At 38.3% G+C, this 127,726-nt stretch overlaps 10 protein-coding genes and 4 pseudogenes across 20 annotated transcripts; 7 read left to right on the forward strand and 7 right to left on the reverse strand.

Moving 5' to 3' along the window:
* Positions 1-9,943: 9,943 nt before the first annotated feature.
* On the reverse strand, positions 9,944-29,764 carry LOC121762225 (annotated as a pseudogene).
* LOC121762474 lies at positions 12,303-20,769 on the forward strand. 4 transcript variants are annotated; one of them, XR_006042223.1, is made up of 2 exons: positions 12,303-12,571; positions 17,586-17,710. XR_006042223.1 is itself a non-coding variant. In XM_042158358.1 (2 exons), exons 1-2 carry the CDS (start codon positions 12,495-12,497, stop codon positions 20,698-20,700), a joined length of 384 nt encoding a protein of 127 aa, XP_042014292.1. In that variant the 5' UTR covers positions 12,303-12,494; the 3' UTR covers positions 20,701-20,769. The 4 variants fall into 4 exon arrangements, 1 of the variants encoding a protein (XP_042014292.1); XR_006042222.1 differs by lacking the exon at positions 17,586-17,710 and adding an exon at positions 14,118-14,249; XR_006042221.1 differs by lacking the exon at positions 17,586-17,710 and adding an exon at positions 13,685-14,116.
* On the reverse strand, positions 14,189-20,400 carry LOC121762464 (putative late blight resistance protein homolog R1A-10). The gene is made up of 2 exons (XM_042158348.1): positions 15,349-20,400; positions 14,189-14,531 (listed from the first exon to the last, which is right to left on the reverse strand). Exon 1 carries the CDS (start codon positions 17,986-17,988, stop codon positions 15,388-15,390), a length of 2,601 nt encoding a protein of 866 aa, XP_042014282.1. The 5' UTR covers positions 17,989-20,400; the 3' UTR covers positions 14,189-14,531; positions 15,349-15,387.
* Positions 29,765-29,853: 89 nt separating the features above from the next.
* LOC121762468 lies at positions 29,854-30,618 on the reverse strand. Its single transcript, XM_042158352.1, has one exon. The coding sequence runs from the start codon at positions 30,616-30,618 to the stop codon at positions 29,854-29,856; it is 765 nt and encodes a 254-aa protein (XP_042014286.1).
* A 6,666-nt stretch (positions 30,619-37,284) lies between these two features.
* LOC121762466 (putative late blight resistance protein homolog R1A-10) lies at positions 37,285-40,458 on the reverse strand. 2 transcript variants are annotated; one of them, XM_042158349.1, is made up of 2 exons: positions 37,698-40,457; positions 37,285-37,520 (listed from the first exon to the last, which is right to left on the reverse strand). In XM_042158349.1, exon 1 carries the CDS (start codon positions 40,332-40,334, stop codon positions 37,737-37,739), a length of 2,598 nt encoding a protein of 865 aa, XP_042014283.1. In that variant the 5' UTR covers positions 40,335-40,457; the 3' UTR covers positions 37,285-37,520; positions 37,698-37,736. The 2 variants fall into 2 exon arrangements, with proteins under 2 accessions (XP_042014283.1, XP_042014284.1); XM_042158350.1 differs by lacking the exon at positions 37,285-37,520 and having other exon boundaries at positions 37,946-38,104; positions 38,173-40,458.
* A 110-nt stretch (positions 40,459-40,568) lies between these two features.
* Positions 40,569-43,255, forward strand: LOC121762472 (protein DCL, chloroplastic-like). Its single transcript, XM_042158356.1, has 3 exons — positions 40,569-41,047; positions 41,670-41,784; positions 42,808-43,255. The coding sequence occupies exons 1-3, from the start codon at positions 40,737-40,739 to the stop codon at positions 42,961-42,963; spliced, it is 582 nt and encodes a 193-aa protein (XP_042014290.1). The 5' UTR covers positions 40,569-40,736; the 3' UTR covers positions 42,964-43,255.
* A 14,288-nt stretch (positions 43,256-57,543) lies between these two features.
* Positions 57,544-61,681, forward strand: LOC121761864 (bZIP transcription factor 23-like). Of its 5 annotated transcripts, none has more exons than XR_006042116.1 (4): positions 57,544-59,952; positions 60,524-60,595; positions 60,690-60,791; positions 61,300-61,339. XR_006042116.1 is itself a non-coding variant. In XM_042157552.1 (4 exons), the coding sequence occupies exons 2-4, from the start codon at positions 58,810-58,812 to the stop codon at positions 61,372-61,374; spliced, it is 1,320 nt and encodes a 439-aa protein (XP_042013486.1). In that variant the 5' UTR covers positions 57,554-58,276; positions 58,632-58,809; the 3' UTR covers positions 61,375-61,681. The 5 variants fall into 5 exon arrangements, 3 of the variants coding, with proteins under 3 accessions (XP_042013486.1, XP_042013487.1, XP_042013485.1); XR_006042115.1 differs by having other exon boundaries at positions 60,529-60,595; XM_042157552.1 differs by lacking the exon at positions 60,524-60,595 and having other exon boundaries at positions 57,554-58,276; positions 58,632-59,952; positions 61,300-61,681.
* A 5,097-nt stretch (positions 61,682-66,778) lies between these two features.
* On the forward strand, positions 66,779-71,095 carry LOC121762656 (disease resistance protein RGA2-like). Of its 2 annotated transcripts, XR_006042269.1 has the most exons (3): positions 66,779-70,161; positions 70,250-70,351; positions 70,835-71,095. XR_006042269.1 is itself a non-coding variant. In XM_042158610.1 (2 exons), exon 1 carries the CDS (start codon positions 66,953-66,955, stop codon positions 70,148-70,150), a length of 3,198 nt encoding a protein of 1,065 aa, XP_042014544.1. In that variant the 5' UTR covers positions 66,779-66,952; the 3' UTR covers positions 70,151-70,161; positions 70,250-71,095. The 2 variants fall into 2 exon arrangements, 1 of the variants encoding a protein (XP_042014544.1); XM_042158610.1 differs by having other exon boundaries at positions 70,250-71,095.
* A 3,111-nt stretch (positions 71,096-74,206) lies between these two features.
* On the forward strand, positions 74,207-74,300 carry LOC121763133 (annotated as a pseudogene).
* Positions 74,301-82,482: 8,182 nt separating this feature from the next.
* Positions 82,483-85,957, forward strand: LOC121762096 (annotated as a pseudogene).
* An 891-nt stretch (positions 85,958-86,848) lies between these two features.
* LOC121762095 lies at positions 86,849-87,734 on the forward strand (annotated as a pseudogene).
* Positions 87,735-102,577: 14,843 nt separating this feature from the next.
* LOC121761523 (subtilisin-like protease SBT3) lies at positions 102,578-105,141 on the reverse strand. The gene has a single exon (XM_042157165.1). The coding sequence runs from the start codon at positions 105,012-105,014 to the stop codon at positions 102,696-102,698; it is 2,319 nt and encodes a 772-aa protein (XP_042013099.1). The 5' UTR covers positions 105,015-105,141; the 3' UTR covers positions 102,578-102,695.
* Positions 105,142-109,025: 3,884 nt separating this feature from the next.
* On the reverse strand, positions 109,026-118,072 carry LOC121762227 (probable serine/threonine-protein kinase At1g01540). The gene is made up of 13 exons (XM_042158041.1): positions 117,467-118,072; positions 117,138-117,230; positions 116,992-117,057; positions 116,815-116,880; positions 115,574-115,947; positions 115,388-115,397; positions 111,315-111,841; positions 111,130-111,234; positions 110,341-110,463; positions 110,079-110,249; positions 109,856-109,985; positions 109,559-109,768; positions 109,026-109,468 (listed from the first exon to the last, which is right to left on the reverse strand). The coding sequence occupies exons 1-13, from the start codon at positions 117,695-117,697 to the stop codon at positions 109,304-109,306; spliced, it is 2,271 nt and encodes a 756-aa protein (XP_042013975.1). The 5' UTR covers positions 117,698-118,072; the 3' UTR covers positions 109,026-109,303.
* A 2,765-nt stretch (positions 118,073-120,837) lies between these two features.
* Positions 120,838-125,441, reverse strand: LOC121762103 (probable E3 ubiquitin-protein ligase RHG1A). Of its 2 annotated transcripts, none has more exons than XM_042157873.1 (7): positions 125,029-125,441; positions 124,892-124,936; positions 122,591-124,418; positions 121,814-121,864; positions 121,573-121,671; positions 121,344-121,487; positions 120,838-121,266 (listed from the first exon to the last, which is right to left on the reverse strand). In XM_042157873.1, exons 3-7 carry the CDS (start codon positions 124,337-124,339, stop codon positions 121,135-121,137), a joined length of 2,175 nt encoding a protein of 724 aa, XP_042013807.1. In that variant the 5' UTR covers positions 124,340-124,418; positions 124,892-124,936; positions 125,029-125,441; the 3' UTR covers positions 120,838-121,134. The 2 variants fall into 2 exon arrangements, with proteins under 2 accessions (XP_042013807.1, XP_042013806.1); XM_042157872.1 differs by having other exon boundaries at positions 121,814-121,867; positions 125,029-125,440.
* Between the last annotated feature and the right edge of the window lie 2,285 nt (positions 125,442-127,726).

The raw sequence follows: 127,726 nt of genomic DNA on the forward strand, positions 1-127,726 counted from the left end.
AGCCTGTGCGGAGGTTTGATGCGATCTCTTGGCCTCAACGATCTTGCCTCCCTGTTAGTCACGTCTCTGTTCTGCTGCCTCTGTTTCCCGGGCCTCTGGGCTGTCGTCGGTACGTTCACACCCGCGGCCACATCCGCGGAGGGTGGTTCTTCTTCCTGTGTTGTCGGGATATCCCTATCAACTCCCCCCCGGTTAGCAGAATCCTTGACCTCAAGGGGAATATTCGGGAAACGCCGTTTGACCACGTCGACGGGCTCCCACGACGGTGAGTCCGTCCCGTCGGACCATCGCACCAACACGTGCTCCGTGGGTTTCCCTTCGTGCCACATAACCTGGGAATCCACTATGGCTATAGGTGTCGCCACTGGCCTGCTGCCCACGAACGCCTCTGGCAACTCCCTGCGGGGGATCGACTCCTCATCACCCGCGACGAATTCACGTAGCAAACTGACATGGAAAACGTCGTGAATTCTACTCCCTTCCGGCAGCTTGAGACGGTAAGCAACTGGCCCCACACGCTGTAACACTTCAAAGGGGCCGTAGAAGCGCTTGGATAACTTGGCCGAGAGCGGTTTGGCCACGGAGTGTTGGCGATAAGGCTGGAGCTTCAGCCACACCAAGTCCCCAACCTCAAACTTCACATGTCTCCTGTGCTTGTTTGCTTCCTCGCACATCCTTTGTTGAGCCTTAACCAAATTCGCCCTCAACTCGGTAAGCAACTGCCTGCGTTGCTGAATTAAATCCGCCACTTTAGGAGGCGTGGCAGCTGATGGCAGGGAGGCTACCAGCAGCGGCGGCTCCCGACCATATAGTGCTCGGAATGGAGAAGTACCTAGAGCTGCATGGTGGAAGCAATTTAGTGCGAGTTCAGCCCACGGAAGGAAATTGCCCCACTTAGACGGCCGATCTGCAGCAAATGCCCGAAGGTACTGCTCGAGGCCGCGATTCCGAACCTCTGTCTGTCCATCCGATTGGGGATGATATGCCGTTGAGAAGTGCAATTTCGTTCCACTCAAGCGAAGCATTTCCTCCCATGTAGCATTCAAGAAGACGGAGTCTCTATCCGAGACCAAGGTCCTTGGAAACCCATGATGTCGGACCACTGTAGTGATGAAGAGATGTGTGACCCGCAAGGCGTCAAACTTAGCCGGCAATGGGGCGAAGTGTGCATACTTGGATAGGCGGTCCACCACGACCATAATCGTTGTGTATCCTTTTGATGGCGGCAGACCGGTAATAAAGTCCATCGATACGTCTTCCCATACCTGCGACGGGATTGGCAGCGGTTGCAACAAACCTGCTGGCTTTTGGGTCGAATACTTGGTGGATTGACAGACGGCACAAGCATCGACGAATCTTTTGACATCCTTGCGCATCCTCGGCCAATAAAAGCCTGCTGATAGGAGACGGAAGGTGCGGTCATTGCCCGGATGTCCCGCCATTGGGGTACAGTGATGTTCTGTTAGCAAAGTTCGTTTCAGCTTTGAATCCGGACTAAGGAGGATCCGACGATTGAAATAGACCAGCCCGTCGACGAGGGACAGGTGCGCGGGGGCCGTGTGCGCCGCGATCTGTGCTACCAGGGCCTGCAGATCCGGCAGCTTCGCGGTCTCCTCCCGCAGTTGCTGCATCACCTCCGGGATAGGATGGGTCATTGCCGCGAATAAAGCAGCCACGGACTGCTGCCCCTGTTCTGTCTCGGGAACGGATTCGGATGGGTCCCGGTCAGAAGCGAGTTCCCGATCGTCGTCACGTCTCGAGAGGGCGTCCGCTGCTTTGTTGGTGCTCCCTTTCTTGTATTCGATACTGAATTTAAACCCCATCAATTTCCTGATATAAAGATGCTGATCCGGGGTTTGCACTACTTGTTGCAGTAGATCCTTTAAGCTCTTCTGGTCGCTTCGGATAATAAACTCTCGGCCGAGGAGATATTGGCGCCATTTCTGCACTGCTTCCACTATGGCGTAAAGCTCCTTATGATATGTCGAGGCGACCCGACGACGTGGCCCAAGCTTTTTACTGAAATAGGCGATGGGATGTTTATCTTGGATCAACACCGCCCCTATGCCGACATCCGAAGCGTCCGTCTCGACGCAAAACTGTTTATCAAAGTCCGGTAAGCTCAAGACCGGAGCCGTTGTCATGGCCTCTTTGAGAGCCACGAACGCGGCCTCTCCTGCCTCCGACCACACAAATGCTTCTTTCTTTAACAGGTCGGTTAGGGGTGCTGCGATCATGGCATACTTAGCAATAAAACGTCTGTAGTACCCTGTTAAACCTAAAAACCCTCGCAGTTGTTTGACTGTTTTTGGTGTTGGCCACGAGATCATGGCCTCTATCTTCGCGGGGTCGGCCTTAAGGCTGCCGTCTGAGACCAGATGACCTAAGTATTCCACCGTCGTGCTGCAGAATGAACACTTGGAAAGTTTGACGAAGAACTGATGACTCTATAACAATTTCAATGCCTGATCCAAATGAGCGCAGTGTTCATCCAACGTGGGGCTGTATACGAGAATGTCGTCGAAGAAGACGATGACACATTTTCGCAGTAAGGGTTGAAAGATCCTGTTCATGGCCGCTTGAAACGTCGACGGGGCATTTGTGAGGCCGAACGGCATCACTAGGAACTCAAAGTGACCGTCGTGTGTCCTGAAAGCCGTCTTAAACACGTCTGCCTCGTGCATTCTAATCTGATGGTAACCCGATCTCAAATCCAATTTCGTGAAAAAGTGTGCACGGCCCAACTCATCAAAAAGTTCATCCGCTGTCGGGATTGGAAAATGATCCGGTACTGTTGCCATGTTCAATGCTCTGTAGTCGATGCAGAATCTGAACGAACCATCCTTCTTTCTAATCAACAGGACTGGCGAAGAGAAAGGACTCTGACTCCTTTGAATAATCCCTTGTGTGGGCATGTCTCTTACTTGTCGTTCGATCTCATTTTTCTGAAAATAAGGATATCTGTAGGGTCGCACATTAACTGGTTTCGCATTGGGAGCAAATGGATCCGATGGTCATACTCGCGCCTCGGTGGCACCCCTGTCGGTACCTCAAACACCTGGCGGAACTTTTGCAGAACCGCCTGGATCACCGGTGGCGCGTCCTGTGGAAACTCATCCGTCGTGGCTGGACCCGTGTCATTCATATCAGGGTCTAGGCGGACTATCTCGTAGAACTCGTTAGCCGTGGAATGGGCCGCCAGTACCGCCAACGACTGCAAAGTTATGAGCCGCGGAGAGGGTTGCACCCCACGAAGTGCCACCTGCACTCCATTCCGGGAAAATTCCAAGGTCTTCCCAACAAAATCAGCCGAGATTTTACCTAATAATTCCAACCAATCCATCCCTAGCACAATATCCGGGCCATGAATCTCCATGATGTGCAAGTCTAGCAGAAAGTCGATGCCCTGGATAGAGAGTTTGGTCCTGCGTGCTATGTGAGAACAAAGCAACGATGCACCGTTGCCCACATAGACCCTAAACGGTCGAATCGGGGTCAAGCACAATTGGAGCTGGCTCGCCACGCGTGGATGGAGAAAGTCATGATTGCTCCCTGTATCAATAAGGATGCTGACTGTAGTCACGCCGATTGTACCGATGACATTGAAAGGTCGAGATTTGCCAGACCCCGTCAAAGAATGGAGATGCGAGAGGTCTGCTGTGATCACGGTTTCCGGGTCGTCACCAAGGTCAGATTCCTCCAACTCAGCGGTCCCCTCGTCCTCGCCTACATAACACAGCATTTTCAGTTTGCACACGTGCCCCGGCACCCATTTTTCCGGACAATGGTAGCATAAGCCCTTCCGTGAACGCTCCGCTTTTTCAGCATTCGAGACCCGTATGGGTCGGAATCCTGGCTTTGTTGTCTCCTTATACTGTGCGGCTGGTGGCGGACTGGTACGGTCAGCCATGGTAGGGTTGGCGGCGGCGCCCGAAAAACAGGCTTCCTTACTGACCCACTTGCCTCGGAACTGCTGTGAATGGCGCCCTTCGTGTGACGCAGCCAGCCTTAACGCCAAAGCCATTGCATCTGCCAATGACGATGGTTGTTGTAACTCAACCTTCTCCTGTATTGGCTCCTTGAGACCCGTGATAAATATCGGAATGAGGGCCTCCTCGGAAATTCCCTGCACCCTATTAAGGTAACGATCAAAAGCGTCATGATACTCTGCGACGCTGCCCGTCTGCACTAGCTTTGATAAGGGTCCCGCACAATTACGGAAACTCTGTGGGTCGAACCTGTGGCGTACATCCTCCAGAAACTCCAGCCACGTGACGACCGGGTTGTTAGCCCTGTAATTAAAAACCCATTCTGCCGCCGGGGGCTGGAACAACATCACCACGTAGTGGAGGCGATCTTCATCTGCCATGTGCAAGTGGTCGAAATAATATTCGACTCTAGAGATCCAATTCGAAGCGTCTGACCCATCGAAGCGCGGTGCCTTCATGTCCAGGTCTCGCGGTGTGTCTATTCTACCCGTGTTATGAGTACGGCGGTGTGGGGGAGGGTCCCAGGACGTCGACTGGCGGTATCCATTAAAACCGCGATCCAACTCCGGAGGAAAGCGGGACGTCGGTCCCTCCCAAGCCGATCCATATCTCGAGCCTGGACGGCCGCGACGATCAGGAATGGCCTGATGCCGAGACGCCATCAATCCTTCCTGCCGCGGTTGATCACGAAAATCCACCCGTCGTCGGCGGACGTCCCCACCACGAGCACGCCGGCTGTGGTTGAAAAACCGAGGGACATCCCCGTCGGAAGCCATGACCTCGCGATGAGGGCGATGCGGAATCACATCCGTATCATCCGAGAAATATGGAGGATCCGGATCCGGGAGGATTGGAACCTCCAAATCGGCAACCCGCCGGTCCGTTGCCTCCAAGCGACCTTCTAGTTTGTCAAAGCGTGCCATGATCCGCTCGAATCCTATGGACATCGGATCGGAGGAGCCCGAGCCGCCAATGGGGAGGGAGCTTGATTGCGGATCTGGCGGAGGCCGAGGGCCGCCGTTGCCGCGGCGAGGAATTGATGCCTCGCGATGGGGTTGACCTGCCACAATTTCTTGAGCGTTGCCGCCGGTCAGCAGGCCGGCCGGTGGAAGAACAGAGTCGGAAAAATCCATGGTGAGTACGCAATGAAGCACCAGTTGTTAAGAGTGGAAATCTCCTAACGTAGAATTCAGCGAGCAAGAAACACGTCGGAACGATCCGGCGCCCAGGAGTTCTGGGTCGGCGGTGGTTTCCGGCGGCGGCTGTACGCGAGCGAGAGTCTCGTCGTCAGCGATAGGTTTTGCGTTTCTTGTTGCACACGGTTGGGCCAGAAAAAATATGATTTTTATTGATGTCTCATAATGAACTGCGTGGCCTTATTTATACTAAACCCTAGGGTTGATTCGACCTATCCTAAACGTTCGGGAAAGAATCAACGAAGAAAACCCGAACGGGGCTTATAAATCGCCCGACGCAATTACAATAAAATAATCGATAATTACTACTTAATAATAACGAAAAAGGAAAGGACAAGGAATAAACAAAACAACTAATACTCTACTATCTAATTACGTCTCCTACTTCGCGACGTAATTGATCAGCCTGTGCGGAGGTTTGATGCGATCTCTTGGCCTCAACGATCTTGCCTCCCTGTTAGTCACGTCTCTGTTCTGCTGCCTCTGTTTCCCGGGCCTCTGGGCTGTCGTCGGTACGTTCACACCCGCGGCCACATCCGCGGAGGGTGGTTCTTCTTCCTGTGTTGTCGGGATATCCCTATCACATCTCACCAAATAATTTCTTACTTTCTTCTTCGTTCAACAAGTGTACTCGTATATATGGACATTCTTCAATTTTTTGCCGGCTTGTAAGCAAGACTCTGACATTTTCTTGTGACAAGTTATCCATGAATCGTGCATCCCATTTCCATACATCATCCAACACAATGAGACATTTCTTATCCTTCAATCTCTCTTTCAAGAGTTCAACTAATTTCCGGTCGTCATGACTGCCGTCTGCTTGGGTAAGCATTTGGTGGCGAGTGCTGGGATCCACTTGAGCAAGAACACATCGTAAGGCTTCATTGGATTCACATTTTCTACCCACTCTGACCCATGCTCGAAGCTCGAAATGTCTCTGAATCAACGGATCGTCAAATACTTTCTTAGCAACGGTGGTCTTTCCAACCCCTGCCATCCCAATAACTGATAAGCAATTCCCTTCATCTTCTCCAAGAAGATATTTCCTAGTATCTTCAAAAAACTCAGATAATCCAACCATGTGTGAGTTGATTCCACCAAAATCAATCCTTGATGCAATAGGTTCGCCTTCTTCTTCAGGCATATTCGCCACTTCAATATCATACTCCAACTCCATCACCGCGACCCTCTGGATGAAGCAATCAACACTCTGCCGCAGACACTGCAGATCTACCGAGAAAGACAAGTGACCTCTCTCACTTTCGAGTTGTGGAAGAATCTGATCATAGAAATGAGATTCTAGTAAATCTTCGAATTCCCATACGGCCTCTTTGATTCGTTCATCCAAAGCATTCACCTTCGTCCTGATCTTACTGTAGCCGGTGTGGTCCAACTTTGACAGAGCAGTCAGCAAGTGATCCATGGCCTCGTTGGCAGGTCGTAAGACTTGTGTAGAAGAGGCAGGAACCAGTGATATGCGAGATGATTTTAGAATATGGTTAATGGTATTCTTGAGAGAAATCGTAGCACTATAAGCCGCCATCACCTAAATAGTGGAGAGCTAGTGGCGGCGGCAGAGGTATAGGTGGTGAAGAGGGAGGAGCTAGTGGTGGTGAAGATTTCTCCACATTTTGAAATTGTGGGATGAAATGAAATTGCTAATCACGTGTATCGATTAAAGGTAGTATAACAAATAACAATGGCATGCCTGAAATATTAATTTTCAATGACATCGATCGGGTGGAATCCCATATTTTGAGGGTGGTTATGGGAATTCTTAACTTTTTTAATCTTTGATTCTTTGTGGTTGTTGTTACTAAGCTGGACAAATTGTATTGATTTGTGTAAACATATGAAAAGAAAACCAGAGTTATGATCATTGACCATTTATGAGACAGAGGGAGTACGTCGTTTATGTAGAAAAATATTATTCGCAGCCGGCCTTAAATTAGTTTGTTAATAGCAATGTTGATTGTTGGATTCAATAATTGACTTCGATAATTGAGTAGGTATGGTGATATTTAAATGGAAAAATGCTGGAAATATTATGAAATTTTATCAGAGGCCTTTTCCCCAGTTTTGTAAATCAGTAAAAAATATCATGTAATTAATAGTATGTATTTATTCTCTGATTATTAGTACATGATGAATTTTTTTTTCTTGCAAAATTGAATTTATTACGGAAGTAGAAAAATCATGTTGGTATGTATGTAGTAGAAGATGGAGTAGAAAATGACATAGGTGATCTAAAGTGCATTATGGCTGGTCATAATAGGACATTATGGTCATTATGTGTAAGAAATACTCCATTCGTCCCCCATTAATTGTCCACTTTTCCGTCTCTTATTAATTGTCCACTTTCATTTTTTACCAGCAGACCACACGTTCCACTAACTCATTATATTCATATTTTATTATAAAACTAATTTATTTCGACTAACTTTTGTAATCCACTTTCTTTTACATTTCTTAAAACTCGTGTTGAATCAAAGTGGACAATTATAAGGGGACGCAGGGAATAGATTAAGAAATTAAGAGCATCCACAACCGTGCTCTTGCCAGCAGCACGATTGTGGGCCCGGGCGGTACTATTCATGCCTGCTCTCTGGCAAGAGCACAACACCCACAACTGTGCTCTTCCGCAAGGACGAGCACAATTAATATAAAATTCAATTAAACAAAAACATTTCCATAATATTAAAATCCATTTAAAAACCACAATAAATATTACAAATTACAAATAAAATTAAAAATTACATAAATCCTAAAAATTAAAAATTACATAATTAAACTCCTTAAAATTAAAAATTACATAATTAAAATCCTAAAAATTAAAAATTACATAATTAAACTCCTAATAAGACTACGCATCCGGCGGGATCAACCCCAATTGTTTTTGGAGACCTTTTATCATGGTCTCGTGTGTTTCAAGTTGCGTGGGGGTCATAGATGACCTATCGACCATATTGAGTTGGCTTAAGAGCATCCACAGCGAGTTGTTCGGGGGTGGAGGTGGCACATAGGGAGCGGGAGCGGCTTCGGGAGTGGCTTCGGGAGTCGAGCCGCGACGACGGTTGGCCGCCGCCTTCTTCCTTCCTTGGGGGCGGCGTTGGGAACCGCTCGGTCCGGCGTCGGGGCTACCCAAGTTAGCTCCGGCGAGTTAGCTAGCCACTTCTTCCGAGCCGGAGTCGGATAGGGCTACCGACCTTGATCGTTTGGAGGAGCCGCTAGAGGAGGATGTTATGCCTCCCATATACTTCGGGTGCGTCCGAAGGGTTATCGTCTTGGCCGGACATAGTGATGTTGTAGGGTATGAGAGAATGAAGATGAAAATGGATATGAGAGAATGGAGATGAGAATGGATATTGGAGAATGATGATGAGAGTTGTGTAGTTTGATGTGAATTTTTGGGGTGAAATTGAGGGTATTTATTGATGAAAGTGTGTATTTTTGGGTTAAAAAAATGAAAAAAAAATTTAAAAGGTGTAAAAAACGGTTATAAACGGATATAATTTTTTGGGGAAGTGATTTTTTTTTTATCGGTTTTTTTAATAAAAAACCGATTTTTAAAAAAAAAATGTTTAAACACAACGGCTATGCCGTTGACGAATGGGAGCGCGCCACGTGTGCGTCCGCTGGCACGGACGTGCTCGATACATCGAGCAGCGCCGTGCCAGCGGCGCGAGCGCAGCGGTGGCGGCCCTTCTCCTTGCCGCTGGCACGGACGGCGGTGGCGACGACCGCCACCGCTGCGGATGCTCTAACACTATTTAATGTTTATGTACTTTTACCAAACAACCCTTTACCAATATTAAAATTCGTCGATGTACTTTTGGGAAATGGCGTGAAAGATTGAAACGGCAAAATTGAGATAGTGGGTGGATTAGGAGGATCAGATTTTGGAGGACACTGTGCCTCTTGTTGGATTTGTTAGAATGATTCTTCACTCTGGAAAGTAAGCTCTTCTTCATTTTGTAGTAATACTAAACTCCCTCTGTCCCATCCCATGCTATTCTGCAACATTTTTTTTAGGTTGTAAATTAAAACTATTAGAGCATCCACAACCGTGCTCTTGCCAGCGGCACGGTTGTGGGCCCGGGCGGTACTATTCGTGCCAGCGGCGCGAGCGCAGCGGCGGCGGGTGGCGTCCGTGCCAGCGGCACGGACGGCGGTGGCGAGCAGCGCCACTGTTGCGGATGCTCTTACTTAAATTAGTATTTTAAGTGTAATAAGAAATTATTTAATAAAGAATACTTAATTAACTCTAATATTTAATTTAAATACCATAATTCTAACTTAAAAATTAAAAATAATGCAAGTAGTTTGAGACGGACAACAAACAAAATGTTGCGAGCAGCATGGGCTAGAGAAAGTAAGAGTGAGCATATTATGTGTTAGCCAAAGCAAGAAAACGTTCATTTTCATACATTTTGAAATGAAAATTACATACAAGCACACTTAGGCATAGATGTAAAGATACAAATCACAAACCAGTTGATACTCGTATCACTTGCGTATTTCACCGGATGTAACATCTATGGCACGGCCCGAATTCAGCTCATGACGAACATCAAACATGTAGTACCAAATCTTGCGCAACACTCTCTAATCACTACCATTGAAACCGACACCGCATCACGAACACTGGTCCACCTCGTCCTTGCCAAACGAATGACTGCAACGATGAATGCAAACCCTAGGATGCAACCTAGGATGAAGAATAAGCCGGAGAAAGGCCCGGGGCCTAATCTTATGTCGTCAGCAGCCTCCTGCGAGGATGCCGACGGACGACAAAGTGCAATTGGAGTGATGGAGCATGTTCTGCTCCAATGTGTCAACATGCCCACTCTGTGATACTTTTAGTATTGCTTCTGATATATCAATTGCTAATGGAGACCCCTTTTGGAATACCTGATCATGTACAAACATATACAAAATCAAGAAGAAATTTCTAAAATGTGACTTGTGGTTGTCCCACAAAAAATGATTTAGTCGCAAAGTACACTTTTTTCTTAATATATATATCCAAAAGTAAAATACGTCGTTTATAATGAGACAGAATGAGTAACTCTTTCTAACCCAAAAATATGTACAATTTTCAATTGTCTTTCGTGAATGACATATTAGTACTCGATAAATTGACTTTGTTTTAAAATTTTAAGACGAGGCCACACCTTCACTTGAGCATAAATTCCGCACAAATTTTCAGTTACCAACACACTTTTCAAAACCTAAGAAACGGGCTTATCTTGAATTCAATGAACGAAGCCAATTTATGAGTGTCGATAGAGGCAGTCTTAGGACATGCTTAGTACGATGAAATGAAGGTAAGAATGATATTCATATCTCTACTCCAAAGTTTGGTACGATATTTTTACATGAACCATTATTCTATTCGGAATAATCGTTCCCCTAGAGTAGGAATAGTCATTGACTCACTCCATGTTACTAGTCTTTCCTTATCTTCTAAAATTTGTTCTTTGACAAAATTATCTTTTATGGTTTGTCTTTAGTTACCTATGTTCATTCATTCCTACTTTCAAGTCTATCTCACCCTCGCATGTCCTTAGAGTCAGAAAACTGAAATAAAAAAAAGGATGAGGAGCTGTTATCTTACAAATCCAAAGCCACCTAGTTTGAAACTAGGCCCCGACACAGTGTAGCCGTTGCAATACTTGGCGAGGAACACTTTGGCATGAGGCGCAACGAAGAAAGCGGCTCTGATCTCGCCATTATCGAAAAGTCGTGGATACTCATCAATGGAGTTGACCGGCTTGACATTGTTGGGGTTGAAATTTAGGACACTGATAAGATAACGACAGATGAAGGAATTTCCATTGCATTGGAGTTCCTCAAAAAGTCTATCTCCTTCACAGATGGCTCCAATCTCGGAACGGTCATCATCGTGGTCAGGACAGCCGTGAAACTCGTCCCAACCACGAAAATCACACATATCCACACCGCCAGCACTAGCTTGGTTGTTGAGTTCTTGATGTTCTCTCCTGTGACGAAACACGGAGTTCACTTTATTAGCTAGCCTTAAATTGTTTTCATCACTCCGCGTTGGGCACGTCCCCTTATCGCGCCTTGTATGGGAGAGAGCCACCCTCATTAGTTGCGTCCCCACCGTCGGCGAGGACTCCTCCGAACGTGGCTGACATCATCAGGCAGCGGGGAGAGCTATTGGTGACCCTACGTCAGAATCTTTTGCGAGCACAGCAGCTTATGGTGGATGTAGCTAACCCGCCACCGCCGCCACGTGGAGTTTGAGGTCGGGGATGTGGTTTGGCTGAAGCTGCAGCCTTACCGACAGTACTCGGTTGCGAAGCCGTTGTCAACAAAGCTAGCCCTGCGGTACTACGGGCCTTTCGAAATTTTGGAGAAGGTGGGACCAGTGGCTTACAAATTGCGTCTTCCGGAAGGTAGCAGAGCTCACAATGTGTTTCATGTGAGTCTCTTGAGGGAATTCGTGGCGGGAGATGGTGATGTGGATGGAGTTAAACTCCCACCGGCATTTGTCGGAAGTAGACCGGTGGTACGACCGTTGGCAATATTGGAGGAACGGGTTAGTTGGCGTGACGGACGACCAGAAAAACAGGGCATGGTGCAGTGGGAGGACGATGGTTCCACACCTACTTGGGAGCCGATGGAGGCGATTGGTCAGCCAGACATTCACCTTGTGGACAAGGCGATTCCTATCGGCGGGGGGTTGATACGGGTCCCCCGATATCACATCGACGTCGGAGGACACCGCAACTCGTGAACAGGAGACAGAGCCCGAGGCAACTCCCGCAGTGAGCATTCGTGAGAAAGGGGAGTCAGTGCCAAAGAGAACGTTGAGGCCACGAGAGAAGCTGAAGCCGCCGAGCAAATTCCAGAAGTAGAGAGGCGGAAGATTTGCTTTGTTTAGTTAATTCAGTTTTTATCCTTTTGCGTATTTTAGTTGTCGTTTGGACTTTAATTAAATTATTGTTGAGTCGGGCCTTGATTATAAGCTCCGTTCAGGTTTTTTTTGCGGTTCTTTCCCGAATGCTTAGGTTAGGTCGAACCGCCCTAGGGTCCTTAGTATAAAATAGGGTATTTCATTAAACAATCGATTATGAATGAAATCTTTTACCCTAATCCTACCTTGAGCAACAAACTTTATATTTTCGTCATATTCTTGCTGCTACGCGGAAAACGTCCGCCGCCCAGCAATCCGGGATCACTACTTCGAACTGGTCGAGAGATTGATCGCTGCTACCTCGCGAGAAGGTTGTTAATCGGTTCGTTGCGGAACGTCCGTAACAGAGTGATAGGAAGGGCGGAGATGGATTGGGAGGATCAGATTTTGGAGGACACTGTGCCTCTTGTTGGATTTGTTCGAATGATTCTTCACTCTGGAAAGTAAGCTCTTCTTTTAGCTTCACTAATTTCATTTGCTTCTGTGATTTATGCATTTTCAAAGTTTACATCATGTGTGTGTATTTATGTTGCATAGTATAATAATACAAAGACACACTTGTGATTGAATCGTGGGAAATAGCTTAGAATTTGAATTAGGATTATGGACCAGAGGGAAATTCGTGTTTGGGAAACGTTTACCGGTCTTTTAAGGGCTTGAGAATGATCCCCTGTTTCTGGTTTTAGTATCACAACGATTGAATCGTATAGCTTCTGTGAGAATGACATCAAGAAACTTGTTTGCTTGTGAATGACTGATGGATGATATGAGTTGATAAGAATTTGAGGGGATTCTAGACTTATAATTCGGACTTCAAGTTTCGTTAGGGTTATCGAGAAGGCGAGAATTAATCTATCGGTTTTCAAATGTAGCATATGAGCAAAGAAATTGATGAAGGTGCTGGTTGAATGGATACCACATTGTGATGCTTGATAATTTTGTGGTTGAATCTTGTCTTGTATTTACTTGGGAACTACCTTAGAGTTGGAACTAGGAGTATGGACCTTGTCTGAGGACTTCAGGGGAAATCGTGTTTGGGAGATGTTTACTGGTCTTTCAAGGGCTTAAGAATGATCCCCTGTTTCTGGTTTTAGGATCACAATGACTGGCTTGTGTAGCTTCCCAGAGAATGCCAGCAAAAACTTGTTTCGTCGTGAATTACCAATGAATGATATGAATGGATAAGGATTTGAGGCCATTCTAAACTGATATAGTGATATTGGGATTTCAAGTTTCTTTAGGGTTATGGAGGATTAATCTATTGATTTTCAAATGTAGTATATGAGCAAAGAAATCGATTAGGGTGCTAGTTTAATGGACGCCGTGTTGTGATGTTTGGTCATTTTGTGATTAACTCTTGTATTCCGTTGGGAGCTAACTTAGAGTAGGAACTAGAACGATGGACCGTGTCTGAGGACCAGAGGGATGTCAGCAAGAAACGTGTTTGTTCGTGGATTACTGGTGAATGATATGAGGTGGTGTAAGTCACATTTTTGTCAAAAGCTCACAACCAAATGCTCTAACAATATCCATTTCCCCTGTTGTCCTTTTATTAGATTCATGGTACCTTTTCGGGTTCAGCCATTCAGGAGAAGAAATGAAGTAGGAAAATGGGTCCAATTAGGTCATCAAATATCAATGCAAGAGACTAAGCTTTTATAGTACTGTCGAACACTTTCAGCAAGTGTATGGTATTAAAAATTGGATATCGGTGTGTGTGATGTTGACGGACGATAGGCTTCGCGACAACGTTCATCGGGGAGTCTGTTGGAGGTGTTCGTCGGCGGTAATTAGCAATATTTAAATATTAGTTCTGTTCTGCCTATATCACAACCCTATCTCATTAAATTCATCGGTGAATTACTATTTGTAGCAATAAGTCTTTATACACAAGGACGGATGCAGAAAATAGTTTTGGTAGAAGCTATATGTACATTTTAAATTTCGAATTTGATATTCAAAATACTAATCTTAATTACATTTTCTCAGATCAAATGGGCTTTTGCACAATAATTCACAAAAATTGCGGACTTTCGTGCGAAACCTCAGACCTAACAGAATGACCAACAACAATATCATCACAAGTTACTGAAACAAGAATTACAAGAAGAGTCGAAACACATGTTATATATCCATTCACAGAAACTACAATTTCAACAAATTCTTCAATTCAACCATTACATAAATATTCAAACATTATCCAGCAATGAGGTTTCATAACCCTCAACAAAATCAAGAATTCACAATCGTTGACCCAGCGTTTGACATCCTTTTTCTCTCTCTCATTTGCCTAAGAGCATCCACAATGGTTTTCAGCCAGTCATAGCTCAGCCACAAACTCCTTCTGCCACATCATCAGCACTAAAAATCCTCTTGCGACGTCATAAATAGCCCAGTCATAGCCTAGCCACATCATAAATAGCTCAGCCACATCATTAATAACAATTATATAAAAAATTAAATAATTAACAATCACATAATATACGGAATTTAATTTACGAGACATATACGGGAAACATTAATAATACTATTAAAATTTTAAAAAGTACTATAATTTTAAAAAAGTACAATAATAAAGAAAAGTACATTTTTAGTGTAAGTGGGTTAACTTGATTGATCAACGTGATCATAATGAGACATCAAATAAGTTGGAAGTGCGGAGTGTACACTTATTTGAATTCGTTATGACTAGACGGGGGGTTCGGGGGCAGCCCTCGAGTAGCGGGGTCCAAGGGGCAGAGCCCCTGGCTGGGGTCGAGCTGTACAGAAAATTCATCCGGAAAAATATTTTCGAAAATTTTAAAAAAAATCGGCTAGGCGATGCGCTAGGCGATCTGGACGCTGCAATGGCGCCGAGCGGATCGCCCAGCGCCCGTAGACCGCCTAGCGCTAGGCGATTTTTAATTCCGGAAAACCGCTCGGCGGTTTTCGGACGCTGCAATGGTTCGCCTAGCGAACGCCTAGCGCCGGCGCTCGGCTAGGCGGTGCGCTAGGCGCCACTGCGGATGCTCTAAAAAACAAAATAATGAATAAAGGATGTGAGCATATAAAGATTTTTAGACATGTTATTTAAATTAAACAACACACACATGTTAAATTCTCATTCATAAACTAACTAGTAACTAAAAGACCAACCAGCATACACTGTAACAGAACATAGCAAAACACAATGAATTTCATATTCAGTCAATTGTAAGCAGGAAGTATCAGGGGGTCGAACCTGTTAGCCAAGTTGAGAGTTCACAACAGATATCTCGTCTCAAAATGAAGAGTGGCAACGAATATTAAAGAGAGATTCTGAGAATTGCTTGGTAGAAGCGACAACTAAGGGATTGCACTCAACTAATTCGATTGTAGCCGTTGCGACCATTGAGGGATCACGCGTCCAATCGAGTTGTCTTAATTTGTAGCAGTGTCGTATGCTTAGGAGGCTAAGCATTGGGAGGCTTCCATGTTGAGCTATCCATCGCACCAGATCGCTATCTTCAATAACAAGTGCATTGAGTTTTAAAAAACAATCTGATTGTATATCCCACTCTGGGCCTTGAAAGGCATAGTCTTGTAAACTGAGTTCCTCAAGATTTGGTAGCAGCTTACCAATGTTATTCATGTGCATCCATGAACACCCTAAGCCAATCAACTGTAGCCTCTTCAAACTTGATGGGAACATTGAAAGAGGAACCATACACTCATACTTCATCTCAGGGTTAGGTACATAATAAATAAGCTTTTCCAAATTATGGAGTTCTACTGAGATATAATCCAAGCCCGTCAGTGGGTTGATATCATCGTCATCTTCGCAAGGCTTCAACTCCATCAAAATTTGTAATGACCTTAAATTAGGGATTCTTTTCAGAATTTCTCTAGTGCAACTCTTTGCACTCACACCATAAAGACAAGAGAGTTTTTCCAAAGTAGCATCAGAATTAGGGGTTGGTAGGTCTCTTCCTGTGACCTCAATATGTTCTAGTTCTTGCATGCCCCACACTTCGACCGGCATGTATGACAAAGCTCCACGCTTTTTAATGATCATATGTTGCTCAATAATCAGGGATTGAAGTTGAATAAGGTTGGATATGGAAGCAGGGAGCTCTTTGTTGCATGTTAGGGAAAGAAACTTTAGACAAACTAGTTTCATAATTTCAAGTGGGATATGGAAAAATCGGACCTGAACAGCCTTTAGTACCCTAAGCAACTTAAAATCCATGGCATGTATTGGAATTGGATATTTGTGGTAAGGACCATAACAAAGGAGAGAACGGGCAGTGGGCGCACAATCACTTTTTATTGCATCATACACTTGTTCGAAGGCAAATAAAGTGTTGCAATGCGCACACAACCGACGCTGGTCTTTCATAACATCATCCCAACTTTGTATAACAAGCAAAAACTTGATCTTACTAGCTTCTTTCTTACACAAGTGCTGCCAGCAAGAATGCACGCACAACTTGTTCTTTGAAAACCAGGAACTAAGATTGCGTTCATGTAGAACAAGATGATACCATTTAGTAAGCACATTCAAGCATCCATTTATATATTCATAGAGAATGTGCATGCTATATGATTCAAAAAATCCTTCTGCATTTATCTGATGAATGAATTCCTTACAGTAGATATCACTGTATGAAGGGTAAGCTCCCAAATAGAGAAAGAACATTTTCAAACCTTGATCTAAGTATTCATAGCTTGGGTAAAATACCTCTGATATTTGATCATATGCATCCACAAAGACTGAATTATGTTGTTTTTGGGCTACCTCAGTCCAAAATTCTGGTGTCTTGTCTTCTTTGGATAGGAGATCAGCAACTGTGACAATCATAAGCGGAAGACCTTCACATTTTTTGGCAATCTTCTCTCCCAATTTTTGAAGGTGAGGAGGGAAACCCACTTCACCAAATACCTTCTCACCAAATAATTTCTTACTTTCTTCTTCATTCAACAAGCGTAATCGTTTAAATGGAGATTCTTCAATTCTTTGTCGGCTTGTAAGCAAGATTCTAACATTTTCTTGTGGCAAGTTATCCATGAATCGTGTATCCCATTTCCATACATCATCCAACACAATGAGACATTTCTTATCCTTCAATCTCTCTTTCAAGAGTCCAACTAATTTTCGGTCGTCATGACTGCCGTATGCTTGGGTAAGCATTTGGTGGTGAGTGCTGGGATCCACTTGAGCAAGAACACATCGTAAGGCTTCATTGGATTCACATTTTCTACCCACTTTGACCCATGCTTGAAGCTCAAAATGTCTCTGAATCAATGGATCGTCAAATACTTTCTTAGCAATGGTCGTCTTTCCAACCCCTGCCATCCCAATAACTGATAAGCAATAGTAATTATCTTCTCCAATAATATATTGCCTAGTAACTTCAAAAAACTCAGATAATCCAACCATGTGTGAGTTGATTCCACCAAAATCAATCCTTGATGCAATAGGTTCGCCTTCTTCTTCAGGCATATTCGCCACTTCAATATCATACTCCAACTCCATCACCGCGACCCTCTGGATGAAGCAATCAACACTCTGCTGCAGACTCTGCAGATCTACCGAGAAAGACAAGTGACCTCTCTCACTTTCGAGTTGTGGAAGAATCTGATCATACAAATGAGATTCTAGTAAATCTTCGAATTCCCATACGGCCTCTTTGATTCGTTCATCCAAAGCATTCACCTTCGTCCTGATCTTACTGTAGCCGGTGTCGTCCAACTTTGACAGAGCAGTCAGCAAGCGATCCATGGCCTCGTAGGCAGGTCGTAAGACTTGTATAGAAGAGGCAGGAACCAGTGAAATGCGAGATGATTTTAGAATACGGTTAATGGTATTCTTGAGAGAAATCGCAGCACCATAAGCCGCCATCACCTAAATAGTGGAGAGCTAGTGGCGGCGGCAGAGGTATAGGTGGTGAAGAGGGAGGAGATAGCGGTGGTGAAGAGGGAGGGTTTTGACTTATGAAATTGTGGGATGAAATGAAATTGCTAATCACGTGGTGTATCGATTAACGGTAGTATAACAAATAACAATGGCATGCCTGAAATATTAATTTTCAATGACATCGATCGGGTGGAATCCCATATTTTGAGGGTGGTTATGGGAATTCTCAACTTTTTTAATCTTTGATTCTTTGTTGTTGTTACTAAGCTGGACAAATTGTATTGATTTGTGTAAACATATGAAAAGAAAACCACAGTTAAGAGAATTGACCATTTATGAGACTGAGGGAGTATGTCGTTTATGTAGAAAAATATTATTCGCAGCCGGCCTTAAATTAGTTTGTTAATAGCAATGTTGATTGTTGGATTCAATAATTGACTTCGATAATTGAGTAGGTATGGTGATATTTAAATGGAAAAATGCTGGAAATATTATGAAATTTTATCAGACGTCTTTTCTCTAGTTTTGTAAATCAGTAAAAAAATCATGATGGAGTACAGGCTAATAACCCTTAATAGCATGTATTTATTCATTGATTATTAGTACATGATGATTTTTTTTCTTGCAAAATTGAATTTATTACGGAAGTAGAAAAATCATGTTTGTATGTATGTAGTAGAAGATGGAGTAGAAAATGACATAGGTGATCTAAAGTGCATTATGGTTGGTCATAATAGGACATTATGGTCATTATGTGTAAGAAATACTCCCTCCGTCTCCCATTAATTGTCCACTTTCACTTTTTACCAGCAGGCTCCACGTTCCACTAACTCATTCTACTCATATTTTATTATAAAATTAATTTATACAAGTGATACTCATATTCTATTAACTTTTCCAATCAACTTTCTTTACATTTCTTCAAACTCGTGCCGAATCAAAGTAGACAATTATTAATGGACGAATGGAATAGATGTGAGAAATTAATAACACTATTTAATGTTTATGTACTTTTACTAAACAACCCTTTACAAATATTAAAATTCGTCAATGTACTTTTTGGAAATGGCGTGAAAGATTGAAACGGCAAAATGGAGATATAAAGTTAGTTTTAATTTAAGAAAATTTATTTATTTTAGATACTTTCATACTAACATTTAAAATCAAAGATAACTTAAAAATAACTTATTTATATATTACTGATATAGTTGTGTGTATACTGGTTAGTATGGAAATTGTAGTAATATCTTTTCTCTTATTTTTTTCCTCTTACTTTATTAATTACACGTTAAAATTGGTTTCATACACAACTATGTCTATAGTAAAATTTGGGTGTATTTCTGGTTATTAAAATCTGGTCACTAGGGTTGATTAAATTTTGGGCTGCCCTATTGATGACCACTGGCCGGCTAATTTCAATTCTTGAGAGAAGCCGACTAATTACACTCTACGTCCGTAAAAAAGAAAAAAAATAGATAAAATTATAAATGTAGTACTAGTAGAAATAACATTTGTAGAATGTGGGATCACATTTAAAATGATGTGTATGGTAATATTAATTTAAATTTTTCTATTTGTACAATTAGTTTAATTTTGGTGAAAGGCCAAAAATAGCAAAACTTAGAGTTGTCAACTGGGCTGGGCTGGCCAGCTCGGCCCAGGCCCGGTATGGGCCGGCCCAGGCCCGGCTCGTTAGAGAAATGGAACGGGCTCGGGCTGGGCTTGTTGTTTGTAACGGGCTCTATTTGGGCCTATTTGTAAACCCAGAACCGGCCCGGGACCAGGCCCGTTAGCAGCCCGAGCCCAGCCTAAGCCCGGCTCAGGCCCAGCTCAGCCCAGCCCAGCTTCAATCCACTCAATTAATTAAATATGGTTAGGTTTAGGATTTAATTAAAACTAATATATTTAATGGCAAATTGATTATGTTCCTTTTTGTGCTATTTTTTCTTATATTTTTTATCCAAGATGCAAAAAGGATGATTTTGAAGTTTATCTTGAAGAATATTACTCGTGTCTTGGTATTGAAAATCCTATAACAAATGATCAATTGGAGGATTATTTGAATTTGTTAGTTGGTTTATATACCTCTTGTTTTAAAAATACATTGACAACTGTTATTCCATCTTCTTCCAACAAAAACAGTAGTGGTTGTTCATCTAGTTATGCACTTCTAGATAAAATAAAAAAGAGGAAAAGTGATTCTGGTACTAGATCAACAAATGAGCTTAAACATTATTTAAGCTTAGATTTAGTGGAAAATTCTGAGGATTTTGATATTCTACATTGGTGGAAAATGGAACAAAAAAATTATCCTATTTTATCTATGATTGCACGTGATCTACTAACATGTCAAATGTCTAGTGTAGCATCCGAAAGTGCTTTTAGTGCAGGTGCAAGAACGTGACAGATAGAAGAACTCGATTGACACCAAAATCTATCAAATTTTGCATGATTTTGAAGAATTGGATGGATGAAGAATTTCGACTGAACAAGTTGAAGAGACTCGAAAGATATAGAATGTCAGAAATGAAAGAAGAAGATCAAGAAGATGAAGACGGCGAACCGGATTTGGTAATTAATGCACAAGAAGATCAAGAGCCGGATATCGAGAGATTTTATTTTCCAATAACGGATTATTACTATTCAAGTACTAATGATCCACACTTTACTTTTGATTGGCAAAATTACCCGGATTAACTCTTCGAACATGTAATATTTTTTGTAATTTTACAATAGAAGTCTTTACATTTAAGAAATTTTTGTTTATGTTGATTATTATTAAATTGTCAAAGCTCGGCCCAGTTCAGCCCGGCCCGGCCCAGCTCGGCCCACTGACCAAGTGGGTCTGGGCTGGGCTGGGCTGGGTTGAGACATATGAAAATAAGCCCGGCCCGGCACGACTCATTTCAGACTGGTACTGGACCGAGCTGGGCCTCAACATCCTCGGGCCTCACCGGGCCTGGGCCAGGCTGGGCTAGCCCGGCCCAGTTGACAACTCTAGGCCAAAACTAGTCTATTTTTTATCCACCGGAGAATATTTTTTATTTGAAATAATTGTTGGAAATATTGTAGCCTTTATACGGGAAAACTCTTGCTATTACAAAAGGACAAAACTGGAAGGTAAATATAATAATATAAATTACAACGAAAGTAAAGAGATGCAAACTATAGTATTCTTCAAGTCGAGTCGAGGTATCCCTCTCTCCGCAAGACGAAATACGCCCCGGCTAGTGCTCACGGATTGGCGTAATGTCCCCAAAGATGAAACGACTTTCCTCCTATCGAGTTGAAGCACCTCAAACTCGTAGGCTCCGGCGAACTTGAATTGGAGGCGAGAACCGAGCAATGCGATGCTCCTAAGATGCGAACTAGAGTGCTTGAGCTATGAGAGAAGAGAGAATGATTGTAGGTTGTGTTGTGTCTTCCATCTCTCAAAACAAGCCTATTTATAGGCTAGGAGTGGCCACACGAGAGGTCTCGGGTTTAAGGCACCTCATAAACACATGGACGTTGAAAAGCCAAAAGACTTAGGAAAAGAAAGGTTTTGAGACCTTTCTAATTTCCCACATGTTACATGTTTTTCCTACAATCCCCCACATTGGTTAGAGCGCAGCAAGCTCAAACCAACATCAGGCACAAATGCATGTATGCAGACTCTTTTGCTCAGTTCTCAGGAAACGATACTGTATTTGGAGAGGTAACTCTTGGTTTTGAACCTTCCATAGTCAACACTATCGGACATACCGGCGGACTAGTGGACGCGATGCCTTGAACTATTCCTCCTTGGTGTATGCCTAGTCAATAGCATCAACACAATATTGTCTGAACTCCATCAGTTCTCACGTTTGTGTCCGTTTCGGCCGTGGAACACCTCTTTGGAATTCATAAGTGACTCACACACACGAAGCGGCCTCACTCCTCACTTACATAGGTGATTCTTTCATGAGTATCCTGCCATACTGCATCTCCTTGAGATTTCAAGAATCATTAAAAGTCAAAAGACTTAGCCTCTTACCACGTGCAGGTTACAACACTCAATGCTTTCTAAAGAATGGGCGAAGATTAAAATCTTCTGAGTGTTACAGCTAGATTTGTATAGCTTCGTTTTCCCATTGAACCAATCCCATGGGATCTCCAATCGTATGGTTGGGTTACCACTATACTCATCTTTTAAGATGTGGTTTTCAGTCCCATTCCTTTTAGCAATTTTTGCATTTGATCACGGTTTAAACCTTTTATTAACGGATCCGCTAAGTTATCCACTGACTTTACATAGTCAACTGAGATAATGCCACTTGTGATCAACTGCCTTACGGTATTATGTCGTCGACGAATATGTCGAGACTTACCATTATAAAAGCCACTTTGTGCTCTACCTATAGCTGCTTTGCTATCACAGTGTATCAATACTGCGGGCACTGGCTTCTTCCAACATGGAATATCTTCTAGGAAGTTTCTAAGCCACTCGGCTTCTTCCCCTGCTTTATCCAAAGCGATAAACTCAGATTCCATGGTGGAACGAGCAATACACGTCTGTTTCGTTGATTTCCACGAAACAACACCACCCCCCACAGTGAACACATACCCACTTGTAGAAAATGAGTCTTTTGAATCAGAGATCCAATTTGCATCACAGTACCCTTCAAGTACTTGGGGATATCTTGTGTAATGCAGTCCAAAGTTAAGAGTATACTTCAAGTATCTCAAAACTCTACACAGAGCTTTCCAATGTTCCTTACTTGGGTTGCTCGTAAATCGGCTCAACTTCCTATGACCTTTGCATACTCTTCTTGAGCAACAGAATCACCCATATTCTTGCTCAGATGGACATTGTGCTCCAAAGGAGTCTTTGCTGGCTTACAATCAAACGAGTTGAATTTCTTAAGCATTTTCTCAACATAATGAGATTGCGTTAAGGCAATTCCCTCATTAGTCCTCAATATTTTGATTCCAAGAATCACATCAGCTAGACCCGTATCTTTCATATCGAAATTTCTTTTCAACATGTTTTTTGTCTCGTTAATAATGGCACTATTGCTGCCCATTATCAACATATCATCAACATACAGACACACAATAACAAAACCGTTATATGTGTTCTTAATGTAAACACACTTATCGCACTCATTGATAGTGAATCCATTTGCCAACATCACGTTGTCAAATTTCAAATGCCATTGCAATGGTGTTTGCTTCAACCCATATAATGACTTTACCAGTTTGCATACTTTACGCTCTTGCCCAGGCACAACAAACCCTTCGGGTTGTTCCATATATATTTCTTCTTCCAGATCACCATTCAGAAACGCAGTTTTCACATCCATTTGGTGAATCTCAAGATTGTGCAAAGCAGCAATCTCTAGAAGCACCCGAATGGAAGTGATTCTCGTAACATGTGAATAGGTATCAAAAAAGTCATGCCCTTCTTTCTGCTTAAAGCCTTGGACAACTAGGCGAGCTTTGTACTTATCTATAGTACCATCGGGCTTATATTTCCTTTTCAGAATCCACTTGCACCCTAAAGCCTTACAGCCTTCAGGCAAGTCTACTAACACCCAAGTGTTATTTCTCATGATGGATTCAATTTCACTATTGATAGCTTCTTGCCACCACGCTGCGTCTGGGCCAGACATAGCTTCCGCCAATGACTTTGGTTCGTCATCCAACATAAAAGTTATGAAGTCAGGACCAAATGTTTTAGCAACTTTAACTCTTTTACCACGTCTTGGTTCAACATCCTCAGGACTTGACCTCGTCCTTTTTGGAGGATTAGAACTAGTGGATTCATCCATCATTCTTTCACTAGAACGATCCTCTTGCCTCTTGCAAGGGTATACATTCTCAAAGAATATAGCATTCCTTGACTCAATCGTTGTTCCTTCAGCCACGCCAGGCACAGCTGACTTATGGACTAGGAAACGATAGGCACTACTATTAAGTGCATGGCCAATAAAGATGCAATCGACTATTTTAGGGCCTATTGCAACTTGTTTCGGAGGTGGCACTTCTACCTTCGCTAAACACCCCCACACTTTGAGGTATGAATATGGAGGTTTCTTCCCTTTCCACAACTCATAAGGAGTCACATCCCTATTTTTTAGTGGAATTTTATTCAGGATATGATTCGCTGTTAACACAGCCTCCCCCCACATGTTCTGGGGTAATCCTGAATTAATCAACAAAGCATTCATCATCTCTTTTAGTGTTCGATTTTTGCGTTCAGCAACACCATTTGATTGAGGAGAATATGGAGCTGTGGTTTGGTGAATTATACCACTTGCATGACATAATTCTGCAAACGGAGCTACATACTCACCACCTCTATCACTTCGAACACACTTAATTCGACAATTAAGTTGATTTTCGGTTTCATTTTTGAAGTCTTTAAACGCTTCAATTGCCTCATCTTTACTTCTTAATAAGTAAAGGTAACAATACCTTGTGCAATCATCTATAAATGTGATGAAGTACTTTTTATCACCTCTAGTTTGCACAAATTTTAAATCACATACGTCTGTATAGATTAACTCTAGAGGTTTTGTGCTCCGTTCTACCGAGCGAAACGGTAGCTTGGTCATTTTTGCTTCAACACAGACTTCACATTTTTCTTGTGAGTTAAACTTATCTACTTTTAGTAAATTAAGATTTACTAATCTTTTTATAGCATTTAGATTTACATGTCCCAATCTTTTATGCTATAAATCAGAGCACTCAAGCAAATAGGAGGATGCATCATCTTCCTTATTTCTTAATCCCTTTCCACGGTGAATGACCATAACATTCAGCTCAAAAAGCCCATTCACTAGGTGACCTTCACCTATGAACTTTTCATACTTGGTCAATATAACCTTTTCACACTCAAATTCTAGTGAAAATCCATGATTTACTAGAAGTGAGCGTGACACCAAATTATTTCGGATGTCTGGGACATGCAGCACATCCTTGAGGGTAAGAACCTTTCTGGATCCTAATTTTAGGAACACATTACCCACACCAACCACCTCGGAAGAGGCTTGGTTTCCCATACGTACTTTTCTACCTCCAACAGATTTGTAAGTAGAAAAAACGCTTCTCTCTGAGCACACATGACATGTGGCACCCGTATCAACAAACCATTCATTTGGATTATTACCATGGTCCACGTCGGAGACCATTGCGATCACCTCGTGATCTTTGTTGTTTATAACAACACGTTCAAATAATTTGTACAGTATTGTTTCCAACAATAAGTACACAATTATATTGAACCAAATGTGCATTGGCATATTCATCAACCCATGCATCCCAATTACTACTACCAAATCTAAATTGGTCTTGCTTGTCAAATGACAAACGATAAACATCATTCTCAAGAGAATAGATCTCAAGGAATTAACCACTCCATAGCGCATCGACATTGCGACCGTTCGTTGCTTTATTCCAGCTTTGAATTTCATGTTTCCTCCGGCATCGGTCGACATGAATTCAACAAGAGTACAATATTTCGTCTTGCGATTGTTGGAAATATTGTAGCCTTTATACGGGAAAACTCTTGCTATTACAAAAGGACAAAACTGGAAGGTAAATATAATAATATAAATTACAACGAAAGTAAAGAGATGCAAACTATAGTATTCTTCAAGTCGAGTCGAGGTATCCCTCTCTCCGCAAGACGAAATACGCCCCGGCTAGTGCTCACGGATTGGCGTAATGTCCCCAAAGATGAAACGACTTTCCTCCTATCGAGTTGAAGCACCTCAAACTCGTAGGCTCCGGCGAACTTGAATTGGAGGCGAGAACCGAGCAATGCGATGCTCCTAAGATGCGAACTAGAGTGCTTGAGCTATGAGAGAAGAGAGAATGATTGTAGGTTGTGTTGTGTCTTCCATCTCTCAAAACAAGCCTATTTATAGGCTAGGAGTGGCCACACGAGAGGTCTCGGGTTTAAGGCACCTCATAAACACATGGACGTTGAAAAGCCAAAAGACTTAGGAAAAGAAAGGTTTTGAGACCTTTCTAATTTCCCACATGTTACATGTTTTTCCTACAATAATAATTGTTGCCGGCGGAGTATTCGGATGATGATGGGAGTGATAGGAAGCGCGGAGATGGTGAGACGTGGGTGGATTGGGAGGATCAGATTTTGGAGGACACTGTGCCTCTTGTTGAATTTGTTAGAATGATTCTTCACTCTAGAAAGTAAGCTCTTCTTCACTCTTGTAGTAATATTAAACTCCCTCTGTCCCATCCCATGCTACTCTGCAACATTTTTTAATTGTAAATTAAGACTATTACTTAAATTAGTATTTTAAGTGTAATAAGAGAGCATTTAATAAAGGATGCTTAATTAATTTTAATATTTTAATTAAACACCTTAATTCTCACTTAAAAATTAAAAATAGTGCAAGTAATTTGAGACGGACAGAAAACAAAATGTTGTGAGCAGCATGGGCTAGAGAAAGTAAGAGTGGGCATATTATGTGTCAGCCAAAGCAAGAAAACGTTCATTTTCTTACATTTTGAAATGAAAATTACGTACAAGCACACTTAGGCATAGATGTAAAGATACAAATCACAAACCAGTTGATACAAATCTTTCCTTATCTTCTAAAATTTGTTCTTTGACAAAATTATCTTTTATGGTTTGTCTTTAATTACCTATGTTCATTCATTCCTACTTTCAAGTCTATTTCATCTCCGTTTTTGTTTCATCATACCAAGCATGCCCTTAGAGTTAGAAAACTGAAATAAAAAAGGATGAGGAGTTGTTATCTTACAAATCCAAAGCCACCTAGTTTGAAACTATGCCCCGACACAATGTAGCCGTTGCAATACTTGGCGAGGAACACTTTGGCATGAGGCGCAATGAAGAAAGCGGCTCTGATCTAGCCATTATCGAAAAGTCGTGGATACTCATCAATGGAGTTGACCGGCTTGACATTGTTGGGGTTGAAATTTAGGACACTGATAAGATAACGACAGATGAAGGAATTGCCATTGCATCCTAGAGCTGCATTGGAGTTCCTCAAAAAGCCTATCTCCTTCACAGATGGCTCCAATCTCGGAACGGTCATCATCGTGGTCAGGACAGCCGTGAAACTCGTCCCAACCACAAAAATCACACATATCCGCACCGCCAGCACTAGCTTGGTTGTTGAGTTCTTGATGTTCTCTCCTGCGACGAAACACGAAGTTCACTTTATTTATTAGCATTGAGCTCATCATCGCCACAATATGACCAATGTACCCATATATGGTTAGTGGCCAAACATGAGAACTCATCTAAAAAACTAGCACATTAGAAAACAACTTATTTGGTCTTAAAATTTCACATCTATTTTCTTAGATGACTAATGTTTGACAAATTTCCATACATTGAAGTTCGTGATATGAAAATTATCTACCTACATGTGACGGATCCTTCTCACCCCCGCGTTGAGGGGAAGACGAGACCAATTCTAGTACAAGACTTAGAATTTGTCTCGCCTTTCCCTTAAAAGGGTTAGGGGGACAAATACGTCTCAATATGCTTCTCACGAATCGCAAATACGAATAGATTCAAGGGGACTTAAGCCCATACCAAACTACTCCCTCCGTCCCTTAAATCTTGGCGTTCGTCCATAAAATTTGCCACATTTCACTTTTTACCATTTTTGTAATGGATCCACTCTCTACTATCTTTTTCAACTCACTTTCCATTACATTTCTTAAAATTTATGCTCGGTCAAAGTTTGATAAAATTTAAGGGACGGAGGTCGACATACTCCCTTCATCCTAACAAAGTTTATAACAAAAAATAAAACGTCTAATCACTCTTAATTTATTTCATTACCTACTTTACTCTCTATTATCCCTCATACATTTTCCTCTCTTCTATTTTATTTTATTTTTCATTGAATCCATTCAACACACTGCGCCCAAAGTTTTATCCCAACTTAATTGGAACAGAGGGAATCCCATATTTGAAGTGGAGAAAAGAGTATATTTTATTTTTTCTTCTACTTAACTCTCTCTCTTTACTTTATCTAGGGAGTATCAATTGAAAAGAGAAAGTAACTTTATTGTTTCCATAAATCGAAATGTGTCATCATATTTAGGATAAACTAAATAGAGTAATATGTCATCTTAGTCGGGACAGAATGAGTAATTGAGTAGATTGAAGGTTGAATATACTCACTCTGTGACAAGGGTATTATGGTGACTGGGAGCCAGAGAATGGAGCAGATGGTTTGGAGAATAGAGTCGCAAGTGAATTGGTCGTTGCCGGTCGCGAATTCGCTGAACCAGATGACAAATCCGGTGGCCGTGCTGACGGCAGCGAGCTTCAGCCACATCAGCTTAGTGAAGGGATTCAAAGCTATGAATTTGGAGTCTTTAAGGCCGGGTTTCGCCGTCACCACCATTACCAGCCCCGACTCTATGTAAGGCTGCGAAAACTCGGTGTAAACGTACCGATCTGCCATTATTTCTGTGTCACCTACTGCTGCATCCAAGCTCTATTGCAACAGATTAAAACAAGACCATCTTGATTAGAAGAAAAGAAAAGACTGAAGATTGAATGGAACAAGAGTATTTTCTTTTATTATAACAGGGTTGGTTGGTTGTCTTAATATACCCAAATTTTTCAGATGTCTGATTTTACACAAACTTAGTACTCCCCCAACCCTGAAAGTTTGGGATTTGAATCCTCTGCTATAGAGAGAAACACAATAGATGTTTGTCACATATTGTCAGTTTCATATGTCTTGCAAGGTAAGTTTGTCAGCATTTCACATTTACGTTTTTTGGTATTGAATCTATAACTTATTTATATTCAAATTTTAGTATTAAATTAAAATATAAAAATACATACTAATAATTTTTACTATGACTCATTAAACAATAATAATAATATGACTCTCACTATTTATTAACACTACTTAACTATCATTTTACTCATTTCTCTTATTCTATAAAATGTGTATTAATTCTCGTATCATTTTAAATTTTTATATTTATATGAGACGGGAGGAGTAAAAGAGAATAAAGTACAAAAAAAATTTAAAATTATAATAAAATATGAGAGAGAATAAAGTAGTACCTTGTTGTAAACTTGGGCAACCATTTCATCGTAGGACCCATAATAGGGAACTAAAACATAGTGGAGATCATACGGCAGTTTCTTCACCGCCGCTTCGAAAACCTTGATCGAAAATCCGGTAATCTGAGTCAAATTCCGGCCAGTACCGTACATAACCTTCACGAACTGATTAAACGCGCCTCTAGCCGGAACCCCAATCCTCAACGGCCTCTCTCTGCTCCCAAGCTCCACCCTCTCTGAACCGCTCGCTCACCTCCCCGGCCAGAAGATCTAGCTCAGTCCTCTGTCGCCGGAGATACCAAACTCCGGCAACCACACCGCCACTTCTCTGTAGCTCTTACCGATCACATTCACAATGTGGAAAACCGGCTTTTGCGAGAGGAAGCCGTTTTTGAAGATTAATTTTCCACTCAGGCCTTTGAAATCTTCACCGGCGCCGGAGAAGACGTTGCGTTGGCGCGGAGTGCATAAATGCTCGGAGTGGGATTCACTATAACAATTTCTTTAAATTTTGCCGAAAAGAGAAGTGATTCAATTACGAAGTAAAACAGAGGAAAAACAGGGGAAAACAGAGGAAACAGAGGAAGGAAGTACTACCTTGTTGTGAACTTGGGCAACCATTTCATCATAGGAGCCATTAAAGGGAACTAATTCATATTGAAGGTCGTACGGAAGTTTCTTCACCACCGCTTTGAAAACCTCGATCGAAAATCCGGTGATCCGATTCGAACCGGAATCGTACGTAACCTTCACGAACTGATTGAACGTGCCTCTAGCCGGAACGCCAATCCTCAACGGCCTCTCTCTGCTCCCAAGCTCCACCCTCTCGGAAACAACCGCTCTCTGCCAGGCCAAAAGATCGAACGCAGCTGATCGCCGGAGAAACCCAACTCCGGCGACCACACCGCCACTATTCTGTAGCTCTTACCGGTCACATTCACAATGTGGAAAACCGGCTTTTGCGAGACGGGCGTCGTAGGCGCGGAGGGCGTAAATGCTCGCGTCGGATTTTCTTCTGATGGAAAACTGGATTCATATTTTCTTTTGAATTTGGATTTAAACGCTTTGATATTGTTGTGATTAGTTGAATAATCTGATTTTATGGCAAGAACTCCTTCCATGTTGAGTAGAAGTGATGAATCGGCGGAATCTAGAAGATTCGAGATCTCCTCCGCCACGATCCAGACGAAGCCCTTCTCCATCAATCCCAAAACCCGAGCTTTCTCAAACAAGATCGCAGCGAATTCGAGAGAGCAATGCATGACAACGAAGACCCTCGAGCTGGTGGCGCCGATCATCTTTGTTAGCTCGCTCTCGATGGATGTGGCGGTGGCGGTCATGTGGGGCTCGATGGCGATGCCGAGGGCGTGGAGTTGCATTAACCTTCCTTGCATAACATGATCAGCTGCGAAGAAGTGATCTTTGACTACTAGTTGAAGGCCTCTAAGGTATGCTTTAGTTTCAGTGTGCTTAACCACTTTTGGTAGACTATAAATATGAGTTTCATTTACATACTGAGCAGGTGAATTTGGATGATAGTATAAACTAGAGTTCATTATATTTCCTTCCCTTATCTACCCAGTGGTATCCCAAAAGTATTTGACGATCAGTTGGTTCAGAGACATTTTGAGCTTCGAGCATGGGTCAAAGTGGGCAGAAAGTGTGATGATGCCAACCCATTGAGTGACTTAGGTTATATATCAGAAGAACTCCAAAATTTGTTGGGACTTGTATTTGTTGTAATCAATCCTGACATGAAGTATGAGTGTACGACTCCTCTTTCAATGTTCCCATCAAGTCTAACAAATTTGACTTTGGGTGGCTTAGGGTGTCCATGGAAACACATGAATGACATTGGTTTGTTGTTACCAAATATAAAGAAGCTTACTTTACAAGGATATGCCTTTCGAGGCCCAGAGTGGGATATAGAATCAAGGTGTTTTCTGAATCTGGAGACACTTGTGATTGAAGACACCGATTTGGTTCAATGGAGGCCTCAACATGGAAGCTTGCCTAGGCTTGAACTCCTAAGCATACGACATTGCTACAAATTACGACAATTCGATTGGACTCGTGATCCATCCATGGTCCAAACTACAATTGAATTAGTTGAGTGCAGTCCCTTAGTTATCCCTTCTGCCAAGCTATTAAGACCGAGATCTCTCTTTAGAGTTCGCTGCTACTCTTCATTTTGAGATGAGGTCTCGTAGCTAGACTCTCAATTTGGTTAACAGGTTAGCCTTCCTATATCATTTAATTTGCTTAAACATCATAAAATTTTGTAACCTTCTTAGCTAAAATATGTGTGTTTATTATGAAGGTTGAGTTGCATTAACTTCCCCTGCATCAGTTTATATCATGAGACCGGCCAACGCTCCACACCATGCTTCCTCGCTCTCAACCCAACGAAGATCTTTCCAGTTGTCTAAGGTTTCGTGGAGTTTTACGACTCAATCAAAATTGTGTTTCTGGTTGTCTGATGAGGTATTGTTGAGGTTTCCCAAGATTACTTTTCAGTTTGTTATTGCAATAAATAATCAGAGACAAGGAATATTTAGATATGCCTACAAACATGATTGAATGTTTAGACCTTATGAATTTTTTTTTCATGTACAATTTTGGTGTAGTACTTATTTCATTTTCATTGCATGGTATTGTGCTTGAACAAATTAGGTGTGGCTTTCATAATTATCAGTTTTTCTTTCTTAATGTGGATATGCACTCTTTTAGATACAATTATTCGGCTATTAAATGGTTATATCGTATAAGGGTTCCTAGCAAATAAAATCATTACATATGATCAAATTTGCAGTTACAATGATGGTGTTGAATTTCGGAACGTTTGAGTTTGGATCCATGAGTTTGGTGTTGAATTTGCAGTTACAACACCATTTTGTTTTAAAAAACAAAATGGCAATTTGATACAAATTTTTACCACAGGATTTTTAAATTTTTTATTATTATAATCCGAATTTTTGGATCCAAAAAATAAATATAAATAGTCAGAAATTGCCAGGCATCATGCAATGATTGGGCAACGTCCTGCACCAGTACGCGTGCTCATGCACGCGGATACGTATAAAGTGGCGTGCTCAGTGTCGTACTTCAGCATTGAGCACCTGTACGTCGACAAATAAAATTCTCGTCGACAAATAAAATTTGTGGAGACGCAAGATATTTAATAAATTCCAGTGACTCAATTTATGATGTGGTAGTGTATTGGCCATAAGTTATTGGTCCTATTTTGCCCCACAGTTTCATTATTGTTGCTATTGTGCTACCTCTGTATACTGCCGTCTTTACCACCATCTTCATATTTCAATTGGAAGATGGCTGCTTATGGTGCTGCGATTTCGTTAAAGAATACGATTCTGCTTATTCTACGATCGTCTCGCATTTCGCTGCTTCCTCCCACTCCAGAAATCTTACAACCTGCCTACGAGGCGATGGTCCGCTTGCAGATAGAACTGCGAAGATTGGACAAGACCAGCTACAGCAAGATCAGGACGAAGGTGAGCGATATGGTATTTGCTGAAAGTTTCTTATGTTTGAATCTGCTCGACAGATTGGGTACCATCCTACTTTTGAAAGCTCGAGATGTCTATTCATCGTTCGCAAGGATGGAGATTTGGTCGATTTCTCATACTGGAAATGCATAAAGGGCTTGATAAATAAAAACTACCCTTTATACGCAGTTGGGTCTTTCATATCCCATAAATTGTTACTAACGTAAATATGCATGAACAAAGAAAAAGAATATTTAATTTATTTTTTAATATGCGTCATTAGAGAATATTATATGAGGCTAAAATTGATTTTATATTGGTAAATTCTGTTTGTCGACCAAACTTAGGCATCCATAAATATTTTTTAGATCGTCGATGGTTTTTTTGGAGTAGTGGTAAGGATGAGGTTTTGGAAACGTAAGGTTTTTAAGATAAAGTTTTATTTATTATTTTAATTATAATAAATCTAATTTAGTTTGTGAATTGTGATGATAATTTTTTTAGGACTCAATTAATTCCATTCTTTTATTTTACTATTAACACAAGTATTCAAATATTCTGTTTAGTTATAAGGAACGCTATATCCAAAACTATTACGAGTAGCGACAAATAAACACACTAAATGAACAATACGCAATTCCAGCGTTCGACAATTTCACCATTAAGGGCCTCCATAATAAAAATAGCCCTGCCACAAACTCCTCCTGCCACATCATCAGTACTAAAAATCTTCATGCTACATTATCAGGACAAGCAAATAGCCCAGCAACAGCCTAGCAATAGTCTAGCCACATCACTCAAAATTATATAAAACAAATAATTGACAATCACACAGAATACGGAATTAAATTTACGACACAGATACGGGAAAATTCAATAATATTATTTAAATTAAAAAAAAGTACATTAAAAAAATTACATTATTTAAAAAAAATCCTGACCTCCGCCTCACTCCTTGTCTCCGTCGCCCCGTCGACGCCGCCGCCGTCGCCACCGTCGCCCCCGTGCCACGGTAGCCTTCAAATCGTCACGCATGCTCATGAGCAATGCGTGACGAAAACTCTTCTCCTCGGGATCCTCTGCCGCCTTCCAATCGGCTAAGATCTTGACCATCTAAGCACGCGTTTGTTGACACGCGAAGAATTTGAGATCATCTGTCGACTGGCCAACGGGGGATGCCGACTGGACCTCCTGGGACCCCCCGGTGCCCCCCCCCTCGCCTCCCGTTGCACCCGCCTTTGACCAACCGGGCGAGTTCGGTGAGCGAACGATGGAGGGGTTGGGAGCTCCTGAGCACCCTCGGGGAGGTCGTGGGAACCGCCGCTGTAATCACCGGTATAGTTTAGTCGTTGCTTATTCAGCCAGCCAGTGTCGACACCTGCCAGGAACTTCTCGGAGTCGTTCAGCACCTCATAGCAGTTCCAGTAGGTGAACTCCTTATACAACCCGAGCTGGGGGAAGGCTTTCTCCGCTATCCTCTTGCAGTCATCCTCCGTTTGGCCACTGCTCTGCATGCGGAAGGCGTTGGCGTACAAGCCCGAAAATCGGGAGACCCCAGCCCTGATTCAGTCCCACGCCTTCCGGCACTCCTCCCCTTTGCGCGGCCTCCCTCCGGGCAAAATGCCTTGTTGGCTGCTGCTATTTTGGCCCACATGTTGACGATCCTCTGATTGTTCGAAGTGAGGGGATCATCGCAAACACTCACCCATGCCTTGGACAGCGCGACGTTCTCCGCATCCGTCCACTTCCTCCGTACAGAGCAGTCGTCCTCACCCGGCTGCGACGACTCGCCGACCCTCTTGCCCTTCTTCTTTGGGGGCCCCCGACCCCGCCCTATTCCCCCCGTTTGAACGGGGGTTTCCGGAACACCGAGAAGATCAAACCCTAACTCCTCTAAGGGGAAAGTCTCATATTGCGTGAACTGCGCTTCCGTTGGGGTCGATGTGTGCGAAGAAGCAGTCGAAAAATCAAAACTGGGGCGATAGACGTTTCTCCCCAGGCATCCCCTGGACCGCCGGTACCCCCCCCCCCGGCGTCTCCTGCATCGCCGGTACCCCCCGGGAATCATCTGCATCCAGGGTGCCCACCCCGGCATCGCCGGTAACCCCCCGGCATACTCCCCCGGGTGCCATCCCGGACATCATCGGCTGCCACGGGTACATGTTGTAGTACCCGGGCATCGGACCCCATCCACCTCCCACGGGTACCGGGGGAGTTTGAGACCCGCTCGTCATTGGAGTACCTTCGTTGTTGTTCTCCATTTCACGTTGTTGATCTTGTACAGAAATTAAGATAGAGAGGGTATTCGTTAAAACAAGTGGTGCGAATGAAAATGAAGTGCAAAGCGCGTATATATAGTGTTTCGAAAAAAAAATTAAAAAAAGAAAATTTCGCTGGCCGATCGCTCACCGGTCCGGAGCCTGCAATGGCGGCGAGCGGCCCGGCGAGCGCATCGGCCAGCGCTCGCGGATCGGCATGCGCTCGCCGATTTTTTCGCCGAAATGGCGCTCGCAGGTTTCAATGGTTCGGCGAGCGAATCGGCGACCGCCGGAGATCGGCTAACCGGTCCGCTCGTCGCCATTGTGGATGCTCTAAAAGGAATCTGATAACCATTAAAAGGATCTGACAATTTCAAACAATGGCTCAAATCTTTGGCAGCCATTTTCATGGCTATCTTCTGCTCTTTTCTGATTCTTGAGCTCCCATTGATGATTACTCCCACGCTCACATTAGCCCCGCGAGGTCGCAGCTCCGGACATATTGTGGATTTCAATGAGATCGTCGACTCTACCAACCAGCATGACACAAATAGTAAGAGGTGGAGAGTATGCATTCCCAAAGAAGGATTAGAATAATTTCCTCCAATTTTGAGGGAAATCTTGCAAATTAATGAGAAATTGGAACATCCAACCACTTTATTTTGATTCTTCTACCTTAGATTGACTTTTTATTAGAGCATTAGCAGTGGCGCCCATCTCGGCGGACGCCCGACCGGCGTGCCGGTGTCCGCGCGGGACGTCCGCCATTGTGCAAGGGTGACGCGGATATGGACGTCCGCTATGGACACCGGAGTTCCACGGCCTTCCCAGGACGTCCGCACGGACGTCCGTCATTGCGTTGACACGACGGACGTCCCGATTTTTTTATTTTTTATTTTATATTATTTTTTAAAAAACTCTATATATGTTAGGGAGATTTTTAAGGAGTTTCGAACGTCGTAAATCAGTCCTTCGACTATCAGAAATTATATTTCCGGATGAATTTTCTACACAACTCGAACCCAGCCAGGGTCTGCCCCCCTTGGACCCCGCTACTCGGGGGCGTTGCCCCCGAACCATCGTCTAATCATAATGAATTCAAACAAGCGTGCACTTCGCACTTCCAAACTTAACTTGATTGATCATTATGACAATATTGATCAATCAAGTTAATCCAATTACACTAAAATAACCAACAATATATACGGCTCGTTGAACTATGTATTTTTGTTTTAACTATGTATTTTTTTAGAAATTATGTATGTTTTTTTAATAATTATGTAAATTTTTTTAAATAAAGTGGTTGCATTTTCTCCGTATTCGTGACGAAATTTTAATTCTGTAAATTGTTTAATTCCGGAAATTGTTTAATTTGTGAATTTGTGATTTTTTTTTATTGTAGGAAGTCCGTCGGGATGTCCTTGGAGATGTCCGCCACTGTGCAGTGGGATGTCCGTATGACGTGGCATCCGCAGTGGGAAGTCTGTATGACGTGGCAGGAGGTGTTTTTGGGATGTCCGCGGGGATATCCGCTGGGACATCCGCACCAGTGTGGGGTATGCCCTTATATAATGAATTTTTTTTTATTATGTATATATAGTTGAACGAGAGGATCTAAGTGGCTTTGATAAATTGAATAAGATTTACGTTAAAAATTATGGCAACCTTTTCAAACTGATTTTATTAATGGTTGTTGGCTGTTGAGATTAAAAGAAATGGAGGTTTGAACAAAGTCTTTTTCATAACGGCTGTCACGCCATAGGAAATTTACCAGAATAGATGACTTACGAGTAACGAATAATAGTACTATTATTTCCAATACATGACTGCGTGAATATCACTTTATATATTTTAAGTTTAATTAAATTGTGTGGTACTACTGTTAAAAATTGGATATCGTTGTGTGTGTTGAGTGTTGACCTAGATGACTAATGAAAATAGTACTTCTCCGTCCATGATTAAATGTTCCATATATGATCAGCACGGATTTTAAGAATTTGTTTTACTTTATAAAATAAAGTGGAAGAAACCACTAGTGGAATGTGATACATACTTTTATATATTGATTTTATAATAAAATGCGAGTATAATGAGTTAGTGAATGTATGATACACTTACCAAATATAGTAAGAGCATCCACGGTGGTTGTGGACTAGCAATAACATCAAAACTCCTCCTGCCACATCATCATGGACTAGCAACAGCCTAACCAATGTCCTAGCCAAGCAACAGCCTAACCAATGCACCATCCCATAAAATAAAATGACAAATACGAAATTAGATTTAACAAAAAAGATATTTATTGGCGGACAGACAAAAAAATGAAATATGGACATTTAATGGCGGATAGATGAAGTACTATCATTACCGATGAAAACGTGTGTATGTAATGTCGACGGGCAACGAACAATAGCAACAATAACTCACAAAAAATGCAGAAATCCTCAAACCTCAGACCTAACAGAACGAACAACAACACAATATATATCTTCACAAGTTATTGAAACAAAAATTACAAGAGTCGAAACCATGCTGTCAAGTCACATAAATTACAATTTCAACAATCCCTTTAACTCAACCATTACATAAATATTCAAACATTATCCAGCAATGAGGTTTCATAATCCTCAACAAAATCAAGAATTCCCAATCATTGACACAGCGTTTGATATCCTTTTTCTCTCTTTCATTTGCCTAAAAAACAGAAAATGAATAAAGGATGTGAGCACATAAAAATTTTTAGACATGTTATTTAAATTAAACAACACTCGCATGTTAAATTCTCATTCATAAACTAACAGGACATAGCAAAACACAATAAAATTCCATATTTCAGTCAATTGTAAGTAGGGAAGTATTAGGGGGTCGAACCTGTCAGCCAAGTTGAGAGTCTAGCAATGACTTCTCATCTCAAAAAGAAGAGTAGCAATAAACTGTGAAGAGAGATTCTGGGAAATGCTTGGTAGAAGCGACAACTAAGGGATTGCACTCAACTAATTCAATTGTAGGCGTTGTGCCCACTGAGGGATCACGCGTCCAATCGAGTTGTCTTAATTTGTAGCAATGCCGTATGCTTAGGAGCCCGAGCCTGGGGAGGCTTCCTTGTTGAGCTATACATCGCACCAGATCATTATCATCAATAACAAGTGTCTTGAGTTTCAAAAAACAATCTGATTGTATATCCCACTCTGGGCCTTGAAAGGCGTAGTGATTTAAAATAAGTTCCTCAAGATTTGGTAGTTGCGAACCAATGTCATTCATGTGCTTCCATGAACACCCTAAGCCACACAACACCAACATCTTCAAACTTGATGAGAACATTGAAAGAGGAACCATACACTCATACCTCATCTCAGGGTTAGGCACATGATAGTGAAGCGACTCCAAATTATGGAGTTCGGTTGAGATATATTCCAAGCCACTCAGTGGGTTGATATCATCGTCATCATCGCAAGGCTTCAACTCCAGCTCAATGCGTAATATCTTTAAATTAGGGATTCTTTTCAGAATTTCTTTGGTGCAACTCTTTGCACTCACACCAAAAAGACAACAGAGCGTTTCTAAAGTAGCATCAGAACTAGGGGTTGGTAGGTCTCTTCCAATTACCTCAAGATGCACTAGTTCCTGCATGCCCCATACTTCAACCGGCATGTATGACAAAGCTCCACGCTTTTTAATGTTCGTATGCTGCTTAATAATTAGGGATTGAAGCTGAATAAGGTTGGATATGGAAGCAGGGAGCTCTTTGTTGCATGTTAGGGAAAGAAACTTTAGACAAACTAGTTTCATAATTTCAGGTGGGATATGGTAAAGTCGGACCTGATCAGCGATAAGTACCCTAAGCAACTTAAAATCCATGGCATGTATTGGAATTGGATATTCGTGGAAAGGACCATAACAAAGGAGAGAACGGGCAGTGGAAGCACAATCACTTTTTATTGCATCATACACTTGTTCGAAGGCAAATAAAGTGTTGCAATGCGCACACAACCGACGCTGGCCTTTCGTAACATCATCGCAACTTTGTATAACAAGCAAAAACTTGATCTTACTTGCTTCTCTCTTACACAGGTGCTGCCAGCAAGAATGCACGCTTAACTTGTTCATTGAAAACCAGGAACCAATATTGCGTTCATGTAGAACAAGATGATACCAATCAGAAAGCACATTCAAGCATACCTTTAGACATTCATAGAGAGAGTGTCCAAAAAATCCTTCCGCATTTATCTGATGAAGGAATTCCGTTTTGTAGCTATCACTGTGTGAAGGGTAAGCCCCCAAATAGAGAAAGAGCATTTTCAAATATTGATCTAAGTATTCATAGCTTGGGAAAAATACCTCCGATATTTGATTGTATGCATCCACAAAGACTGAATTATGTTGTTTCTTTGCTACCTCAGTCCAAAATTTTGGTGTCTTGTCTTCTTTGGATAGGAGATCTGCAACTGTGACTATCATAAGTGGAAGAGATTCACATTTTTCGGCAATCTTCTTTCCCAACTCCTCAAGGTCAGGAGGGAAGCCCTTTTCACCGAATACCTTCTCACCAAGTAATTTCTTGCTTTCTTCTTCATTCAACAAGGGTACTCGTTTATATGGACCTTTAATTTTTTTCCGGCTTGTAAGCAAGATTCTGACATTTTCTTGTGGCAAGTTATCCATGAATCGTGTATCCCATTTCCATACATCATCCAACACAATGAGACATTTCTTATCCTTCAATCTCTCTTTCAAGAGTCCAACTAATTTCTGGTCGTCCTCATAGAATCCTTGAGTAAGCATTTGGTGGCGAGTGTTGGGATCCACTTGAGCAAGAACACATCGTAAGATTTCATTGAATTCACATTTTCGACCCACTTTGACCCATGCTCGATGCTCGAAATGTTTCCGAATCAGTGGATCGTCAAATACTTTCTTAGCAATGGTCGTTTTTCCAACCCCTGCCATCCCAATTACTGATAAGCAATTCCATTCATATTCTATAAGAAGATCTTCTCCAAGAAGATAATCCCTAGTATCTTCAAAAAACCCAGATAATCCAACCATGTCTGAGCTGATTCCACCAAAATCAATCCTTGAGGCAATAGGTTCGCCTTCTTCTTCAGGCATATTCACCACTTCAAAATCGTACTCCAATTCCATCTCTGCCATCCTCTCGACGAAGAAATCAACACTCTGTTGCAGACTCTGCAGATCTACCGAGAAAGACAAGTGACCTCTCTCACTTTCGAGTTGTGGAAGAATCTGATCATAGAAATGAGATTCTAGTAAATCTTCGAATTCCCATACGGCCTCTTTGATTCGTTCATCCAAAGCGTTCACCTTCGTCCTGATCTTACTGTAGCCGGTGTGGTCCAACTTTGACAGAGCAGTCAGCAAGCGATCCATGGCCTCGTTGGCAGGTCGTAAGACTTGTGTAGAAGAGGCAGGAACCAGTGATATGCGAGATGATTTTAGAATATGGTTAATGGTATTCTTGAGAGAAATCGCAGCACCAAAAGCCGCCATCACCTAAACACAGCAAAATAGCGGAGAGATAGTGGCGGCGGCAGAGGTAGGTGGTGGAGAGGGAGGAGCTAGTGGTGGATATATTCGATATCAATTCTTTAGGATAAAAGATGCTAATTGTTCGATAGGAAATATTGGAGTATTTATTTTTTTTAATAATAATTGTTGAGTTTTTTGTACGTATTTGAAAATGGTTGCTCAACCCGATTAAATTCGACCCGATCCGATTCGATTCGATTCCTCTCCCTTCTGAACACTTGTTATCTTCTACTCTTCGACTGCAAAATAAAAATTTTGTACTGAAGAAAAGCAATCGAAAAAATGATTGCTTTTCGCGAATTGGAAGTGTAATTCAGTCCATAAACCGCATAAAAACTGCATCGCACTCTTAATTGGATTGCTATGGCGTCTTCAATTGCATCTTCAAGTTCAGCTACTATTTACTCATTCCACAGAAAACCAATTTCGCAAAACCTAATTTTATCCCCATTTTCCATATCCTTCCCGCTCCACAAAGCTCAATTGCGCGCCGTGAAGACCAGGTCGGACGGCGGCGGCGGCAGCCACTTGTTGAGGAAGCCGGTGGCGGCGGAGTATTCGGATGATGATGGGAAGCGCGGAGATGGTGAGACGTGGGTGGATTGGGAGGATCAGATTTTGGAGGACACTGTGCCTCTTGTTGGATTTGTTAGAATGATTCTTCATTCTGGAAAGTAAGCTCTTCTTTTAGCTTCCTTCACTAATTTGATTTGCTTCTGTGATTTATGCCATTTCAGCATTCATTATGTGTGTTTATGCTGCATACAATGATAAAAATACTCACTTGTGATTGAATCTTGGGAACTACCTTGGATTTTGAATTAGGATTATGGAACAGAGGGAAATTCGTGTTTCGGAGATGTTTACCGGTCTTTTAAGGGCTTGAGAATGATCCCCTGTTTCTGGTTTTAGGATCACAATGACTGGCTTGTGTAGCTTCTCAGAGAATGCCAGCAAGATTTGAGGCCATTCTAAACTGATAATTGGGTATTCAAGTTTCTTTATGGTTACAGAGGATTTATCTATCAATTTTCAAATGTAATATACGAGCACAGAAATTGATGAGGGTGCTGGTAATGGACACTATGTTGAGAAGCTTGATCAATTTGTAATTGCATCATTGAATCTTGTATTCGGTTGGGAGATACCTTAGAGTTGGAACTAGAATGATGAACCGTGTCTGAGGACCAGAGGGATGTCAGCAAGAAACGTGTTTGTTCGTGGATTACCGGTGAATGATATGAGGTGGTGTAACATTTTTGTCAAACTTATCCCCATATGATTTTTATATTGCAGGTATGAATGTGGCAATAAGTTGAGTCCTGAACATGAGAGAACTATTCTAGAGAGGGTGCTTCCTTATCATCCAGCATATGAAGACAAGATAGGATCTGGAGTTGATTACATCACGGTATCTCTCTTACACTGTCTGTGATTGAAGTTTTCATACAATTTTGTCAAGTCTACGAAGCTCCCCTGTTTTCAAACTAATAAACTTGAACATTACTTGCATGAGTTTAGAAAAGAGCTACACTGCTGAAACATTTTCCAAGCAGTGTGTACAAAAAAAATGTCGCCTGCGTTCGTTACATGCCAATCAGTATTTCGTGACTTTATGTATGACCAAATTGTGTGGATGCTTTGCCTTTTTTGTCTCTCTTTTTTAAGAAATGCATAGTAACTAATTTTCAAATAGAGATATTCAACCACACTGACCCTTAGGCAGGAAAAGTGCCTAATGTCGCAATATCCATATGTTCAAGACCCATATTAATAACTTACATACTGAGCAAAGGCAGCAGTCCGTCTAAAACTAAAGACATCCTTTTATTCTTTCTTTTTCAAATGGTATTATAATTAGACTGTTGATGCTGATGGCTTCCGAGATGTAGTTAGGCTGTAGAGAAACAAAATAATGGGAAAAACTGAACCTTGTAATCTCCCTTCCTGCCTTTGACATTTTGGCATGTCGAGGACACCTAGGTTTTAATAGTTCACAACCAAACGCTCTAACAATATCCATTTCCCCTGTTGTCCTTTCATTAGATTCATGGTACCTTTTTCGGGTTCAGCCATTCAGGAGAAGAAATGAAGTAGGAAAATCGGTCCAATTAGGTCATCAAATATCAATGCAAGAGGCTATAAGCTTATATTATTGTCGAACACTTTCAGCAAGTGTAAATTTAAAACAACCTTTTTACTTTTTTGTATTATCATAATGTAATGTTATGCCCTGCATCTGTCATGTTTTCGGTAAAAGTTACTAGAGGCAAATTTTTGTTGGCTCAAACAGAAAGTGATACCAAAAATAGCTAGCTTTACTTATTTCGTGAAACGAGATTTTCAAATGTGCCAAGGCTCAGTTATGCACCTCAAAAGGTTCATTAGGTTAGGTAATTGCTGAAAGTTTCTTATGTTTGAATCTGCTCGACAGATTGGGTACCATCCTACTTTTGAAAGCTCGAGATGTCTATTCATCGTTCGCAAGGATGGAGATTTGGTCGATTTCTCATACTGGAAATGCATAAAGAAAAACTACCCTTTATACGCTGACAGCTTTATTCTCAGACATTTTAGGAAGCGTAGGTAGGCGCAACGACTGAAGGTAAATTTTTTCCTTAATCATGTCATAGTACTGAGCTGAATAGTTGGATACTGTCAATCTGAATATAGCTCGGTTGGATTATGAATGTTTAAATGGAAATAGTAGCTCTGTATTATCATTAGCAGTTTATTAATTGGCAATAAAAGCCAGGCATTTTTCTGTTGTAATTTTAGGATGATGTTTCTTCTATAATTTTGTATTATTTGATTTTGTTGTAAAATGACTGGCTACATTTTTTGTGTTCCATGATATCCATTAGTATTTTCTTTTTGATTCATATTGTTGATATCATATATAGTACTAGCAGTTTTTATTTTTCTCTATAGATTATATTCTGTTATGCAGTTGGGTTCTTTCATATCCCATAAATTGTTACTAACGTAAATATGCATGAACAAAGAAAAAGAATATTTAATTTATTTTTTTAATATGCATCATTAGAGAATATTATATGAGGCTAAAATTGATTTTATATTAGTCAATTCTGTTTGTCGACCAAACTTAGGCATCCATAAATATTTTTTATATCGTCGATGATTTTTTTGGAGTAGTGGTAAGGATGAGGTTTTGGAAACGTAAGGTTTTTAAGATAAAGTTTTATTTATTATTTTAATTATAATAAATTTAATTTAGTTTGTGAATTGTGATGATAATTTTTTTAGGAAAAGAGGTACTCAATTAATTCCATTCTTTTATTTTACTATTAACACAAGTATTCAAATATTCTGTTTTTAGTTATAAGGAACGCTCTATCCAAAACTATTATGAGTAGCGACAAATAAACACACTAAATGAACAATACGCAATTCTAGCGTTTGACAATTTCACCATTAGAAGGATACGATAATCACAAATAACAAGAAGTAAAAAACTATAAAAACAAACAATAATTAAACCAAAGTTCATATATATGGTGGAGAAGTTTGTCAAATAATGTTAAGAGATGGGTGTTTTATGATTCTTCATTCTTCATTTGCTTCTGTTTTCTTATTTTCATCGATTAATATTTTTTTTTCTGTACTATTTTTTCATAAAATGATACAACAATCAAACCATAGTTCAAAATTCAAATCATATGGTGGATGAGGTTGTCAAATAATGTTAAAAAATGAGTGTTGTCGGGTTATACATTTGCTTCCATTTTCTTGTTTTATTCTATTGTTTTTTATGGTTTTTGCATAAAATGACTGTTTTTATTTACGTAATTTCATTGTCTTTTATTATTATTTGTTTTCTGCAAACTACAAAGACGGAACATCTTTTTAGGTCCGTGAACTTTGAGAATACAACTCTCATTATGTGTTATTTTCACCATAAATGGAGATTGCAACTTTCAACACTATTGATCCTTTTTCAGCATATATATGAATCACAAAAAAAATTATGTGCAATAATCTTATAATAAGATAAAACTTTAATTCTAGTACAAGTTGCACAATTATCTATCTTAATTATACATTAATAATTTCAAAATTATGTTATTAGTCTATAAAGTGAAATTAGAATCTTCAGGATGAGACAGTCTTCCATCATTATTCAATCTTTTAAAAATTAAATTGGACGGTGAACATGATATTTCCTATTTTCATTAATTGGGCCCTTTAGAAGATAACATGGATAAGATATTATATTTCTTCTAGTCTAAGCATTAGTTTTCAATTTCTTTTTATATCACGACTTGATGAAATCGTTTATGTAGTGGTGGAAGGTGATTTAATGGATATACTTTTTTTATATGGCATGTGACTTTGTTAGTAGATTTATTGTGGATATTGACATTGAATTTCATGTGAAGTCTTTTCTCATGAAGTTATGTGACTTTCTATTTTCTAAAACATGAGTATAAAGTATTCGATAATTTGAATAATCGAACTTAATCAAATCAAAATATTAAATTCAGTTTGAATTTCTTTGAAATTTGGATTTTCTATTAGGCTCAGATTGATAATACATAAAATTTATTTGAATACTACAACTAATTAAATAAATATTTTATGCAAATAATATATTGTAATGTCCAAAAATTCCAAAATGAGAAAGAATAAGAATCAATAATATCTACATCTTTTTTAGAATTTTTTTAATATTCAAACTTTTTTATTAATTGAATTTTCAATTCGATTCGGAATGAGATATAAAATTTTAGGGTTTTCATATTCGATTTTCAAATAGTTAGGACTGTTTCATATTTATGAGATGATTATTAGATCGGAAAGTAGGGGTGAACTTCAGGATTGTTTCGTATTTATGCAATCACAAACAATTATGTGAAATCAACTCATCAAAAAATCCAACCTGAAATTTGAATTAATGTTCATCCCTACTCTCCAACATCATATTATTGGTTAGTGGTGAACATATATTTTTGAATATTTTATTTTTATTAAAATATATAAATTCATACAACTTTATGACAAGACTGACACTTGGATCACAAACTATGCTCAATTCTATTTTATAATCATTAAATGTATTAGTTAGAATCAACATTACTTTGTGGAATTGTGGTATTGTGTAGTAGAGCCACAATAATATACACTTAACACTCTCCTAGCCAAAAAATTGTCCCTTGAAATGTTGTATACAGTCTAAATTTTATATACATTTTCAAAGTTGTATTCTTTGAGAGAGAGATACTAAAATTTGGGAGGCCTGCATTGTATTATCATAAAATCGGAATGATAAATAAATTGCCAACCGACATTCAATCAATATACAATTATGCAGTACAATAATTCACTACTATATGCACACTAGGGTTAGTAAGATTGGTTGAGATTGATATTGCTAAATTAAATTAAATTGCCAACTTTTTCGAAGAATATTATAATATGGGCATATGCTTTACCAAATAATTGTATGGGTTGATTGCACTTTTTGTCATATGTGTAGAATAGATTTATTTGGTCCTTTACTATTTGTAGAAATTATTCTTAGAATTCATCTAATTAAAATAATCTCAATGACGTTCAAGATCTTAAATTGCATTTGCTAAGTAGGTATTAAATGAAATATATACACATAAAATGTATCTTAACAATATATTCATTTATTTTATTCAGATTATAAAGTCATGCATAAATGCTATCTTATCAATACAATTCTTCTAGCTAAAGCACTTCCATTTTCAGGCTACGATCACTTTTTTATTAAGAGAGGAAAAGTTTGATTTCATATTTTTACGGTCACATTTTAGAAAAAGTATTTTTTTTTCTTTTGAAAGTTCTCACTTGACTAAATGTGTTACTAATATTTTCACTTATAAAATATACTGTTATCCAAAACTTTGAAGCTTTAAGTGATGTTAGTCAAATATTAAGATTTTTTTTATTTTGAGGATTACATGGGGTACTATATATCTTATACAAGCATAATTCGTGACCACTCTCGTTTAAGTAAGGTTTAGCAATATCTATTTTATTTCATTCATTTAGTTTGATTTTAATATTTAAAAATTATTATTGGCATAGTTAACTTATAATTTTTTTAAAATCAAAGATTGATTTGTTATACTAAAATGAATACAGTATATCTTCAACATGCATAAGTTAGATTCTATGCATTGATTATTCAAGTAAAATAATAAAAATTAATTGTTACTAATTATAATTTAGATTAATGACAAAATACACTCATTTTCATAGGCAAACATATCCATGTACAATATTTAACATGGATAGAAATAGCTTTTAATATTATGCAGTGCTGTTCGCTAGTGATAGGCAGGATTGGATTTTCTTTTTCTCCACATAAATATTAGAATAAAAGAAAATGGAAAGTGTAGATATTAAGCACTTTAATTTGTAGGTATGATTTTTTGTAGAAGATATAGTATGAAATAATTGTGTTGATGCTGATTTCTGAGTTCATCTATTTTTGTCCTCATATATATGTCACCATCAATATCATTTTTTTCTATTTAAACTATGTCAACTTTTAATGGATAGTTTTATATTATGTAGTGTGTATATGTTTGGGTCGTCACTAAGCATGCCAAATGGCACGTTGCTATGAACAACCTCCAAAATCAACTGTCGCCAAAATATATGTTGGAATTTAGATTTGTCTCTCTCTTTTTTTATTTTTTGCTTTTATTCGAGACTTATTGACAGAATATTGATAAACCAAGTTGGGTTTGACGTTTTCCAGTCGTCACATTTATCTATTATTTATTTGAATATTTTCTAATATGTATCCCAAGAAAAATAAATTTCAAAGTCTTTTGCTGTTTTTCTTCTGTATTAATTTTAAATTAATATAGTTTTTAATTTATTTTTGTTTATGCTCTGATTATGTGTACTGTTATTTGGTTTGAATGTTTCATAACACATAGTAAAAAATATCAATGATAGGCAGAACACATTTTTTTTGCATTAAATTTGAACCTATGGCACAAGTGACCTACAAATTATCGGTTTGATTTCTCAGCCCCACAATTTTACACTACTAAATTTTAATTTCACTTTCACTGGATACGAATTTTGTAAATTTTGAAATAAAATAGATGAAAAAAAATAATGCAATGACTATAATGATTTAATAGAATGTGCGATCTACTTATCTAAAATAAAAGAGGTAAATGATGTCTTAATTAATATGAATATCTCGAAATGACAAAATAAAACTTTTATGTCGCACTTGTGTCCCGTTAATTGCAACATTTAAGATTTTAATGCTAACGGTTTTTGTGATATTTTTGCTTTCCCCACTTTGGATTACATTAGTGTGAGTGAGATATAAAAGGTGTTAGATTCCCATCTCAGAGTGAGAAACTTGTGTGGGTTAATATTGATGGTGATGGTTGTAACATCATGGCTAGGAAAAAGATTGTGAATTTTTTTTAGTGAAGAAGGTATATGCAATGTGTTTCATGGTTATTGGATGTGACTTTAGAGTTATCCATTATACCAATGAAAAATTAAAATATGCTCAAGTTTATGCGAGTTAGCTTTATAAAATGTTCATTTTATTATTTGAACATTATAAATAGATTAGCCGATTTTCAATAATGTATAATTTTCCCACTAATTCAAATGAATTAGCTTTAGTTCACAAATAAAATGATTTGTAGTTTTGAATTGGAGTCATATACTTCGTTATAGACTTATAGTCATTATTTGTATTTATTCTGTATATTCTTTTATCATTAATTACTTATGGTATTTTGTTATTTTTGAACTAATTACAAAAATTTCCGACACTAAACAATATGTTGTCCAATAAATGGAACTTGTGAAGTCCTGACATAATGAAACTTCTGAAGTCCGACATAATGAAGAAGGTGGTCGCTAAGTGAGAATACAATAGAGATGCAGTGGTCGTCGCTGATGTCTGATGGTAGAAACGGTGCAACAATCTTCAGGCAGAAGAAAAACGAAAATGAACCCAATCATGAAGGGGACTAGGGGAGAGCTATCACATGAATGTCCACGACAGCTCCAAAAATTAAATTTATCGGACTTTTAAGATCCCTGTGGCCAGTGACAGGGTAAGTAGACTTGGACCTCACCTTAATTAGCGGTAGCTAGTATTCACTAAATACTCGCAATAAAATCTATCATACGTCACTAGAAGAACACTTAAGCTAAAATTTGAAGTTAACCGAATTAACTATATTCCGTTAGTTGAAGATATTTTAACTAAAACTAGAAATTGTAACAATTATTGTTTGATTTTGAATTTTCTAGTACAACTATTGTATTTGTTGATTATTGGGCTGATTAAGTGGTGGACTATTATTTGTGTTGAGCCTTGGTTGGTTTGCGCCCAGGTAAGTTGGGGCCGTGTGTTGCCCTAGCCCACTCTGCTTGAGATACACTCTTTTTTGACTCCTTCCGCCGTTTCATTTTCACTCTCGGACTCTCACTGTGTATTCTCTATCTTCTCTCTTGAGCTTTCTGATCTCCCTTTGAGTTCTTCTTCTCTGATGATTCTCTGAGTGTTACACGATGACTGATCTCATGTGTTTGAGTGTATAATCGTGTAAGTGAGTTGAGATTAGCAACTGGTTCGGTTGCTAGGGTTCCAGAGAAGGCTAGGGTTTTCTGGTGAGGGGTTTCTTGTGGTTGTGAGGTCTGAGAGAGGTCAGATCCGGCATTGTGGAGTGGATTGGAGTTGTATTCGTGGTGTGTGAAGTGTTTCACTGATTGGATTCAACGTTGCTCCCTTGGATTGTTGTTTTGGTGAATAGATCTGTACTATTGGCGGGTTTCTGAGCCATAGTTATTTGATCTATGCGATTCCTTTGTTATTCCTTTGATTACTGCATGTTTTGTCATGGTCCGAGAGGATCTTTCATATTATACTAACTAGGGTTCTAGTTGCGCAGGTTCTCGGTGGATCTAGAGGATCCTGGTCCATGAAGGCAGTGTTTAAGTTCATTAGCTCATTGATTGTAATAGCTATTGTTCTTGTATTAAATCAGTCGCTTGGTCGGTGGTTTGACTGAGCCATCTTGTAAACAAGACCAAAGAGGTCTCGGTAAAATAGTGAATCCGGATAGTCTGATCCCTACAGTGGTATCAGAGCCACGGGGGGACTATTCCGGCACGCCAAGTCGCTAAAAGGAGGTGGGTAAGTGGAACCCTCCCTCGTGTGGGGGTTTGCTCTGGTAAATTGGCTGAATCTCTCTGGTTTTTTCTGTTTCTATCTAGTGCCAACTATAGGATTGGGATCTTGTTGCTGTTAGACAGTCTTGGCAAGACTTAGGTTTCCTGGTGTGTTTTCTCTGTGTTTCTTGCTTCCGTGGTGTGTTTTTTCTTTGTTTCTTGCGCTCTCTGCTTGAAAATCTCTTATTGCTTGACCACCAAGCATACTGTGCTGCATAAGTGACCCCCTGCGCCCTCCAGAAGCGAGTGATTGCGAACTGCGATAGCCTTAGCCGGCCTTGCTCGTGACAGTCAAGGATTTGAGGTTCTTGTGTGAAAACCTGGTGAAATCTGAGTAAATTTCTTGTTCCCTGTGAATCTGTTTTTTTTTTCTTGCTGCCTGAAAGTCTGTCTGTGTGCTTGATTGGTTGCCTGCTGTGAGTTTTATTTGCCTTTCCTGCTCTTTTGTGCTGCTTGAAATGGCTCAACCTGTCAGTTTGGTCCCTTTCAATGGCAAAAATGACTTTGTGATTTGGAAACAGAAGCTTAAATGTGTTCTTATTCAGCAAAAAGTGTTTAAATGTGTTGATGGTACTATGCCTACTGATACCCCACAAGATAAGCTTGAAGAAATGAATGAATTGGCAAAAGCTACTATTATTCTCAATTTGTCTGACTCTGTGATTAGGAAGATAAATCACATTGAATCTGCCTCTGAAATGTGGAAATATCTTGACACTCTGTACACTGAAACTTCTATGTCTTCATTGATGTATTTACTTGAAAAACTTTTTAAAGTCAAGCTTGATTTGTCAAAAGATATTGATGACAATGTGGATAGATTTCAAAAATTGGTTCAAGATATTAAAAGGTCAGGGGATAAAACTATTGATGAATATACAAGTATTGCTTTGATGAATGTCATTCCTGATACTTACAGTGATGTTAAAGCTGCTATTAAATATGGCAGAGATACTGCTCCTCTTGATTTGATAATTAGCTCTTTAAAATCAAAAGAATTGGAATTAAGGGAAAGAGCTTCTGATAAGGCTGCTCCTAATAAGGCTTTAAATGTTAGGGGAAGGTCTAATTCAAGAGGGGGGAATGAATCTCATGGAGGGTTTAACTCCAGAAGGAAGTTCAGATCTAGGTCCAATAGTAAGGACCCTAGATTTATCAGGAAATGTTATAATTGTGGGGAACCTGGGCATTTTAAGAAGAACTGTAATAAGCCAAAGAAGAATAAACCTCCTAACAATAATATTGGGAACTCACAGATTGAAAATGTGGCAAATATTGTAAAATTTGAAAATGAAAATGACTCTGTGTTCATGCTGCATGGTCTGTTAAATGCTTCCTCCAAATGTGCTTTCTCTTCAAATGAATGGCTATGTGATTCTGGATGTACATATCATGTAAGTCCTTTTAAGGAAGTGTTCACTGATATAAAGCCTGTAACTAATACCTATGTCTCTATGGCTGATGACAAGAAGTGTGTAGTTCAAGGTATTGGCACTGTGTGTTTGAAGTTTGAGAATGGCTATGTGTTGAACATGAATGATGTGAGATATGTGCCTGAATTATGCTACAATTTGATGTCATGTACTGCACTTGAGCACTCTGGTCTGAGTGGAAAGTGGGGAGATGGAAGTATGAAGATCTGTAAGGGTTCTATGTGTCTTTTTAAGGCAAGGAGAAAATGTGGCTTGTATGTGTGTAATGTTGTGCCTCTGACTAGTGATAGAGCCTGTGCTAATGTGGGAAATTCTGATAAATTGTTACTGTGGCATAATAGGCTAGGTCATATGAGTGAAAAGGGGTTAAACATTTTGAAAAAGCATGCAATATTGTCTGATTCTGATGTAACAGGCAACATGTCTTTCTGTGACACATGTGTTTTGGGTAAACAACATAGGGTTTCTTTTCCTACCCCTGTCCCTGCAAACATTAGTAAAAATGTCTTGGAATACTTGCATATGGATGTGTGGGGCCCTGCCTCTGTGTCTTCCCACTCTGGGTCTGTGTATTTTCTGTCAATCATTGATGATTTTTCAAGGAAAGTATGGTGTTTTCTTATGAAGCACAAGTATGATGTTTTTGGAAAATTTACTACTTGGAAAACCTTTATTGAGACTCAAACTGGGAATAAGATTAAAGTTATTAGAACTGACAATGGTTTAGAGTTTTGTAATAAACAATTTGATGATTTGTGTGCTTGTCATGGTATTAAAAGACATAAGACAGTCCCTTATACCCCTCAACAGAATGGAGTGGCTGAGAGGATGAATAGAACTTTACTTGATAAAGTGAGATGTATGTTGGCTAAGTCTGGATTGTCCAAGAAATTTTGGGGTGAAGCTTTAATGACTGCAACTTATCTTGTGAATAGATCTCCCTCTGTGCCTTTGCAAGGACTCTGTCCTGAGTATGTGTTTTGTGGGAAATCCCTTGATCTTTCTAATTTGAGAGTGTTTGGTTGCTCTGCTTTTGTGCATACTAAAACTGATAAATTAGAACCAAGGTCTAGGAAATGTGTTTTTTTGGGATACACTACTAGAAAAATTGATTCTCACTACACTTTTTTTATCACACTTTATAAAAAGTGTCAGCATAGATGTACTATCTACACACTAGCTTTTCACTGCACTTAATAATATATTGTTACTGCACTTCAACATAAAAAGTGTCATCATAGATGTACTATCTACACACTACCTCTTACTACAGGTACCCGGTGCTGCACTTGCACAAGTGTCATTATAGATGAAGTGTCAGCACAGTAATTTTCTAGTGACAATTTTAAGTGTCATTACAAGCCAATTTTCTCGTAGTGATATCCTGAAGGTGTGAAAGGGTATAGGATATGGCTAAGAGATGAGCCAGGGTTTAAAGTCATTATCAGTAGGGATGTTGTGTTCAATGAATCTGAATTTCCTTGCTTGCAAATGGTTGAAAACCCTGCTCCACAGAATGTGGACAGTGACCCTCTTATTGAGGTGGAGTCCACAGATACACCCACTGTTGTGGAACATCCTGAGGATGTTCCAAGTGAGGTGGAACAGCCTTATTGGAACTGCACTCCAATCTATACTCCTAATGAAACACCTAATGAAGGGGGTCCACAAGATAATGATATGAATGTGCCCTTAAATGATAATATGGACAATGTTGCCGACTTACCTGGTAGTCCTGTCTGTAATCCTCCTATAATGCCTGTCCAGAATGTGCTTAATTCCCCCTTTGGTATTCAAAATGCTATTGATGCTCCAAATCTAAATGATTACATCTTATCTAGAGATAGACCTAGGAGGCAAATTCATAAACCTGCTAGATATGATGGTTATGTAGGCTTGGTTGTTTTAATCAATTTGGCTTTCAATGTTCATGAAGCTGATGGGAAAGAGCCTCAATCTTATAAACAAGCTACTAGGTCTAAATTCTGGAATGAATGGCATAAAGCCATGTTAGAGGAAATGAACTCTCTGAAAATTAATCATACTTGGATACTTGTTCCTCTACCTCTGGGTGCCTCTGTTGTGGACTGCAGGTGGTTGTATAAACTTAAAAGTGAGGTGGATGGTTTAAGATATAAGGCCAGATTAGTGGCCAAGGGTTTTACTCAACAAGAGGGGGTAAATTACATTGAGATCTTTGCCCATGTGGTTAAATTTACAACTGTAAGATTAATGCTTACTTTGTGTGCTCATTTTGATTGGGAACTGAAACAAATGGATGTTAAAACTGCTTTCTTACATGGTGACTTGGATAAACCAATCTATATGAGACAGCCTGAAGGCTTTGTTGATCCTAAGTTTCCTAATCATGTGTGTTTGCTCAAAAAAGCTTTGTATGGTCTGAAACAGTCACCTAGACAGTGGAATATTAAATTTAATACCTGCATGCATGATCTAGGCTTTGTTAGAAGCACTTTTGATGCTTGCTTGTATATTAAGAACTTGAATACTGCTGCTCCTGTCTTCCTTTTGTTGTATGTGGATGACATGTTGATTATGGGTCCTTGTTTGAAGACTATAACTGCTGTGCAAACTGCCTTGAGTAAGAATTTTGACATGAAAGATCTAGGGGATGCTAAGAAGATATTAGGAATTAATATTTTCAGAAATAGAAAAGAGTGTGTACTTGTTTTGCATCAAGAACCCTATGTGCTCAAAATTCTAAAGAAATTTAACATGTTTAATGCTAAGCCCACATCTGTTCCCTTAGCTGCTCATTTTATGTTGAGTAAAGACTTGTGTCCCAAATCTGATTATGATGTCAATACCATGAAAAAGGTTCCCTATGCAAATGCTATTGGATCTGTGAAGTATTTGATGGTTAGTACTAGGCCTGATATTGCCTATGCTGTGTCTTGTTTGAGTAGATACATGTCAAATCCTGGTCCTGTTCATTGGGAAGCCTTGAAGTGGTTGTTAAGATATCTGAAACATACTTCTAAGTATGGACTGTGCTATTCCAGATGTGAAGATGGTGTAAAACTGACTGGTTATGTTGATTCTAACTATGCTAATGATAGAGACAAGAGGAAGTCCACCACCTCCTATGTCTTTACTGTTTGCAGGTCCTGCATAAGTTGGAAATCACAGCTGCAACATATTGTAGCCCTCTCTACCACTGAATCTGAATACATTGCCATTACAGAGGCAATGAATGAGGCTGTATGGTTAAAGGGAGTGCTCTCTGAACTCAATTTTGTGAAAACTCCTCCTGTTTTATTTTCAGATTCTCAGTCTGCCATTCAATTGTGTAAAAATCCAGTCTTCCATGATAGAACTAAGCATATTGATGTAAGGTTTCATTACATCAGAGATGTTGTAGAAAAGAATGAGGTTTCTCTTTTAAAAGTACATACTGATCAGAACCTAGCTGACATGGGGACCAAATGCTTACCTCTTGAAAAACTTCTTTCTGCATAAAGTACCTGCATTTTGACCTAGGATAGTTGCATGTCCCGGGGGTTAAAGACCTCAGCCTCTTAGCCTACTGTGGTAAGGGTGGCTAGTGGCTTGAGGCACTAAGTCCTCAAGACTAATGGGTGTCAGCCCCTCTGGAGTCTTGTAGGCAAACCTGGCTACTTCCCTATGCAAATGAACTTTGTTCTTTGGTGCTAGGGGAACTGCCTTGTAGGCTATGATGATTAAAACCTTAGCTAATAGTGCAATTGGTTTCCCAAATAATGTCCAAGGTGGAGTATGTTGATTATTGGGCTGATTAAGTGGTGGACTATTATTTGTGTTGGGCCTTGGTTGGTTTGCGCCCAGGTAAGTTGGGGCCGTGTGTTGCCTAGCCCACTCTGCTTGAGATACACTCTTTTTTGACTCCTTCCGCCGTTTCATTTTCACTCTCGGACTCTCACTGTGTATTCTCTCTCTTCTCTCTTGAGCTTTCTGATCTCCCTTTGAGTTCTTCTTCTCTGATGATTCTCTGAGTGTTACACGATGACTGATCTCATGTGTTTGAGTGTATAATCGTGTAAGTGAGTTGAGATTAGCAACTAGTTCGGTTGCTAGGGTTCCAGAGAAGGCTAGGGTTTTCTGGTGAGGGGTTTCTTGTGGTTGTGAGGTCTGAGAGAGGTCAGATCCAGCATTGTGGAGTGGATTGGAGTTGTATTCGTGGTGTGTGAAGTGTTTCACTGATTGGATTCAACGTTGCTCCCTTGGATTGTTGTTTTGGTGAATAGATCTGTACTATTGGCGGGTTTCTGAGCCATAGTTATTTGATCTATGCGATTCCTTTGTTATTCCTTTGATTACTGCATGTTTTGTCATGGTCCGAGAGGATCTTTCATATTATACTAACTAGGGTTCTAGTTGCGCAGGTTCTCGGTGGATCTAGAGGATCCTGGTCCATGAAGGCAGTGTTTAAGTTCATTAGCTCATTGATTGTAATAGCTATTGTTCTTGTATTAAATCAGTCGCTTGGTCGGTGGTTTGACTGAGCCATCTTGTAAACAAGACCAAAGAGGTCTCGGTAAAATAGTGAATCCGGATAGTCTGATCTCTACAGTATTGCCTCAACCAAATTGACACTATCATTTTTCTATATTTGGCTCTTTCAGAGTGGATCAAATTAAAGTGTGATCGTATCCCCTCAATTATTGTTGAGTGTTGGCAAAGCCAAGATTATTAGATATTTCAGTACTGTTTGTCGAGTATATATCCATATTGATAGCAATGTTCAATTATTTCTCATATCGCGAAACATAATTAATCACATTTTTTTGGTAAGCAAAAAGTTTTAAATTAAGTACATATCTATAATTATTTACATGGCAATTTTAAATCAATTAAATAATTATTTGTTGGCCGAAACCGTGCTAAATTTGCTTAGTAAGAGTTATGTTTTATTTTTTTAATTTAATTTCCAAACTATTTAAAAAAATATACTTAATTTAATTTTAAATAATCTGTCTTTTTGCTAAGATTTAGAAACTCAAACTACAGTTTATAGATATATAGTTTCCCTACATAATGATTAAGTAAAAAATGTTTAAGACCATAAAATGCCACGTAGCAAGCCATCAAGCCATTTCGTTTATGAATTTATTGCGTCACTATTTAATAATTTTATTTTCTCTATATAATATCATTAAACGGTTAAATTCATTTACTCTACCATTTCTTTTTTAATGCATTTGTAAATCTGAGGAGTTTTAATGATTCGAGGCTAAAGGATATATAATTAATTTTGAAGCCGAAAATAATTCTATTGATTCAATTTTAACTATATTTTTTTTCTTGAGATATAAAGTAATTACTTTACTCCATTTCAAGCCAATCAATTGGAACAGAATATAAGAATTGTTCCGAAAATTGATGGGAGATAAGGTGAGAAAAAAAATCAGATTTAATTGGTTTCGTATGAAAAAATATTCACTTTTTCTTCGATTTTTATTGTGAAGAAAATAACTTATTATGATGACATGGATATTACACGTCCACATTAGTTTATGTTGGATGACCTTGCGTGAAGGACTGAAGGGTTCGTTTGTTGATAAATATGTATGATAATAAAATATCTTGTTTAATCAAATACTCAAAATTCTGTTCATATAATGATACTATGTTAACCATAAATGCATTTTTTTTCATCTCATATGCAAAATATAAAACAATAGATAAGTGTATAATATATGTACTACTACTAAATTACCATTAGACTTAAACTATTATGTTATGGCCCTCATGCTCGTAGTTTCAAAAGGATATTTTATAAATTAAAACTTTATATAGTTTTTCATATAATTAAATAAAATAATAACTCAATTTTAATATAACTATATGAACTTTCAATTAATTTTTAGGTTTTCCCTAGAATATTTTTTGATATTGTCTCGAATGAAGGACATATTTTATGAGATATTGCACGTTAAAAAATTGTACATTGAGATATTTATAATTTTTTTTTCCAAATTGTATTTGGTTCAGCATTTTTACTATCGACTGTAGTAGTAAAATCACGATTTGTAGCCACAAATGCATACTCCCTCCGTCCGCCATTAGGAGTCCCATTTATGGGCGATAAATGTTGTAAAAAATATTAAGAAAAGTAGGTAGGAAAAAGTTAGTGGAATAGAGGTTTCATTTGTATATATTAGTTTTAAATGAAATGAGAGTTAAATGAGTTAGTGGAAAGTGAGACTCTATTACCATTTATGGTAAAAGTGAACTGAGACTCCTATTCGTGGACGGACTAAAATAGAAAAACGAGTCTCCTATTTGCGGACAGATGGAGCATGTATTAGATAAAATCATATAAATTTAATTTTCTCATAAGATTTGAATACATTGCATAGTAAAAACTCATCTAATTTTTCTGACAAAAGTTGAATACTGCAATCACATACCAACATACATTTGTACTGTTCAATCACTTTTAATTTGTAGTGATGAATATTAAATGATTAAAAAAAAGTGCTATCAACCAGAATCTCATACATAACACATGTCGAGCTCTTAACAAGACTCAGAAAAACAAAATTTCCATATACTATTTCTCAATATTTCGTAATAATTAATTACTACTACATGAAAAAGTGACCAAACATAAAATAAACATTGTATCCCTATTCTTCCCACAAATCATTCATGAAATGACATAAAATCAAAAGCACATGCAAACTGCGATTAGCAACAAAAACAGCCAAATTAATCAATTCAAAAAAAAAGAAAAAAAAAAACACACCAAAAACTAGTGGAGCACCAAAATCAAATCATGTACAGCCGGCCCACACCAATCCCCACTACACGACAAACCAAAGAACCAATCTCATCCGTCGATCCATTAAGCACGTGTGCGGTCCAGATCTCACCACTTATCCACCCACCGTTGGTCTGATATCACACCCAACCCCTCCTACTCCACAATTATGATTGGTCCACGATTTTGAATGGGTGAGACCCACCATTTTATTTTATTTTTGCCCATAAATAAGCATTCCCACTCTCCTCTGTTGAAAAGTCATCGGGGGACAGATGGCGGCAGCCCACAACCATATTTTGGTAAGAAAATAATATATTTAATTAATGTAATTATTTGTTTTTTTCTGCAATATTTATGTCTTTTTCTCTGGCTAGGACAACTTTTGTGTTTGTGTTTTGCTAATTTTTTTCTTGGATTTGTCCCATTTCTCACTGCCATCAGTTAACTGTTAATTGGGACTGCTTTGTTCAGTTTCCATTTTGGGATTTGCGGTTAGTTTTCTCTTGAGCTCTGTGTGTTTGTGGGTATCCCAATTTTTAGGGAATCATGCTTTTGAGCTGATAGCTTTATAGATATTTTGTTGTGGGCTCATTTTGCTTTTGCATACTAGATCTGGATTCTGTTATCTTTTTGCTGTTTCGGGATGAATCTTGTGTGGGCATCTTTACTTTGGTTTCTTTACATTTTGAAATTGTGGGATTGAAGCTTGAGAAATTTGCTTACAATTTATGTTGTGAGATTGAAGCATGAGAGGATAATCTGCAATTTTGTTGCTAAAGATTGTGTTTTTATGTGTTTGGTAGCTGTGAATCTGCTGATTATAGATGGTTTCACCTTTGATTGTAGGTGAATTTGTTGAAGGAGTGAAGGATATAGGAAGGTGTGATCTGTTGCTTATTGGTTTTGGGGTTTATTCAGTGGTTTGATTAAGGGGGATTGGTTTGGATTGGTTTGGATTGGTTTGGATTGATTTGGATTAGTTTGGATTGTATTGGTGGGAGTGTGAGGGGAGGAAGTGTTGGAAATGGGGAGTAATTTAAATTTCAAGAATTTCGCAAACGAGCCACCAGCTGGCGGTGGTGGGAGGGTGGCGAATAATAGCCCGTTGACGCGGCAGTCCTCTGTCTATTCTTTGACCTTAGATGAGTTCCAGAATACCATCGGGGGGAGTGGGAAGGATTTTGGGTCAATGAACATGGATGAGCTTTTGAAGAGTATATGGAGTGCGGAAGATAATCAGAACTTCGCTCCCGCCATTGGTGGTGGTGGTGAAGGTGTTGGTGGTGTCCAAGAAGGGGGTGGCTTGCAGAGGCAGGGATCGTTGATCCTTCCCCGTACGCTAAGCCAGAAGACGGTTGATGAGGTGTGGAGGGATATGTCGAAAGAGGCTGTTGCACCGAAGGAGGGAGCTGTCAGCGTTGCTAGCTTTGGCATGCCGCAGAGGCAGCAGACATTGGGGGAGATTACACTTGAGGAGTTCTTGGTGAGGGCCGGGGTTGTGAGGGAGGAGGCTCAGTTGGCTGCTGCTAACAATGCTGGGATTTTCGGTGATCTGTGGCACCCTGTGAATAACAGCTCGGGTTTGGGGTTCGGATTTCAGCAGCAGCAGCAGCAGGCTAGTAGGAATTTGGGGTTGATTGGTGCTGGGGTTACTGAAACTAGTAATCCGATGGCTGCACAATCGGCTGCTAACTTACCGTTAAATGTGAATGGTGTAAGGTCTTCCGCACAGCTGATGGAGAATCATCAGCTGCAGCAGGAGCAACGGCAACATCAGCCTCAGCAGATTCTTCCAAAACAGTCCGCGATGGGTTATGGACCAGCTATGGGGATTCCAAGCAACGGTCAATTGAGTAGCCCACGGATTAGGGGCGGAATGGTTGGGATTTCTGACCCGGGAATGAATAACTCACCAGTCCATAATTCAGCTTTGCAAGGTGGAGGGCTTGGGATGGTTGGTTTGGGGTCTAATGGATCTCCAGCTGTTTCTTCGGACGGGCTCTCTAAGAGCAACGGGGATACATCCTCAGTGTCGCCTGTTCCTTATGTGTTTAATGGGGGTTTGAGGGGTCGGAAGAGTGCTGCTCTGGAGAAGGTGGTTGAAAGGAGGCAGAGGAGGATGATAAAGAACAGAGAGTCGGCTGCAAGGTCACGAGCTCGTAAGCAGGTAAAAACCTTACAGTTATTGGCTTTGATGTTTCTTCATTTGAGTTCTAGGACTAGAAGGCCCTAACATGAAGATCGAACGTATTATAAACGAAATGGCCTATAGAGTTCTAGTCGCTATTTCTAATGAAAGGCCCTAACATGAAGATCGAACGTATTATAAACGAAAAAATAGGGTTTTACACGGTAGATTACTTGCTATTTCAAATGAAATGGCCTATAGAGTTCTAGTCGCTTCCTATCTTTTGCGGCCAATGTCCTCTTAAGTAGTAAATTAGAACCCTACCCAACAGATGTTTAGAATCGGTTTTCATTAAAAAATATGGAACAAACCAATGAATTTTACCTTTCATGAAGTTCTGTATGGTGCCATGTAGAAAGATTTATAGTTAGTATATTTTTTTGTGACGACTGCTCGAGAAGGAAGTAGAAGTTGGGCTTTAATAACATAGTGCTGCAGGCTATAGATTTCGTGTTCTTGCCACTTTCTAAGTTATGATCGTCAAAGTTCTTTTATCGTGCATGGACGTCCCCAAAAACATTTGAATAAGAAAATTGGATGTCTTATGCAGCACAGTTGTCTAGTGTGACAAGACATGAAAGTTACTCTTCATGAGACGCTTAGAGATCTCATTTTACACAAGGTAATTTAGTGTATGCTTACACTAAATTACCATATTAGACGTTGGAATTAGACTTTGAACTTTACTAACCAGCTCTCCTTTTGGGTTCGTGCAGGCTTACACCATGGAGTTGGAAGCAGAAGTTGCTAAATTAAAGGAGGAAAACGAACAATTGCAGAAGAAACAAGCGGAGATAATGGAAGTGCAGAAGAATCAGGTTTGTTGCTTCGCCTTCACGCCACAAATTTTGAATACGACATTTGATATGTGGCTACCATTTTCATCCTTCCTTCCATTTCCTTATCAAATTCTTGGTTTCGGCTCCACTCCCTATTCATCTCATTTACTGAAAATTGAATTTCCACCACACGAAGCTGGCTCTTCCCGTCAAGTTTCACTCTTTGATATTTTCTTGTTGCTACTTTTCCCATCAACACAAGTGTTTTTATCATTTCATCCTCCCTTCCATTTCCTTATCCAAGTATTGGTCTGTGCAATGGTGACGGATTGTTCACCTCCACTCCCTACCGATCCTATTTTCCCATTTTCCGAAAGATAAATTTCTACTAGACGAAGCCGGCTCTTCCCATCAAGACTCAATTCTTTGATATTTTCTTGAGACCACTTTTCCCATTATATCCTTTTTAGCATTGCTGATGGGAAGAGATAATGAACCCCTTCCGAAACGAGCACCATCTTATAATCTCTCTGTTTGATGCTGGCAGGCGCTGGAGATGGTGAAACAGCAGAGCGGGGCGAAGAGACAGTGCTTGAGAAGGACACAAACTGGGCCGTGGTAACGGCCACGTGGAACGAGATACGTCTGTGTAAATAGTACATAGAATACGACGTGGTTCCTGGTGTTGTAGATGAGCATAGAGAGAGTTAGAGGAGTAGCGCTTCTTCGCCTTAGGATGCATATCCCATGTTTCGATGGAATGTAGGTGGAAAAAGTTTTTAAAATGAAAGGTAGTCGATTAGGTACAAAGATTGGTAGAGTGCTGTTCCCAACTCCCAAAGTGTCGTGTTTCTAATGTTCGTATTCGTGTTCGTGTTGACATAGAATAGATTACAGTTTATTTATATATTTACATTGTTTGTGAGTTACTTTTTCTGTTTTTGCTGCCTTCTTCAAAGATCTCATGATCATTTTTTACTCTGTTGTTGCACAGTATACATCTTATAACCATCTTAATAGATTTACAAGTTTATAACCATCTTATCATTGAACGAAAAGTACATTTACACTCTTTTGCAATCCTTCAATGGTTCATCTTGGAGGCTTAATATCTATGTGAAACTTATAACTATCTAATTACTGTATTTACAAATGAAGTAAACCTACCACTTTAAGTTTGATCTTCGATTGTTCATCCCCGAGGCTTAATATATATGTGAGGCCCATAATTATATAACCACTACATTTACATGTAAAATGAACATCTTCTTTAACATTTATGTCACACTTATAACCATTTTACCAATTAACTTATAGAACCTCAAATTATGCAATTCAAAAGAAGCTCTTCAATTTGGTTCCATTGCCTGTCATCAAGCCTTAAATGTGTTGCTCCTAATTTTCATGAACTTTGTGTTTAAAAACAAGTGTTTTTGAAACTTTAATACTCCCTCCGTCTACGACAAATAGTCTCATTTTCCATTTTGGGATGTCCGTGCCGTCCACAAATTAGACTATTTTTTGTGGACCTAGGGAGTATATATAAGCCCTTATTAAAATTCTAATTTCATATTGGCTCAAAATCGTAAAAACTAAACTAAAAATATGATATTTGTAAGTTGGTTGTATTTTGAATTGAATTGATGTCCTGAAACTGAATATGTTTGGTTTATGTGATCTGCAGAAACTTGTGAGATGCATGATTAAGGTAGAACTAATGGCAAGTTTCTGTGTTTTTACTTAGCTTTCTTCAAGTTTTTGTAGTGTATCTGATATTGGCGTTGGAGAATGATTGTGTGACGTTTTAAGATGTTCAGGACTCTGTTGGATGCCCGAAGAGGTAGATGTTGAGCTAGCCAAACAAATGAATGATTCGGGCCTTCCTCTCTCTTTCCGAGCCAATAAATAGGTATGCTTATGTCTCTTTAGCATGTTAGTTAGGCGACCGGAATTGTTACTTTAGTAAGTTCAAATTTCGGAATTCACAGTTGTTTGATTAGGATTCTGAAAGTGTTTTAGTTTCTTCGCGATAGATATCAGTCTTTTCTATGATGTATTGCTGTCATGGTCTTTGTCAACCTTAGCTTATTGCCTTCATGGTCCATCATGTTTCATTGTCGACCTTAGCTTATTGCCTTTGGCTAGTGTGACCGAGTGTTGAAGGGGAATGAAGGGACTTAGCCTTAAAGCCCACTAATCAAGATGTTGGTGGTTATTTGAAGGCCAAAGGTTTATTTTCTAGTTGAATTCACCTTATCCGGGATGCCATGAGAATGCCCGGTCAGGAGATATGCATGTTGTGAAACGCCCGACCCGCTCGGGAGTTATCACGGCATCCTGATTCCTTGCATCAAACGCCCGGGCGGGCATTTCCTGGATGAAAAACGCCCGCCCGGGCGAAGTCTCTAGACTCCCTGGCTTGTTCGATCAAAACGCTTGGCGGGCGTTCCGATCGCGCGGCCCGGACGTTCACATTGCCTTTAACTGCACTTAAGCTCGTTCTAACCTGTTTTTACTTCAAAACTTCGACAAACTCATTAAATCACCCAACTAGTGCATAAGTGGAAACCTCTACTCTACACCTCAATTCAATAAACACCCAAAAAAACATCCTAGGAGTTTGTCACTCTACTTTTTCTCACTCTTAATTTATCATATCTTCACTAAACTCACAAAACAACATTACACAATCATACGTCGAAAAATAAATGTTCCACTTGGGACTGGACAAGGGAGTATTAATTTATAAAGGAGTGTACTTTTAGTTTTATTTTTCTTATTTGTTTTTGTAGAATATTAGGGTTTGATATGATTTATTTTCCTTTAGGACCAAATTATCTCTATGGTATCCGCGCATATTTCACACGTTTAATATTAATATTAATTAATACGTACATAATGATTAACAATAAAAAATTATTTCTTAAATTAGATAATTAGCTATTGTTAGTGAAAAATTGTGAGATATTTATTTCTCTGTAACTGGCTTTTGTCAGTTTTGTGGGGTATTTATTCCATATGCTTGACTGCTAGTTAGATGGTTGAGAATGCTAGATTCACAAGAAAATTGCCATAAATATTTTTGGCTCCACAATCCCGTTGGTAGGTGGAGAAATAAAAGTAACCATAATGTATTATTGACTAAAGTTCATAATTGGTATCTTACATTTGTCTAAAATAATAGTTTAGTCTATGATTTTATTCATATTTAATGATTGCGTTAAAAATTTAATGGTTAACCATATTTTGACCTAATTGATAAGTTAAATACAAGCAAGACCAAAAACTAACAAACTTATAATCTATAGGATTAAACAGGACCATTAATTTTTATGGAACAATTAAATATGGACTAAAACATATTATTTGGAACTATTACAAGATAATAGAAGCCAAGGACGGAACTAGAAAGCTTAAATAGCCGGGGCTGAATTTTTGAAAATATATTAGTATAATTAAAAGACTAAAGTCTCAATTTGGTTCTTAACATATTGCGTTTTTTTTTATTTTGGTCCAAAATATTATCTATTGAATTATTCGGTCCCTCACATTTAAAACCGGACCACATTTGGTCAATTTTGGACGGTTCCGTCAAATTTTTGACGATTTTAATTACCGGGTCACAAAACCGTCACAAACTGGGAGAAACTGATCCGTCACTAATCCGTCACTAATCCGACAAAATGTGATAGATCTGATTAGTAGAAATTACCTGATGTAAGAGCGAGCGTGCTGCGCGGCGGCGACGCCTTCGCTGCCGCCTGAGAGGAGATAAGCGGTGCCGACTTCTCGGAACGGATCTCGGTCGTAGTTGTGAATCGAGGCTTCAGTGAATGATATTAGCACGAAGAAAACGAAGGATTTGAGAATGGCAGCGCGGCATTGGCCGCTGGCGAGGGCCATGGGCGGCGAGATTGAGGGCAGAAATAGCGGGGATTGTAGAGAGAGAAAGAGGAGAGAGAGATCGGCGGGGAGAATTTGGTGGCGAGGTAGAGTGGTGATACAGCAACTAAGATTTCAGCATCAAACAATCATGTGCAACGCGCGTGATGATCTTGGCGTCGGTTACTGAAAGATATTTAACACCTAATAAAATTGTTAGTATAGTTTAAGTTTATAATATGTCTATTAACGAAAGATTAAATACGTGATATTGTTAATGATGGTGGTTGACTGATGAAGTTTGTGAGTAAGACGATAATAGTTATTGCAATCCTTTCTCTTTGTATATTAGTCAAACATGGTAATAAGTTGGCATCTGATTAGTGACTGATTAGTGACGGATTAGTGACTCGGTAATTACAATCGTCAAAAAATTGACGGAACCGTCCAAAATGGACCAAATGTGATCTGATTTCAAATGTGAGAGACTGAATAATTCAAAAGATAATGTTTTGGACAAAAATTAAAAAAAAAACGCAATATGTTAAGGACCAAATTGGGACTTTAGTCTAATTAAAATATATAAAATGTGGAACTAAGTTTCAAAAAATTCAAAAACGTGTTATAATATTTTTAATAAAATTCAAAAACATGTTATCATAACATAGAAATTTTATTACAAATGATGCTACACATAAAATCCAATACCCTCTTTTTAATACACTATAGAAGCGCGCTGGACAGAATTTATGTAAAACATTAACTATAGTTATTTATTTTAACTTTTTGTTAAGTATAATGATGTAGTACTACAGTCGTGTTCGTTTTTTAAAATAAAATAATATCAAGATACAATCTAAAATTGAGTTGTAAGATTATTTTAGTCATAGGAGGTAGCTATGACTAATTATCTCATGATTATCCATCTAGGATTGAGTTGTGAGATTGAATCTCATGAACCAAACACACTATAAATTTAATCTTGGATACAATCTTGCAATCTGAACACCCCTACGAGTATTAAATCCAATTCACATTTACTACGTCACTCTCTCGCACGGATTTGGATCACCTACGGTGCACAGCACTGCTGTGCACCTCACATGAGAATTTTTTAATAATAAAAAAAAAATTATTTTTTTATTGTCATGTGAGGTGCACAGCAGTGCTGTGCACCGTAGGTGATCCAAATCCCTCTCGCACACAATCCTAAATCCCAATTAAAAAAAATAATTAATGCTCAAGGCCCACCACTTAAAATTAAGTGTTCTTGTCCAAGGTGGTATCTCTCTTTACTTCTCAATCTAAGCGGCCATGAGCGGAGGGTTATTGGGTCCGGCGCCGGCCAAGCTCCCGCTGAAGCGGTGGCTTGGCCGTTCGGATAGCCTATAATTTTTCTTGAATCAAGTCGAAAATAGTATATCCTCCCCCTCCGTGGAGTGTAGAAATATACTTTGTTTTCAAAGGATGTCATAAAAAATGAGTAGTTCAATGGCTTAGTTATTAGGTTTTTCACTAAGAGGCCAATACTCAACAAGAACATATTTTTTCCATTCTTTACTTTTTAATTTTATCAATTAATACTGCTTTTTGTTATCAAAATAAAACCTTTAAATACTCGTATCAAATCAAAAAATTTACTAATTTCTATTTACTCCCTATTATTTTTTTATATTTACTTTTTAGTTGAAATCATTTTTAATACTTCGGTTATTGTTTTATTTGTGATAAAATTCTTATAATTTGTGATCCATTTTGCATCTTATTCTCTAGGTAACAAAATAAACATTTAAATATTTATAAAATCTATATATTTATTACTTCATTTATATTACTTTTATAGTATGTAATACTTACAATAATTTTGAATGTAATAATATTTAAAATAATTTTATATTTTAGATGAATAATAAGTATATATTTGCTTGCGAATACATGTTTATATTTTATTAACAAAGTTAGAGATACTTAAATATTAATATAATAAATTTTTTAATATTTAAATATTAAATTCATTACTATTAAAAATATTAAATTCCGCCTCCTCTATTTCCTAGGTATGGATCTGCCACTAGATACCATCTCCATAAAAGTCATGGATTTCGTCTTCCATTTACTACACAAATTTTCTCCAAATCTCAATATACATTTGGCCAATGTTTGTAAATGTTTGGTGGGTAGATGTCAATATCCATTTAATCCTACATTCAATGCCAAAGTGAAAGGCTTGACGAATTACATACCATCCTCTCAGATTCATCCTTCTCAAATCTCATTTGGCCATCTGAAAAAGAATCATTGATTGTTGTTGTTCTATAATGGCGGAGGCATTTCTTCGAGTCCTTCTTGATACTCTGAGCTCTCTTATCAAGAAGGAGATCGGACTGATCTTGGGCGTCAATGATGAGATGAAGAAGCTCTGCCGCACTTTCACTGCTATCCAAGCAGTGTTGGAGGATGCTGAAGACAAGCAAATTGAGAGCAAGCCAATCCGAAACTGGTTGGAGAAGCTCAACGCTATTGCTTACGAGGTTGATGACATATTGGATGAGTGCAACACTCATGTCTCCAAACTCAACCACTCTCATTCCAAACTCAGCCGCTACAGCCTCAAGAAATTGTTGTATCGCCACAACATCGCAAGGAGGATGAAGCAGGTTAACGAGAAAGTGGAGGCCATTGCTGCGGAGCGCAATAGGTTTCATCTGCGCGAGATGCCTATTGATAGGCCAAGAGAAGTTGCTATTGCGTCACGTGAGACAGCTTCCCTGTTGAATGAGCCTGATAAGATTTATGGCAGGGACGAAGATAAAGACAAGATTGTGAAGACGTTGTTGAATGATGTGAAGAACAGGCATGAGATGTCTGTGCTGCCAGTTATCGGTGTTGGCGGCCTTGGGAAGACCACTCTCGCTAGACTAGTCTTCAATGATCTGCAGGTGGAAGAGCACTTTGATCTAAGGATTTGGGTTTGCGTCTCTGATAATTTTGAGATGAAGACTTTGGTGAAGGCCATGATTGAATCTGCCACGGGAAGAGGAAAAGCTTCGAATCTGCAGTACTTGGATGCCGCAGAGCGTCGCCTCTGGGAATTGTTGAACAAGAAAAGATACTTGATTGTATTGGATGATGTTTGGAATGACAACCAGGATAAATGGGATGAGCTGAGAAAGGTTCTGTCATGTGGCTCAGCAGGCTCGTCTATCGTCGTCACCGCACGCCAGAAGAAGGTTGGTGATATAATGAAAACACTCCCATGTCATTGTCTTGAGGGGCTGTCAGATAAGCATTGTTGGACGTTGCTGCAGCAACGCGCCTTTGAACCAGGAGAAGAGGTGTCTCCACAGCTGGAGATAATTGGGAAACAGATCGTGAAGAAATGTGCTGCTGGAGTGCCCCTGGCTGCTACCGCACTTGGTGGAATCCTACGGTTTAAAAGAACGGAAGAGGAATGGATATATGTGAGAGACAATGATATATGGAAGTTGTCGCCTGAGGAGAGTTTGATAGTGCCAGCTTTGCGATTGAGTTATCATCATCTTCCGTTGGAGCTTAGGCAATGCTTTGCTTATTTTGCAGCATTTCCTAAGGACCATTACATTGAAAAAGAAGAACTGGTTCTTCTATGGATGGCTCATGGCTACATTTCATCAAAGGAGACTTTACAAGTGGAAGATGTTGGAAATCAAATATGTAATGAGCTACTACTCAGATCGCTTCTACAAACAAATGTGTATAACAAGAGTGAGATTGGTATGCACGATCTCGTTCATGATCTGGCAGAATCAATAATGGAGAACAAAGTTCCTGGAGTACAAAGTGAAAGAAATCTCACAAGTGCATCAACTATCCGCGAGGTAAATTTGCTACAAAAAACCTACTTGTTTCCGAAAACTTTTCAAAAAGATATGAGCATTACTTCCATCTCGGAGCTAAGAAGTTTAAGAGTATTAAAAGCAGAAGCAATAGAAGATTTGCCTCCTTCCATTGGCAATCTTAAACATTTGCGATACTTGAATCTGTTTCGATCCAAAATTAGCGCTCTCCCAAGCTCGATATGTACTCTTTGGAATTTGCAAACCCTTAACTTGGATTACTGTGATAGGCTTGTGGCTTTACCTAAGAAGCTAACATCCTTACGTAATCTCCAACACCTATGTTTGTGGGATTGCGAGTCCTTGCATGAGATGCCATCTAAAATGAGAGAGTTAAATGGCCTGAAAACATTAAGTATGTTTGTTGTCGGTCTCAAGAGAGATAACCAACTTGAGGAACTGGGATGTTTGAACCTCAGTGGACGGCTTCAAATTAAGCATCTTGAGAGAGTAAAAGACCATATGGATGCAAAGAAAGCAAAGATTGCAGGGATAAAAAATCTTTCTGAGTTGAGTTTGTGGTGGCAAAGAAATGATTTATCCAAGTCAGAAGAGGATCTTGATGAAAAGGTGTTGGAAGCACTTGAACCTCACCCCAATCTTGAAAAACTTTTTATAGGAGGCTTCAGTGGTAGATATCTTCCAGATTGGATGAAAAATTCATCTCTAAGAAAAGTAGTTTGGATTTATATATGGAATTGCAAAAATTGTAAGCGTTTTCCAAATCTGGGAGGGCTACCTTGTCTCCAGTGGCTGTCCTTAAATGATGTGGGGGTGGAGTACATTATCGAAGAAGAAGAAGTTGAGAGTGGACACCCGGTTAAGATACAGTTTGCAGCTCTTGAATATCTGCAGTTAATTGATCTCCCAAATCTGAAGGGGCTCTCAAAGGAGCAAGGGATTAAAGAAGCATTCCCAAATCTTAAAAGACTATGGATTGAGCGTTGCTCTTCATTAAGATTGCCATCACTCACATCCCTCGAAAAGTTGGAGGATTTAAAATGCAGTAGCTCAATGTTGGCTTTATTATCTGAGCAAGATATTCCTAGGGCACTGTGCGTGGAAATTGAAGAGAGCCTGTCATATTTCCCAATAGAAATGCTGGCAAAGTTCAGCAAGCTGCGGTCATTGACAATTGAGAATGCAAAAGACATCTCTTTCACAAGAGAAGGTCTGGAAGCCTTAAAGGAGCTTACAGGTTTATCTCTAAAGAGTTGTCGGACAATGAGATGTTTACCAGAAGGGATGCTGCGGCACCTTACTGCTCTAGAGGCTCTAACCATAGATTACTGCCCAGAATTACTAGAGTTGCCAAAGGATATTAAACATCTGCATAATCTTAAGTTTCTCATGTTATGTGATCTTCCCAAGATGACGCGCTTGCCTCAAGCCATTGAGCACCTCACTTATCTATACCTTGACGGTCTTCCTAAGCTGGAATCACTCCCAGATCAGCTACCATCTCTCAATACACTCACTGTTGCTAACTGCCCAAAGGTTCTATTGATTCCAGCTCTGCAAAATCTGACACAGTTAAAAGTCGTTGGATGCCCACAACTGGAAAGGCGATGTCAGAGAGAAAGTGGAGAGGATTGGCACAAGATTGCCCATGTTCGCAGCATCTATATTTCTCCAAAATAACTTTTAAGATGGTTAGTAATTGTATTCTTCTTTACTTCTATAGTTTATTCACATACAGTTAATAACTCTTATTCTTGTTTGTTTCTTTATTTTTCTTAGTGCTGGAAGAACTTCGGAAAGTTGGCATTGTGGCAAGGGGCTAAGCAAGTACAACGTCGAATGCTCAGAGCCGAATGGAAGTTCTTTAGAATTTGTGCTTGGGTGAATTTCTGTGTTGCTCAACTTTTTTTTAAGTATTTGGTGGCAAGATTTTTTTGTGTGTCTCTACTTAGATGATTTCATATATACTGGTAATAATGTGCTATGTTTGAAAAAATCATTTGCCAACAAGAAACATGTTGGTGATATTCTTAATGAAAATCTTGTTTTAAATATTTGATGTGAAATATCGGATCTCTTCAGTCTGTTTATGATATTTGCAATTAATCTGGCAAGTAAGGCCTGCCATGACTATTTCTGTGTGTTTTTCAGACTTGCTTTGTTTGATATTGGCTCAAAATCGAAAACCCTAAACTAAACATATGATCTTGGTAATTTGGTGGTGTTTTGATCTTCTATCTTGAATCTGTTTGGTTTATGTGAAATGCAGAAACTTGTGGCAAGTTTTTGTGTTTTCTTGAAGCTTATGTAGTTTATCTTATTTTAGTATTGGAGAATGATTGTTTGATGTTTGAATATGTTCAGGACTCTGTTCGGGCCCGAAGACGTAGATGTGGAGCTATCCGAACCAATGAATGATTTGGGCCTTCCCTTGTCTTTTCAGAGCCAATAAAGAGTTATGCTTCTGCAGTTCATTATGTCTGCTGAGGATTATGATAGACCGCATCAGCGTCAACTTCTTTGTTTATAATATGTGTAGAGAATATGCAGTTTTGAGGTTTATGATGTATATACACTTCATGTTAAGTTTTTCTGATTATTTGAAGATGAAGTTTTTCTTTACTAGGATTTTGATGTGTCATCATTAGTCATTGTCAACCTTAGCTATTGGCTCTGCCTAGTGTGATGAGTGTTGAAGCTGTTACATAGACAAGATATGCCAGGACTAGTGGAAAAGGGAAGGACTCTGTGAAAGAGCAATCAACTAAGTCCTTTCGAGATTTGAGTATTACTTGCCAACTTCTTCGAAAGGTAGGAGGAGAGTATGTCCCCTGCAAGTGTGATATTTGAGTTCGTCTCTTCCTTGAATGCAGCAACTACTCCCTTAGTGAGGATGGTGGCAACGCCTAACAAAGTTCGATAGAACATCTTTTGGCCTTGTGTCATGGCCTTTGAGGTCGTTAGTGGTGCAATAGTGTTGGAAGATCTTATTACGCCGTTCCCATCGGTTCCAACTTAGGCAGGCACGGTTCATGTCTTAATAAGCTAATATGGAACCCTATCCATCTCTATTCTGTCTGCTTTCTTTTCCCGAGATTTAGGTTGATGTTTAGAATCGGTTTTCATTAAAAAAATATGGAACAAACCAATGAATTTTACCTTTCATCAAGTTCTGTATGTTGCCATGTCGAAAGATTTATAGTTAGTATATTTCTCACGTTGGCTTCAAGAAAACTATGATTCGTTATTTGCCTTCAAGGGACATCTTTCTTCAGCATGAAGAAGATGAATAGGGAAACAGTTTTGGAGAAAGAATATGAAAATGGTGCATAATTACTTTCAATGTATTCTACTATAGATGTATTTTATTTTTACGTAATACACTAATTCTTAATTCTTGTGTATTTCTTTAGTTCACAGTGTTGGAGGAACTTCTAAAAGTTGGCACAGTGGCAAGGGGCGAAGCAAGTACTGCTACAAGTGTGCAGAGTCGAATGCAAGCGCTTATAATTTGCGTTGGTCAACATTTGTAAAGGAAAAATTCTTATTGTGTGCTTCTACTTAGATTATTTCATACAGTATCTACTAGAGGAAGTATGAATGATGCTGCTCCTTGTGTTTATGATATTTGGAATTGATCATCTATCAAGCAACAACGTTGACCCTTCTGTAATGATGAATAATTGTAATTCAGTGTACTCTTCTTTATTTTTATTAGCATCCTTGAATTTATCTGTAATTTATCTGATAATCTCGTTGAAGAATGATTATTTGATGTTTGAAGATGTTGAGGATCTAGTTCAGTGCCCGAAGACGTAGATGTAGAGCTAGCCAAACATATGAATGGTTCGTGCGTGCCCCTCTCTTTCGAGCTAATAAAGAGGTAGGCATCTGCAGTTCATCATGTCTCTTTATTATGTTAGATAGTAAGCTAAAATTTCGGGGAATATTGTTGTTTCGACTAGTTAGGCCGATTATGTTGTTTCAGTTGTCGGTTGATGATTGATAAGTTACAAAAGTAGAAATATCCACCTTAGATGCCTATTTCTGCAAAGTCTTAACAATTTTCATCATTTATCTGTAGTTTCTCTGTTTATAATATGTTTAGGATGTGTAGAGAATATGCACTTTTCATGTTTATGATGTATTTTGATCTTAGCTTTGATATTTTTGTTTTTGCTGCCTTCTTCAAAGATCATATGATAATTTGTTTACTCTAATTACTGTAGTTACAAATGAAGTAAACCTACCACTTTAAGTTTGATCTTCGATTGTTCATCCCCGAGGCTTAAATCTTAATATATATGTGAGGCCCATAATTATATAACCACTACATTTACATGTAAAATGAACATCTTTAACATTTATGTCACACTTATAACCATTTTACCAATTACCTTATAGAACCTCAAATTATGCAATTCAAATGAAGCTCTTCAAATTTGGTTCCATTGCCTGTCATCAAGCCTTAAATGTGTTGCTCCTAATTTTCATGAACTTTGTGTTTAAAAACAAGTGTTTTTGAAACTTTAATACTCCCTCCGTCTACGACAAATAGTCTCATTTTCCATTTTGGGATGTCCGTGCCGCCCACAAATGTGACTATTTTTTGTGGACCTAGGGAGTATATATAAGCCCTTATTAAAATTCTAATTTCATATTGGCTCAAAATCGTTAAAACTAAACTAAAAATATGATATTTGTAAGTTGGTTGTATTTTGAATTGAATTGATGTCCTGAAACTGAATCTGTTTGGCTTATGTGATCTGCAGAAACTTGTGAGATGCATGATTAAGGTAGAACTAATGGCAAGTTTCTGTGTTTTTACTTAGCTTTCTTCAAGTTTTTGTAGTGTATCTGATATTGGCGTTGGACAATGATTGTGTGATGTTTTAAGATGTTCAGGACTCTGTTGGGTGCCCGAAGAGGTAGATGTTGAGCTAGCCAAACAAATGAATGATTCGGGCCTTCCTCTCTCTTTCCGAGCCAATAAATAGGTATGCTTATGTCTCTTTAGCATGTTAGTTCGGTGACCGGAATTGTTACTTTAAGACTAGTAAATTCAAGTTTCGGAATTCACAGTTGTTTGATTAGGATTCTGAAAGTGTTTTAGTTTCTTCGCGATAGATATCAGTCTTTTCTATGACGTATTGCTGTCATGGTCTTTGTCAACCTTAGCTTATTGCCTTCATGGTCCATCATGTTTCATTGTCGACCTTAGCTTATTGCCTTTGGCTAGTGTGACCGAGTGTTGAAGGGGAATGAAGGGACTTAGCCTTAAAAGGCAACGAATCAAGATGTTGGTGGTTATTTGCAGGCCAAAGGTTTATTTTCTAGTTGAATTCACTTTATCCAGGATACCGTGAGAATGCCCATTCGGGAGATATGTATGTTGTGAAACGCCTGACCGGGAGTTATCACGGCATCTCGATTCCTTGCATCAAACGCCCGGGCGGGCATTTACCTGGATGAAAAATGCCCGCCCGGGCGAAGTCTCTAGACTCCCTGGCTTGTTCGATCAAAATGCCCAGGCAGGCGTTCCAATCGCGCGGCCCGGCCGTTCACGTTGCCTTTAACTGCACTTAAGCTCGTTCTAACCTGTTTTCACTTCAAAACTTCGACAACTCATTAAATCACCTAACTAGTGCATAAGTGGGTGAAACCTCTACTCTACACCTCAATTCAATAAACACCCAAAAAAACATCCTAGGAGTTTCTCACTCTACTTTTTCTCCAGTCCCTTCGGGGACATCCGATAAAATTGGAACGATACAAAGAAGATTAGCATGACCCGCTCAAGGATGACACACATAAATCACTCTACTTTCTCTCCCTCTTAATTTATCATATCTTCACTAAACTCACAAAACAGCATTACGCAATCATGTGCGGAAAAATAAATGTTCCACTTAGGACTGGACAAGGGGAGCATTAATTTATAATGGAGTGTATTTTTAGTTTTATTTTTTTATTTGTTTTCGTAGAATATTAGGGTTTGATATGATTTATTTTCCTTTAGGACCAAATTATCTCTATGGTATCCGCGCATATTTCGCACATACTAATTAATACGTACATAATGATTGACAATAAAAAATTATTTCTTAAATTAGACAATTAGCTATTGTGAGTGAAAAATTGTGAGATGTTTATTTCTCTGTAACTGGCTTTTGTCAGTTTTGTGGGGTATTTATTCCACATGCTTGACTGCATTTATTTGGTTTAGTTAGATGGTTGAGATTGCTAGTTTCACAAGAAAATTGCCATAAATATTTTTGGCTCCACAATCCCGTTGGTAGGTGGAGAAATAAAAGTAACCATAATGTATTATTGACTTAAGTTCATAATTGGTATCTTACAATTGTCTAAAATAATAATTTAGTCTATGTTTTTTATTCATATTTAATGATTGCATTAAAAAGTTAATGGTCAACCATATTTTGACCTAATTGATAAGTTAAATACAAGCAAGACCAAAAACTAACAAACTTATAATCTATAGGATTAAACAGGACCATTAATTTTTATGAAACAATTAAATATGGACTAAAACATATTGTTTGGAACTACTAAAAGATAATAGAAGCCAAAGGATGGAACTAGAAAGCTTAAATAGCCGGGCTGACTTTTTAAAAATATGTTAGTATAATTAAAATATATAAAATGTGGAACTAAGTTTCTAAAAATTCAAAAACGTGTTATAATATTTTTAATAAAATTCAAAAACATGTTATCATAACATAGAAAATTTATTACAAATGATTTAGCACTACAGTGGTGTTCGGCTTCTAAGATAAAATAATACCAAGACACAATCTAGAATTGAGTTGTAAAATTATTTTAGTCATAGGAGGTAGACTAATTATCTGATGATTATCCATCTAGGATTGAGTTGAGGGGTTGAACTCATGAACCAACACCCTACAAATTTAATCTCGAATACAATCTTGCAAACCGAACACCCCTAGTAGCATTAAATCCAATTTCACATTTACTACGTTACTCTCTCACACAAAATCCTAAATCCCAATTAAAAAAATTAATGTTCAAGGCCCACCACTTAAAATTAAGTCTTCTTGTACAAAGCGTTATCTCTCTCTACTTCTCAATCAAAGCGGCCATGAGTGGAGGGTTATTGGGTTCGGCTCCGGCCATGCTCCCGCTGAAGCAGTGGCTTGTGCCGTTTGGAGACCCAATAATTTTCTTGAATCGAGCCGAAAATACCATATCCTCTCTGTAACACCCCGACTTTTTCTACCTTTTTATTGTGTTCTTGAAAGGACCGTCGTTTATGCACTTGAAAATTTTTCGACCTTGTTTCTTTTGTCGAGAGAAGTATTTCACTTTTGGGGCCAAACAATTATTCTTTCCTAGCCTAATTTGAAACCCAATTGTTACGAGCCCAAGATGATACCTACACGAAAGAATAGATCACGTATCAAATACACTTTCGACAACAAATCAAGACGAAAAGTTAGATAAGAACCGCGTCACATCAAGACGAAAAGTTAGGATAAGAACCACGTCACATCAGGCACGTTTTCCAATGACGGCCGCATTAATTACTCGTCGCATCAAAACGAAAAGACGTGAAATTTTGTCTTTTATGAAAATTTTTTCTATATATACCACCTTCCTCCTTTTCATTTTTTTTACTTCACAATCGAGAACCAAATCCGAGAGAGAGAAGAGAGGGGATGGAGGAACGAATTTCCGACCACCTACCTGTCGGGAACGGCGTCGGCGGCTGGGGGAGATCCTCGGCGACGGTGGCTGGGGCGGACCGCGACGGCAAGCCGCCGCGCCTACAGCAGCGGTGGCGGCACTGCGTTTTGATCGAGGGAAGTGCAGCCTTACCTTCGACCGAGAGGAGAAAGAAATGAGCACGGCGTGAAGGCATTAAACGAATGAGGTAGGGCTTTCTAACGAAGTATTTTACGTGGGCTTTCGAACTAAAGTGTTTCCAAGAGCTTTCGTTTTAATATTTCGGTTTGAGCATCATGTTATATGTGATCAAAGTGAAAGTGTTGTTGCGCATGTTATTGAAGGGGTTGGTAGCGGAAGCGTGCGTTCTAACGGATCACACAATACGGATCTATTTAGCAGATTATTTAGACAAAATCTATTCGCGTAATTGTCACATGTATCATGCTCATAACTTGAATTTCATACATGCTTTAGCACAAATAATCCCTAAAACATGCTTTCTACGGAGTTAGCCAATTTACCTCGTTGATTCTCCAAAGAATCGTCGATTGCTTGCGCCTTCTCCACGATGATCTTCATTACTAGACCACGGATCTTCTGACTGGTGTCCCGAACTGTATTCCGAAATCAGTGTGGGCTGATCTTATCGAAACACTAGGACTCGAATAAAGAAGACACAATTTTCTCACGAAGGAGGAGCTGAAGAACTCACGGAGGAGAAATTCTTGAAAAAATCGTCCTCTTCATAATAATAGAAGTGGACGAAATTTTCATACTAAAAATTAATTATTGTTGTGTTTTATGTCTCCTTTATTCTCCTATTTATAATAGTTACATATTGGGCCCAGTCAGGGATCTATGGAAGGTTTTGGACATGGGCTCCCCCAATTAGCTTTTTACTAATTAAATTGAACCCACAATTTAATACAAGCTTATATTGGAATATTACGAGCAGCCACTACAGAAGTAATATTGGCCTCCCCATCCAAATCCGAAATTACAAGTAATCCGGGTTTCCATTTTGTTTGTTATTTATTTCCCGCGCTTAAGATATAAATGTCCATTAATTAATTAAAGTCTGCTATGGACGTAATTAATTAACATCTTATTAATTTCAAGAGTGGACTTAGCAAGAAACACTTATTTATTATTCATAGAGTAATAAAACTCCAACTGGCCAGTTTCCGAATAAAAAAACCTTGTTCAAGCTCCTCTTGAGGACATTATCAAACGAGACTCACCTCGCGCACGATTCAACATAATAGCAATCCTAGCACCGCTAGATAATGATCACCACAACTCAACATACCTGGATCGTTGGGTGACGAAAAACCCGCACCTTTGGTAAGTCAAAGTAGTAGATACTCAATATCGTATGCTCAATGCTAACGTACATTGATTAAAAAATAGATATTTATCAAGACCTCGTCTTTCAGTAGATAGCATAAAGACACGTCTTGCTGTTAGATCCATTCAGTGCTATACCACACCAACGTCGTCTTATTTCAATAAGGCTTAGAAATAATCGGACTGACATTGCAACCTTTCACGATAGGTAGCCAAAGCCTATCTAGGTTGTGAAATTCTTCTTTTTCTTTTGCAAAGCATTGCATAGAACCGACTGTAGTTACCTTAAAGTGGACGACGCCCACAACCAGTCTACTAAGCAAAAGACTTAGGCTTTGTTTACTTCTTATGCATTTAAATGTTTATAAAACATCTTATAAACGCACAAGTAAACACAATGTAATAATATACTGATTCTATTCGTGCAAACTGCTCGAATAATACTGAATCGGGTCAAAAATGGATTGTAGAGTTTTTCCATATACAAGCAAGATTCCTATTCGTGCGAAGTTGCTCGAAACATGCTTTTCAGTATACTAAACCCTAACAGTTATGTGGTGCTATGTGTTGATTTATTGAGTGATATTATAAATTGCTCGACTTGTTGATGTGATATGAGATGATGCTCGATCTTGACGGAGAAAAATGATTTATGTTTCAAAAACGTTTTGAGGAAAATAAAGTTGAAAAGGTTATGTCAAGCCATATTTTGTTTTGGAACTATGCCTATCTGACTGCAACGATGAATGGAATGGATTGATGGGAGACCGTGGGAGGTAACCACTTTCCCGGCACTTGAATGTTAAGATATGATGAATGATGAAAGGAACTATGAATGATGAAAGGAACGATGAATGAACAAGAGATAGTGAAATTGGGTTTGTCAGATACGGCATATGTTCCAGGAAAATAGATCGAAAGATCGCTTTTGAAAAAGGAAAAGAAGAAAAATGTTTAGTGTCCTCGGACTTTTCCTAAAACCCCGAGTTCAATCAAAGAGTGGCTTGACAAAATCAGTTGTTATGAAAATATATTTCGGCACGTGTCCACTAAGTACACCAAGTACTCAGCCCTGCATATGTTTTCTCTATGTGTAGGTTGAGCGGTGACGAGCTCGGTGGGTGTTGAGCATGAAAGTGAAGAAGATTGTAAATAAAACTTTCTGAATATATTATGTCTTCATACATAATAGTATTCTACTCTCGAATGCTTCCGCCAAGTATTGTTGAGATAATTTTATCTCGAGTTGCTGATTGTTGAAAAGACACTCTAATTTTATTCGAGCTTTTTCCATTTGTTTGGAGCTAAAGTCGAGTTTGCACTCTGTGTATCGTACACTCTGATATATATTATTCTTTTAAGCTAATTGAGCCTTTCTTATGAACTGTTATCCTTAAATGCTATTCTTAATGTTTGTCCCTTGGTCACGATCGCCTCGTTTGCAACACCCCTGGGGTGGGCGGGCGTGACAGAATGGTATCAGAGCAATTTTTCTTTCCGCTCTAGACCCGAGAGTTTTTTTCATTCTTAGTCTAGATTCGATTCGCTAGACTAAAATAAGGTTAAATTTGGAAGGCTCAACGTCCCGCTTCACCACGCTCAACCAAGAAAGAGGTAATTTTTTTTATGTGAAAATTTTAAGAAAAGTGTGAGTTTTGAAGAAAATACTTGTTTTGAAAGTAGATGTGAAATGTGAAAGGGTTGTGTTTTGGGAAGGTAAATGTTGTGTGTTATACTTGGTTATCTTTAAGTACGAATGATGATGAAGTATGTTGCGAACATAAAGTGCTTATGTGTAGGCGAGTTTGAATACGCGCGAACCGTAGTTTTAAGTTGAGATAATCTATCACTTTCCCGAGTGACGGAAACGAACGAGAATCTGAAAGTTTGGGGTGAACCCCTAATTTGTCAAGGCACGACGAGGTATGGAGATCGAGAGTGCGAATGGAGGCCGATGGACCATGAACTTTTTTCTTGGAATTTCGTAAAACTTTGAAGCAAGCTAAGTACGAACCATTCGAAGGACGTAAGCAAATTTCGGGACGAAATTTTTGTTAAGATGGGTAGATTGTAACACCCTGACTTTTTCTACCTTTTTATTGTGTTCTTGAAAGGACCGTCGTTTGTGCACTTGAAAATTTTTCGACCTTGTTTCTTTTGTCGAGAGAAGTATTTCACTTTTGGGGCCAAACAATTATTCTTTCCTAGCCTAATTTGAAACCCAATTGTTACGAGCCCAAAATGATACTTACACGAAAGAATAGACCACGTATCAAATACACTTTCGACAACAAATGAAGACGAAAAGTTGGATAAGAACCGCGTCACATCAAGACAAAAAGTTAGGATAAGAACCACGTCACATCAGGCACATTTTCCAACGACGACCGCATTAATTACTCGTCGCATCAAAACGAAAAGACGTGAAATTTTGTCTTTTATGAAATTTTTTTCTATATATACCACCTCCCCCCTTTTCATTTTTTTACTTCACAATCGAGAACCAAATCCGAGAGAGAGAAAAGAGGGGATGGAGGAACGAATTTCCGACCACCTACCTGTCGGGAACGGCGTCGGCGGCTGGAGGAGATCCTCGGCGACGGTGGTTGGGGCGGACCGCGACGGCAAGCCGCCGCGCGTACAGCAGCGGTGGCGGCACTGCGTATTGATCGAGGGAAGTGCAGCCTTACCTTCGACCGAGAGGAGAAAGAAAGGAGCACGGCGTGAAGGCATTAAACGAACGAGGTAGGGCTTTCTAACGAAGTATTTTACGTGGGCTTTCGAACTAAAGTGTTTCCAAGAGCTTTCATTTTAATATTTCGGTTTGAGCATCATGTCATATGTGATCAAAGTGAAAGTGTTGTTGCGCATGTTATGTGGTGCTATGTGTTGATTTATTGAGTGATATTATAAATTGCTCGACTTGTTGATGTGATATGAGATGATGCTCGATCTTGACGGAGAAAAATGATTTATGTTTCAAAAACGTTTTGAGGAAAATAAAGTTGAAAAGGTTATGTCAAGCCATATTTTGTTTTGGAACTATGCCTATCTGACTGCAACGATGAATGAAATGGATTGATGGGAGACCGTGGGAGGTAACCACTTTCCCGGCACTTGAATGTTAAGATATGATGAATGATGAAAGGAACTATGAATGATGAAAGGAACGATGAATGAACAAGAGATAGTGAAATTGGGTTTGTCAGATACGGCATATGTTCCAGGAAAATAGATCGAAAGATCGCTTTTGAAAAAGGAAAAGAAGAAAAATGTTTAGTCTCCTCGGACTTTTCCTAAAACCCCGAGTTCAATCAAAAAGTGGCTTGACAAAATTAGTTGTTATGAAAATATATTTCGGCACGTGTCCACTGAGTACACCAAGTACTCAGCCCTGCATATGTTTTCTCTATGTGCAGGTTGAGAGGTGACGAGCGCGGTGGGTGTTGAGCATGAAAGTGAAGAAGATTGTAAATAAAACTTTCTGAATATATTATGTCTTCATACATATTAGTATTCTACTCTCGAATGCTTCCGCCAAGTATTGTTGAGATAATTTTATCTCGAGTTGCTGATTGTTGAAAAGACACTCTGATTTTATTCGAGCTTTTCCCATTTGTTTGGAGCTAAAGTCGAGTTTGCACTCTGTGTATCGTACACTCTGATATATATTATTCTTTTAAGCTAATTGAGCCTTTCTTATGAACTGTTATCCTTAACTGCTATTCTTAATGTTTGTCCCTTGGTCACGATCGTCTCGTTTGCAACACCCCTGGGGTGGGCGGGCGTGACTCTCTCCCTCCGTGGAGTGTAGAAATATACTTTGTTTTCAATGGATGTCATAAAAAAAATGAGAAGTCCAATGGTTTAGTTATTAGGTTTTTCACTAAGAGGTCCAGGTTCAATCCTCAACAATAACATATTTTTCCATTTTTTACTTTTTTATTTTATCAATTAATATTGTTTTTTGTTATCAAAATAAAACCTTTAAATACTGTATGAAATCAAAAAAATTACTAATTTCTATATACTCCCTATTATTCTGTTATATTTACTTTTTAGTAAAAATAATTTTTAATACTTCTCTTAATGTTTTATTTGTCCTAAAATTCTTATAATTTGTGATCCATTTTGAATCTTATTCTCTAGGTAACAAAATAAACATTTAAATATTTATAAAATCTATATATTTATTACTTCATTTATATTAATTTTATAGTATATAATATTTACAATGATTTTAAATGTATATAATATTTAAAATAATTTTATATTTTTAGATGAATAATAAGTATATATTTGCTTGCAAATACATGTTTATATTTTATTAACAAAGTTAGAGATACTTAAATATTAATATAATATTATTTATTTTTTTAATACTTAAATATTTAATTCATTACTATTAAAAATATCAAATTCCACCTCCTCCATTTCCAAGGTCTGGATACCATCTCCATAAAAGTCATGGATTTCGTCATCCATTTACTACACAATTTTTCTCCAAATCTAAACCAATGAGACAATTTAAAAAAAAATGTGATCAGCTACTTTTGTGGCATTAACTAGAAATTGATCAAACTAGTATTTTTTCCTGCATATTGCACTTTATTTTGATCTTCTAAACGATGTTAAAAAAAACCACACTACACATCCCTTGGTGGTTTCGCTTCAATCCCACTACTGCGGTCGCATGAGTCATGACTGCTACCCCACGATTCTACAACCATTGCCGTGAAGAGCAAAGAAGTCGATGATTTTCTAAGAATGAGCATATCTATAAACTTTTCAAATGACGTATTAGCATCATGATCAAGTTCTCCTATTCTTTTTTTTTATTAGCAAATGAACATAAATTTTAAAGGCCAAGCCAGCATTAATCACTCTACCACTTGCCAGCACACACTTATCATTAAAAAGTTTTAGGGTCCAGACTCCAGTTGGTAGGCAAAGAAATAAATGTTTCCATAAATATTTGAGGGACCAAACAAAGTTTGTAAATGTTTGGTGGGTAGATGTCAATATCCATTTAATTCTACATTCAATGCCAAAGTGAAAGGCATAGACGAATTACTTACCATCCTCTCAGATTCATCCTTCTCAAATCTCATTTGGCCATCTGAAAAAGAATCATTGATTGTTTTTGTTCCATAATGGCGGAGGCATTTCTTCAAGTCCTTCTTGATAATCTGAGCTCTCTTATCAAGGAGGAGATCGTACTGCTCTTGGGCGTCGACGAAGAGATGGAGAAGCTCAGCAGCACTCTCAAAACCATCCAAGCTGTGTTGGAGGATGCTGAAGACAAGCAAATTGAGAGCAAGTCAATCCGAAACTGGCTGCAGAAGCTCACCGCTCTTGCTTATGAGATCGACGACATTTTGGATGAGTGCAACACTCAGGTCTCCAAACTCAAACACTCTCATTCGGGACTCAGCCGCTATGGTAAGAAAATTTTGTATCGTCACAAGATCGCAAGGAGAATGAAGCAAGTCAACGAGAAAGTGGAGGCTGTTGCAGCGGAACGTGTTAAGTTTCATCTGCGCGAGATGCCTATTGATAGGCCAAGAGAAATTGTTATTGCGTCACGTGAGACAGCTTCCCTGTTGAACGAGCCTGATAAGATTATTGGCAGGGAAGAAGATAAAGACAAGATTGTGAAGACGTTGTTGAATGATGTGAAGAACAGGCATGAGATGTCTGTGCTGCCAGTTATCGGTGTTGGCGGCCTTGGGAAGACCACTCTCGCTCGACTAGTTTTCAACGATCCACAGGTAGAAGAGCACTTTGATCTACGAATTTGGGTTTGTGTTTCTGATAACTTTGAAATGAAGACTTTGGCGAAGGCCATGATTGAATCTGCGACGGGAAGTGGAAAAGCATGGGATCTTCAGTACTTGGATGCTATAGAGCGTCGCCTCTGGGAATTGTTGAGCAAAAAAAGATACTTGATTGTATTGGATGATGTTTGGAATGACAAACAGGATAAATGGGATGAGCTGAGAAAGGTTCTGTCATGTGGCTCAGCCGGTTCATCGGTTGTCGTCACCACACGCCAGAAGAAGGTTGGTGATATAATGACAACACTTCCATGTCATTGTCTTGAGGGGCTGTCGGATGAGCACTGTTGGGCGCTGCTGCAGCAACGAGCCTTCGGACCAAATGAAGAGGTGTCACCACAGCTGGAAATAATTGGGAAACAGATCGTGAAGAAATGTGCTGGAGTGCCCCTGGCTGCTACAGCACTTGGTGGAATCCTACGGTTTAAAAGAAAGGAAGAGGAATGGATATATTTGAGAGACAATGATATATGGAACTATGGAAGTTGTCGCCTGAGGAGAGTTTGATAGTGCCAGCTTTGCGATTGAGTTATCATCATCTTCCGTTGGAGCTCAGGCAATGCTTTGCTTATTTTGCAGCCTTTCCTAAGGACCATTACATTAAAAAGGAAGAACTGGTTCTTCTATGGATGGCTCATGGCTACATTTCATCAAAGGAGACTTTACAAGTGGAAGATGTTGGAAATCAAATATGTAATGAGCTACTACTCAGATCGCTTCTACAAACAAATGTGTATAACAAGAGTGAGATTGGTATGCACGATCTCGTTCATGATCTGGCAGAATCAATAATGGAGAACAAAGTTCCTGGAGTACAAAGTGAAAGAAATCTCACAAGTGCATCAACTATCCGCGAGGTAAATTTGCTACAAAAAACCTCCTTGTTTCCGAAAACTTTTCAAAAAGATATGAGCATTACTTCCATCTCGGAGCTAAGAAGTTTAAGAGTATTAAAAGCAAAAGCAATAGAAGATTTGCCTCCTTCCATTGGCAATCTTAAACATTTGCGATACTTGGATTTGTCTGGGTCTGAAATGCAAACTCTCCCCAACTCGTTATGTACTCTTTGGAATTTGCAAACCCTTAACTTGGATTTCTGTGTTAGGCTTGTGGCTTTACCTAAGAAGCTAACATCCTTACTTAATCTCCAACGCCTATGTTTGTGGGGCTGCAAGTCATTGTGTGAGATGCCATCCAAAATGAGAGAGTTAAATGGCCTGAAAACATTGAGTATGTTCGTTGTCGGTTACAAGAGAGGTAACCAACTTGAGGAACTGGAATGTTTGAACCTCAGTGGAAGGCTTCATATTAGGCATTTGGAGAGAGTAAAAGACCATATGGATGCAAAGAAAGCAAAGATTGCGGAAAAAAACAATCTTTCATGGTTGTTTTTGTCTTGGGAAAGAAATGATCGATCCAAGTCAGAGGAGGAAGTTGATGAAAAGGTGTTGGAAGCACTTGAACCTCACCCCAATCTTGAATATCTTTATATAGAAGGCTTCAGTGGTAGATATCTTCCAAGTTGGATGACAAATGCATCTCTGCAAAAAATAGTTCTGATTTATATAAGTGATTGCAAAAATTGTAAGCGTTTTCCAAAACTTGGAGAGCTACCTCATCTTGAGTCGTTGTCCTTATATGATGTGGGGGTGGAGTACATTATCGAAGAAGAAGAAGAAGAAGTTGAGAGTGGACACCCGGCAAAGATACAGTTTGCAGCTCTTGAACATCTGCAGTTATTTGATCTCCCAAATCTGAAGGGGTTCTCAAAGCAGCAAGGGATTAAAGATGCATTCCCAAATCTTAAAAGCCTACATATTCAAGATTGCCCTTCATTAATAGTGCCACCACTCTCATCCCTCCAAAAGTTGGAGTCACTAACATGCAGTAGCTCAACTTTGGGTTTATTATCTGAGGAGGACATTCCTAGTCATCTCGGCGTGGAAATTGAGGAGAGCCTGGCATGTTTCCCAATAGAAACACTGTCAAAGTTCAGTAAAGTCCGAGATCTGACAATTGTGGGTGCAAAAGATATCTCTGTGACAAGAGAAGGTCTGCAAGCCTTAAAAGAGCTTAGATACTTATGTCTACGTAATTGTACAATAAGATGTTTACCAGAAGGGATGCTGCGGCACCTTACTGCTCTGTCTGTGCTCTCTATATGGAATTGCCGAGAGATAGTAGAGCTGCCAGAGGATATTAAACAACTCCATAATCTTACAGGGCTTCAGCTATATTATCTTCCCAAGATGACGCGCTTGCCTCAAGCCTTTCAGCACCTCACTGGGCTACAGCTAATGGATCTTCCTGAGCTCGAATCACTCCCAGATCACCTACCATCTCTTACTATACTCGAAGTTAAAGACTGCCCAAAGATTGTAACGATTCCAGCTCTGACAAATCTGAAAGAGCTAACAGTCACTGGTTGCCCACAACTGGAAAAGCGATGTCAGAGAGGAAGCGGAGAGGATTGGCACAAGATTGCCCACGTTCGCCGCATCAGTATTCCTCCAAATTAACTCAACTATTTTTTGTTGATTTTGTGTAGAACAATTCTAACTTAAATATGATTATAGTAAGTTTATTTCAATTGATATCTCTTTTCAAGATGCCGAAGATGTACCAGAAATAGCTTTGGAGAAAGTATATGAAGTTGGTGAGTGATTCTATTCCAGTGTATTCTTCTCAATTTGCAGCCTTTGCTTAATAGATACTTCGTCTCTCTCTTAAATATGTTGTCACATTTTTTTTTTGTCTATCCCACAAAATTTGTCACATTTTCTTTTTAATATTTTTTTTATGTATCCCACAAAATTTGTCACATTTTCTTTTTATTATTTTTGGTAGTAAACCATATATTTCACTAACTTATTCCAACTCATTTTTTATTATAACACTAATATAAAAGTAGAATTCCCTCACTCTCCACTAACCTTTTCAACTCGCTTTCCTATACCATTTTGGACTGTTAACTGATAATTGTTAATTGGGACTGCTTTGTTCAGTTTCCATTTTGGGATTTGCTGTTAGCTTTCTCTTGAGCTGTGTGTGTGGGTATCCCAATTTTTAGGGAATCATGCTTTTAAGCTGATAGCTTTATAGATATTTTGTTGTGGGCTCAATTTGGATTCTGTTATCTTTTTGCTGTTTTTGGGATGAATCTTGTGTGGGCATCTTTATTTTGGTTTCTTTACATTTTGAAATTGTGGGATTGAAGCATGCGAAATTTGCATACAATTTATGTTGTGAGATTGAAGCATGAGAGGATAATCTGCTATTTTGTTGCTAAAGATTGTGTTTTTATGTGTTTGGTAGCTGTGAATCTGCTGACTATAGATGGTTTCACCTTTGATTGTAGGTGAATTTGTTGAAGGAGTGAAGGATATAGGAAGGTGTGATCTGTTGTTTATTGGTTTTGTGGTTTATTCTGTGGTTTGATTGAGTAAGGGGAATTGGTTTGGATTGATTTGGATTAGTTTGGATTGTATTGGTGGGAGTGTGAGGGGATGAAGTGTTGGAAATGGGGAGTAATTTAAATTTCAAGAATTTCCCGAACGAGCCACCAGCTGGCGGTGGTGGGAGGGTGGCGAATAATAGCCCGTTGACGCGGCAGTCCTCTGTCTATTCTTTGACCATTGATGAGTTCCAGAATACCATCGGGGGGAGTGGGAAGGATTTTGGGTCAATGAACATGGATGAGCTTTTGAAGAGTATATGGAGTGCGGAAGATAATCAGAACCTCGCTCCCGCCATTGGTGTTGGTGGTGTCCAAGAAGGGGGTGGCTTGCAGAGGCAGGGATCGTTGATCCTTCCCCATACGCTAAGCCAGAAGACGGTTGATGAGGTGTGGAGGGATATGTCGAAAGAGGTTGTTGCACCGAAGGAGGGAGCTGTCAGCGTTGCTAGCTTTTGCGTGTCGCCGAGGCAGCAGACATTGGGGGAGATTACACTTGAGGAGTTCTTGGTGAGGGCCGGGGTTGTGAGGGAGGAGGCTCAGTTGGCTGCTGCTAACAATGCTGGGATTTTCGGTGATCTGTGGCACCCTGTGAATAACAGCTCGGGTTTGGGTTCGGATTTCAGCAGCAGCAGCAGCAGGCTAGTAGGAATTTGGGGTTGATTGGTGCTGGGGTTACTGAAACTAGTATTCCGATGGCTGCACAATCGGCTGCTAACTTACCGTTAAATGTGAATGGTGTAAATTTGAACACTATCCATCTCTATTCTGTCTGCTTTCTTTTCCCGAGATTTAGGTTGATGTTTAGAATCGGTTTTCATTAAAAAATATGGAACAAACCAATGAATTTTACCTTTCCTCAAGTTCTGTATGGTGCCATGTCCAAAGATTTATAGTTAGTATATTTTTTTTGTGACGACTGCTCGAGAAGGAAGTAGAAGTTGGGCTTTAATAACATAGAAAAACGGCTATAGATTTCGTGTTCTTGCCACTTTCTAAGTTAGGATCGTCAAATTTCTAATTCCAAAATTTAACTAATCAAATAGTAGTAGTATAATTTTTACATAAAATTACTAAAATTTCATTGCAAAATTCAAAATTGGGGGCCACACCCACAATTCGTCTAAAAGAATTAGTACTAGTATTTGACGATTTACCAAACTATTTACTTCAAATATGGACTTTCACACTAAAAAAACAATATGAAACGATTTAATCTAATCAATTCAGATCAAAAGCAGCAATTTAAAAAACCTTGCAACAACAAATACCATTTTAATCATCAACAATATAATCCTAGAACACAATTCCAATATAAATTGAATAAAAAAGACCAAAACTTTAGAGAAAGAAATGAAGATATATATGATAAAGCTACCCAAAAAAAAAAGAAGATAAAAAGAAGATAAAAAAGACCAAAACGTGAGACGGGCTCTGGACGAAGAAAGCCGCCGGCGTCGACGGCTCCCAATCCGTCTTCGCCTGCATTTTTTGTTTTTGATTTTTTTTATGAATGTGTTACAATGAAGCCATGTATATTTTTTTATATGATGACTATTTTATTTTTTAAATGTTAACAATAGTTCATTTTTCTTTAGCCTTTTTGGGTAATTGTTGATTGGGTATGATAACTTTTAATGAAATTACAGCTTAGGATGCATTGATTTTCCATAATTTGTGAAATTTAATTTTACTAATGAGTAATGGGAGTTATAAATTGTTATATTTAGTACTTACGTAGTTACACTGAAAATATTACGTGGAGAAAGAGAAAGTAAGTATGATAAAAATGGAATAAATGTCTATTTATAACGGTTTTAACTGGCGGGAAGGATTGAGACAGGTGCATTAGGGCACCCGCAACGCTGTGCCTTGCGGTTCCTATGCCGTTCCGGCGGAACGGTTCCGCGGCGGCACGCGTTGCAGGCCTCGTTCCGTCGCCATTCCGTTCCCATGCCGTTCCCATACCGTGCCGCGTTCTGTTCCGGAGGAACGCGGAACGAAACGTTCCGCCACGCGCCGAGGCGACGTGGCGGCCTCCCATTCGACGCGTGAAGCCCACTCGCTGCCCCGCGAGTGGGCTTCGTCCCGGTGACGCAATAATTCAATTTTTTTTTAAATTCGAATTTAATAAAAAAAATTGCAACGGTAATGTGACCGTTTTTTTATATCCGTTTTGTATTTTTTTTATTTTTTATTTATTTATTTACTCTATAAATACTCCTATTTCATACTCATTTCAATCACAAACACACATCTATTCCTCTCTATTTCCACCCCAATTTTCATCTCAAATCAACTCTGCTTTCCTTCTCCCAAATTTAATCAAACTAATGGATCCTTTTGAACAAATGCGTCAAATATTGCAACAATCACTTGAAGAAGATCGACGACGGGAGGCCGAAGAAGCCGCGTCGCCCCAACGACGCTCTCGTACGTACATCCATCGTAACCGGGAGGAAGCCGCTGCAAGGTTAGTACGCGACTACTTCTGCGATAACCCGGTTTGGGGAGATACGTACTTCCGTCGCCGTTTCCGCATGGGGAAACCTTTATTTCTCCACATCGCGAATACTTTGGCAGCCCGGGAAGAGTTCTTCCAGGAAGGGTACGACGCGGTTGGCCGTCCCAGCCACACGACGCTGCAGAAATGTACTGCAGCAATCCGCCAGCTTGCGACTGGACAACGGCCGACATGTTCGACGAATACCTCCACATCGGAGACAGCACTGGGCGAATGTGCTTGCTCAAATTCTGCAAAGGCGTCCGGGCAGCCTTCACCGACGAATTTCTCCGGAGGCCAAGCACGACCGATTGTCAGTTCCTGCTCGACCTTCACGAAACAGTGCACGGATTCCCCGGGATGCTCGGCAGCGTCGATTGCATGCACTGGCAATGGAAGAATTGCCCGGTGGCGTGGAAGGGGTCCTACATGAGCGGCCACAAAGGCACCCACCCAACCGTTATACTTGAGGCCGTTGCCGACTACCGCCTTTGGATCTGGCACGCGTACTTCGGGGTCCCCGGGTCGAACAACGACGTAAACGTGCTCCACCAGTCCGACCTCTTGACCGAAGTTTTGGATGGTAAAGCGCCGGCCATCAACTTCGTCGCCAACAACCGGCTTTATAAAATGGGGTACTATCTCGCCGATGGCATCTACCCGAAGTGGCCTACCTTCGTGAAGACGTGCAGTGGGTCTGCGAACCCAAAGCAGGCTCTTTTTGCGCAGAAGCAGGAGGCTGCTCGCAAGGATGTGGAGAGGGCGTTCGGGGTTCTCCAAGCGCGCTTCAACATCATCAAAGCCCCGGCTCGTACGTGGTTCATGGAAAACATGGTCGACATCATGTATACGTGCATAATCCTGCACAACATGATTGTCCAAGACGAAGGACCCGAGACGGGAAATTGGTTCGACGACGAATCCCCAGGAAGCTCAACCGCAAGTAGTCCGCCTCGAAGTGGAGCGCATCCGTCTATACAAGAACGGTTATCTATTCGTGCAAGGACACGCGACTCTAGTGCCCACACTCAACTCCAACAGGATCTAATTGAGCACATTTGGGCAAATTTTGGCGGATGAAATTATTAAAATTGTGTACTTTGATTTTTTTAGGATTTTAATTGTGTGCTTTTTATTTTTTTAGGATTTTAATTGTGTGCTTTTTATTTTTCTAAAAGTTTAAATTTTTTTTTTATGTTGTGTGTTTTTTAATAAAGTGTGTTTGTTTTTTAATAAAGTGTGTTTATTTAAATTGAATTGGGTTGGAAATAAAAAAAATGAAATTGAATGAATAGTAATTTAAGAAACGGTTAAGGAACGGAGGGTTGCAGGTTCCGTTCCTTAGTTAAGGAATGGAGTAAAAAAGTACAGTGGGGCCCTCAAATAGTGGTTTAAGAAACGGTATAGGAACAGCGTTGTGGATGGCCTTAGAGTTGTCAATTGCTTTAATTGAGGGAATACTCTACAATTGAAACTCTACTATTTTTCTAATCAATCAATTTTCGGGTAATTGTTGTTAATAGAGGTAATAATCAATAGAATTATAGAAAGAACCGACTAAACTGACTAAACCGACCAAAAACCGGCAGTTCCTGAACCGGAATTATCGGCATAAGGTTCAAAAGCAGAATCGACAATTTCAGAACCGTGAGCACCTCTATTTTTCAGTGTGGTTGTAACTAATGTAGGTACGTATTATTGTGTGCATCACTTTATTTAGTTTAGTTTGTATTCATTTATTATTATTGATTAAACTACAGCAATTTGCATCATATATCATAGATTTTTATTTATAAAGAGTTTTATGTTTAAAACGAATACTATAATATGTAATAAATACTCCCTCTATTCGCCATTAAATGTTCCATTTTCACTTTTTCGTCCGTCCGTAAATGTCTTATTTCACTTTTATCATATTTGGTATATGCTTAACAAATAAAAAGTATGTTCAGTGGAAGTGTCAATCTTGTAGAATAAATATAGATTTGGTGAAAATAGATCAAATATTAGTTAATGGTTAATACCTAGCTATTGGCTATTATTTAGTTATAATTTTAGTAGTTAATTCTATTTATTACTAGTTAATAAATACGGTCAAAATTAGGTGATTTCTTTAGTGTCAATGACAATGACTAAACATAAGTATAATTAGCTGAATGAAAATTAACTCGATTTGAATTTAATTTACCCTTTTTACACATCATCAATACAAATTTTTATAAAATTAATTTGCTTTATTAGATACTAATCACAAGCAACTGCTAATACTACTGTATTAAAGTGATAATCAATTATAATAAAATAATTGGATCAAAGAGTCCTGTATATCTATCTTATAGTTTGTGGCATTTTATCAGGATCCTCCCTCTATATATCTTCCCTTCATTGTTTTTTTATATGTATATATATAGTGAATAGGAAATCATCCAAGTAATTATATGCCCATAATTATTAAAAAAAGTAGTAAGATTCAAAACAATGAGACCATTGAACAATCTATTACGATGTTGATTGTATGCTACTAGGGTATAGATGATTATGTATGTTATCTCTTGAAATGAAAATATTTTAATGTTACTAATTAATCATTATTTTTGTTGATTTATACAAAGTAGTAGTAGTATTACATTATTGTTATAATAAAGAGAAACTCGTGTGATCATTCTATCAAAAATTGACCCATTTCTGTTAATGGGCTCAAAATTCGGGCCGGGCTAGGGCCTAAAGAATCACCACATTGTAGCTTATGCAACGGCCAGGAAAATAAAACTTCACACTTTAAATAATCATTTTATTTTCTTTCATTCTTCATGAGAATTCATATATTCATATTATTGAGATTTAAAAAAAAAAATCATAATGTTAGAGACACAACAATGGTATCAGAACCTTGTTTAATTTCATTGTCGAACTCACTAATTCGAAAGCGTAGTCACCTTGAATCAGCGAGTAAATTCTCTAACGTACGATGATATTTCAGTGTTAATAATTTCTCTGATAAACATTTTGTTTTTAACTGCCCTACTAATTGTTGTTTGTTGTGCTACTATTTCATTCTGTTTATTTTTGTGTGTGTGATTGCTAATTTTCTTCAAAAAAGAATTTAGTTAGCTTTGTATTTTCCTACATAGTACTGGATTAATTTTGTTGCTTTTTTATCGTTATTTTTGTTAATGAAGAAAAGAAAGAACCCATTCCGAGATTTGCGCAACTTTCTGTCACATTACAACATAAATAAAATATGATCTCACGTTACTTTACACCAAAGCAAATTTCAGATTTTTTTTTCCTTCTCAGTTACACCAAAAGAAATCGTCACCCATTTACATATCTCATTTCCCTTATTTCTTAATTATTCAAATACAAGTATTAAATTAAATTAAAATTAATTTTATAAATTAAAATACTTACAATTTGAATGTTTTCGTTTTATTTAATATTTTTTCATAATATTTTTCTTTTTAACTAAATACTCAACGCTAATAACTCTTTTCTTAGAATGATTTTTTATGTGAAAATTAGAATTCGTAAGTACTTTATTTATAGGTATAAGTATAATTGACTTTCTCAGTGTTTGAATAAAAAGTAGTTTATCTATAACAATAAAATCAAATCAAACACGAAAAAAATTAGTAATCATTCCCATGACTTCCTTTATGGATGCATTTTATGCATTATTTTCAAAGACAAAAAGTATACACACTTTTTTTGGTTACAAAAAATCAAAAAGCCTAATGGGGGATATTCAATTGAAATCTACTCTCGACCACTATACGATGGACAGTATAAAGCGGGCTGGAGAAGTCAATCGATCCCACTTTCGGCCCATGAGGATCAGAAAATTTCTAGATTTAATACCGCCTATCAAGGGCGGAGCCAGCATGTATGGAGCAGGGTCAAATGCCCCCCCTCATGCCTTCAACACTATAGTATTTTTATATATAAAATGCCAATTATATTAACAAACTACACTAAATGCCCCTCTTAAATGCATAAAATTTTTCTACACAATATATTTTTGCCCCTCCTCAATTAAAATCCTAGCTCCGCCCCTGCCGCCTATACGTTCTGATGCTGACAACGATGCTCTTTTGTTATATCATATTTTACAAATTTTGTTTTCTAGATCCATGAATGGTAAAATAACAATCAAATTCTACCTCTTTACATTTTCATGTCACTTTTTGGGTTAATTTTGGTATAACAAAATAATTTCGTGTTCATATTCCACCTATCAAGATATTATCATGCAAACGATAACGCTATCCAAACACAGATATTACAATTTGACGATTCGTTGATTCTTTGTAGAAAATCCAAATTGTATTATTTTATTAAATTAGACATTACTACTATCATTTTCTGAAAATTATGGGCATTTCATTCTCAATATAGTGGGCATGACTGTCTCACCGTATATTATTTTTATGTATTAAATTATTGCAGGATGTGTGGAAGAAAATAAAACAACAAAAAAGATAGCTGCACGCTCGTAATTGGAAATCGCAACCATATCAAATTATCAATCAATACAATTCAAAAGTGTAAATTATAAATTTATTCTACTAAATTGAAATAAAAAAATAATATATTTTTATATTTTTCATTTATATTTCCTTTTAAATTATATATGGACAGTATATAATGTGACTACTTAATATATACCTAATCAATAGACATGTTTGAGTAAGAAACTAAGATTTATATATTAAATAAAATTTAAATACCATAACTGTAATTTGATTGTGTCGATGTGTATTCAAGTTATATATGCTCATTTACTTTTTAGCCGTCTCAATTTATGATAGATTAATACTCTAGGGTACAATAACAAACACATTATGCATAAATTAATTGAAACCCTACCCCAAATTATATAAGAATGAATATTATATGCAACCTTATTTTTGTATACTCTTAGAATCACATTTTCTGGTGGTTCATATCATATATATCTCATAAAGTTGCCAACAACGGGTTTAGGAGATGAGACGGGATGTTCGTCAGGAAAGTCCAATTTTCCTTACGATCAGTAAAAAATGTCATGGCTACCCTTTTGATCTACATTTTTTATAAAATGTCAAATGACGTCGATTTGCGATTTTTACATGCACGGTGAAATTTCAAAGTTTACCCCTCATTAAAGTAAAAAAAAGTACTTCTCCACCTCTCAATTATTCACTTCATTCTCCAAAATTATGTTGTGAATTTGTCACTAAGGATCACTCCTCGTTTGCACTTCTACATCGACAATCACTCTTGATGTCGATCGTCACATGCTTTAAAATTTATAATGTAATTATGTGTATGTATATATATATAATGACAAAAAATCCATTTTGCCCTTGGTTGACTTTTCATATTCCCTTAGTCTAATCGTAAGAGTGGAAGAATTCATACGGCGTCACGCACATGAAATTCGAAATTGACAAACGACTATTTTTATTTTGTCAAGATAAAATTGATGCAATTTTATTTCAATAGAGCTTATCAACGATGAATCGTGATTTCGATCTATGATGGTAAAATGTTTTTCCTTATAATCAGTAGGTGGCCTTTGAAATAACTATGGAATGAGATAAATAGAGAATTTATTAATTCTCTTTAAAAAATCGATTGAGTACACAATTTCTATATGTATAGTTAACTCATTCCACGCAAGAGCTCCAAAAATGCCTAATTAGTTTAATCCTTGTATTTGATTATTTTCTTATTTTATACATTGAGATCATATATCTCGGTTAACCCTTTTTTTTTCTCATAAATTTATTTTCCTATTCGAAAATTTTTATTTGTTACCGACGCTCGTGATTCCACGACATTTTCATGAAATTTCCTTTTTTTCACGAAATTTTCACGAATATATCTACCAATAATTAATTTTCTAGAGGTGACACCATAAAAATACTTTTCATTTATTACGTGAATAATAGTACACTTGACCTATTCCTCTATATGTACTATCATAATTGTCACGTCAAAAAGTTATTTTGTAATGAACCAAAACCAAGAAAATGAACATAAATAAGGATTGAAGAAAAAAGGAGTCGAAAAATGTTTGAGAGCCATTCCTATTTTTATTTTATAATTGAGCTTATGAAATATCCTTATCTACTTTGATCCACACGTTAACATCCATTTCCCTCTTTCTCTATTTCAATAATACAATTCTAAATTTTAGAATTTAAAAAATAATGGAGTAATAAAGAATTTAAAAAATAATGTATAAAAATTTTGAAGGAATGCTCAAATTCGACCTCTATTGTCAGGTAGTGAAACTTTATAAAGAGAAAAATTATTGTGAGACTCGTGAATAGTGTAAGATAAAAACATAAAAACATGATAAAACTATGTTGATTGAAGCTTCCATGAGGTCTGAAGTGTGGCTGCGACGGGTCAAAGGTCGATTTGAAGTTTTCTGGCAGTGCTTGGTGGACCGGCAATAGGGTCGGTTGACCTCACTCGACCCCACGAGGGTCAGTCATTGACTGTTGTGGATGTCATTCCAGAGAACTTAATAGTACACCGTGCAGTAATATTGAACATACATTGACGATAATAAAACATAACACATGATATAATACATTGACGATAATAAAACATAACAAATGATATAATACATTGACGATAATAAAACATAACACATGATATATATATATATATATATATATATATATATATATATATATATATATAGGGGAGCGTTATTCTCCTATTCATCCCTTAGATCCTTTATTCTTCTTAATATGGGCCGTTAGATCTCATTCATCAGCGGTCCAGATGATCTGCATTATTACACTATAATGGTGCATTATTAGTCGGTGTGCATTATTCAATTGAATATCTGCATTATTACACTATAATGGTGCATTATTAGTCGGTGTGCATTATTCAACTGAAAATCTGCATTATTAAATGACACGTGGCACCAATCTAACCGTCGGATGACAAAATCGTGGGGCTGAGATTAAAAAGAACAAAGAACAAAAGATACAAAAAGGAAATGAATACATCCCTATATATATATATATTGATATATTCATTTCCTTTTTGCATCTTTTGTTCTATTGTTCTTCTTAATCTCGGTCATTCAATTTCAAGATCTGATAGTTGATTTTGATGCCACTTGTAATTAGTTTAATTATTAAAAAAACTGAAAAAGGCAAGAATGGAAGATCAATTTCACGCCAGTTATTCCTTTCCCATATTTCACGCTATATTTTTCTGCTCAACTCTCCAACGCCGTCTCAACACTATTCCTCCTCCCCTCTTGCACAAATCCTTCCGTGATAATTTGATTCTCAACATTTGAAAATTTCCATGCCTCCGCAATATCTCCCAACGTTTCTCTTCTAAATTCATGGCCACCTCACCATTCCTCCCCCTTTCTCTCATCTCAATTTCCCCGTTTTCTCATCATCTCTGCGCTTCCGCGTTTCAATCTACAGACCTAATCAATCATGGGCAAGCAGCAATTGATCTACAGCTTCGTCGCTAGAGGCACCACCATTTTGGCTAAGTACACTGAATTCAAAGGGAATTTCACCACCGTCGCTTCCCAGTGTCTGCAGAGGCTCCCCTCTTCCAGTAACAAATTCACTTACAACCGCGATGGTCGTACCTTCAATTACCACGTCGAAAATGGATTCAGTACGCTCCTTTCCTCTTAATTATTTCAATTTTCTCATTTTCACGGATTGGGGGTTCATTTTCCCTCTAACTGTTTGTTTAATTGTTAGCATGTTCATGCGGTCCTGTTTCTGATGAAATTAGAATGACAAGGAGTTGTCTAGTGCGAATCATCAAGTTCTTCATTCTTCATATTGTTGGAAAACTGAATGGTGATTGTATTGCTGATTCGATAAGGATCTACCTCGATTAAGATATACTCCATCTGTCCCATTATTTGTGACACACTATATTACTATTTGAATTTGTGAGAGTGATCAAAGGGTCTTAATACATTAGATCTTCTTGGTGTATGTACTGTATAATGTACATATTATATTATATAATGGTTGTTTTATATTTTGTAATGCATGATTTGTGACATGTAATGTACATTTTTACTGACCAGTTTAATTTAAATTTGGATGTGTTTGATAGATCGGCACACGTTTCTTGTTTTCCCTAAGGGTTTAACAATCCTTGGGGGTAGGGTGTAGTATGTACTAAGTCATCAAACCGTCGTCAAAGTACACGAGTTTCAGTCATTCATCTAGGATTTAGAAATCATATCGGCTAGGTATTAGTTTTTTACTGATACACATAATATATATATATTATATCATATAATGGTTGTTTTAGGTTCTGTAATGCATGATTTGTGATCTGTAATGTACATTTTTACTGACCAGTTTAATTTAAGTTTGGTCGTGTTTGATTATTCGGCGCACGTTTCTTATTTCCCAAAGGGTTTAGCAATCTTTGGGGCTAGGGTGTAGTATGTACGAAGTATCAAAATCATTACCAGAGTCCACGCGTTTCAGTCATTCAACTAGGGTTTAGAAAGCTTATCGGCTAGGTAGTAGTTTTTAACTGACACACATAATGTACATATTACATTGTATAATGGTTGTTTTAGGTTATATAATGCATGATTTGTGACCTGTAATGTACATTTTTACTGACCAGTTTAATTTAAATTTGGTCGTGTTTGATAGATCGGCGCACGTTTCTTGTTTTCCCCAAGGGTTTAACAATCCTTGGGGGTAGGGTGTAGTATGTACTAAGTCTGCAAACCGTCGTCAAAGTACACGAGTTTCAGTCATTTATCAAGGGTGTAGAAATCATATCGGCTAGGTAGTAGTTTTTAACTGACACACATAATGTACATATTACATTATATAATGGTTGTTTTAGGTTCTATAATGCATGATTTGTGACTTGTAATATACATTTTTACTGACCAGTTTAATTTAAGTTTGGCCGTGTTTGATAGATCGACGCACGTTTCTTGTTTTCCCAAAGGGTTTAGCGATCCTTGGGGCTAGGGTGTAGTATGTAGTAAGTAATAATGTCGTCGTCAAAGTACACGAGTTTCAGTCATTCAGCTAGGATTTACAAATCATATTGGCTATGTAGTAGTTTTTAACTGATACACATAATGTACATATAATATTCTGTAATGGTTATTTTAGCTTCTGTAATGCACGATTTGTGATTTGTAATGTAAATGTTTACTGGTCAGTTTAATTTAAGTTTGGCCGTGCTACTAGGCCTCTTAGACGGTGTAAGGCGTGCGATAAGATGGGCCATCACGACTCTATAAATGCTTAAAGAGATGGCGATGGAGAAAGAGACGCGGAGGGGCAAGAGGCCAGCTTGATGTATTTTGTTCCACACATCATTATTGGTTTTTTTTCGGATTAGTCTTGTGCTTCAATTGGTTATATTAGTATTATTAGTATTCCCACTGTCAACATTTAATACATATTATTATTGAATTATTAATCTGTTTTCGTTCATTATCGTTAATGAAGTTGTACATTATTGGATACTAGCACTTCACTTACTCTATATAGTTGTTCCATTACAGTTCATTATTGGACACAGTATGTACATTATATGTAGCATTACGAAACTGATAATGTACATTGTTGGCCTTGAAGTTTACCATTATTATCCAAACGCACTTAATGGAGTGTACATAATATTTTTGCATTAGTAATCTGTTCTCGTTCATTATCGTTAATGAAGTTTTACATTATTGGATATTAGCACTTCACTCACTCTACAAGTTTATTCCATTAGAGTTCATTATTAGACAGATTAGGTACATTATACATTGCATTACGAAACTGATAATGTACATTGTCAGCCTTGAAGGTTTTTATTATTATGCACACGCACTTAATGGAATGTACAATAATAATATACTACAGTTTAGAAACTCAGACGGGGTTCGTCGACAATAGAGATGGTCGACCTTTCTCCCCCTGGCTTTCTTCTGCTCACCCTGTTCTGGAGCCGTGCTTGGGCCTGCCTCGGCCAATCATTCCCTAAATTTTTGTGCTAGGGCTACTGGAATAACATCATCGACTGCTTCGTCGATTTCCAGTCGTAGCTGCTTCTCTGATATGGAATCATCAAAATAAAACATCAGACTTTTATTATTACAAAACACAATAATGCATAATATATGCTATATAATGCATATTACTGGTTACAGAATGCACAGATTCTTTAAAATAATGCACAAATGAGTAATACTAAACATTTTTTTGAACTCTCGTTAATACCCTTCCAACCATGTACGCATGAAATCTTATAATGCATAATACCAGGTAAATAATATTTACTACAACAAACAAAATGTACAGAGTCAGTCGAATATTGCATAATAAATGACAATTAATGTACAGTACAACATAAATAATGTATAAGCAAACTTTTGAGTTGTGGTAAGCAGCAATTCACCCATGTACACAATAATTCTCATAATGCCTACTAGATTGCAAACAATGACAACTACTTGATACATAATGCACAGACTCGGGTAAATAATGCACATATTTATATTCCATTCACCAATTTTCCCACAACCGCCAGGGAGCAGACACATAATGCAAAATACTTGTCAAATAATACATCCCAGAACATAAATAATGTAAATTTTTAATCAACAAATGCGCACTTTGAATCTTCACTGCGTTAATTCACCCATCTACACAATACTTCTCATAATGCATACTATACTGCAAATAATGACAACAACTTGATACATAATGTGCAACCTAAATCAAATAATGCACATATATATATTCTTTTCATCAATTTTCCCACACCATCAAGTAATCAGGCACATAATGCAAAATACTTGACTAATAATGCATCCCAGCACATCAATAATGTAAATTTTAGATTAACTAATGAGCACAAACCAGTCATGCAATCACCCATCCAACAATTTACAAGATTTGTAGATGAATGCACAATGCAAGCCTAATTGATGTCGAACTACTGACGCAATTATACACTCAATCGACTTGTTTGGTTACCTGCTGCTTGTGTAGGTTGAGAGCGCGACGGACGACCTCTTTTAGTCATGGTAAATCTGTCATAAAAACAAGAAATTAGATACCCGAATCCATCATTTTAAATCCAGAAAAATGTCTGTTTTCGGAGTCAGAGAAAACCCTGACCAAAAGACTACCAATTTTTTGATTTCGAAAGGTCGTAACCAATTCGATGTTAAAATCATTGAATTTCGTGACTAAAAATTGATGAAATGGACTTGTAGTCAGCCTATACGTCATCTACCGGGTTCAAATCATCAACAGGACCAGTTATTGTAGACCTACCTTGTCAACGCCGTGAACAATGTACACGCCCGCTTCCTGAGTTCGAGTAGGACGGAGAAAACAACGACGAACGGATGTGGCGGCTAAGGTTTGACGTTTAGTGGAAGTTGGGGAGACGGGACGGCGGAAGATTGGAGAGGAAGTTTTGTGTTTGGAATGAGAGAGAATGAATCGACGCTGGGACGTGTATCAATAGACCGCGTAAAATTCGCACATTCCATTTTTTCGTGTGGCTTTAATCTGGAATTTTTACTACTTTACCCTCATAATGCACAGAATCCTATCTATAATGTAACACGGGATTATAAAACAAGAGTCAATCATGTCCCTTGATTAATCTAGTCTAACAACCCAGATTTAGAATAATATAGAATCTAAGGGATAAATAGGAGAATAAGACTCTCATATATATTGTATGTAATTAATTTGCCAACATGGATGAGCTGGAGCTTCTAAGTTTGTCTTAACTTTTTGTGAAATTTCTCCTTTCTTTACTCTCAATGGCTTAACTTTACCTATGATTCCAAAAATCCAATAATTAATTTTGAAGAAAACTTGCTGGTTTCGGTCCCATTAAATAATCCTCTACCTACCAAAATCAGTTTCCTAATTATTATATGATGTCTAAATGATTTGAGGATAAGTATACCACAAAATTAATCTCATGCAACATATTCATATTTGCAATAAAATACAAAATAAAATATCACCATCGTTGGATAAAGTGACACATGATAATACTTCATTATACACGGAATAAGAAATGCAAAGGCAGCATGAGCTAGATAACTTTTTTATTAAAATATAATAGTAAGATTTAGAAGTGACTCCAATTGTAGAGACACAGACATGACTACAAAAGTCGCATTCTTTAATCAATCACATGCATTTGTATCTTTCTTCAAATGGGTCCTCGACACATTAATTATTTTTCTATAATAAATCAATCAAATAAAATTTCTTAGAATAAGAGAATGTCAATTACTAATAGCTTAGTTCATCGAAAAAATTTAATTCTCTCCCAGAAATAAACACATATCCAAACCGCTTAATTTTTTTTTATAAAAAAGAAGTTTCGTAGCATCACAAACGTTTGCTTAATGCTTCGTGTAATGTGAAGATCAACAATGCATGTCATATTGTCACAAAATGGTAAAATGTTTATGTGGCTCAATTAGAACCTGCGTCATGGCTCGCTTTTTAAATTTTCAAAAATTGAATAATTATTTAATTATGTACTTTTTTGTTTATTTCAATTATGTCATTATATAAATATGGTAGATTATAAAAAAAATGCTCTAGGTTCGAGTGAAATTATAGTGATTAAAAATAATTATGACACCTATAAATAAGGTAAGTGAACCACTTATTTTATTTTCACTAACCATATTTTCTCCTTCAATATAGAATAAAATTATTGATTTGATGAAAACACTTTCAAATCAATTAACTAAGTACTCTGTCACATAATACATATTAGGAAATGTAGTTTTGTGTGTTAAAGTATAGAGAAAAAATATAAGTTACATGAAAGTATTAAATGTGACAATCTTTAATTTATGAAGTAGGACAAGCTGAAAAGGAAAACGTAAGAATAAGAGACGGTATTAACAAGTTGAGCAAGATTCCCATCCAGTGACGGATCTAGTATAGAATGAGAAGGGGCAAATGCCCCACCTCAATTTTTCATAAGCACGTAGGCATTTATATTATATTACCTTAATATATGTAAATTCACACTATTTGCCCCCTTACATTTAAGAAAATAATAATTTATTTGCCCCTCTCCTAAAAACACACCACATTGTACCTTTACATGTAATAATATAATATATTTTGTTTTATTTTAATATTTATTTATTTATATGTTAATATTTTTGCTCCTCTGTTATAATTTTCTGGCTCGTCCCTGTTCCCATCATATGTCATTCCATGCATACTCACTTCTCCACAAAATTAAAACCAACACAACAAAAACACTTTTTTCCAGTTTAATCAATGTCTCCATTAACAACAACTGCAGAAGATCTCAAAACTAAAATATACCAAAAAAATAAAATTTTCAAGAATCATATCAACCATGTGGAAGAAGGTCATCAGGAGATATAGTTGTAACTACAATCGGACTTCTAACCACACGATTACCATTAGATTCAATCCAGCTCAAAGCTCCATAAACAATCGAGTTATTCTTCACCAATCTCGGATCCTCCACTCTCAAGACAAAGCTCTTCTTCTCATTCTCCCTCTCAAACTCCAAACTCTCCGGCGAAACGGTGACGTTTAGCCCTCCCTCCACCGTCACTTTCGCCGCGTAAACCGCTCTCCCACCTCCCACATTCGTCACCGTCCGCCTCATTTCCCTCGCCCCTGAATCCCTCCCGTCGTGCACGCGAAAGAACGCGACGAACGACGGGTAATTCAGGTCCAGCGACGCGTTCGAGCAGCTGTAGTTGCTCGAACGCGTCACCGTCTGTATCTGCTTACCGGTGAAGTTCATCGCGCACATCAGGCGGACGTAGTCATCCCTCCCGGCCTCGTAGACGAGGCCGGGATCGATGGCCCTGTTTGGGTCCACCTGTCCCGCCCCCATGTCGATTGGCGTGGCGGGCAGGTTATCCAGTCCCAGGTCCGCAATTGGATAACCAGTGTTGTCTAAAAAACCGGCCGTGGTTATCATTGCGGACCGGATTGCTGCAGGGGACCAGGTGGGGTGGGTCCCCCGCAGCAGGGCAGCCACGCCTGCGGCGTGGGGGCAGGACATCGATGTCCCGGATATTATATTGAAGTCGTTGTAGATTTCTCCGGATTTCAATTGGGTGACGGAGGAATTCGACGGCCACGCGGCCAGGATTTGGTCGCCCGGAGCTGTCAGGTCGGGCTTCAGGACGACCGGGCAGCTCGGGGACGGGCCTCGCGAGCTGTAGCTTGTGAGGCGCGGCGCGGGCTTCGTGCCCAGCGATGTTTGCTTGAAGCTGAGGCTTGCTTTGGGTTGGGATGAGGTGTTTATGTAATTGAGGATTTCAGAGCCTTTTTCGAGATTGAGGAAGACGGCGGGGAAGGATGTTTGTGTGTAGAATGTGATGTCGGTGGTGTTGGTGATGAAGACGGCGCCGGCGATTTTCAAATCGCCGGTGTTGTAGAGCTGGTCGCTGAGAGTGAAATTGGTGTCAACGCAGACGATGATGATGTCTCTGTTTTTGAGATTTATGAGTGATTTTGCATCGGTGCAAGATTTGGGGAAGATTAAGGGGAGTTCTGTGGCAGAGGAGTTGCCAGGGTAGAGTGATTGCCCGGTGATGGAGGCTCCGGTGGCTAGCACGACGGCGCCGTGGAACTCACGGTCGATTGTCGTGGCGGCGACGGTGAGGACCCATGGCGTTCCGTTGTGGAGGGTCGCGAGGAACGGGCCCTCGTTGCCGGCGGAGGTGGAGACAAAGATGCCCTGTTCCATAGCCGCGAATGCGGCTATGGCGATAGGGTCGGCATAGAGGGGCGTGCCGTCTATGCCTAGGGAAATGGAGATGACGTCGACGCCGTCGGCGATCGCCTGGTCGATGGCGGCGATGATGTCGGAGAGGAGGGACCCCTCGTCCCATAAGGCCTTGTACATTGCTACCCGCGCCCCGGGCGCGGTTCCCCTGGCCGTGCCCGGGGCGTACCCGAAGTAGTCCGCCCCCTCGACGGCCCCGCCCGCGGCCGTGCTGGACGTATGCGTGCCGTGGCCGTCCGTGTCACGGGCGGAGTTCATCGCGATGGTGATGTTCGGGTACTTCGCGAGCAGGCCCTTGTTGAACGACCGGGCGCCGATGAGCTTGTTGTTGCACAAGGAGAAGTTGAATTGGGTCCCGCTCTCGCATGCGCCTTTCCATCGGGAAGGGATCGGGCCGAGGCCGGCGTCGCCGAAGCTCCGGCTCTCGGGCCAGATCCCGGTGTCCACGAGGCCGATGATGACGTCGTGGCCGTAGTGGGAGGTGGGCCACACGCCGTGGTCGTCGTCGAGGCCGAGGAATTGGTTGGAGTGTGTGGTGTCGCGCTTCACCGTCGCGTCCCGGGTGGAGGAGAGGAAGCCGGGGGTGTTGGCGAGGGACCGGAGCTCGGAGGGGGAGAGGAGGGCGGTGAAGCCGTTGATGGCATTGGTGTAAGTGTAGATGAGTTTGGATGAGGATGATGAAGAGGAGAGAGTTGTGGTAGGTTTGATTGTGTTTGTGTGTGTGTTTGATATTGATGAGAGTGTGGTTAAGTACCAATTGTGGTGAGTAGAAAAGGCTTTGGGCATGGCTGAGGCATCCATGTGGATAATGTAGGTATCATATTCATCTGCAAAAATTATGGAAATGAAATGTGGAAGTATGATCAACACAAAACACCACAATTTGTGGGGAATTGCCATGTTTGTGTAGTGAAATGGGGTGTTTGTGAATTCTTGAAAATATGAACATTAGCACTTATATATATGCACTGTAGGGAGGGGAGGGCTCGACACCCACTTCAATTTTTTTAGAGAGTCAATAATAGTTCTCATTTGCTTTCGTCACCTTTCGTGATGACTCGAGTTCCTAATTTATTGGTTAGAGGAATACCGTTCGTTAACTAAGTTGCATTTGGTAACTCAAATTATCGATTTATTAGTCAGGATAGAAACGTCTTATTAACTAAATTGCGACGATGACCCCAATTCAACTTCTCTTTGCTCATTTGGAACAGATATTAATTAAAGTTTTTGCGTATTCAATTGGTAGCGTTCAATTTAGGTCCAACTATTAAATTTATTAAATAATATCTATAGTTGAAAATTGACGATTGGAAAGTTCTGATTACGAAACGCACGAGTCTCTATTTCTAATAATTATTTGTAAATTGTGATTTGGTTAAGTAGTGCTTCTTCTCTTTTCCCATGATTATTTGTTGACAGTTAGGCTGTCACTTAGTATTATTTTTCTTTTGTTGGTGCATGTAATTTGATGGACGTTGCTTTTCACTATAGGATTATTGGCTATGCCATAAACATATGACTTAACCATTTTTTATTCCCTCAAAATAATGAAATTCCATTATTACCAATATAAGTATATTGATTACCTTGAGTTAGTATAATTTACTCAAATTCAATAATATTAAAAATAAACCATTGAAATCCAAAGGAAAAAAAGTGATAAGATGAGAAATGAGTGAACTCTATGAGGGTAAGGTCAAGGAGAGCCATGGACCTCAAGATATAAGAAGCAGCCACTACTTTTGTAGCTATTGATGGAAACTAATTAAATAGTTTCAGCAAAATTGTAGTAATAAAGTGCTGCTGTAATTTTATTTCATTTAATTGTACACATAGAAGCTAGGATTAATGAGCTGGATATTCTTTCAATTAATTAATCAATTAATTAAATAATGTGTGTAATGTTTAGAGTGTAATATTGTGTGTGTGAAAGAGAGAATAAGTTGGTGTCCTGTCCCAATCCCACTTGGTTATGAATTTTTGGGCAATGCTACTAGGAAAGAAACAACAAATTAACCCCTACCACCAATCATGGAGTTGAAAGTTTTTATTTTCAATGGTATTATATATAAAGGCTAAAGTAAATAGATAGATTGTAATTTCAAGAAACGAGAATATTAAGGCCCACTGTGTTTTTATTTCGAATGAATTAAAATTATCAATTAGTCTATAAATTAATGAAACTATAGCAATTTGGGTCTAATATACTCATGTATTAAAATATTCGAGAAACTCTGTATTGCATCTTATGATCACTCTTGCATTTATTTCATTGAAATAAGTAAATAGAAAATAGTTGGACACTAAAAAAGAATTGAAATTGTGGCCATGTATTAATAGTTTGAATCATTCAAATGCAAAGTTATACTAATATGGATTTGTGTGACTTTGTATATCACTTCTAGAGTGGAACATACTTTAATACAAAATAAACATATTATATAGTATTAGATATTAACCTAAGGTTACAATTTTAATAACATTTATTAATTGAAAATTTATAATGTAATATCAATATATCATATCAAACATTTGAAAGTATCTCATTTTAGGTCAATTGAAATAGCACAGCTCAAATAGAAAAGTGAGAGAACTTGAATGGGACTTAGGAAGAAGATAGATTATTATGGCAATGCAACGCAATGTCACACAAAAAAATGGATAAAACATTTTTTGTTTTATATTGTATATTGCATATTTACGTCTTATATAGTAAAATTAATTGTATTATGTTGTACGTATCGTACATGCTAAACCCATTTATGCATAAAAGACAATATTAGCATTCAGCCTTTAAAGTATTTTTTAATAGAAATTTTATATAGTGTTAAGACAAAATGAATCATCTCTTCACAAAACACAAATGTTGTGTGAGTTTGTCACAGTCTCTTTGCTATCTTTCGTTAGGTTTTATTCTTTATAATCTATATTCAATATAGTATTCACGGATGGTGCATATGCTAGTGGGAATAAAGTAGTAGAGATAAAAAAGTATAGTATGAAAGAAAAAAAATGGAGTAAAATAAGAGAGAATAAAATTATTTGCTTAAAAAAGGAAACGATCAATTACCTTGAGACGGCCCGGAAAGTATTACGATTCAACTATCTTCGTATCCTTGTTTATTCAGAGACGATGGTGGCTGTCCGGGCTTTCGACCGGGAGAGATGATATGATATGATTTTTAAAGATAAACTTCAACAAAACTCGAGTGCAGGTACTCATCTGTCTTCCAAAAATATTATGAAATGATATGGTAGACAAAACTTACTTAAATTAAAAACGATCAAAGAACACCGAGTAAAATCATAGCATATGTAAGGCATGTACTTTCTTGATTTCGCTTTCTTTTATAGGATTATTTTACATGTACCTAATATGTTTAATACACAAAATCAAAATCCTAAATAATTTTGAAATTAAAACTCCAATAAACATTTGCACAAGAATCAGCATGAACAAATCACAAACCGGCCCAACAAGCCCATTAGCTAAAAAATATATATCCATATCAACCCTCTTCACTTTGGGCCCGTTTTGGATCGGGCGGCTAGGCTATACAGCCCAACTTAACAAACTCAAACCATGAAACTAGGCCCAGTAGAGCCCATGTTAATGACATCTACAATCCTGTATCCTCATTTTTTTTGGGTAATTCTTTCTTATTTCCTATAATATGCAATTGTGTGTTACATTTTTATATCCTAGTTAATTCATATAATATGCACTTGTCTTTATCTACCCAGTTAGGAGTGCCCCCTCCTTTGTTTTCGATTTTCATATTGTGCAATAGAGTTTTCACTCTTAAATTATTGTTGTATGAATGAAATTTATATAGAATGTATTTCAAAATTACGATTAAAAATATCTCATAGCTAAATAAGTTTTTACTTTATATTACTCTCATTATATATAAACGGTGAAAATCAAACTAATTGTGTTTTCAACTATTCAAAAAAGTCCTCATATACTATCACAAGAACATTTAATTTAACATTAAAACAAATTTATTTAATGTTGATAATTTCTACACCTAGTAAACTAACACTTAAGATGTTAAGCAAACATTGTGTTTACCTCAAAATAGATAAAATCAAGTAGATAAGCCATACTTAATAAGGGCTCCACAGGAAAAAGGCCATTTTCTTTTACCAAATTAGCAGTCTATTCTTCATTTCATCCGTTGAAGTCTATATAAATGATGGGCCTTCTTTGGGCTGTGGGCCCAACCCCAACTGTTACCCCATCACAAAATTCATTATTAGGTTTTGTCTATTATGTTCAAAGAATAAATGTTTGTTTATCGTCTGTCACGTTGATATACTCAAAAAGACATTTTGCAAATTTATCATTAAAATTTCTTTTCAAATTAGACTTAACTCACAAACATTTAATAAATCTCTAGAATATGAGTACTACTCCCTCCGTCCCGGGCTACTCGCTCATTTCCTTTTCGGCTCGGAGATTAAGGAATGAGTGTATATGAAAGTCAAAAATGACGGCGGTAGGTGAAATTTTTTACTAAAAATGGAAAGAGTGCAAGTAGCTTGGGACGCCCAAAAAGGAAATAAGTGCGAGTAGTGCGGGACGGAGGGAGTATATTTTTAGTATAGCTTTCTAATAATAATCTAAAACGAAGAGGAATAGCAAATAAAGATAAATGGATTAGCAATACAAATTAAAGTTATGGCATTCATTTGTCTATTTTGTGAACCGTCCACAAAAATTAGCTATTTTTTATTTTTGTATCATAGAAGTACCATTTTTTTCTTTTTCGCTTTTGCTTTTTTCTTCGCCTCTATCCTATTTATCCACCTATAATCAACAATTTTTTTAATTATTTTTTCTTTTATTTTACCAATTTTATATTAAACCTCGTATTACCAAATACTTATCCACAGAGAAGAATCTGCAATAACTTCCAACATATATTGCTTACAATAATTACATCTGGGAAAATTGTCAAACAAATTTGCTTTGCATTATGTGGAAACATACACAGACTTTAAATTCAATAAAACACCACAAATGAATCATACTGTAAACACTATATATATCTTTATGTTACACTATAACAGTTGCTATATTATATCAACATGAAATGAGCTATGATCACCTTTCATGCCAAAAGCTGAGGCCAAAATCACAGTATTTACATAGAAAGGCCGTTGTCGTCTCGACGGCCATTCTATTGCTCGTCGTCTCCTTCCCCCTTCCTCAACATCGTCCTATCCGTTTGAACGCTGCTCTCGTATCCGCTGCTGTCACCCGGCTCGCTCAACCGCTTCTCCATTGGCATGGCGCCATCACGACTTGATTTCCCGTGCTGTTCCTTCACGCCTCCCCTGCGATCCTGTTGTTTCGAACATGAGGCGATAGTGAGCGAAAGCAACAGCATTTAGATATGTAAGTATGCAATGCAGATTGATTGATCTAAACTTACATCACGAAAAGGGAAATCGTCCGCTTCGAGCATGTGGACTATATGGCCCATCTTCGGCCTTTTTTGGGCGTTTGGATCCACACATCTCAACGCGACCAAAAGGGCGCGCTTCAATGCTCGCGTAGAGGGCTTATCCGGTAATTTTGGATCCAACACGCCCTCAGATTCGCGGTTGGATACCATTGTTTTAAGCCAATCGACCAAGTTTACCTGACATTTTTACACACGAGAATCGGTTACCTAGTTCGTTGAGGCGATAAATTGATTATAACTCGAAAAAATCATATAGTTGTATACCTCCCCGGTGGGGCGGCCATAGTCCACCGGGTGCCTCCCCGTGATGATCTCCATAACGAGGATGCCAAAGCTGTAGACGTCGCTCCTCTCATTCAACATCCCGGTGCTGGCATATTCAGGGGCAACGTAGCTGGAGAGACAGAGACGAGGAAAAATTGATGTGATTGTAACGACACGAAACAAAACAATGTGGATGATCCAAGAGCGAGCGAGCGAGACTCACCCAAACGTTCCCATGACTCGCGTGGTGATGTAGCTCTTCTCCGAGCCTATGAGCTTCGCAAGGCCAAAATCGGACACCTTGGCGTGCCACTGCCGGTCCAGCAAGATGTTGCTCGACTTTATGTCGCGGTGGACCACCTTAGGCTCGAGGCACTCGTGCAGATACGTCAAGCTGATGGGAATCGAAATCAAACAAAAGGGATTCAACAATCTTCATGTAGAAATTAAGATGTGGAGTTGTTTTTTTGTATGAAATTAGTTACCCTTTTGCCGTTCCAAGAATGATGTTCATTCGAATCTCCCATGTTAGAGGGCTGCACGGCCCTACATCTCCATGAAGCCATTGCTCTAAATTCCCATTATTCACATACTCATAGACAAGCATCCTAGTGCACAAACGAAAAGCTTTACCAACTAAGTTGTGTTTTATCGTTATTACATCACAAGTCACAACATAATCTAAACACCACACGTGTACAAACATGTTACAAATTTGAGCACAATGCAATCACGAAAACGCTTTACCAACTAAACTGAATTTCATCGTCATAACTCAAGTCAAGCTTAACATCACAAAGCGGTTACAAAAACCTCTAACCAACTTCACCACAAAGCGGTTAAAAAACCTCTAACCAACTAAGTTGTGTTTTGTAGTCATAACTCAACTCAAGCTTAACATCACAAGCCACAACTCACAACGTAATCAAACCACCATACGTGTACAAAACAACATGTTACAAACATCCGCATAATGCGGTCACAGAAACATCTTACCAACAAAGTTGCGCCTCATCAACATAAATAACTCAATCTTGATATCATGACTCACAACATGATCTAAAGCAATCACGAAAACGTCGTACAAACTAAACTCCATTCCATCGCCATAACTCAACTCGAATTCAACATCACAAGTCACAACATAATCAAAAGAATGCCTTTCCAACTAAATTGCACTTCATCGCAAAAACTCAACTCAATCTCAACATCACAAATCACAACACAACCAAACCACCACAGGGTATACATACATTGTGCAAGAATTGAACTACCTGTGAGTTCCTTCAGCACAATAACCAAGCAACCTCACCAAATTCTTGTGCCTCACACGCCCAATCGCCTCCACCTCAACCTTAAACTCTCTCTCCGCTTGACCCCTTCAAAAAACAAATCCCACCAAAATCTCAAAATCATGCAAAAACACAATCCAAAGACTCAAACTTTATCAAAATCAAACCTGTTATTGAGCAAATTCTTGACGGCAACCTTATGATCCTCCTCCAAAACACCCTTATAAACAATCCCATACCCACCTTCCCCAATCACATTCTCATCAGCAAACTCATTAGTAGCCTCCTCAAGCTCCCTCAGCGTGTACCAGTGGCCCCACCCCAGATGCGAAACCTCCGGCCCCCCGCCGTCATTCTGATCACCCTTCTTCACCTCCACGTGGGCCGGCTCCGGATCCGGGTCGGCCCGGGGCGGGTCGACCCGGATTTCCTGGATTTCTCTGGAAACGGTGGGGATAAAGGTGGGATTTTTATTATTGTGGGTTGTTAAAGTTTTGGACTTGTTTCGGCGGGAGGTGAAGCAGAGGGAGAGGAGGAAGAGGAGGATGACGATGGCGGCGCCGACGCAGATGCCGACGACGACCCAGAGGCGGAGGCCGAAGATGGTGGTGCGTTTGGAGAGCTGGTCGTTGAGGAAGGCGGGTTTGCCGCCTTTGCCATCCGACATTTTTTTTTGTGAGAAATGAGAATGAAGCTATTGGTTTGGAGATTGAGGCATTTTGACTTTGGTGGGAGGAGGAGAAGAAGACAGTCGCGCCAGAGAGGGAGGGGAAGGGGAAAGGGAAGCAGCTGTATTGATGGAACACCTACCAAAGGGGGAAGGGCCCATTGATGTGTGTTTTTTGTGTGTGTGGAACAGTTGAACGGTTGATGCTAATAATTATGTCGTTCGATTTGTTGGACAAGATGTGCTTTGTTTCGAATTAAACTAGTTGTATGAGTAAGGGTGAGATCGGTAGTAGTAAGATGTAGTGCAATTTTTGTTACTGGCGAGACGTGTGAAAATACGTTATCGTGAGCTGAGCTTTTGAGAAAAAAGCGATGATCGGACTGGTTATTACTACATTATTCGGTTGGTGTTTGATTTGTTTAATAAGATAACGATGAGACTTAGGGCGAGATAAGTCCACAGATGTAGTGCAGTTTTGTTGCTGGCGAGACGTGTGAAGATGTGTTATCAGGAGCTGAGCTTTTGAGAAAAAGCGATGATCGGACTGGTAGTTACATTATTCGATTGGTGTTTGATTTGCTTGATAAGATAACGGTGAGATCTAGGACAAGATAAGTCGATAGATGTAGTGCAATTTTGTTACTGGCGAGATGTGTGAAGATGCGTTATCATGAGCAGAGCTTTTGAAAAAAAACGATGATCGGACTTGCTATTACATTATTCAGTTGGTGTTTGATTTGTTTGATAAGATAACGGTGAGATTTAGTGCGAGATAAGTCGATAATTGTTTGTTTCGGAGTAAGAGTGGAAAGGATATCTTCGTGGCACTCTTGTGAAAACAAGTCCAAACTCCAAACACATTGTCACAAGCTAAACTTTTGAGTGAAAAATGGTCGAATGTAGTTTGCTATTTCTTGTACGTAATGGATCAATGGTATCTGGTTTTTTTTAGTGAAAGATTTGGGGTTTGATTTTGGTAGTTATTGCTTATTGATTTGGTGTTTGACTTTGAGGTTTAAGTAGTGTTTAGTCAAATCTACTGTGTAGAGACGGGGACGGATCAATAGTATGGTGAGAAGAGAAGGGGCAAATGTCCCACCTCATTTCTCTATAACCATGTAAATATATATATTATACAACCTAAATATATACATATTCACCTAATTTGCCCTCCTAATTTAGAAAAAAATAATTTTTACTTGCCCCTCTCCTCACATACACGTAGGCTTACCATCCTTTAAAATAATATACTAGTATGTTATTTTAATGTATATATATTATTTATATTTATTTATTTGTATGTTAATATTTTTGTCTTTCCTAGTATAATTTTCTAGCTCCGTCCGTGCGTAGAAATATTATTATGCCATAAAAATGGTAAAATGAAATGAGGATTTACGGATCTAGATTCGTTAATTATATATATGGATCTAAATCATGGACTAGATTATAGTGTTTGAATTCGGAAAACGATCTCAATTTTTGGATCGCAATTTTTCGGATCAAGATTCGTTACAACGGTTAAATATTTAGATCCAAATGAATAATGTATTTATAAAGAAATTAACAAACTATAGTAAACAACAATAGAAAATATATGATCAGCCTAAGTTAATTAAAAATAAAGCTTGTAGGTACTTTCACGCATCTATGAATTATTATCGATACAATTTAAAGCATTAAATTCTATCTACATTTTTTATATACACCCTTGTACTCTTTCCTTCTCATGTTACTTGCACTCTTCCATTTCGGCTTATCACAAACTACTTACATTATTTATAGTTTAAGTTAGAATTAATGTATTTAATTAATATGTTAGATTAAGTGTTAAAAGCTCATTTATTAAGTGATGTCTCATTACACTTAAAATTTTAATTTAATTACATTAAAAATCAATCTCAAATTTACGGCATAAAATGAAAAGTGCGAGTAACATGGGACGGAAGGAGTATTTATCTTATTCAATGTGAATAATTCCACTATTCAATAACTAGGGACAAAATTCGGAAATTGAAAACATCAAATATGATAAGTTTTGGTTTTGCAGGATAGATAGATAGATAGACATTGAAAATCTATTCCTATGTTTTCATGGTACGTTCTACGTTTTCTAAAGATATCTTGGATTTGCTTTCTGTGGCATGAGAATTTTCTAATGTAATAAAAAAATAGTACTAGTAATATTACATAAATCAATCTCGGTAGAAGAAAGACAATGAATTAAAACTTATTCTGTTTTTAGAATAAGCTTGACCAAGTCAAACTTAATTAGTTTGATTATTTTATGGTGTTAGAGATTCTTTCTTTTTGTATGCTAACCTATTTATTTGATTGGTTTGTACAGACATGGAATGGTAATGATGATTGCTTATGATGATGGTTGGTTGGTGTTGTTTCATTATACTTTAATTTGGTTAATTTAAACAGTGATAAGATACTCCTACATATGTACACTTTATTAAAATAAAAGTTGGTAATGGGAAGAATAGTGTACAAACATGTGTGATCTAGGAATTATGATTAAAATAATTTGTTCAGTTACAGCTATTAAATGTACTTTTCTTTCTTTTCTTTTTTTTCCTTTTATTATTATTATAATCCCACTACAAAATAAAGTAAAACTTCCTTCACAAATACTGATTCTTAATTAATGATTTGTAAGAAATTAACTACAGTTCGTTACTATTTTCAATCTACATGATGTATTCATTTCCTTTTTTATCTTTTGTTCTTGGTTCTTTTTAATCTCAGCCCCACGATTTTGTCATCCGACGGTTAGATTGGTGTCACGTGTCATTTAATAATGCAGATTTTCAGTTGAATAATGCACACCGACTAATAATGCACCATTATAGTGTAATAATCCAGATTTTCAATTGAATAATGCACACCGACTAATAATGCACCATCATAGTGTAATAATGCAGATCATCTGGACCGTTGATGAATGAGATCTAACGGCCCATATTAAGAAGAATAAAGGATCTAAGGGATGAATAGGAGAATAACGCTTCCCCCTACAAATAAAATTTAATTATTTGTTAATAATCAAAACCTAATAATTTATATATTGAGTTGTATTAATCTCTAATAGAAAATGCCATTTTAATTTTTTTTAAATACTATAAACTAACAAAAAAACATATCACAATTTCCCGTTTATTTCCTCTACACCTAATCCAGTTATTTTCAATGGTTTGTATATCTATGCAAAATTATTGATATTTGCAGTTGCTATATTAATATCATTTCAAGTACGAAATGTCTTTTTTTCACTTTGTAATTCTTCACTATCCTGACACACTCTGTACAAATACATATAAATTGATTTTTCAAATTATTCATTTTCTTGATATATTATAGTGTAATTTTTGGCTCTATTGGCAACAGAATCTTTTTGGTAGCGTACATAGTCCGGCACAATAATTCACCATATCTCAATATTTAATATATTTAACAATTTATACAATGATAAATTGAAATACAAAATTATAATTAACCCAATAAATAATGCCACACTAATGTTTTATGAAACCAATCTAGGCATCAAAAACATTAACCAAAAACATCAATTATGCTAAAAAAAGAGAGGTTTAAATAATAAGAAGAGAAACAAGTATGTTCACAATCTGTATTTCCAATATCCAATACTTCTAAACAATGATCTTTTAACTTGACATCATTTCCACAACTAGAAACAACATCACCTCTCTCAAATTGGTGTTTCTTATTTTCTCTGTTCATTAAAACTACTATGAAGACACCCCCGGTGAGGAATTGTTCAGTCTTGACAACGCGTCGTCCCTGCAAATATCCTTCGTGGAAGCTATATGGTTGAGCAGTCCGTAACGGTTTTGCTGCAACGGGGGTGCATAGCTCGGGAGCATTGTAGAGTTGGCAGTGTTTTGCGTGGAGGGCACGAGCGTTGGCAGGGCTGAGGGCCCGAGGTTCATGGGTGCAACAGAGCTCTGTAGGAAGACGTCTTGGTCCCTAGTGAGTGCCTCTGTGCCTCTGCTTGTGTGCAGCAGTGGATTGCCTTCGTCTATGGCTAGACCGGGTGAGGGTGCTAGCATCGACTGCAGGGAGTAGCCGGGGTGCAAACTCAACCCGTTTCTCATTGTCAACATCTGAAAATGTAAACACAAATTTAAGTTACTAGGAATTCGACATATTGTACAAGATTGTGAAAATGGATGCTTATATGATCTTTAACTTACATTCTACAAGATAATGAAAGTTGAAGTTCAAATCTTGAAAGTGGGGAAATGGGATGCTTATAACTTGAATATAGTTTGTGAAAGTTGAAGTTCAAATCTTGAATTTGAGAAAATGGGATATGCTTATATGAACTTTAACATATATTTTACAAGATTGTGAAAGTTAAAGTTCAAATCTTGAAAGTGGGAAAATGAGATGCTTATTGCTTCAATATACATTGTAGTACAAGACTGCAAATCTTGTAAGTGGGAAAAATGGGATATGCTTATATGAACTTCAACATGCATTGTACAAGATTGTGAATGTGAAAGTTCAAATCTTGAAAGTGGGAAAATGGGATGCTTATATGAACTTCAACATACATTGAACAAGATTGTGAAGTCAGAAGTTTGAATCTTGGAAGTGGGAAAATGAGATGCATATATAACCCTAAACATACATTCTACAAGAACTGTATGCATAGAATTGAATCGTACTATGCTATGTGGAGTAGTTTCTATTTGATTCATACTAAACTGCTACACAAATCTCAACACAAAAGGCACGAAAACTATCTAAAAGAAAATTCAACATCTATATGCAGGTAGCCATCCTTTGGAGAGGTCATGCTTTTTTCTTACTACTCACAAACAGAATTCAACGTAGAATGAAATAACTTGCATACGAAGAACCACAAGAATCAGTTTACTAGACGAGGAATGGAATAGCATCAAGAATGAACTCAAATTAAGGCCACGGTTCGATCAAAAGAGTATGTAAAGAAGAGAGACGAAAACCTGAACTTGGAGTTGAAGCTGTTTGAGATATTCAATGGCTTCATCCAACATAGATGCCTTGTCAGTCTAGCATTAGGAAAACACACACAAAATCTTAACATTTTTAGACCAAAACTCAATTCAGAACATTCTAGATAAAGAGAATCAAGAATTCTGTGAAATGCTGTGCTAAACCACCTTGTTAGAATTTGGAATCAGATTCTGAAGCGCTTTCAGTTTCTCGTTGATCCGACTTCGCCTCCTCTGTTCGAGACAGCTAAACGATTTTACACAAATCCAAATCTTGACAAAACTACATTTAACAAACTCAGATCATCACAAACCTTTTCTGATAAATTGTGGACTTCAGCAGCTCTACTTCTCTTCGAAGAACGAGATGGAGCCGGATTCACCGGTATATCACAAGCTTCCCCTCCCTACAGTTAATCAATTCCCCAAACCAAAAACCAGAACAAATCAAGAAAATGAGGAATGGAACTTCAAATTCAAAGAGATCTCATTTTACACACAAAGATCACAGCCAATGTTGAAACTGATCAACACTACAACTTCATAAAAATGGAGTCTTTATTCACTAAATGAGCTATTAATCTACAATAAATAAATTTCTATCCAATTTTAACCAAATTTTGGGGAAGAATTTTGCTTTTACCTCACAATTAGAAGCAAGATTCTTGCCACTCGGCCCACCGGCAAAGAAGCAGCTGGGATCAGAGAGACTGAGGCTGGTGGAGGACTCCGCCACCGCCCCTCCGCCGCCGAACAACCCTCCGGCCGCCGCAGCGCCGTCGCTAACGGCGGCGGAGGACGACGAATTTTGGAGAAGAATTTGAAGGAAAGACGACATGTCTTCAGATTCATTGGTTCCGTAAAGATCCGACATTTTTTCTTTCACACAACTTAATTCATCAAAATAAAAAAAACCCAAATTATTCAGAAATCAAGATTCAAACTTTCCCCTCTTTCTCTCTCGAGATTCAAACTAGTTTCCTTCTATACCCATTTTTTCCACTGACGAAAAAAGAGGGACAGATTTCGAGAATTCTGAAGCGATTCATAGCCACGATGGTTGTGATGGAAATAAGCAGACATTGAAGTCAAAAAAACAAAGGAGTTTCGCTTAATTTTGGTTTATTTTCGCTGCATCGTAGAAAACCCATTTCAAAGATTGCAGCTTTTCCATATTCCCATCAGCAAAAGTTGATGAAATCGATATTTTTAAATTTCTAAACTCGGAAAAGAGAGCAATTTCCTGCACTTTTCCCCTTCTGGAAAAATGATTTATGGTTAAGGAGTTTATAGACAAGGTTTATTATCCCGCCTTAATTCTCCTAATCTTTTGTTTATTTACAAATAGGGGTCTCAACGTTATGTTAATTTCGATGAGATCCTTCAGCTTTCGAGGAATTCTCACTTTAAATGGTAGTAAAACTTTCTTCTTTAATCTCTAAATCATAAATTATCAAATCATCACAGATAATATACTTTATATTAAAAACTGTATTCTGAAAAGAAAGAAATTAATTTTTACTCTATCCCATGAATGATTTCGACGCAATTTAGTTGGACAAATTTGAACGTGTACGCTTTGGTCATGCCAACGAATGATTATGACTTTGAGTATCTAATTTTCGGCCAACAATATAATTTTAGAATTCAAATTATAGATATTTTGACTTTCATTATTACGTAATTTTAAAATTATATCTATATAATGTTTAAATTATAAAAATAAGTTTCATACTTTATTTAAATGTCTTATTTAATTTGAACAGAATATATATTAAATAAACAATATGTTTATCGAACGAATTGTAATCTTTAAAAATAAAACTAATCTCGGCACAAGATCTATCATCATCAATTTTTTTTTAATATTTTATATTAATAGATTTATCATCACCATTCCATTTAGCTAAAAAATCAGGAGTACTAATATTTAAATCAGTACCTACCCAAAATATATGATAAATAACACCGTAGTGTCATATGTGTATTGGGCGACTAAATTGGAGTTTATTTTATACATTATTTTATTTGGCCTTGTAATATAAATCATCTTTTAATTCTATTTTCAATCTTTTGACCAAACGGCCCAGATTTAGTTCTGCTTAAAGCCAAAAAAAAAAGAAGGTAAAATACAATTAAAAAAAGAGGCAGTTGGACTTGGAACAAATATTTATTGCTCCAAAATATTAAAATAATAAGGTTGAGAAATTATAGAAACAATTAGATTGGAAACTTATCCAACTGGATTCCACCTTACCATAAAAACAAAGTTTGAGATTAGATTATTCAATTTTCAAAGGCACCATTCCCTATGTGACTCATTCTTTCCAAGTTGCGTGTGGGAAATTTGGAACCACCTTCCCCACCTGCATCAATTTAATTAATCACCACCCTATATAATATTTTTAATTTTTAACACATGGTAGTTTATCTGGTTTTTTGTTTTTGTATAAAAATATTAATCTTGTTAAAGAATATGGTGAAATGTAGAATAGACGATGAGATATTTGAGCATGCAGAAATTTTAGAAGGGTGATCTTTCATTACTGTAATGACAAAGAAATTAGTGTAAAGAGTTCGAAGTATGATCTTTCATCTTAATTTAAAATTATTAAATACTAGTACTTGATTTTCGTTAGAAAATAAAAAATTTGAAAGTTCAATTATTTGGAAAAAAGTACTGCACATGTCTCATGTTATTTGAGGTGTTTTTTTGCCACGAAAGTTAAGAAAATTGTATATAGTAGTTTAATTAGAAATTAAATAAAGTGAGAGATAAAGAAAGAATAAAGTGGAAAAAAGAAATAAATAAGTGAAATCAGAAGTTTTATTTTTAGTCATAAAAGAATGATTTAAATATTATGAATTTGAAAAAAAGTTCAAATTTTGCAAAAAAAAAAACCGGAATCATGCTTGGCACGTGGCCTTGCACATGCGCTCTCACTGGTCGAGCAACCACACGTGGCAAGCATTGCGGCCCAAGAGCCTCACCCACCGTTCTAGTCATCGGCGGAGAGCCTTCGGCCAAGGCTTGTTGCTTTGAATTTTGTTTTATTGTCATATTTTTTTCATATTGACCATAAAACAATCCAAGACCTATCAATTGCAAGAATAATTCAATCCGATGCCTATTAGTAGGTGGGATTTGCATGCTATCGACGAAATAATAATGAGATATTTATGAAATACAAGCCAAAGTAGGTTCAAACTAAATAGCTAGCTAGTAGTCTAGCTAGTTAGTACCTTAAACAAATCATTAATGCAATTAGAAATCCTTCATTCAAGTGACCTCCCCTCTACAATTTCAGTCCACTAGCCATAGCAAATTGGGTCAACCATCACAGGGCCAATCAGGATTAAGATTACCCACCTTATGCAAGCAAATTTAATTAATCATCAACACTAGAAAAGTACTAATTTGAATTTACTGAGTTGGCCGTATATATAATTTATTTATTGATCGAATTTTGGCCACAAACAAATATCTCAAGGACAACATTGTGTCATACTATAAAATACTACTACTATAAATGTAATTTGTAGGGAGGGGATAGCCAAGTCAATTTAGCCTAGACAAGATAAAGCTCCAAAAAATGAATACAAGTTCAAAATATTGACATTGGCATAGTATAAAATTTTGGGATATAAACTTATAGTTGAAAAAAAAATGATAAAAATATTGAATAGAAATTCTATATGCTCAATTGTCCACAAAATTAGTTACTAGTAGTATATTGCACTTCACATAAATTTTTTTTATCAGTATGCACAATTTTCCAAATGGGTTTTCATTGGGCTGGGCTTAAATATATAAAAAAGCTCACAGACCGGCCCACTTCAAACATGAGACTGTGTAGAGACGGGCCTCACTGGGCCAGCCCAGCCCACTTGGCAAGAACTTTTCTCACTGAAAAATAACATGAAACACCAAGAAAAATGGGCATATTATATTCATATGCTTATGCAAGTCATGCTTCTCAATAGCTTCAAGAAACCATCAAACAAACCAAAATATAAACCAATAAAAATATCATAAATCTATTGTCAAATGTAACAAGGGTAGATGAATGTAAATAGTTGAATATTCAAAAATCTTGTGCAATCTTGTGTAAATAGTTGAATATTCAAAAATATAAAGTTGAATCACTGTATCTTCCACAGATGAGCAAAGATAATTTTTAGGGAGGCCGGAAGGCGAAGGGAAGACAACGACGAGCTTCTTATCGCGTCGAGAGCAACGATGCCTTTCAGGACTCACGTCGCTAACACAACTCTCCGCATACCTGCTAGAACGACGAGCCAGACCGCCTCTCAGGTAGTCAGCCCCGTCGTTTTACAGATGGGGCAAAGGTTCTTCTGCATCAGCCATTGCTTGATGCAGTCGGCATGGAAATCGTGGCCACATTCCAATGCTCCGAGAGTTTCACCCTTGTTGTACTCCTCCTGCATCGTGTGAAAGCAACGAGATTAGTAACTGAAACGAATTTGAGACGAGACCGTGTCGAAGAATGTGGCCTTACCCGGCATATACTGCAAGGCTCTGTCTCAGCCGTATTTTTGGCATTGCTGGCAACGTGTTTCCTTCGCTTCAGACGGCTCGTAACGGTTTCTTCACTTAGACCGGTGCACACGTTTCCGATGCGCTCCTCAAGGGCCAATAGTTCCTGGAAATAAAAAGAGTTGGAAAAATCATTTTGTAAAAGCATTGATTGATGTGTTGAGGAAATAGAGACGGTGCTGCGTTCTCACCTCGTACGACATGTTATCAACATCCAGTCGCATATCCCGGTGTCGATCATGGATGTCAGCCATCCCAAAAAGGACCGAGTGATCGAGGATCATCACATCCTACCACACAAGAAATACAAGATAATTAGTTTAACGATATATGTACTTTATCCAAACAACGACCACTTCACAACAAATGCATTTCCGTCTACAGCACAAGATTCATGGTATTTAAAGAACCGAAAAGGAGAAGAATACAGACCTCTAGTCTCAGGCCCTCGCCTCTCCGCATGAGGTCCAGGACTTGGCGAATCTGCTGAAACAAAACATTGAATCAGATACAAGTTATACAAACCAGACAAATAATTTCATATCAGATGAGAATTAGCAGTTATCCGGGAAGAAGTAAATCCAGTAAAGACACTGAGAATGTGTATAATCCAGCAACGTTTTTTTACCAATACGAGTGCTCTAAGCTTAGAGCATAGAGAACATTGTGAGATAGAAAAAACCAGACGTGATATTGATCATCATACAACTTTAAACGTGGTTATTACTATCACCGTCACTACTCACTAGTCAAGTTTTTTTCACTTTGATCCTTACGGAACCAAAAACTCATGTACACTATCTCAAGTGAAAGGCAAGTCCTATAAAGAAATTTGGCTCGAATTTTCAACTTGTAGAGCTTGTTTCTACCCATACAAACAACAATGGTTCATTTCCGTTACTAAACATACTGGCTTCTTGATACCATGCCTACTCCTAATTCCTAAGCAATAAAATGACATATTTTTTAACACGGGAGCATCAAATGAAGGCATGATTTGCATCATTCATAGAGTTATAAGTGTAAGAACTGAAACAGAGTAGATAAGCATGGACGGTTGATAAGCAACGAACGATTCCAGTGCAAGTTATTACAAAATATTCGTGAGCCCTAAGTTGCAACATGAAAAGATGTAACCAAAAGGCATACAACATCAGTTGAGATAGGAGCTAATAGCTCGAGTGCAAATGAAAGAAGGATGTGGAATACCTCGGACATTATATTGCCTCGTCCTTCACTTGCAGCAGCCAAAGTCCTCAGCGAATATGGTACCCCAAAAGCACCATCAACGTACCTGTCCAGATATGCTGATCTCGAGTTCAGCACACGATGGCCATGACCATCAGACACCGATGGAAGTACCATCTCCTGAGGCAGTGCAGGAGAACCCGATCTTGCAGCATGATTGCGGCTCTGACCTGCAGCCTCGGCACCTGCATTTAACAATAGAGATCTCCGTACAATCTCTGATAACCTCCGAGGATATTGGGGATGGCCCCGATGGGACCAACTAGGTGGAGCAGCGTTGAGCCCGGTGCTGGTCCCTGCTCGAGAACTAGAAGCAGCATTTGCAGCCATACTGTTGTTCGCACCCGGAAAGTTCCAGTTTGTAGGATTCTGAGACGAACTTCCCATCTCACTGGCTGGAATGAACATAGGATGCTCAGAAATGCTTCTTGGAATATGTCTTGACGAAGATTCTCCAAATTGCATCCTGTCTTCGGAAACAGCACCAGCAGCAGCAATAGACGACCTGCTACTTCTCGAGCTTGATGCACCGCTCCACCTAGATTGATGATGCCGGCGTACAGGAGGAAGATGCAGGGTTGGCTGGCTGTTAAGGGTTGCACTTTCCACTGCGGTAGCCGGGCTCATATCAAATAAATGGTTGCGGAGTAATCTAGAAGAGTACCGAGAAGATGCAGCGTCTACATTTCCAACATCAGTCTCGGTTGAAAGCGGGTTGCTAGGTAAAGTATCTTGTTGTTGTTGTTGGTATAAACCATTGATTCGCAAACGGAGATTTCTCCGGGAGCTTTCTGCATTCCCCGAAGAAGTAAGAGAGAAAGGAGTCACAGAGCCAGCTGCTCCGACACCAAGCCTGAGCCTCGGATTTGCTGGCTCTGAACCATTATTAACAACATCATTGTCAATTGAAATCGGTATATTAGCGTTGCTGACAGCAGCAGCATGAGCGGCCGTCATGGAATGCCATTGGCTTCTTTCATCATGTTGAAAACAATTCGAGCTGCCTACTCCCGAAGACTGTCCTGTTTGCATCTCAAGTGCTTTTCGCTTATACGACATACGCCGCCCATCCATGGAGCAACCCGGCCTGTCCTCCCTCCCATCCATCATATAGCCACCACGTCCGGAAGGCATGGAAAACGAACCAGAGGAAGTGCCTGGAGCTTGCAATTGACCGTTGGACGGTCCCATAGATATGTAGGAGCTGGGACGCTCGACTACCTGACAGTCATCATCCTCCGAATCAACAATCATATTAAGATCCTGAGGAAGGGCATTGGAGCTAGACGCACGCATACCAAATGCCCCGTGTGTGCTCTGACTGCCATGTGAATTCACATTGACGTTTTCCAACGAAAGAATATCAGATTGTTCATACTGCCTCTCTTCTAAGGCGAGGTTAGATCTCGGGGCAAGGGTCCAAGCATGCTCCATTTTCCTCTCACTCTGATCACCAAGGCGCTGTGATGAACTGGAGCTAGCTTCGCCAACGCTCCACTCCACATTTGGCCCCTCACGTCTCACATGCTGCAAATACTGACTATTGGCGTCACTTGACGCCATTCTGTAATCCGGTAGCCTGCTCTGCGCGGTTGTCTGCATACTAGTCCACGGCATTTGGGACTCTATGGTGGCGTCACCCGACCCAGAGCCATGATCGAAACCTATATTCTCGGGTAAAGTACTCACGGAGCTACTCGGCCCTTGCATCAGGGCGGCTTAAAGTCAAATAATTATCAACACAACAAATGAATGGTACAAAAAACAACAATGCTGTTCTTCAGGAAATCTGCAATCATATAATATTCATCAGTTTTCAAAAGCACATTTATGAACAAAATGAAACACAAGAAAAATCATATACATTTTGGGAGAAACTTAAATTCAAAGACATCATCACTACAACATTTTGCAGGAAGATAGAGATCACTTTTTTAGCATATATTCAAGAAAAATGATGTATTCTTCTATTCCACCAAACATTAACTTTTTTTGCCAAAATTGAAAACCTCATATCACCAACAAAAAAAACATCATACAAAAAACATAACAGAATTCTCAAGGCTTAAACCCAACTAAATAGTTTCTCCAAAACACAAATAAACAAAAACAAAAGTTTCAAAACATAATCAAAGATGAGGTAACAAATGATAGCTGATAATCCAAAAAGGGTATAAAAAACAAGAAAACATCGAGTTCCAAAACAGAACCAAAAAAAGGGAGCAATCAAACACAGATATGTAAGAATCTGAGAAAATTTACCAGCCCAAAGAGCAGCAAACACAGCGATAGATCTAAAGTCAAGACCTGAAAATAGAAACCAAGAATCAGATAAAAATCAAATCTTTAAAGGAAAAACACATGTAAATTCACACAATCAGAAACTCCTCCACACCCACCTCTGTTTTCCCCCTTCTGAGAGGAAACAAAGCTTCAAACAGAGATGTGAAGCCCAAAAACCTTCAAGGAAAAATTTAGAGAGAGAGAAAAACAGAGTCTTCAAAATGGGGTGAGAGAGAAGAAAAGAGAGATGATGGAAATAAAATTGGTGGATGTTGAGGTATATGAAAAAAATTAAGGAAAAGGGTGGGGGTGATTTATGAGGACAGTAATCTTTATTTTACTCAAAACACCTCAGCAATAACACATAAAGGCCACATTCAAAGCTTCAAACTCTTCTCCTCTCTCTCTAAAATAAGAGAAAGACAGATTGTTTCAATGCAAACCAGATGGAAAAGAACAAATCTCATTCAATTCCCACGACCACAATCACACCCTCAAAAAAAGTCAATCAAATAGGCCTCCATGCCCACAGTAATTTTATTCTTTTGTGGGGTGAAAAAAGGAACAAAAGAAAATGCTCCCATGAAAAAAGGGAAGAAAATTAAAATAATAGGGGGGTCATGGTGGGGGGTGGCTCACCAAAATGTCTCCTTTTTCTTGTCAGATTAGCCTATTTTCAACTCTTGTTCCAAGAATTATGAGGAAATTTCTAAGTAATGTATGTGTGTGAAAACGAATAAATGGGAAAATTGATAGTAATTGATACTAATATAAAAAAAGGACCCTTTGTTTTCCTTTTTATCTTTTCTTTTATGTATTTTCTTCTCTGAATTTCAAGAACGTCACACCAACCACCTGTCCCTGGATTATGTGTTCATGCAATGCATCACATTTTCACATGGATTATTTTGTACTTTTTCCTTAATTTCAAATATATTTTCCATTTAAAAAGGTGGGCATTAAATTTTTTTGCCCTTCTCATATTAGAATTGGGGCATTCTTGTTATTCCCTGCCTAATTGTCTAGATTTGACTTTTTGTGTTGGTATTTGTGCTTTGGCATGACATGGAGTAGCATTTTGGCAATTTAAAATCAAAAGACAATCGGGTTTCAAATTTATCGCGACTAATGATTAGATTTTGTTTTGTTTTGTTTTACGTTACTAATAACGAGCGTACGTGAGACGCGTGTCTATTACGGTTCTAGTTCTCGAAACGGTTTTCGAATTTACCGTTATGAATGATTAGATTTTGTTTTATTTTACGTTATGAATGAACGTAAGACGCGTGCCGATTAGGGTTCGAGTACTGAAAACGGATTGTTGGTGGCACGTGTATTTGCGTTTGATGGTAAGGTATGACATTTTTTCATTTTTAAAATTAAAAGGATGATTCGTTTTTGAATTTACCGTCATTGATGATTAGATTTTGTTATATTTTACGAATGAATGTATGTAAGACGCGTGTCAATTGCAAATCTGGTTACTGAAAACAAATCGTTTTGACACGTGTAGTTACTTATGATGGCCAAGTATTCTTTTATGTCAAAAAATAATAAAGAATAATTAAAATTTTACGTATCAGTGACATAATTTTACTTAGAAATAAGGATTATGTAACACATACAATGTGCGTACTTGTACATGAGAGTAAAGATTTTTTAAAGCATACATATATATATATATATATATATATATATATATATATATAGGGTTGGGTTATATATATAATTATACTATTTGACTTCAATGATATTGTAAATTAACTGAAAATAAGAAAGGTGAAATGAACATATTCTGATCAGACACTAAATAGAATTTTGAAGAAAGTTAGATTAAATTACTTTGTCGGGCAAAAATCAAGTTTCTTATAGTATTTAATTTTCAAAGAAATATTGGCAAAGCACGTTTACTAGTATTTTTTATTTTTTTGACACGTATAGTTACATATATTGGTGGGTACTTTGGATGGTCAAGAGAGAATGAAGATTTTTTAAAAACTTAATTACGTATCAATGAAATAATTATATTCAATTATTCATCATTAGTAGTATTGTAAAATAACCAAAAACAAGATGGTAAAATGATTAGATTAGTCTATGCGAGTCGTATGTGTTGCATACAATTAATTGAGACAGTAAATATAATTTCGCTAAAATTTTAATTAACGTACTTTGTCGTACAATCTGCATTCATTCTTGCAATTAATTTATAAAATGTGTGGCAGTTTTAGTTCTAATTGCTTAATAGGGATTTTGTTACACATGCAGTTACATATGGCAGTCGATTACTTTGATTATTAATTGAGAATAACAAATTTTTAAAGATTAATGCACCAGCGATTAGCAGTTCTATAAAGTATCTAAAAATTCAAGGAAGAAAAAGAGAAATTAGATTTTATAAATTGTATGAATATATGACGCACGTACATGACATCAATCTACTCAACGTATAATTTCTTGTTTTAGTGGTAGCTATAATTGCTTCTAAAATTGATGGATTAGTTTTTGAAATTTCATTAATAAAGGAAGTACTAGCTTCTACTTTCAACAATTCCTTATTAGAGGAAATAAAAAAAAATTAAATGGGTGAAATTGTTTGAATCCACCACCCCTTTTTCCACGTACAATAGGAAAAATAAAATAAAATAAATTTAGTGGTTCGAGACCTTATGAATTATGATAAATACGAAGTACACATTTATACATACCATCCAAAATTACAAATCACATTCCCAACCACATTACATGGATTTTTAGGAGGGTGAGATGTACTTTAAATTATGGGGTATATATATTTGTACTTACATAAAAAGT

This window comes from Salvia splendens, chromosome 13 (assembly GCF_004379255.2).
Source record: "Salvia splendens isolate huo1 chromosome 13, SspV2, whole genome shotgun sequence".
Classification (NCBI taxonomy): Eukaryota; Viridiplantae; Streptophyta; class Magnoliopsida; order Lamiales; family Lamiaceae; genus Salvia; species Salvia splendens.

Excerpts from the sequence above, each read along its gene's own strand:
- LOC121762466 (XM_042158349.1), bottom strand. The coding sequence starts at position 40,334 with ATGGCGGCTTTTGGTGCTGCGATTTCTCTCAAGAATACCATTAACCAT.
- LOC121762474 (XM_042158358.1), top strand. The coding sequence starts at position 12,495 with ATGGATTGGGAGGATCAGATTTTGGAGGACACTGTGCCTCTTGTTGGA. Across the intron at positions 12,572-20,393 it reads ATGATTCTTCACTCTGGAAA|GTGCAAGAACGTGACAGATA; the intron begins GTAAGCTCTTCT and ends CTTTTAGTGCAG.
- LOC121762468 (XM_042158352.1), bottom strand. The coding sequence starts at position 30,618 with ATGAACTCTAGTTTATACTATCATCCAAATTCACCTGCTCAGTATGTA.
- LOC121762464 (XM_042158348.1), bottom strand. The coding sequence starts at position 17,988 with ATGGCGGCTTATGGTGCTGCGATTTCTCTCAAGAATACCATTAACCGT.
- LOC121761523 (XM_042157165.1), bottom strand. The coding sequence starts at position 105,014 with ATGGCAATTCCCCACAAATTGTGGTGTTTTGTGTTGATCATACTTCCA.
- LOC121762656 (XM_042158610.1), top strand. The coding sequence starts at position 66,953 with ATGGCGGAGGCATTTCTTCGAGTCCTTCTTGATACTCTGAGCTCTCTT.
- LOC121762472 (XM_042158356.1), top strand. The coding sequence starts at position 40,737 with ATGGCGTCTTCAATTGCATCTTCAAGTTCAGCTACTATTTACTCATTC. Across the intron at positions 41,048-41,669 it reads ATGATTCTTCATTCTGGAAA|GTATGAATGTGGCAATAAGT; the intron begins GTAAGCTCTTCT and ends TTTATATTGCAG. Across the intron at positions 41,785-42,807 it reads CTGGAGTTGATTACATCACG|ATTGGGTACCATCCTACTTT; the intron begins GTATCTCTCTTA and ends TCTGCTCGACAG.
- LOC121762103 (XM_042157872.1), bottom strand. The coding sequence starts at position 124,339 with ATGCAAGGGCCGAGTAGCTCCGTGAGTACTTTACCCGAGAATATAGGT. Across the intron at positions 121,672-121,813 it reads GCGAGGGCCTGAGACTAGAG|GATGTGATGATCCTCGATCA; the intron begins GTCTGTATTCTT and ends CTTGTGTGGTAG. Across the intron at positions 121,488-121,572 it reads TTGATAACATGTCGTACGAG|GAACTATTGGCCCTTGAGGA; the intron begins GTGAGAACGCAG and ends TTTTATTTCCAG.
- LOC121761864 (XM_042157551.1), top strand. The coding sequence starts at position 58,810 with ATGGGGAGTAATTTAAATTTCAAGAATTTCGCAAACGAGCCACCAGCT. Across the intron at positions 59,953-60,689 it reads GGTCACGAGCTCGTAAGCAG|GCTTACACCATGGAGTTGGA; the intron begins GTAAAAACCTTA and ends GGGTTCGTGCAG. Across the intron at positions 60,792-61,299 it reads TGGAAGTGCAGAAGAATCAG|GCGCTGGAGATGGTGAAACA; the intron begins GTTTGTTGCTTC and ends TGATGCTGGCAG.
- LOC121762227 (XM_042158041.1), bottom strand. The coding sequence starts at position 117,697 with ATGTCGGATCTTTACGGAACCAATGAATCTGAAGACATGTCGTCTTTC. Across the intron at positions 116,881-116,991 it reads TGATTCCAAATTCTAACAAG|ACTGACAAGGCATCTATGTT; the intron begins GTGGTTTAGCAC and ends TCCTAATGCTAG. Across the intron at positions 109,769-109,855 it reads ATGGCCGCCCCACCGGGGAG|GTAAACTTGGTCGATTGGCT; the intron begins GTATACAACTAT and ends TAAAAATGTCAG.